General features: G+C 43.1%; 1 protein-coding gene across 2 annotated transcripts; it reads right to left on the reverse strand.

Annotated features, from left to right (window-relative positions):
- Positions 1 to 60,927: 60,927 nt before the first annotated feature.
- PDCD6IP (programmed cell death 6 interacting protein) lies at positions 60,928 to 121,319 on the reverse strand. Of its 2 annotated transcripts, none has more exons than XM_075921809.2 (18): positions 121,003 to 121,319; positions 110,504 to 110,558; positions 101,739 to 101,808; positions 96,325 to 96,452; positions 92,631 to 92,784; positions 89,490 to 89,590; positions 88,197 to 88,313; positions 84,301 to 84,523; positions 83,433 to 83,556; positions 80,466 to 80,643; positions 75,424 to 75,535; positions 74,338 to 74,507; positions 73,316 to 73,564; positions 69,704 to 69,838; positions 66,698 to 66,792; positions 64,872 to 65,007; positions 63,467 to 63,648; positions 60,928 to 61,654 (listed from the first exon to the last, which is right to left on the reverse strand). In XM_075921809.2, the coding sequence occupies exons 1-18, from the start codon at positions 121,206 to 121,208 to the stop codon at positions 61,489 to 61,491; spliced, it is 2,601 nt and encodes an 866-aa protein (XP_075777924.2). In that variant the 5' UTR covers positions 121,209 to 121,319; the 3' UTR covers positions 60,928 to 61,488. The 2 variants fall into 2 exon arrangements, with proteins under 2 accessions (XP_075777924.2, XP_075777923.2); XM_075921808.2 differs by having other exon boundaries at positions 88,197 to 88,328.
- Between the last annotated feature and the right edge of the window lie 577 nt (positions 121,320 to 121,896).

A 121,896-nucleotide genomic window follows, 5' to 3' on the forward strand; every position in this document is an offset into this window, starting at 1 on the left:
TCTAAGCTCAGGTCTATCTGCGGTTTTAAAGAAAAAATCGTTATGAGAAGGTGAATCTATTGTAAAAATAGAGGCACTTTCAAAATTACATTTAGCTGTTCTGGTGTTGTATGTAATGGCTTTACACTGCATTACCTTCAAGTCAATTTTCAGGCTAGTAGTGAGATACCTGTAATGTGCTGTAATCTCTTCCTACATAATCATATCTTTAGATGATGTCTTACCTGCCACTAACCTTTGACAGTGGATTTGGTCAAGGACAGTTAAAAGGCTGTCAAAATCAACAACCTCTTTAAATTGCAGACACTCCCATAGAAACATGGGGCCTGTTCCCTCCCCTGCCTTTCACTTTATAGAGTCACTTACACCATATAATACACTACCAGTCTGATAAAGTAGATGCATGGGTATAAGTGACTTCCAGATTGCTTCCAGATTGCTAGGAAAATCTGAATCTGAAGATGGGATTGAGAGGAAAGAAGAGTAGGGATTGTTTTCATTGAAGGAGAAAAGGAAGCGTCACAACCTTTTCAGAGCACCTTTGTTTCCCAATAAATGATTTCTAGGGCCAAATATACTTTCAGGACTCATTAGGAGGCGGTGCCCCCTGCTCGCTACACTCACCGACTCCTTTGTCTTTCGGGGTAAGCAAGCCCAGCTCTCCCCCCAGCGACCAGGGCCATGGCTGCCTCTTCCTCTTCTGGGGACTCTGTTGAGGCTGGGAGAAAAAACTTTCTTTAATATATAAAGAGCTTAAAGAGAACACTAGACTCATCTCACACTTTCTTTCACCAGCTACTCATTTAAAGTACATAAATGTAAGCATATACTGGGAGTACAGTTTTGACACTTATGAGCATAAGTTACACCTATGCAAACACAGTACAAGGCCTTGGTAAAGAAATACAGATATGGATGTAGCACAAGGCCTGGTCTGCACTACAAAGTTAGGTCAATGTTAGTCACTTTGTGTCAGTATAGCTGTGCACATGTCTACCTCACATTTTTCTGTGATAGATTAAGTGCCTCTTTAAGGCACCACAGTGAAAGCATCTTCCCAACCACTGCTGAGCCATGGTCCACCTACTGAGGTCAACACAGCACACGTGTAATCCTGGCATGACCTATGTCAATCTTAACAACAGTCCTCCAGCAGCTGTCCCACAATGCCCAACTGTGAACTCTGCCACACAGGGATCTCAGAAACTGGAAGCTGCCCCATCCCTCTTACCGCACCCCCCATATTTTTGATCATTCAGAGCATTTTAGTATTGCAATGATAATCTACCAATCAGGGGAAACTGCCACTGCTTATAACGTTCTGAACAGTCTTGTGTTCTTAAAGATGTAAACAACATCCCCGACCAGCGCACATCGATATCAGTAAAGTGCCCCCAGTGATCCACCAGCATAGCTATAGAAAAAGTATATCTAACTGTTCACCTGGCCAAGTGGACAGTGCCAAATAGGGAAGTACATGCTGTCTGTAGCCCCTCTCAGTTCAGGAACCCCCATTACTGCAAATTGCTGACAGTCTAAATCCTTTATAATAGGAGACTATCAATGAGCCTACACACGTGCATGACAATATCCCCCACTGTGGATTTCCCAACTCCAAAATGACTTTCCACTAATCAGTGGCAATCCAACATTGCAAGCCTCCAGTATGCTATTAACTCTTGCTTCTCCAGCCACTGCAGGGCTCCTTCTGGTGTCCCTGTGCTGGAAGGCTGGAGAAAGCTAAGCACAGAGATTCATGATCGTGGCCTTCCACATACAAAAGTTCTGCAGTACATTACCATGTGATTCCCACCAGTCGGTGCTTGTTTCTCAAGCCTAGAAGTAGCATTCCATTTGCTGCAGCTGTTCAGGGAACACCACCAACAACCTGGAATAGTATTTCATGATGTCCTTTAACAATCTCTGCTCAAAAAAACCCATCATATCCCCCACTGTCGTGATTCTTTCTCTAGGCTTGCAAATAGTGGAGGTTCCTGTCTCCTGTATTTTCAATGTTCTTGAAACAGTGCAAAAGTGTGTGGGTTCCAGGCACGTGTCAGAGATGGTGGACACCCAAAAGTGACTTACAGGTTTGTGAGATTTTTTAAAAAAAAGAACTGATGCAAAAATTATGGGATATGGATGGTGTTATGGGATGGGAACTTGACCCTCACCCTCCCAGAGATCCCTGTGTGACTCCTTTTTTCCCTACAACACATTGCCAACATGTCCCACAAGGCAATGTTCCAGGCAGCAACACGTGGCACACTGGGTTAGTTCCCCATGGTGCACTGCACTTTGTATGGATGCAAGAATGCCTGGGGAACACATGCAGTACCAGTGCTGGCAGCCAAGTATGCCTGTGCACAAGCAATATGCTCACTGGGGTAGCTAAGCGCTGACATAACTTATGTTAACCAAAGATCGTAATGGGACATGGCCCAACTCAAAGAGCACAGAGGTCAAAGGTGGTGTGGCTCACGTGTCCTCTGTGTTAATTCTGGATGGGTAGCTTGCGTGTGTTTGTCAAGACATGAAATGGGTATATAAGTCATGCATTATGACCACATAATGTCCAATGGAATATCTGTAATGCAGATGGGCCAAACAGAGGGATTCTTGTTCTCAGCAGGCTTAACTGACCCAGTGGTTGAAATGCCACAGACAGCGCCACCTGGCTTATGCAAAAATTCAGGATAAGTAAAATTATCTGGTGTCAAATTGCCTATGATGGTGAAAGAACCAATTAACCCATGACACCAGAAGAACCAAGAGGAAGTTAAGCAAATGAGAAGTAAAGGTAAACTTTGGCCTTGTCTGCATAAGAAAAGTTTGTGCATCTCCTTAAGGGAAGACTGTTTTTTTTTTTTCAATTTAAGAGTGCTTCAACGCACAGTTTTCTAATGCAGACAAGGGCATAGACTGTTTAAAACTCTTTGATTTCTAATTTTGGTTTGTTGTTTATGTTTGTTAACACTTATCAAATCATACTGCAGACGGCAGTTTGGATTCTGACACTGGGTGACTTAATTATTTTTTGTTGAAGCTTTTTGTAAAGTGTTTGCTCTGTGTGACTCTCAGCAGACTCAGGCTGTTGTTCATTGTACATTTCAAATCTGTGCCATGCGCTCTGGGAAAAGTCATGGCAGAGGTCATGCTCTCTGGTCACTAGTCCTATGCATAAAGAAGCATAGAAACCAGAGAAAACAAGCATGAACCTGAGCTTTGTTTGTTTGTTAGCAATGAGATTTGACCACAAAGAAACAATTTTCTAATCGCAGGGTGGCAAGCCCACACAAATTGCTTCTGACCAAAAATATCATGAAGCACTTTTTGAACTAAACGTGAAAGGACTTCTAAAGAGTCACTAGTTCCTGGTACTCTCCACATCACATAATGAAGTTAACCAATGCAAGTTTCACATCAACATCACCAAAATGGGTAATTTTGGATGATCATTTCCCTATGCGATACCTACCTGCTTTGTGGAATTAATCTCCCACTGATGCTGGGGTGTCTTTATCCTATCCCCCAACCCCTGGGCTTCAGTCTACATTTCAGCTCTTTTGTTTTCACCAACTTTTTAACTAATTTTCACAACTAATGCTGTGCATCTCACTAGTCAGGATTCCTCATCTGTTCCCAGTCCAGAAAGACTGTGAATCTGTTACATGTCCCTATTGGTTATGCTGCTTCTTTAGCTCTAGCTGTTGAGACTAATGCTTTTCATTCCAGAGGTGCCTGGTTCAATTTTGCCAATATGGCACTCATTACAACTGTATGATGCATTTGCTTTATATTTCTAAGTTTATTGTTAAATCCCTTCTGATTCACCACAGCAAGACAACACCAGAATTCTTTGTATTATTATACTGAGGCTATTTTATGAGCTGAGGCGCACACCAAATTAGTTAATTAGCCTTTCACGCTGGGATTCAGGGTGGATTAGCCACTTGGCCAAAGGTGCCTGTGCCTAGCGGTCAGAAAAATGGGAGCAACTATTTCCCCACCTGCTCCAGCCATTTGACTGGCCCCAGGCCTCACAAAACCATAATCCGCCTCCCCTGGGATTGCATGTTTGATTCTTCTCTTAGGTTACAAATACAAATCAGTTTGTATACTCAGCCTACTCCCTTGGTGGCCTTACAACAAGATGATAATCTCAGGAAAGGCTAGTAACAGAAATACTGGGGATATGAAAGATAAGAACTGAGGTACTTGGGCAGGGCTCCAAGTAGGATGGTTGCTTAGTATCAACACAAATTTAGGTGAAATTCATCCTACGCACAAGTCCTGCCCATGCCAGCCTCTGTCACACATTAGTCCCATTTAAGACTTATTTGGAAATCTATTCTGCAGAATAAGAGAAGAATACATGCCAGATGATGGATAGCAATCAGGTAAGCTGATTTCTAGCATATATTACGCATTAGTAAATCAAAGAGTGTTTAATGAAAGAGGTGTAGGAGGCATATTAAAAACTTGTATAGGAGTAGGAAAAAAACGTTAAACTTATTACATTTCAAAAGAACGAACAGGAAGATTAGCACTAAGATTTTTTTTAATGAATACTAATGCTTAACTCTTAGATTAAAATAAAAAAATGTGTCACCTTCCCGTGAAGTCTGGTTTACATGCCTGAAAACAAGGGAGCTGCCAGCCTTCACGGGCCACCGCTGAGCACCCTGGAGGAGGGGCCAGCTCCCTGTTCCCGGAAGGGTCAGGGTCTTGGGTGGAAGAGAAGGGGTTGGGGCAGCCATCTCTTCACACCACTTAGAGTGCTGTGCACCCCACCTCCAAACTTGAGCGTCGCATGGAGTGTGCAGCACTCCAATGGGGACTTAAAGGGCCCGTGGCTCTGGCCACCACTGCCGCTGCCTTAGTAGGAACCCCAGCTCCCAGAACAACGGCCCCCTTCCCTCCCACTGTTGGCAGGCCTACCTGAAAGTTTTGTACGGAAGGTGATGCTGTTTCTTCCCATACACAACCATCGTCCTACGCTGCTGCCATCCCTGCAACATTATTGCCCACCCAGCAGTAAGGCTCTTAGTTCTAATCAGAGATCTCCTAGCACACAATACCAAAATATCATTGGGTTTTAATGAAAGAACCAAGGAACTGCCCATGAGTTCTGGCAAACTAGAGAAATTGACCCTGCACATAAGATTTTCAAACTTGAATGCCTAAAGTTAGGCTTCTAAGAGTGGGATTTTCAACAGTCACTTAAGCAATTTAGTATTTGGAGGACCTGGGCTCTTAGATCATTTAGGTGCTGTTGAAAATCTCACTCCTAAATCCACATTTGGACGCCCCAAAATAAATCTGTTTTTCCAAGGTGACGTCAATGGGATTTGTGAGTGCTGTGTTTCCTTGAAAAAAAATCAAGCCACTTCTACTCAGGTACTTGAATATGGACTTAGGAACTCAACTTTAGGCTCCCATGTTTGAAAATGTTAAGTATGCCTTGATTTTGTTGTGACTTTCAAACAATGGAAAATGCAGAGTTTTCACAGCTCCAGCTAGTATTGAGACTTGCTGTTACTTAAGCATTGAAAGCCGTTGTTATATGTTATATCAAATGTATAAGAGGGCCAGAAGACAGCTGTGTGCAGAGGAAGCAACATTTCAGCAGATAAAAATAAGACTTCAGCGAAGGTTCTGAGCGCAGAATGCTGTTATATTTATGAACCCTTGCTTCCGTTTTCTCTTTTGTTCCACTTTCAATTCTAATGTAAACTCTTTGAGAAGGTAGATTGTGTTAGAGTGCTCACCTACTGGTAAGCTAAGCTATTTGGGCACAGTCTGGCTCTATTTCACACATTAAACCTCAGTGATTTCGGAGAGTTGGAACAAGAACATAATGCGGCCTGTGTATTAAATCAGAACAATACAGCTGCGTTTATAATCCATTGTTCACTCAACTAGCACAAAACATTAGATTAGTTACAACAATGAGCAGGCTACAATATGAAGGAAGACATTTTAATAGAAATTATTCTTGCAGCAAAGGAATAATGCAGATACAAAAAAGAGATTGAAATGACCCAATGTGTTTCAAGTAAACCCTATGCATTCTATAGCACTTTGGAAATATTTTTTCTAGAAAGCAAGAAAACAAGGATTTCATCTCAGATGAAGGGCACATTATTATGTGAACACACAAAAATAGCCATATTTTATAACAATAAATTTAGGAGGAATGTGGAAATAACTTGTAAGGCACATAAATAATTGAAGAAGGAATGTCCCAGGTATTAATGGGTAATAAAATCTAATTTTAGAAGGTTTTCAAATTATTTCAATTAAGCAGAACAAATGTCACAACTAAAACCATAAGCATCTTATTGAGATCATCTATAACACAGTGATTCATGCTGAGGCAGACAGCTAACGTGTTAATGCATAGACACTGATATTTAAGGAAATATATTTGGACAGGATCAGGAGCTTTTTCCACCTCAGAGTGGGGAAAGCTCCTTGAAAGATAATTGGTAAGAGTCTCTGATAAGCCCCTAACATTAGGGCTTGAAGATAAGCATGTAGCAAGAGAAGTAAGAAAACAATTTCTTCAAGTCTGGGTCCCAAACCAAGAAATTAATGTAGTTTGAGTAGTTGTCCTGGTCTCTGGGAAGAAGCAAGTCTGATCCTATCCTGACAGCACGCAGAGTAGTTTTGCAACAGTAATATTCTACCAACTTAAATGAAGTTATTCCTGATTTCCTGGAGTGGAAGGGAGAACAGAATTAGGCTTCCTTCATGCAAAGTAACCAATTAGTTTTTATAAAATGAGGATGGTATGTCAAACAAGGACTAGAACAGAAACCGTAAATCAGAAACTCAGACCGATTCTTTCCTAATACACAAGGAGCTATTGAACAAAATTGACAGGCAACAAATTTAAAATGGATAGAAGCAAATAATACTGCACACAATACATAATTTACCTGTTAAACTCATTGCCACAAAATCCTGGAGTCCAAGCACTAAGTAGGATTTAAAAAAATGTAGTGAGAGCAACCATGGTTAAATTGAATATTTTATTGTTTTCATTGGGTGTACAGGGCCTCCTCTCTATCCCTTACATGCTTAAAGCTTCAGAGGTCAAGAAACAATATCCTCTGGGAGGGTTATTTCATTACTGTCTCTTACAGGGTTTGTTGCACCTTCTTCTAAGGCATCTCATGCTGGTCACAGTCAGACAGTGAACTATATGGATCACTGGTCTGATCTAATATTGTAATTCCTAAGTTCCTGTGAAGACATAACCAATTATTTCAAGTAAGGCTGATCAAAAATTGACAGTTGTGGCTCCTAAGAAGGACACAGAACTTGTGCACAATCCTTACAAATATTGCTCAGGGTCTCATGGTAAAGCGGTTTTGTTCAAGAAAAAAAGCAAGCACGGAAGCTAAAGACCCATTATGTTTCATGAAATCCACTTCTCTTTTTCTCAAGAACAGACTTTTGCATTAAGAAACTGCTTTTATGGACTTGAAAGTGATCCAAATTCTGTTCTACTGTACTTTAAGACACCCTGGGAGAAATTATTGTGAATGACAGCTTTCTGTTAAGCTCTTTTGGAAGGTGCATGATCTACCAGGATACCATTCTTAGGAAGGTATAAGGGAAGAATTTCTGGGATGAAATTCATAGACTAACAAAACATGTAGATGGTATCAAGAGCTTTCGAAAGCTCATGATACCATCTACATGTTTTGTTAGTCTATAAAGTGCTGCCAGAGCATTTGTTGTTTTTTTCTCTACAGACTAACTTGGCTACCCCCTGAAGCTTCCTATGAAATTGTCAGATGAAAAAATAACCCATGTACCCAGCCATGTAAGTGGGCTTTCTGAGGATGTGTTCTGTCCTCTTCCAGATTCCTCATGAAATGGTTTGAATATCAAAAAGATTATAAAGCATGAGAAAATTGAATCCAGTGAACAGACAAAATCAGATTGTGGGGGAAGAGGGAAAGAAACACAAATTGAAAGAAAGACAAACACTGCCTGGTTATCTGATGAGTCATAACCAATTTGAAGCTCTGCAACTATTGCCCCTAAAGAAGATGAACTCCATAGACAAAAAGAATTACTGATGGACCTTACTAATTGAAAAGTCTTGATTTCTAGATTCAAGTGGTGAATGTATGGTCAAACCTTTGAGATCTGCACTAATGGTGAAGCAAACTAGGATATTTAAGTCTCAAAGGAGCAGACGTGTTAGTCTGTAACTTTAAAAACAATGAGTAGACTCCAGCTCATCATCTGATGAATTGAGTTTTGCCCACAAATGCTCATGATACTATGTATATTGTTGTTAGTCTCAAAGGGTATGTCTACACTACCACGCTAGTTCGAACTAGCGGGGTAATGTAGGCATACCGCAATTGCAAATGAAGCCCGGGATTTGAATTTCCCGGGCTTCATTTGCATAAGCGGGGCGCCGCCATTTTTAAATCCCCGCTCGTTCGAACCCCGTGCCGCCCGGCTACACGCGGCATGAACTAGGTAGTTCGAACTAGGTTACTTCTTGTGGAATGAGGAGTAACGGTAGCTCGAACTAGGAAGCCTAGCTCGAACTACCTAGTTCGTGCTGCGTGTAGCCGCGCGGCACGGGGTTCGAACGAGCGGGGATTTAAAAATGGCGGCGCCCCGCTTATGCAAATGAAGCCCAGGAAATTCAAATCCCGGGCTTCATTTGCAATTGCGGTATGCCTACATTACCCTCCTATTTCGAAATAGGAGGGTAGTGTAGACATACCCTAAGATGCCACAGAACTACTCATTGTTTTTAGAATATTTAAAAGCAAGTAGCCATGAGGAAGGCAGAAAACTGAGATCTGGAAAAAGATCTTTGAACAACAAAAGCCCATGGCAAAGAATGGAAAAAAAAACCTGAATTGAGGAAAATAAATTAGAGACCATTTATCACAGAAACACAGGAAGAAGATTATTATGTATCTGGTAATAGAATTTTATTCTCCAATATCTGGCACCTCGTGTAGTTATTTACTTATATGCAAAGAGGGTGTAAAATTCGACCAGTTCATAATAGCTATAATTTTACATGTATTTTGCATAGATATATATGACTACACAAGCTGCAAGACTACTCCAGTGTGTTGAGCATAGCATTTAGTCATCCACTAGTGAGACAACTGATTTTATTAGAAACAAGATTATTTCAGATGCACTTAACAGAAATGATGGGCACACTGAAGGGGGAGAATCCCTCTGGTTTCCTCTGGGATGCATTAACGAGAGTGTTCTGGGCTGCATTAACAGGAGTTTTGTGAGCAAGACATGAGAAGTCATTCTTCCTCTCCACTCTGTGCTGATTAGGACTCAGCTAGGGTATTGTGTCCAGTTCTGGGCAAACATTTCAGGAAAGATGTGGAGAAATTGGAGAGGGTCCAGAGAAGCGCAACAAAATGATTAAATGTCTAGAAAACATGAGCTATGAGGGAAGACTGAAAAAAATGAGTTTGTTTAGTTTGGAGACAAAAAAACTGAGGGGGGACTATGACAGCCACTTTCAAATACCTAAGAGAGTGTTACAAGGAGAAAGGGGGGAAATTATTCTCCTTAACCTCTGATGACAGGACAAGAAGCAATGGGCTTAAATTGCAGCAAGGAAGGTTTAGGTTGGTGTAGAAAAGTCTTTCGGGGTCCCCGAAGGGCACCCCACGCTCGCTCCCCCAGTACTGTGCTCCCCTCATCCTGTAGACCACCATTTGGCATTCTTAGCCAGTCACAGTCTTAACCCACGGGGTCTCTTCTCAGATAGAGGCCTCCTGAACTCTCGTAACAGGGAGAGGGTGTTCCAGGCCCACTCACTCCCACGGATCCCAGCCCAGGGCCCTAAGGACTCGGAACACTTGTGGCGTCCGGTCCGACTGGCGGGGCGTCTGCCGAAACGCACCAGCCCGCAGGCTCCCTTTGCCCGCCCTGGGCTACTTCCTCACCCTGCTCGTCCATCGTGTCTGTGCGGGGGCTTACCTCTGCGGCTTGGGTCCCATCCGCTGTGTTGCAGTGCGGGGGGGGGGCTCTCTCTGGGCCTCCCCCCTTCCCGCTGTTCCTCCACGTTTTAAACCCGCCCGCTGCTTATTCCTGGGGGGGCTCCGCCGCCGGTGCATGAGGCTACTTCCAGCTGGGCAGCGTACCCGCCTGGTAGCCCCGCCCCTGGGGTGACGTCATACAGGGTCCTCAGCCAGCCCGGGCGCCTTGCCGCGGCTGCCGCCCTGGAGCCGTCGGCACACCGCCAGTCACTGGTTCCTGGGGCGTCTCGGCTAGCCAATCACGGGGCGGCCGATCCCGGCGCGCCCGGCTCCTGCCCGCACACCGCCGCTCGCTCTGGAGTTTCCGGCTCCCGCTCACCAGCCGCCGCATATGCGGCTTCCAAGGGCACTGGAGTGCGGGGCGCCTCTGCCCCGTCACAGTTGGACAGTAGGAAAAACGTCCTAACTGTCAGGGTGGTTAAACACTGGAATACATTGCCTAGGGAGGTTGTGGAATCTCGATCACTGGAGATATTCAAAAGCAGGTTAGACTGACACCAGTCAAGGATGATCTAGCTGATGCTTGGTCCTGCTGTGAGGGTAGGAGACTGGACTTGAGGATCTCTTGAGTTCCCTTCCAGTTCTAGTGTCTATGATTCTTCCACAGGAATTATGGACAAGTTCTTGCTCCAGCTAGGATTCCTTTGTACCCTATGAGGTGGCATGATGGGCTGGGATATTTCCCCAGGAAGATGGAGCTTTTGGTTGGAATAGAACTCCAGTTGCTACCATCACCACCAATCCCAGAGTAGGAAGCTTTCTGAAGAGGAGAGGAATGGGGCCCAGACTGCTGTTGCTTTCCACTAGTTCCCAGCTGGAGCGGAGGAGGGTTCCCATGCAGTCTGGAGATGCACCACAGCTGAAGCTGTATAGGACAGAGGATCAGCAAGTCATAATCAGCTCTGGGTTCAAGAAATAGTCTGGACCGCTATAACCAGCACCAAAGCACAGGAGCAAGCATTATATCAGCTAAGGAAACTCTCAATTGTACCCTGAGGAGGTGACACTGCTGCCAAACTCTTTTCGAAGCTAAATAATAAACACTTTGTTCTCCATTCATCTCAAGTCATTTGATGAAGCTGAGCAAGCACTGTGCTTCCTGCTTGACAGACAGAGAGAGGCACAAAGAAAAGAAGTGACCTTCCCAAGGTCATTCAGCAGTTCCGTACAAGAGCTCTCACATCTTATGCAGCAGACTGTGCTACCTTCCTGCAAATTAACCCTTTGATAAGTAGCTCAGACAGCATGCCACAGATAACTAGCAAATCTGACATGAATGTAGTACACTTCACTGCTGGTTATAAAAACATCAAAAGCAAATATTGAAAAGAGTGTCCTAGCGGACATCATACTCTAGTTTTGTTGGTTTACACCTTTGGGACGACTGTGAAAAATCTATCAGTAGCATGCAAATGGCTTAGTTTGCATACCACCTAATGATCCGGAATTTCATTAGACAGAGAAAAAATACAGAAGGGTTTATTAGAGTGAGTGAAAATGGGTAGAGCTGTTGGTCAGAAGAAAGGCAGTGATTCCATAACAGGCCTGCAATAGGTTGTTTGTTTTTTTAAAAAAGGTCATACATTATACAGGTTAATAAGCAGATTTTATGATGAGGCTGGTAGAGTTACATGACAATTTAGCAGTGCTGATTTACAAGATATGAAGAACTGTTTACTCCTCTAAGTATTTGATCCACTGTTTATTACATATGACCCCTCCAATCCATCTAAAAATATGATTTCATAGATTTAGAGTGCTTGGATGTTCTTGTGAGGAAATTAAAAGGTCAAGGATCTTTATTAATGTGTTATAACTGGAAAAGGTAAAACTGGATACAATTCTTCATTTTAATCTCACAAACTATACAAAATATCCTGCTGCACTAAGCCAAACAAACAAAGAAGAGGAATTAAAAGAGGAAGAAAAGAGAAAGATGAAATATAATCTCCAAGCCGAAGAAAACTATAAATGCCATCTTGCTGTGGCCTTGGGTGGAGAGGGGCTCATGGACCAGGGCAGCACCCCCACCTCACCCCAAGTGCAAGACAACACCCTCCTGCCTCAGGCGCTGCTCCACCCCTGCTCCACCCTGCCCCATCTCCACTCCACCGCTTCCTCAAGACCCACCCCATCCTGCTAGTTCCTGCCCCTGCTCTGCCACCCCCCACTCCAATGCACTCCTTCCCCGAAGCCACTGCCCCCTGGTAAATGCAAGCTAGGGGATTACTAGAGGCCCTGGCATGGGGAAACAGCAGCACATCCACCCCAGGGGTGGGAGCCACAGGAAGTGGAGCAATCCAGCAGCCCATTCTGTTCTTCCAAGCCCTGCATTGCTCGGGGAAGTGGAGCAGACAGGCCAGGGCTGGAGCTAGAATGCTCCATTTCCCTCTGCCACAGTGAAGGGGACTGACCCAGCTGAAAGATGGTGGCAAAGTGGAGCAGACTGCTGAATTCCCACAGCTCTTGCCGTTGCAATGTTGAGTATAGGAGGTTGGGGGGGGGGGGAAATCAGTCCCCTAATGCCATCCCGCACCAGCCCCACCAGGTAATCCACCAGGCTGCCCTGGGCCCTCGGGCTAATGTTGATTTGGGGGACAATTGGGACAGCTGCCATGGAGTCCCTCCAAGTGTGAGACCTGGGGTGGTTGCCTAGAATCATCCTATGGATGGGACGGCTCTGGTAATGTTACCTAGGTTCACAATTATATTGAGAGATTTACGATTATGCGTGTTTTTTATAAAGTCCCAGCTCTCAGATGCAGATTATTACATGAGAACCTCAACTTTCATTTTAACAAAAATAAGTTTGTATTCTTTCTGGTTGCAGAGAGAAGCTGGAAAACAAGGAGGCTGCATGCACCAACAGCAGTAACTAATAAAAAGAATCCCAACTTTTTTTTAAATCTCATTGGTTTTAGGCTAATCTCGTGATTTTGAGGACTTGGCTCCTAATTTTTAATGCTTGCCATAAGAAATACTGGTAGCCAATAGTGTCGTACAGTTCCACCAACACAGCAATTCTCTTCTTCGGCACTTTAGCAGACAACAGCACTGCTAGGAGTTATGGTCTTGGGCAAGCCTCATACTTGTATCCAGCTATTTGTGCTCTCTCCCTCCCTTTCAAGAGTCACCCACTGTCTAACCCTGTATGCTTATAGCAGAATTTTGAGCAAGAAATGTTTCTGATACAGATCATAATGACTAAGATGGCCCCACAATGGGATGCCTTACAGCACTGAGGCTTTCCATGTTCCATTTTTCAAAGGAAATGAATATGCCTCGTAAACAAATTATGTCAAATTGCGGATAGTTTATTGTAAATTACAACACTGGGACAAATTCCTTGTTTTAATTTGAATACAGATGCCACCCCACAAAATAATTGTTCTTGAAGCATCTAGATGAGATGACAAAAGTAATGTATTATTGATCTGACAATTTCTGCCAGCTAAAGTAGCAGTGATCTGGCTGAATCCACTGATCTTATAGCTAATGTTTTCACCCTTAGGGCAACCATGTCTCAAAACTAGCTTGTGATGGTTCAAAGCAATAACCTCTGATTCAACCACAAATCCAGACTTTGACTCCCACCAAAAATCTACTCCAGAGAGCACTCCTCAGTCCATCTCTAATTTCTACACAGAATTGTTATTGGAAGAGCAGACTAATATTCAGGTACAGGTGAGCAAAGCCAAAGCATCAGGCTGACATCAAATATTTAACAGTCTATAAGGAATCTGTAAAACCGACTTAATAAATGAGGTCTCTGAAAGAGACTGGAGAAGAAGCATTCTAGAGGATTCCCTAAAGCACATTAATACTGGGAAATCAGTTCTTAAAATAAATTGGTTCCAGGTTCACATGAAAGGGACTGAGAATTTTCTAGTGGAAAGAGCCCTGCTTTATCTGAATCAGTTTTCATTTCTATCACTCCACCCTTCCTGACATGTTTGAGAAATGCTGTTTTGACACCATGCTTTTGACTTAATTCACAAGCTATAGAAGAAAAGAGATGGAATACTGGGCCTTTAGAGAGCTTCTGCTAATGTTGCGAAACTCAGTGAAAAATGGTATGGATTTACCTTTTTGATGGGTTTGAGGATTATCTTCCATCACTGGAAAAAAGTTATAAAATGATATTCTGAGAGTATACTTGGAATTGATATTTCAAAGGGCTTCTTTTGAAAGGATGATTTATAGATCACAAGACCAATGGGTCTTTTATCAAAGAAAAAGGATTCCTTTTCTAAACTATTGAGATAAGATTGATGGCATACTATAGCATAGTTCTATTTGTTTAAGTTGTTCAGTGTTGGTAGATTACTACAGTTATAGCAACTTAGTACCTATTACATACGCACAGTACAATAAACTTACTAAATTGCAGAGGAAGTAGGTTATTTCTGCTATATTTCAAGTTCCTGAATGCAAGATTTTTGTACAATGCTATCTATCATGATTCATCTTATTCTACTTGAGTCTATTGATCAGAGTCCAATTAATTGTAGGACTTGTGGCATAACTGACACAAATAGTATCACATATATAGTTTTATTTACTTTCCATGATTAAAAATAGTCTGTATGTGGGGATATATGTAAATGTGTGTACATAAATATATGTATGATACATTATAGTCTGATTCCATTCACATCCAAGCTCATGATTAAGTTCCCATTGACTTTAGTGTGAGTATATGAACCAAGGTATGGGGATACCTTGATAAACTATATCCAGACAAGGGTAAAAGTTGGTAGGTGGGTGGGTGGGCATTTTTTAGGACAAAAAACAAACAAACAATCTCATTAGCAACTTTTCAAAAAGACATTACTAAGATGTTAACATCCAGAAGAGTTTTAACCGTCTGACCAAAATTTACTCCCATCTCTATTAAACCACTTAATTTTATGTGGCATCTGTGATTTCATATCCCTATCAAACCCCCTATCATCTAGAGAGACTTCCAAGGTAGATGAACTGTTAAAAAATAAATAGATTTTTTTCTTATTTGTTTTATTTGTACATAAAAAAAAATCAAAAAGTGGTGCTTTTGTGTGTCTTGTGCAGATTACCTTTAAATGGTAAGTTGCAATTCTTGCCTGAGGTCATCCAAGATTGCACAAGAATCTGCCCACTCTTATGCAGAAATTGAGAAGAGGGGGAGGACAACCATCTGCTTTAGTGCAGTTCCCTTCCCCTGGATTGCTCCCCCCAACACACTCACATATTCTCTCTCTCTCTCGGGAAGCCATTCCATCAATCTGGGGTGCACAAGGAAGAAGATGGCAGGGACAGCGAAAGAGTGGGAGTGACAGGGGTGATGTAAATCACTTCCCACCACCACTCATCCTGTACAGCCTAAGCTAAAAAATGTCAGGATGTAATAATTCCACACAACCCCGTCTCCCTCAAGGCTGTTCTCCTTACAAACACAGAGGAGAGGGGCTGCCGGGGTCTAGAGTCAGCATAGAAACACAAGGTCTTGAAAGTAAATGGTGTCCCACCGCTATCCATTCCTTTTGCTGCCTTTTTTTGGACTCACCAGCTAGCTAAAATTTGGTTCCTTGCTGGATTTTTTCTGTTGGGTAGAGCAAATGATGAAAGCATCGGGTATATTCTTATGCAATCCTGTTTATTTACAAAGAATGAACAGGGCGCTTCAGGGTCATGAACCTCTCGGGAATGGAGGTTTTCCATAACTCTGAAATGTTTGTACCACTGAACAGGATGTTATGGTTCTTTCAAAAGTTTAGAACTGAAATTTAGCTTTCATGCAGCTTTACTATGGAGAAGAAAAAATGCTGTTTTACACACACACACACACACACACACACACACACACACACACCTTTTTAGTAGCGGCCGCTTTTGCGCAAAATCTTGCCAATGTAGACACAACCGAGGAGTTTTTCCAACATTGGTAATCCTCATTCTACGAGGAAGAAGTGTTTTTCCGAAAGAGCTCTTTCAGAAAAAGGCGTGTGTGGATGGGTAAGAGGGAGTTCTTTTGAAAGAAGAGGAAAGAGGAAAAAGCACAGGTGCCCTAGGCTAGTGGCCACTCCATCCATAGTAATCACAGCTGAAATGCGAGATAGCATCCATTCAGTGTGGAAGCTATCTTTTGAAAAAGCAAATCGCTTTTTCGATGCGCTTTGGCAGTGTGGACGCTCTCTTTCGGAAGAAGTTTTTCCGGAAGATCTCTTCCAGAAAAGCTTCTTCCGAAAGAAGCCTGCACTCTAGACATAGCTTCACTCAGGACTCTCTCTGGCGCCAATCATGACTGCTTCTCTTGCTAGCTGCAGGCTCTTTATTTTCTGTTGGCTTCCTCCCTCGTGCTTATGCCTAGGTTGACAGTAAATCCCCAATCCCTTGTGTTTGCACTCAGAGAATCCACTTGGACCATGTGGCTTAGCATCTGATCAGGCCTTGCCATGAAGTCCAGTGCATTGGGCAGTAGCCTCCTCTCTTCCAGCTCTCACTACAGACATTTAATTTCTCTTCCATTGATTCAGAAAGAACAAGTCTTTAAAAAACACATCTACTATATCTAACTCAGCCTGTGACTATTTACAAATCAAAAACCTACTTGATGGTTGTCATTAACACTTTCCACCTAACACTATTCTCTGGGGAACTGTGCCTCCTAATGGAGAGACAGGAGAGGAACTCCACAAGGGGAGGTCCGCTTTCCCTTGAGCCCTTTAACATGCTTCTTTCCATCTGATGGAATGGTTCTGGTTCATGTAACTGGGTGCCATGTAACTGTGTTGCAAGGAAGACTGTGGTGACTACATATGCAAGTATAGAAATCCTTATGAAAAATATAATGTCCTGTATTGTAATAGTGTTTTACAATATGGATTGGTATTTTATTAGTCTACTCAATTGGACATTGCAATAACGATGAGGATCAAGTCAAGACCAATTCTCCCACAAAATTTGATCTTTAATGTAATAGGCTCCCTCAAGGGCAGTTATAGCTTTTTGTTGTTTTATATTCATTTATAAATCCCTAGATATGCCATATTGTAAAAGGGACTAGTCCCACAGCTCCTAATACGAGTTTTGTTTCTCCAGTGTGTTTTCTGTTCTCTAGGTGCTTTGTTCTGTTGGGTTAATGTGGCATGTCTCCAGCACAGCCTTAGAAAATAATAATGGGAAGTTGGTTTAGTATCATTAAACCTGATTAGCAAAGTGTGCTCATGAAAATCCATAATTAGCTTGGAAGACAAGAAGATGGAGGGATTTTTGCCAAAAAACTGAGAGGATCTTGACTCAGTTAAGTAGATTTTTTTTTTTTTTTGTAAATAAGTGTCCACACCATATTACTTTACCCTTTTCATTTCCATGCCTTCTGATCCTCTAAACATGTTTTTACGAAATATGCCAAATCTGCTAAAACTCTACATTTTCCCTTAAAGCGAAGTAGAAGTTTTTTAAACAATCAAATTTTTTCCAGTTGATGAAAACACAAAAGTGTAGAGCATCTTAGAGGTGAAGAACAATTTCAGGGTCAGGCCATTAGTCTGGAACTTAAATCTAATTCCCTGTCCTACTTCTTTTGTCTTTGTGTACAATGATGGACCATTGTGTGGGGCAATGGTCAGCCAACTTGGCCCCCCTCAGGAGCCCTGGAACTGTCCGTGCCTACTGCTCCTCTGCTCTCCTCTTGGGAAGCCCACTCCCAGTCAAGCCAGAAGTCAGAGCTGGCCAGGGACTTTGAGTCACTGAGGGGGCCCCAGGGCCTCTACCTGCTCTGGGTAGGGAGCTGGTGTGCCTGAGAGCAGCCCCCACACCATTTCCCTGCTCCCCCTCCCTCCAGACAGCTGAAGGGTCTAAGGGCCCACGGACACTGGAACTGTGGGATGGCAGTCAGAGGGCAGGCATAGCCCTCTTAACAAAAGAAAGCTGCCTTAGGGGAGCGTCTTTTCACCACCAGCAGCCCCTGCTCAGCCAGAGCCAGGAGACTCTGTGTGTGGCTGCAGGTGCCCTGGCTCATAGGTGGCAGGTAAGGCCTGTTCCAGGCAGAGGGAACCTGATGTGGGGAGAGGGAGGCTGCAGTATCAGGCTCCAAGACGGATACAAGGGCTAAGTGTGGGGGTTTCTGCCAGCACTGAGCAGTTCTGCTCAGCCTAGAGCTGTCAACTTCCTAATTGCTGAAAACTGGATATCACCATCCCGCCCCTTCCCCAGAAGTTCCACCCAAACCTCCTCCTCCTGGCCCCACCTCTGGCTCACTTCTCTCCCCCACCTCTCTCCGTTATTCAGTCCCCCTCCACCCTGTCACTTGCTCTCCCTGGTCCCACCTGGATTTGCTTGCTGCCTGCAGAGCCAGGCTTGGAGAACCTGACATGGAGCCTGCCTGCCTGCCAGACTGTGGCATTATAAAAATCAAAGGAAACATTCTTTACCTTCCTCTTTTCACACTTACGTGAATTGCCACTTCACCGTCATTTAATAGTTTTAAAAACAAATGAAAAAAAAGTCAGCCACTAGATTAACAATGAACAGAGAGAAGTGATGATTTCCTATTTTAGCAGCCACAGAAAGGTTAGAACAACCTTCAAGTGTCACCAGGAAAGGCAATGCAGAAATTTTCCCTCTTTCATGACACAATTCTGTCAATTAATTGAATATAGCAATTAACAACCCTTTTCTTTATTATTTGTGAAGAACCAAAACTTTCTAAGGATGATAAATGGCTCCTGGAAAATGCAGTGCTGGGTTCTGCTAAATTTGCACTTTTCTTTTCTTCCCCCTCCCCCCCACCCACTGCCATTTCTTTCACACAATCAATGGGGGGGGGGGGAACATCCCAAGAAGAAAACACTAAGGAGTGATCTAAATGAAAATAAAGTGCCTTTCCATTCTGCAAATGACCAGTTTGAGGACACATTCCTACCCACAGTAATTAACAGAAAAGCTAACATTGTTAGCAAAATTAGGAACTGAATCTCATTTTAATTGTTTTGAAACTAAATTAAAAAATACCCAGTATATTTAGATTATGACCTTTGAGAATTCTGGCTTCATTAGCATTTCAAACAGCACAGCAAAAAATTAAGACAGGAACTAGACTTAGGATGTTCCTTCAGCTAAAGTGGTATATATCATTAACGTGCACATAATTAAGAGCTGCCAATGTTTGTCCGGTGTCTTCACTAATAATGCATCTTATGCAAATAGCATTTTTTCCCAACTAATATTTATGTGAGGGTTATTCTTTCTTTCTTAGTTTATTTCAAGTGCACTGATTAAGGCAAATTATTCTTCTCCCGCAACCTGGATCACATTGCCCCCATCAGACTAGAATAACAGAATCACAGAAGTTAGAGAAAGCATTCTATTCTATCACACTATTCTGTGATCCTTTCAAATCTCACAGGGCTAGGCTGAATGAGAGACCACGAGGGACCATAGAGGTCTAGGTGCTCCAGGAAGTGGTGCTGATGGTTCAGTATGTGGAAGATCTCTCTCTAAGGAATATCATATTGCTAGAAGGTACCTCCTGCTAAAGGGCACATCCTTGTTTGTTTGTTTGTTTGTTTGAAATGAGACATGGAAACGATGTTCTGACTGTTTACCATCATTACAGGTAGCTAAGTTATGTCAAGTTCCTGAGAATTATTAAACAGCTGCTGCAGTCCACACAGGAGAAAGCTTCATTTCAGTGGTGGATGAAGTTATTCCTATATACCTCTTACCTAATTCAGAGGGCTGCTTTGAGTCTAAGTCAGGGTGGGCAAAAGGGCCTCTGCAGACTGGTTCTGGCCCACCAAACAGGCTGATCCAGCCCACGGAGGCCCTGCCGCTCCCATGCCCGCAGGCCAAGTAGGTCTGGGGGGCAGGAGAAAGTGTGCTGCGTGCTCCTGACAGGGCAGGAGGAGACTTCGTGTGCTCCCCTGCCCCCAAACCCTGATTGGCCTGGGGGCAGAAGGGGGAACGTCCATGAAGTCTCCTCCTACCACCAGGGGCATGGGCTCATAGGGGGAACCTCTGGGGGATGGGGGACAAAAGTGTTCCCCCACCCCCAGACCAATTATGGTCTGGGGGTGGGAAAGCAGGGAAGTTTGGTGGTGACAAGCTATTTAAAGTGTTCCCCCCTCCTTGTAGTTAGAGTTCTCCCCTCCCCTTCCAGTGCAGCCTGAGGCCACTTCAAAATTTTCAGAAATTTTTGAAGTGGCCCCCAGCAAAAAATTATTGCCCACACCTGGTCTAACTTAATTAATAGTGAAAATCACTTCTGAATCTAGAGATGAAAAGTGCTATAGGAAAAATAAGCCTTTATTGATAGGCCTATCAATCATATCAATTGTAGCCCCCTCCTAGTGCAAGATTTTACATTAGGGTCAAAGGGTCTGTTTCACCACTGAATAATAACAGTTTTACACCATGCTGGCATAAAACCCGAGTAAACATTTTAGCGAATCAGGCCCAGTGTCAAGTGTAAGAGCAAAGACTAGAGCCTCAGAAAATCTGGTTTCTATTCCTTAATTCCTTCTAGATTTCTTTATAGCCTTCGGCAAGTTTCAGACTCTGTACAATATTTTTAGATCCTTCCATGGAAAGTGATAAATCATCTAAAATATCATTCATTGGCACGCTTCATCAGTACACTCCATCTGCTTTGTACTGCTCCAGTGACAGAGCCAGCAAAGCCAGGGTTACAGCAGTTTCGGCTTGCCAGAGCAGCACAAAGCAGATGGAATATACTGGTGAATCTGGTCATTTATTATTGTAAAGTCTTACAGTACTTTCTCTGGTTTGGATTTTACACTTCTCAAGCATTGGAGCCTCCACTGCACCCCCCTGGAGACTATTCTACCTTCTCATAGACCTCAATGTTAGGATTTTTCCCCCCTATATTCTGCCTAAATTATCCATTACTTAATTTCATCCCACATCTCCTAGATAAACACCCCCTTGGATGACCCTGAACTATGTCCCCTCCTTTTTGGTGTTCATACCTTTCAAGCACAATACCTATAGGCCAGTGGTCACCAACCCATTGATCACAATCGATTGGTCGATCGCGGGGGCACTGCCAGTTGATCGCAAGGTAGTGTTCCCAGCCCCCTACTTTGATCCCCCCACCTGCAATGAGGAGCTCATGCTGGTACTACAGCCTCCCACCCCTTGCAAAAATAGAGCTAGCTCCAGCTTCCTGTGGCATGGCGGAGGGGGAGAAGTCCTGAGGCTCTGCACCAGATCCGGCTTCTCAGGAAGCACGTGCACTGTTGTGGGAATGAGAGGAGCAGCGCACACACTTCCTGAGAAGCCAGATCTGGCTCAGAGCCTTCCTCCCCATCCTCCTGCTCCCCCCACCCCGCATGCCTCAGGAAGGAAGGCAACACGGGAAGACAAGAAAGCACATGCTCCTCCCCTCCCCACAACAGCGTGGGCTTTCTTGTCTTCCTTTCCTTTCCCATGCTCCGGGGAGGTGTGTGTGTGGGGGGGGCAGTAGTTAAGATGGTGGTGCAGGATCCAGAGGGGGCTGGATTTCTTAAAGGAGGCACAAATGCGCTTCTTCTAGCGCTGCCTGCAGATCCTACCCCAGAGATACCCAGGTACTGGCCAAGCTACTCCTGCCCCCTCTCCCCTGGCCAGACACCCACCAGCACCCTGCTCCTGCCCCCTCCTTCCTGGCCAGACACCTACCCCCAGCTTGGTCCTGTACCCTACTTTCTACCCAGATTCTGCACCCCCTATTCCTATCCCATTCACTGGAAGCTCTGTCCCACACACTGGATCCCTCATTTTTTGCCCTACCTCAGAGCCTGGGGCAGGAGTACAAAATCCACTAACCTTGGAAACCCAGAAGAGTTAATCTGGCCTGAGGCCCTGAACCTCAGTCCTACCTACCCTTCCCCTCATGGGGCTGGAATGCCAGGGGAGTGAGGTGTCTCAGTTGGGGTTACATCAGTGAGGCTGAGGGGTGGGGTTTAGAGGGAGGTTTTTTAATCTCACTTGTGTGGTCCCTAACTGATTTTCCCTTGGGTCAGTGGCCACTGACCCAAAACTGGTTCCCCACTCCTGCCATTAATAAAGACAATGTTGAAACATTTTGTGTTGGACATAATATTTTACTTAAAAATGAAACCTTACCAACAAGCCCCCAATTGCAGCCAAGCCCCCATCTGGCTGCAGCACAACACTCCTGCACCCCTACATCCTAACTCTGAGCCCATCATACACCTGAACCCCCTGAGCTTCTCACATCCCCAGTCACAACACTCCTGCACCACCACACACCACAAACCTGTGCCCTGAGCTCATCGACTGCCCCTCCTCTGAGCCTCTCATATACTCAAACCCAAACTCCTGCACCCACAGATCCACGAGAGTGTAGCTTGCTCAGCACCACAACCCTCCACCTGACCACAACACTCTCCAGCCTGGATCTCCTTCCCTGAGCCAGCATTTCCCTCTCCCTTTCCTCCTGCATCCACATTCCCTCCCAGATCTTGCACCTCTCACCCCTTCCCACACCCAAATCCCTCTTTCCCACCCCAGAGCCCGCACCTCCTGTCTCAACCCAGTGAGAATGAGTAAGGGGTGGGGACAGCAAATGTTGGAGAGGAGGGGAATGGAGAAAGCAGGACCTCTAGGAAGGGATGTGGTTTGGGGGAAGAGATGGGATAGATCTTGGCTTGCCCTGACATTTAAAAAGTGATCTTGGGTGTATGAAGGTTGGAGACCACTGCTGTAGGCAGCTATATTGCCTCTGTCATCGGCTGATTAAGACATGTTGGCTGTGTCTACACTGCACCCCTTTTCCGGAAAAGGGATGCAGATTAGACGAGTCGGAATTGCAAATGAAGCGGGGGATTTAAATATCTCCCGCTTCATTTGTATAAACATGGCTGCTGCTTTTTTCCGGCTCGGGGCTTTACCGGAGAAAAGCACCAGTCTAGACAGGATCTTTCGGAAAATAAAGCATTTTCTGAAAGATCCCTTATTCCTGATTTTAAGAGGAATAAGGGACCTTTCGGAAAAGGCTTTATTTTCTGAAAGATCCCCGTCTAGACTGGCTCTTTTCTCCGGCAAAGCCCCGAGCCGGAAAAAAGCAGCAGCCATGTTTATACAAATGAAGTGGGGGATATTTAAATCCCCCGCTTCATTTGCAATTCTGACTTGTCTAATCTGCATCCCTTTTCCGGAAAAGGGGTGCAGTGTAGACACAGCCCTCATGAGATCTTTTTATTCTTTTCTGTTTAGTCAGGCCTGACTGAGAACTCTGCAAGCAACACATCAGAGGTTAGCCACCATTGGTCTTGGAATTTCATGAACAAGCTGATTGGTTGGATGGCAGCTTTGGCACTGCCTCTGGATCTCTCTATGTTATTCTGAATTAAATGATATCTTTAAAAAATGCCCACTAATCCCCTAATATCACTTTTCCATGTACATTCTACAGGGGTGTTAAATGACCACAAATGGCAGGGAAAGAGATCTGCTCTATTACAAATGGGAGTGGAGTAGTTCACAAAGCCACCTTCATAATAAATGTTGAGCACATAATGAATAAGTTTAAAACCACTTAAACTATATGTTTGGCTAATTGGTTCATATAATGAAAATGGGTAAAAACCGGCATTGTTAGGCTGCTGAGCAATTTTCTCACAGTCACAGATTGAAGAATCAACCACCTAAGGGTTAAAGAAATAATTATTATGAGGCTAGGAGATGTATTAAACAGGAATAGCTCAAAGATTAACCAGATTTGCTGATCCCAGCAGAGAACTACAGTTAAGATGTAATATTTTCTTACTTTTTTCCTGTTTATCAGTGTTAAAAAGACAATTTCTACTTTGTGGTTTTCTAGTTTGGCCAGTGTACTTCACAGCAGGCAGGTAATATTAAACTGTCAATCACAACATGCTGCCCTTTCCTGGTTGTTATATTATCAAAGCCTATTGAGATTAGAGCCATGGGAACCTGAAGAAAATTCTTTCATTCACTTTGAGCTCAGTGGCTGATAAAGTTAGAATCCTACAGTCTTGTAGTCATCTTTAATGGGAGAAAGTGAAATCCTAAAGGGTCCCCCAATGGTACTCAAAGCACTCAAGATTGGGAAATGTTATAAAAGTGCAATGAATCACGTACACAGGTGTCACACAATATCTTCCTGGGATACCATAACAAAGTGGGCAAATTAGCCAGGCAGGAACCAAAAACATTGGGGTAATCTGTTCAAAGATTACAGCCATTTATCACTCATGGCATCAATGAAAAAAAGATGGCTGAAGTTAAATCCTAACTAAAAGGAGGAGGGAAAACACTTTAAATAGCTTGTCACCACCAAACTACCTCCATTACCCAGACTTATGTCAATGAATCAAGACGCCCTGCAGTTCAAAGGTGTTTCTACAGATGTTTTATTGTCTCTTGCCTCACACATACCATCATCCAAGAAAAATGCATCCTACCACTTCTGGCTACGAGACAAAAAAAACTGGTCATGACCTGGTCTTGATCATGCATGCCCTAGTTACTTCTGAACCAGATTATTGCAATGTTGTTTGAATCAACTTCAGAGCATCAGGCCAGAGAAAAATTGAAATGGTACACAGAATAGCAACATCTCTGCTCCACCTCTTTAGTTTAGAAGCACTCCCAAATGCCAGTCTACATTCTCTTCACTATCTCCCTTCAGAACCCTGAATCAAGTTAATATCTAAATCCATATTTTCAAGTTGACTGAGATTTGCCTCTGTGTTTTATAGTCACAGACAAAGCTACAAAATCTGGGATCAGGTACACCTGAAACTCCTCTCTCTGAGTAATGGTACTATCAAAGCAGTCTCCAGCTTTTGCTATTTGGGTTCTTTATTGACCTGTTCCTCTCACTCTCATATGAAGATTCTCCATTGAACTGGTATTGCAGTATCTGCCGTTGGTGGTTTACAACTAATATGGAACCAATATCATTTCAGCACAACAACCAAGTTCTGACTCCATTGGAGCAGTATCTTCCCTATCCTGCTATATGGCTGCAAAACATGGCTGCTACACTGCTCACACTGGGCAAAGTAGGAGGCTTTCCACACAAAATGCCGATATCATGCATTGGGCATAGAGTGGAATGACTTCATCTATAATGCAGATGTTTGTGGTTTCTCCAGTCTACATTCTACTGGGGCCATTTCTGCATATGACACCTTATGCTTTTTGGACATGTCTCACAGATGCTACAAGAAGTTCCAGTAAACGCCGTTCTTTGGGTAGCTTGTAACATCCAGGATAAAAGCCCACCAACCGAGAGATGAAGGTGGCCCAGAGACAGACTCCTTATTACATGGGTCCATCAAGTCTGTTCCAGGCTGTCAAATCCTTGAGGTTGCACGGGAACAGACCAAATGGCAAATGATCACTATGGCTAACTGTTCAGCTAAGCACTGAAGAAGAGATTTTCTCTAAATGCTCTGGGGCCAGGATATCAAAAAGACCACTTCTCTCTTGACATCCCCATTCCTCAGAAACAAATTGAACTGTCTATTGAAAGGATGAAATTTGTATGCCCAGGTGACAAATCTTTCTTAGGTGATGGCCCAAGGATAGAAATCACTCCCACCATAGCTAAGGATATGACTATACTAGAGTGTTTTAACTCAAGTCTGACATTTAACTCAAGTTCAATAACTCCACAAACTTTTGTTCCGACACAACCATTTGTGGTGTACACTATGGCTCAACTCAAAGAAAACCATAACTAGTACAGCATATTTAGGGTAAGCAGCAAAGAATTGTATCCTGGGGCAAGCCATCCAGCCAGCCCATACAAAAGTGTTAGTTCACATAAGTTAATTAATTGTCAAATAATTTAAGAATCCCTAATGTAGACAATCCAACGTGTGATGAGGAACCACACCATATTCTGGCTTCACTTCCCTATCCTTGTTTTTCTCATGAAGTAGGGTATGGCATAGTAGATAATGTGTATTTATTTATTTAAAAGGAAAAGAAAGCACATCCACCTAATCTTTTCCTTTGAGCAGAGGAACACAGAGAAAACCTCATAATGGAGGCTAGTCTCCTCATTTATTTTAACTCTGGAAATAAACAATTGCATTTAGATGCCATGATGACGGGCACAATCCAAGGAACGGAACAGAATAGAATAAATAATTTTGCAAAAAAACCAAACCCCACTATATTTCCCCATGGTTACACAACTATGTTATCTAAAGCTCTGGCATATCATAGCGATACTTAATATTATTCTATATGCAGTGTAAATGAGGCCTGACCAGAGATAGCTGCTGATTCTCTCTGTAGTTATGGTCAAAAACAGAAAAGCAGCCCTTCTGAATTCAGATGAGGACATAAGGGGAAAAAAAGAGTCTAAGGCAGCCACATATTTTATTCCAACTGTCTCCAAGGCCCAATTTCTTCCCAGGGATGCTTGTAGGTGACTCCCACTGCCACAGACCCCATTAGCACACAATTGAAGGCATTTAAATAGGAGAGGGGGGAACTTCCTAGCTGCTTTCACCAGACATGTCCTTTATCATGCCTTGTCAAGAACACCTTTCTTCCACTTGCTAAGGCCCCCTGCTACTTAAAAAGGAAAACTGCCTCCGGACAGGCATGTCCCTAAAAAGAAACCACAAAACACAAACTTCCTGTCCATCCTCTGGCTGCCGATTCACATCCTCAGGGATGACAGACAATGCAGAAAACTTCAAACACCTTCACAGTTCAGAGAATGGGGTGGGGAGAGAGGAATGAGAAAGGGCTAGAAAAAGCAAAGGGCTAGAAAAAACACACTTCCCATATGAATTGATCTTCAGATCCTCTGTTTTACCCTCTAAAAGTGTCAGTATGAAATTCTGCAATATCAAAGTATGCTTTTGATGACTGTTCATTGTTTATCCCCAAATCACTGGTAAATCCAGGGAGGATACTGTGCAGAGGAGCTAGGGACTGGTTCTTTTTCCAGCCGCACCACTGACACGCTGTTTGGCTTTGGGCAAGATGTTTAACTCCTGTGCCTTGGTTTCCCATTTGTTAAATGGTGATGCCATTATTTACACTTAAGATCTTGGAGAACTTCAGTTTAAAAGTTCTATAAGTGAGATCTTCTGTTTTGTTAACAAGTATTTGTTGTTGTTTTCCTGTAACAGACTGACTCAGCTACCCCCTGAAGCACCTCTAGTTCTGGATTTGCCCTATTTATGCCTCTAGTAGTGTGGATGACAGTATAAGGTCTATAGATGGATCCTCAGGGGCTAAGGGGTGTGTATTGTAAAAAATGTTACACGCAACAAATGCAAGTGTTTCAGTCTTTCACTCCACAGTGTCTACTGGCAATGATATGGGTTGCAGGCTTGGCACCCAATTAACATGCAGTCATACAACCCTTTTTACCATATAGTAAACTCCTTATTTTTGTTGTAGTACAGAAATGTATCCATGAAAAATAAATTCACGCAGCAGCCCTCCCCTGCAATCCCCAAATACAACAAATTCTCTATTTTGCTTGGCTACATATATCACCATCCAACCACCAGATGCTTTCTTCAGAAGTTTGGATTTTTTAAAGCTTCAGTGAGGAAGATTTCTCTGAGTGGTGGCAAGTCAACAGCAATGATAAAGAAGCACTGACCTGGAATTGGTTCCATTTTTTCTCAGCTGATATTGGTAACAGTATTATCCAGTCTATACTAGCTCAGGCTTAAACCAATTTTCGATACTGGCTCAGAAGGGCCCATTTTCCAAACCCATTTTCATCAAAGGATTCATTTCCTAGAGTAGATAGGTCTGAAATACATAGTAGCTACCTAGGTAATGGAAAGCACGAGCAAAGGGGAAAGTGATTTTTCTGACTTGGGCTAAATGCTCAGCTAGTGGACGTGCTCACAGAATAGATGTAATCTCTTATAAAAAGTACAAACAAAACAGTTGACTCAAGACCATGAAGTCCCAAGCAGACCATAACATAACCTAAGTAGGGGAATTGTTGGAATCTAAAAGAAAAACTCATTTACTAATACTCTCGTCCATACCTCACAAACAGAAACAGCTGTACAGTGCAAATTGCCACATCCATGTGCAGTATTCCAGAGGTTCTGATCACTGACTATGAATGTCTGTCCTCAAGGACAGAATTTTAGGATTTACTAAGATCTATCAGTTTGAGTACATTAATTCCGTCTGAGGTTTTTCCGTAGCACCTATCTCTATAGTAACTACGCTTGTCACCAAAATACCTGCAGTGTAACAGGATGGCCAAAAGAGCTACTCAGGGAGTGAAAAATATTGTTAAGAAAGCTAAACTTAGCGGTAAAGATCTGTATCTAGCCCTGTTTAATCTTCAATATACCAAGAGGAGAACTGTCTTCCCCAGCACAAATGTTAATAGACCGTCAAGCTAGGATTTTAATTCCCACTAGACTTCAGTTTCTCAAAGATAATCAAATACCACACTTACTCAAATAGCTTAAGAAATGGAAAAGGAAAATATTGCATTATTATAGACATTCAAAACCCTTGACCAGGCTCACAGCTGGATACCAGTCCACCTGAGGTCAGAAGATGACAGCTGGAAAACAGCAAGACTTATCTTACAGCAATGCCACAATCATCTATTATGGAAACAGACAGCCTGAGGTACCAGAGAAATCATCAAGATTTACTTGAAACACTTGAGATGTCCCAGATGCTGTTTGATACAGGAGACAAAGTTTGATTTCTCAAATGAAGAACAGCTGGGGATAAAAGAAGATCAGCATGAGCACCTGCAGACACCAGGATCTCCACAGTCACCAGGTCCAAGTAGCACTTGGATGAAGCCACAAATTAATCAACCTGGAATGAGTCATGTTAGTTAATTTATAGTGTACAGGCAGTCCCCGAGTTACGCGGATCCGACTTATGTCGGATCCGCAGTTACGAACGGGGCCCTCCCTCTTCCTGGTCTCCAGCAGACAAGGGAGAGGAAGCAAAGCAGCGGAATATGCGGGCAGCGGACAGCCCAGACGCGTGGGCTGTCAGCTGCCCGCGTGCTCCGCCACTTTGCTCTGCTTTGCTCCCCGTCCCCCTGGTCTGCAGACCAGGGGGACGGGGATCAAAGCAGAGCTAAGCCGCGGAGCCTGGGGTTCTTAAGTTGGATCTGTATGTAAGTCAGAACTGGCGTCCAGCTTCAGCCGTTGTTGAAACTGATCAGTTTCAGCAGCGGCTGAATCTGGACGCCAGTTCCGACTTACATACAGATTCAACTTAAGAACAAACCTACAGTCCCTATCTTGTACGAGGAGTAACGGTAGTTCGGAATAGGCACCCTAGTCCGAACTACCTAGTTCGAGCCCCGTGTAGCCGCGCTACACGGGGTTCGAAGCAGCGGGGATTTAAAAATGGCGGCTCCCCGCTTATGCTAATGAAGCCCGAGAAATTCAAATCCCAGGCTTCATTAGCAAGTGCGGTATGCCTACATTACCCTCCTAGTTCGAACTAGGAGGGTAGTGTAGACATACCCATAGAGACTTTGGACCAGATTCTACTCCCTGTACTCATGTTGAATAGTACCTTACTCCTCAAGAAATCTCATTGATTTAGCTGACAAATCAAACTTTTGTGTTTTCTCCTGCATCAGTGGGATTATTACACTTGGGGTATGTCTACACTGCACCCCACTGCCGGCAGAGAGATGCAGATTAGGCAGGTCGAAATTGCTAATGAAGAGGGGATTTAATTATCCTATGCTTCATTAGCATAAAAATGGCCGCCGCTTTTTTTCAGCACAGAGCTTTGTCGGAGAAAAGCGGCAGTCTAGAGGCTGATCTTTCGCTAAAGAAAGCCTTTTCCGATAGATCCCGTATACCTCGTTGGCTCTCCTAGCTTCCTGCCAATACTTCCTTCTTCCCTAACATTCCTGGAGACACACAAGGACCCAATGTTAACTAAATTTACAGAAAGTTGAGTTAACTGAATGGTTGGGATGTGCAGAAAAGGGTAGTGCCCTTCCCATTCATCACAGTTTCTTTGGGAAGAGAGGCAAAAAAGATCCTCAAAAGCTTTTAGACTCCTAACTTCCAGTGAAACCAATGTGAGTTAGGCTCCTAAATATCACTGGGGATCTGGGCCAAAGTACCTACAAGAAAAAGTCATACAAGAAGTCAAAGCTAAGCTAATATAGAGATCCTCAAACTGTGTTCCATAGAGAGCTTGCTGGTGATCTATGAAGAGCCGGGTCTTGGCCTATTGTTGGCTCCTTCTTTTCATCTGTTAAGCTGAATGAATAGAAACTTAAAAATACACTAAATATTTTCCTGCTATATCTCCATGCGAGTAATTACTGTCACTTGCACAGAAGAGCACATGGTCTACAAGATTTCAAACTAGTATGACAAACATCAAATTCTTCTCTCTGATTTTTCAGAGAGAGATATTGGAAAAAAACTACTTTGCCTGAAGTTTGTCCATTTAAACTACTACAGGAGAAGAAGTTAAAACTTGTTTGCAATAAAAACTTTCTTCAAATTCTCACCGTTACAGCTCCATCATTGGTAGCCTCAGTAGGATAGCTACTGTACACAGGCAGACTCTATTTTAACCATGATATCATCAACCCAGAATAAGATTAGCTGGCATAGCAGCTGAAATGCTAGTGGCTGATATACGTGATTACCCCCACTACTGTAACCATCTGATGCTAGTGCAACAGAAGGAAATCTAAAAAAAAATTAAAAGAAGATTATCAGAAGCTGGTAAAAACATAAAACTACACTACCTAAATTCAAGGAAGATGATCGAATATTTGTTAAGCACCCAATCAATTAAATAAATGAGCGTGTTGAATTCAAGGAGAAGTAAAGTCTTCCTATGGCTGAGACCATTTAACCACCCAAAACTCATCATTCATCAAATTAATTAGCTAGCTGAGTCTTGAGCTGAACTTTCCCCAATCACCTATGGCCACAAGCAGAAGTGTATCTGTATCAGCTCCTCTGACAGACTTGTTATGCTCGTACGTACCAGACACAAGCCTGAGAGAACATAAGAACATAAGAACAGCCGTACTGGGTCAGACCAAAGGTCCATCTAGCCCAGTTGCCTGTCTGCCGACAGTGGCCAACACCAGGTGCCCCAGAGAGGGTGGACCGAAGACAATGATCAAGTGATTTGTCTCCTGCCATCCCTCTCCAGCCTCTGATGAACAGAGGCCAGGGACACCATTTCTATCCCCTAGCTAATAGCCTTTTATGGACCTAACCTCCATGAAATTATCTAGCTTCTCTTTTAACTCTGTTATAGTCCTAGCCTTAACAGCCTCCTCTGGCAAGGAGTTCCACAGGTTGACTACACGCTGTGTAAAGAAGAACTTTCTTTTATTAGTTCTAAACCTGCTACCCATTAATTTCATTTGGTGTCCTCTAGTTCTTCTATTATGGGAACTAATAAATAACTTTTATTTATCTGCCCTCTCCACACCACTCATGATTTTATATACCTCTATCATATCCCCTCTCAGTCTCCTCTTTTCTAAACTGAAAAGTCCCAGTCGCTTTAGCCTCTCTTCATATGGGACCCATTCCAAACCCCTAATCATTTTAGCTGCCCTTTTCTGAACCCTTTCCAAGGCCAAAATATTTTTTTGAGGTGAGGAGACCACATCTGTACACAGTATTCAAGATGTGGGCGTACCATAGTTTTATACAGGGGCAGTAAGATATTCTGGGTCTTATTTTCTATCCCTTTCTTAATAATTCCTAGCATCCTATTTGCCTTTTTGACCACCGCTGCACACTGTGTGGAAGTTTTCAGAGAACTATCCACAATAACTCCAAGATCTCTTTCCTGATTTGTCGTAGCCAAATTAGCCCCCATCATACTGTACGTATAGTTGGGGTTATTTTTCCCGATGTGCATTACTTTACACTTATCCACATTAAATTTCATTTGCCATTTTGTTGCCCAGTCACTCAGTTTGGTGAGATCTTTTTGGAGTCCCTCACAGTCTGCTTCTGTCTTGACTATCCTAAACAGTTTGGTATCATCTGCAAACTTTACTACCTCACTGCTTACCCCTTTCTCCAGATCATTTATGAATAAGTTGAAAAGGATTGGTCCCAGGACTGACCCTTGGGGGACACCACTAGTTACCCCTCTCCATTTTGACAATTTACCATTTATTCCTACCCTTTGTTTCCTTTCTTTTAACCAGTTCTCAATCCAAGAAAGGACCTTCCCTCTTACCCATGGCAATGTAATTTACACAAGAGCCTTTCGTGAGGGACCTTGTCAAAGGCTTTTTGAAAATCTAAGTATACTATATCTACTGGATCCTCCTTGTCTGCATGTTTGTTAACCCCTTCAAAGAACTCTAATAGATTAGTAAGACATGATTTCCCTTTACAGAAACCATGTTGACTTTTGTCCAACAAATTATGTTCTTCTACGTGCCTGACAATTTTATTCTTTACTATTGTTTCGACTAATTTGCCCAGTTCTGAAGTTAGACTTACCGGTCGGTAATTGCCAGGATCGCCTCTAGAGCCCTTTCTAAATATTGGTGTCACGTTGGCTACCTCCCATTAGGTACGGAAGCCGATTTAAAGGATAGGTTACAAACCACAGATAATAGTTCAGCAATTTCCCATTTGAGTTCTTTTAGAATCCTTGGATGAATGCCATCTAGTCCCAGAGATTTGTTACCATTAAGTTTTTCTATTTGTTCCAAAGCCTCCTCTAATGACACTTCAATCCGGGACAGTTCCTCAGATTCATCACCCACAAAGGACGGTGCAGATTTGGAAACCTCCCTAACGTCCTCAGCCGTGAAGACTGAAGCAAAGAAATCATTTAGAGAATTGAACAATATCCCACAACTGTAGTCGCATGAGTAAAAATGTGTTCTCCTTCCATGTCCTTCTTTCTTCCAAGTTCACCTCAGACTTGAAAAGTAATAAAGCTGGATCAGCACATTATGTATTTTCCTAATTTATTAGAAAACATTAGAAGTTTCAATTACTAATTCTTTTTAAAGAAAAAGGTAGTGTTGTTTTATGGATTCATAGATTACACAGCCAGAAGGGACCATTGTGGTCATCTACTCTGACCTCTTGCATAACATAGGCCTTAGAACTTCCCCACCATAATTCCTAGAGCAGATAGTTCTGAAAACAAATCCAATCTTGATCTAAAAATTGTCAGTGATGATGAATCCACCGTCACACTTGGAAAATTGTTGCAATGGTTAATTACTCTCCTCGTTAACATTTACTGTTGTGTTTATAAAAGAGCTGATGTCATTCAAACAGCTCCTAGAAGGACTATACAATCAGCAAGGACTCCACTATGTAGAGTAAGTATGCCCACCAGATAGTTCCTGATGTGTCTGTGAATGCTTAATAAAACTGAAAACATATGCATAGATGTAGGAGGCCAAAACACCAGCTGTGGATTCAACAGTGAAAGTTCCCTATTTATTTTCCTTGCCTGCCTGGAACATCCCCAAAACACCCCGCCAGGCTTTGAGCAAAGCCTTCTAGGGTGCACTATCAAGGCCTCAGGCAGAGAATAGAAAATAAATGGCTTTGGATGCTCTAGGGAGATTAGTGGTGCTGCAGGCCATGGAAAATAAATACAGCTAAACAGTAGGAGGTAGATTACATTTTACTTCTTTAAGCTTTGCACTGGATGGCAAAGGCAAGTCTGGAAAGGGGGTCCCCACTGTTAATGATGCCCCTGCCTGAGGAAATGATCACAACTCCTTTTTAACTCTGTTGACCATGTTGTCCTGAAGAGGAGAAAACCATGTGATCAAAGAAGGCAATACCATTTCTACTGTCCCCAGCTCCCTTTGGATGTCCACAACTCAAACCAAATCCCTAAAACCAGCCTTCTGAGAAGCTTGTCGAGTTTTAATTTTCATTCCCATGAGTCTTTGCAGTCCCTGGTCTGAAGGGCAGAAAGACTGGAAGAGAAACCTGGCCCAGAGTGAGAAACTGAATGATGAGGCATAACTCACATAGCCAGTACTGTCCCACTGACAAGGTGAAAACGTAGCACATGAAGATTTCCGGTTGTGAAGTTGACTCTATGGAGACTGAACTGAGAATGAGATATGGATGCACAGGTCTTATCCTTCAAAATCACCCAGGCTATATATTCTTCTCTGGCTACTGCACTTCCATAAGGGAGCATGGCACACCAACAACCCCTAGAATTTTATTCCCCTCCATCCCCAGCTTTCCCTCTCATGTTTGGCCTCACACGACTGTATAGCTACAGTCTCCAAGCAGGGGTGGATTTACAATGAAACATACCGTGCTCTGGTTCAGCACCCACACCCCCCCAAGCAAGGGGTTGCCGCTCTGTGGGGGGGGGGGTCAGTCCCTCTGTAAAGAAGGCTGTGGGGAGGCAGGAGAGCAAGGAGGCTCCCCTGCAGGCTGCAGCCTCAAGAGAGCTGGCAGGAAGCTACAAGCAGCGTGAACATGGGCTGGAAGGCTTGGGAGAAGCGCGGGGAAGGAAAGGTTATTATATTTTATTTTATAAAGCACTCTTATCCAATGCACTGTACAATAGTTAGCTAATGGTACAAACAATATTTGGAAAGATCATTAAGTGGTCCACTGAGATCCTCAAGTAGTTTGTGGGGAGGCGGGAGTTAGACTACAAAAACAATCAAGGAACCACACTTTATTTTCATTTACTTTGTATTACTTATAATATAGGAAGAGGATGAAGAATAAAGAATGAAAAATGGGCGGGACAGGAAGAGTGAATGTTCTTTTTCTTGGCTGGGTCCCCAAGGGGCCCCAAAAATGAAGCTGAACACAGGGCCCCACTAATTCTAAATCTGCCACTGTCTCCAAGTTATTCATATATTCATATGTTCCAAGGGCAGGGGTCTTATTAGCTCTCTCACATTTCTATTGGAGTTCTTTCTCAGGGGCTTCAGCTGATGGCTGATTCAGATAGCTTCAGGTAACTTCTTGAAGAGCTCAACGCTTAGAAGAAATAAAATAGGGACTACATAAAGCACCAACAATGGAAATCTCTCCTCCATCTGGCAGGTCCTTCCATGTTATGTTAACTCTAAAAGGCTCACAGCCACTAGATTAGCGCTGAGGGAGATTTCAACAACGCAAATGGCAGCTAGGCGCCAAATCCTGTTAGCTGTTGGGGACATTAGTGAACACTGAACTCTCATTCTAGCTCTTCCTCCAGGGTGCTCATAACTTTCTCATATTGTGTGGTGTTAACATTACTAGGTCTCAAACCATAAGCGATTTGAGGGAAAAAAAGTTGCAACAAAATTACTTCACCCACTTTTTAGTCACACAAGTACAGGAAAAGACTCAGGCGCCCATCCAGCAATCACAATCTTTGCAGGTGCACAGACATGTGGATCGGATAGTAGGATCAGGACCTAAGTTCCCTACATGTTCTGATCCAAAAATTTTTACTCAGATGGATGAAGCTAAACACTTCAAACTTGCCTCCTTTGAGACTTAAAAATCAAACTGAAAACTGGGTCAGTATTTTTAAACTACTAATGCATAAAGATGGCACTTTCTGCATGTTCACTAGAGCTTTTCCATCTGTATTTCAATTTTTAAATGTATCCTAATGATGTTAAGAATGTTCCCATGGAGAGTGCACAGGCACAGCTGATATAGTCTGTACACTTTACAATATTTCCAGTTCAAAGAATGTATTTCACTTAAGTGTAGGCTGTAATTTCTGTAGGCTGAATAGCTTCATATTAAAAGACCTGCAGGAGCAGTTAAGGGTTGCTAAATTAAGAATAGGTTTTAAAAGCCACTAGAACTATGAAGTCTTCTGAAGTGAAAATGATGTTCACTGAAATCCTAACTATATAAAGTATCTGATCTTCTTGTGAATTACTACTATACACAAGCACTTTACCACATAAAGATATCCCTCACACACAAAAATATTTCTTATCAATATGCTGTAATGTGGGGCTTTTTTCTGTACAGTATGGGTGAAATTCACCTTTGTGCAAAGGACCAGCAACAGAATGAGTCACTGCTTATGCTCTATTACTTGTTTCGAGAGTATAAGTGATGCCCACATATTGGGCTTCTACACAGCAGTAAATTCTATGTTATTTGAATGCATCTGCACATGAGTGCATGAAAACACACATACATAGATACATAGCTATAATTTAAATTGGCTCACTAGTATTTTGCTCAGTAAAAGTGCATTCGTCTTTTTTATTTTAAGTGAAGTTGAATTATTTACATCTAATATACCGACTCATTTGCAGCTTTTATAACTGGCATTGCTTTTTTTAAAGTGTGGGGTTTTTTATTCAGCTATTCCATTTCATAGGCTGAAAACTCTCACTGTGTTACTGAGCATCTTGTGATATTTGCTGTTTTTCTCACAACTTCTGGAGTCTGGTGGCTCTGAGAATCTCATTAAAAAAGAAGAAAGATTCAAGTTCTCATAGCTGCAGATAAATGCTTGAAAATGTGACCCAAGTGCACTTTAAAGACTCAAAAATAGAAGGCAAATAAAAAACCCAAATTTATTCTTTTTTTAATTTCATGAATTTTTGCAGCTCAACTCACAATTTTTGAAAGTCCAGAGGTGACAATGTGAATACAAGTTGTTCACATTTAAGCAATTTGTTGAAATAAATGTCATTAAATGTATCATACGTAAGGTGAACACTTTCCTAACATTCAGCATAAAATGAACATTTAGTTGATTGTTTTACATTTAGGTAAATATGGATGAAATTCCAGTATCCCAAGGATGTCTTAAACTTTTAACTATGGTGTACAATATATGTATCCCCAGGTATACATGTAAGATGTTTAAAAAGATATTTAATTGCTGTATAGTAATAGAGGGATAAGTCTAGATATAAGAGGAGGGAATTAAAAATCAGGAGTGTTCAAATGCTTTATATTAATTACTAGATGATTTACCCAGCATTGCTCTGCAGTGTAACTCAAGAAATGGGTGGTTGGGTTTTGTTAGGAACTAAAAGGAGGAGCTGTGTGTGCGGGGGAGGGCATGGCCTGGCCCTGTGAGGAGACACCTGGGGAACAGAAGGGAATTCCCAGGCCCTGAGAGAAGTGATGTGGGGTGGGGGATGAAGGAGGGCATTCCTAGGCCCCATGTGGAGACGCACACGTGGGGGGAGGGAATCCCCAGAGCCTGTGTGGAGCAGCATGGGAGGGGGAGTGTCTAGGCCCTGAGAGGAATGGTGTGGGGGGAGGAGAGGGGTTCCCCTAAGGAGGCGGGGCCGTTCAAAGGAAATCCCCACACTCCAGGTGAAGTCGTTCATGTGCATGAGGAAGCAGGGGGGAGGGGGAGAATCCTGAGGCCCCATGGGGGAGGGGGTAATGCCCAGACCCTGTAGCTGCAAGGGGGAAGGGAACCTTACCCATAGAAGGTGACCTGGCCGTCAACATGCAGAGCCCCATCCCCAGCCGGTCAGTCTCATGTTGGTGTGGCTGTCCCCAGGGCTCACTCTGAAGTCTCCCATCCCCACTCGCTACTCCCAGTGGTAAGTGTGAGGATCGCATCCCTCCTCTCTCTGCCCCTCCCTTTTCACATTGGGGGGGGAACACCCATTTCCCCTGTTCCTGGCACAACCAAACCCTGATCTTGCTTTAGGGTAGGGTAAGAGGAAACTGCCTACCAAATTTGGTGGGTCTAGCTGTTACTGTTTAGGAGGCATTCTTGCACAAACAGACAGACAGACAGACAGACAGACATTTCATGTCTAATATATATATATATATATATATATATAGAGAGAGAGAGAGAGAGAGAGAGAGAGAGCTATCAACAGATCAGCATAGCTGATTATCACATATCGCATGCATTGAAAAGTTTTTCTGCATTAGCCTTGGTGAGATAACTGTTAAGGTTTTGCATTAGAGGGCAAGTTTAATGAAGCAGATGCAAGTGTTGCTTTTAGGATTTGTTGGAGATGGAAGTTAGCACTAGAGTGTGTTATTTACAGTGTTTTAGGCAATATGAAGGTGAGAAGAAAATCACAAATCTTTCCCCCTACCTTATTTCCCTGCTTTTAAGATTTTGGGGAGTTAAGGTTGTGCCCACTCATGTTACCATTGTGCCATAATGCAGTAGAACTTACCTATTAAAAATAAGCTGTATTGATAAGCTGTATTAATTTTTAATGGACAGTGTTTAATAGAATTTTAAAAATCCAAATGACACAAAATAATTTTTGCAGGGTTTTTTTTAGCCATGTTGATCCCAGGATATGAGAGAGACAAGGCAGGTGCGATAATATCTGTTATTGGACCATTCTCAAACCACTCACTACATAAAGGTTAAGCTTCTTCCAGGACACAACCAAACTTCCTCCAGAAATTTCACTTCAACAAACAGACTTCACATTAATAACCAAGGCTTTTTTACTGTTTCCATTCCCTGGTCATCACTTTGAACTGCACAGAGGAGCTAAGTCATTGGGAAACAATCCACCGTTAGCTGCTAACTGAGGTTTCTAAAATTTTGACTTAGTTCACAGAATGAAAACGCCTCTTTCCAGTGTTAACAAATATTAAAATAGAAGTAGAAACTTACCAGTCTCTGGGGCAGCTTCTTTCCCTTCTATGTCTCCTGCAGGCTCTGCTGCAGGCTCCTCCTCAGGGGAGCCATAAAAGAATACAATCCCAATATGAGCTGCTGCTGTTGTTGTTTCTCTTAGAATCCTAGAACTGGAAGGGACCTCGAGAGGTCATCTAGTCCAGTCCCCTGCCCTCATGGCAGGACCAAGAATCATGACAGATGTCTATTTAACCTGCTCTTAAATATCTCCAGTGATGGAGATTCCACAACCTCCCTAGGTAATTTATTCCAGTGTTTAAGCACCCTGACAATTAGGAAGTTTTTCCTAATGTCCAATTTAAGCCCACTGCTTCTTCTCCTATCATCAGAGGCCAAGGAGAACAATTTCCCCCCTCTGCCCTGTGACACCCTTTTAGATACCTGAAAACTATCATATCCCCTCTTGGTCTTCTCTTTTCTTGGTATCAGCTGAAAACTTAATAAGTGTACTCTCTATGTCAATATCTAAATTGTTGATGAAGATATTGAAAAGAACCATTCCCAGAACAGACCCCTGAGGAACCCCACTTGTTGTGCCCTTCCAGCATGACTGTAATCCATTAATAACTACTCTCTGATAATGGTTATCCAGCCAGTTATGCACCCACCTTATAGTAGCCCCATCTAGGTTGTATTTCCCTAGGTTATTCATAAGAAGATCATGCGAGATTGTATCAAATACTTATTAAAATCTAGGTATACCATGGCCACTGTTTCTCCCTTATCCACAAGACTTGTTATCCTATTAAAGAGAGCTATTGCAGTAAGTTGAGGGTCGGTAACATGAAGTCAGCAGGCCTGAATAAAGGCCTTTAACATAAAAACAGCAACAGGCCTGGAATCTAGCGAGCAAGACTTTGGTTCAGTAACACAGAAGCCAAGAAAGAGGCCCTATTGATAATTGTATGATTGTGTAAGTTAGGTCAAGCATGGAGGATACAGAGAGGAACTGGGTACAGATTGTAAGCCAGAGGGGAGTAGCAGAAATGTCTTGGTACCAACCAACTCCCCAAAAACTAATGTACATACCAACCTAGGTTCAGAACCGGGTCGAAGTTGACAGCATGAAGGATAGTAAGGAAGCCCCACTTGTGCAAGGTGAGGGGTGGTAACCAGGAGACAGAGAGTGGCAACCTGGTACATAAGAAGTGATGTTAAGTTGTTTGTATATGTCTATAAAAGGGCACCACAAACGGTGAGTGCCAGCCGACCTTAGGGAGGATGCATTAGGCACCTGTATAGGTGGGCGTCATTGCCAAGGCTTACAGAATGCACAGTGACTCAGTCTTGAGATTGTCTGCTAACAACTGTTAATGTATGTCATTTGGCAATAGGCCTGCTAAGTGTCGGTACATTGCCAACGCTTGCAGAATGCACAGTGGCTTAGCATTGAGACTTTCTGCTAACAACTGTTAATGCATAGCATTTGGCAATAAACCTGCTCGATTGGTTTCATCCTTGCCTGAATCTATTGTTTCCAGGGGCTCTCAGAGATCTACTGTGTTGACCCAAGTGCAAGGGGTTTAACACTTTACATAAAGGGAGCACATTCACGTATGCACGCCACTGAAAGTTTATCATCACAGACAGAGTAGAAGACCTATAAGGAACCCATCAGGACAGCCCTGAAACTCTGACTGACGACAGCTATAAAATTGGTTTGACATGATTTGTTCTTTACAAATCCATGCTGGCTGTTACCTATCACCTTATTATCTTCCCAATGTTTGCAGATCAATTCCTTAATTACCTGCTCCATTATCTTCCCTGGCCCAGAAGTTAAGATGACTAGTCTGAGGTTTCCTGGGTTGTTCTTATTTCCCTTTTTATAGATGGGCACTATATTTGCCCTTTTCCAGTCTTCTGGAATCTCTCCCAACTTCTATGACTTTTCAAAGATGATAGCTCCTCTATTAGCTCCTTGAATATTCTAGGATGCATTTAATCAGGCCCTGGTGAATACATCTAACTTTTCTAAGTAATTTTTAACTTGTTCTTTTTTTATTTTAACTTCTAAACCTAGCCCATTTCCACCAACATTCACTGTGTTAGGCATCTCTTCACCATCAATCTTCTTGGTGAAAACCAAAACAAATAAGTTGTTTAAGCACCTCTGCCATTTCCAAGTTCCCTGTTATTGTTTCTTCCCCTTCGTTGAGCAATGGGCCTACTTTGTCCTTGGTCTTCCTCTTGCTTCTAATATATTTGTAGAAAGTTTTCTTTTTACCCTTTATGTTTCTAGCTAGATTGAGCTCATTTTGTGCCTTTGCCTTTCTAATACTTGCATTATTTGCTTATATTCATCCTTTGTAATTTGACCTAATTTCCACTTTTTATATGACTCCTTTTTTATTTTTATATCATGTAAGATCTCCTGGTTAAGCCAAGGTGGTCTCTTGCCATACTTTCTATCTTTCCCATGCAGTGGAATAGTTTGCTTTTGGGCCCTTAATAATGTCCCTTTGAAAAACTGCCAACTCTCTTCAGTTGTTTAACCTCTTAGGCTTGCTTCCCATGGGACCTTGCTACCAGCTCTCTGAGTTTACTAAAATCTGCCTTTCTGAAATCCATTGCCTTCATTCTGCTGCTCTCCCTTCTACCACTCCTTAAAATCATGAACTCTGATTTCATGATCACTTTCACACAAGCTGCCTTCCACTTTCAAATTTTCAACCAGTTCCTCCCTATTTGTTAAAATCAAATCTAGAACTGTTCCCCCAGTAGCTTTTTCAACCTTCTGAAATAAAAAATTGTCTCCAATGCATTCCAAGCTGCTGGACTATGCCAAGGAGGGTGCGTCTGTTTCCTTGAAGTTGAATGATGATTCCTAGGATAGAGAGAAAAAAACTGGCCCATGGGTCTGCGAGGTATTTTTGACAGACTCTCAGGACCCAAGATGGAGAAGCCGTGTCTATACTTCAAAGCAATAGGGTTCAAACTCTGGGTCCCAGCTTGACTCAGGCTCAAAACTTCCACATATACCCCTCAGGGTCCTGGGACCGTAGAGTCAAGTCTGAGAGATTTGTGGGTGGATGGAAGGGGAGGTTGGGCTCAAGTCTGCATCTGAGCCCAGACTTCCACTGCAGTGTAGTCATGCCCTCACAGACTCAGTAGTTCTGGAATTAACTCACCACACCCATCTCAATGATTGTCTTCCAAATGTGAACATATGAATGGCCATACTGGATCAGACCAACAGTCTATCCAGCCCAGTATCCTCTCTGCAGACAGTAGCCAATACCAGATGCCCCAAAGGGAAGGAACACAACAGGTAATCCTCATGTGATGCCCTGTCACCCACCTCCAGAGAAACAGAGGCTAGGGACACCATTCCTACCCATCCTGGCTAATAGCCATTGATGCACCTAACCTCCATGAATCTATCCAGCTCTTTTTTTTAACCCTGTTAAAGTCCTAGCCTTCACCACATCCTCTGGCAAGGAGTTCCACAGGGAATAAGAAGGATCTGAGATAGCAGGATAACTGGATTAATTATCAGAGAACAAAGAAATGATTTCATCAATCAGAGTAACACAATTGTTTCTTTAACAAAAGCTGGCATCTCTTCCTCCACAAGGATGTGTTGATAAGAGTGGCACTGATCAAATACACATCTTGCGGCCCACACATCTCTCCCCACTTACGGAATCTCATTGAGCAACACCGCTCGAGCACAAAAGACTCTGGCTTCTCTAGGCACAGTACTGCTATGAGAGAGTCGAGTGATTCTACCTGCAAATTCCTCTCAACAATAGATAACCAGATTGCATCAGATACAAACTACGAGAACAGTTCCTGCTCATCAGGGCTCTGCCGGTGCTGTGAGGGAAGTGAAGAACCCTGTCTTTGCTCTTTGCACAGCCATGGCATAAGCTTTGAAATATGATGTTGCAGCTGGTCAGATGGAAATGAGGATTTAGACCACTTGGTGCTCTATTGTTCTGCTTCACCTGTCACAGATCATTGGTACATTACAGCAAACTAAAAAGTCACAGATGGAGAAGAGGGCCTTTTGGAGCCATTGTACTAATCAAAACCAAGACAGAACTTTTATAACACTTCTGTCATGAACACAGGGCCAAGTTCAAATAGTTTTAGGAGGTACCCTTAATAAATAAACAACCCCCTGCTCAAGGGCCTCCCGCCCCTTAGAGTTTCTGAGATCACTGCCTGCTCCGGTGATATGCAAGCCAACACGGAAATAAACTCGTTAAAATACTGTGAACCCTTTAAATTAAGTTTTAAGCTGTAAAAGCTCAACCCATCCAAGGCAGGGGAATATGCCACACAGTTTGAAAAACCTATGGTTTAATTAATATGTATCTGGACTTCAACCTAATTTGCCCCACACAGCTGAAATATATCATGCTAGTTAGTGCAGGTTTCTCATTACTGCAAGTTAGCACAGTAATAAGAGACCCATGCTAAAACCCTAATATCCAAATATCCCCAATTTGGGAAAGGTTAGAGGAATTAGAATCTGGATTTGGCACCTCAGACTCATTTCTAGCAATGATTCATGATCATAAAAGGCCTCATCGAGGATTTAGCAGTTCTTGGCAAACACCCAGCTAACTGAAAAATAATTGTATCAAATCACCTTGTACAGAGCAAGCAATATGCTACACTGGTGCATGGTTCTATAGCTTGCAGCACAATAAAGAAATGCCTAAGATACCTGTATTGAGAAGACAGATTTAATAAGTTTACTGTTTATTACCTTTATCTTTGGATTTTCATGAAACATCATCCTAAATTCTGATCATGGTGATATGCCCAAATTAAAAGAAAACTTGAGATTTCCCATTCAACCTCCACTTCTCCAAACTGGCATAAACTAAACCTCAGAGGCAATCCTGTCTTCAGAAAAGAATGCTCATTGTATGCTCACACAGCACCCCCTACTGGTCCGTTCCTGAATCACAAACTATGAAGCACTTCGTTGCAATTGTGTTCTCTTTGTTCACAGCTCTTACTCCACTCTGCAGGAAAGATTGTGCAGAGGAAATCAAACCTTCCCTTAAACAGCTTATTTAAAAATAAAGTACATGATTCTTTCAAGTGATTACAATATTACAGCAGTTGATACTAAAGTAATTTGAAGTTCTATTGCACCGTGCTGCAGAATGCAAAGTCTTGAAGATGCATGCTATATATTTCTCCAAAGATTTACGGTAACAAATCTCCATTACAGACAGCACTGTGTGTACAGGCAGCATCCCTCTCAAGAGCTTGAAAAATAAGTATATGGCCCAAGAGGATTATCGCTGTATTAACGACTCTGGTTGCATTCCTTACAGTTTAATAACAAGGGAACTCTGATCACAGTTGTATCAGCAGAGCTGTAAGCTCTTGGAGCAAGAAAAATTGGGGATTATTAACAGAATGTGAGGAAAGAAAAGGTCATTTGTTCAACTGTACATCACAGGATATAGTACACCTAAATTCTGTGGGGCAACAGTAACGTGCCTTCCTAACGCAGTTCTCATCAGAAGATTAATTACTCTAACAGTGACTCTGTTGGGGTGGTTCTGGATTTATTTTATCTTCTTATGACAGTGTTTTGGCTGAGATCTTAAAACCACAAGTCTGGTGTAGTATCTGTCTCTTAAATGTTATAGTAATTGCTAGAACATAGTTTGTTAAATTACGATTTATGTGCAGGTAGCTGTAACTGTACATGCCTCGCTCTTTAATGCTTTCAAAATGCCAATAACAAAGAAAAATGTATGTTTATGGAAATGAGAAGATGGGATCTGAGCAAAGTGGTGGCCATTAACCATACTGATGTTCCTTCTTTTTAATGTTTCCCCACAGGAAATGTTCTCATCTCTCCGTAGGAGTTTTTAGGTTTGTAGTATTTTATGGGAAAGAGAGAGAAGAAGTAATGGAACAAACTTACAGCTAAAATTACAAGCTACCAATGAGATTAAACATTTTTTCCCTAGGCACATTTATTGAAGATAATGCAGAAGTTTCCAATTCTGTTGTTCCAGCTCCCTGTGCTTGTTAAAGTGCAAAAGACAATCTGTAGTTGCTTATTTTGTATCTAAGCAACTGTCAGACTCCATATCTACTAATAAGAAAGGGTATAATTATATGCTGCTACTTTAATTAGTAGCAGATGCCTATGTTTATGAAATAAAATGTAAGATTTTCTGCGGTGCAGAATCTTGCTTATATGCAAGTTGCAAATGCACTCTTGTAAGTTTTAAAAGCTCTGCATGATCATGGCTACATGTACCTGTTTATGGTAGATTATGGGTTCAATACTCAATTGAACTGAGCAACTATGCAATGGAGCTGAGGGGCGGGAGAGGTAATACTCACTCAATCATAGGACTACGTAGGGGCTAAGGACTGCCCCAACAAACACCATTATGCCAGCAAGGATTATCAAAGAACACTGCATTCTGGTCTCACCGCCTTTGGTCTCCAAAACACTTCCTCTGAGAGCTGGTAGGAGCATAAGGTGCTGTTGTAAAGCTGGTTATACCAGCTTTACACCAATTGAAGATTCTCACATGTTGAAGGACTCCTTAGTTGCCCACTTAAGGCAGGTTTAAGGTCTCTGTGCTACTCTAGCAGCACAAAGCAATGTTAGCAAATCTGAGGATTTGGCAAGAGCTTTCATCACATTTTTCTTGAGGAGAAATAGCAAAGACGTGGGTAGATGCCAAGATTTGTTCTTCATTTATCACAGCACATCACATAAATGAAACCCGCAGTCTTCTTCACAAAACAGTAGAAATGTATATGCAAAACATACTGTAAGGGGACTGGTAGAGGCTGGAAAGGATAATCTAAAAAAGTATATTCCATCTCAAACTTCTATGATTCCATACTTTATTAGAAGACAACATCTGATGCCAAAAAGTGTGTGCCCATTTACTGGGATTTCTATTTAATAACTTGGTGCTTTCAAATTAGAGATACTAACAGAACGTTTGATTGCTCTGTCTTTATTGGCTGTCAGTCCTTTTTGGTATCCTAACTCAACATTTACAACTGGCATTCATACAACCCATCAGGAAGCTTGATAGAACTTAACCAGTAAGACTGGCCAGCAAATTTTGTCTCTTTGCTCTTCCATAATTGGCTACTTGTTACATACTCTCTGTCTTAGAATGTATGTGCAATGAACAAGTAATGCTTCAAATTAAGATCAGGGCTGTCTTACATGAATCCTCAACATGTGTCTATTGCTATACTTTGTACTTCCTAAAAACTACAGATCCACTGGCATTTCTTTGCACTCACGAATTACTCCTTCTAGCTCCATTACTCATTAATCGAATTACAAGCATGAAACTTTGTTACACTGCATCTCAGTAGCCTGCAATGCCTCATGATTGTATAATGTATGCCTACGTTTTCTTTATACTACTTTATAGAGGCCTTTATATCTGTAAGGCCTCTATTGTCTGCAAGGAGTAGCAACTATTTTTATGTTTGCTGTCCCTACAGACTATCAAAGAAGAGACAAACTGAGTGCTTTTCCCTGGAGACTTGATTTTTGTTCTTTCTTGTTTTTTGTTTTGTGTCGCTTGATTGAAAATCAACACCATTTTGACTGAAAATATCTGTTTGCATTCTGAATGTAGGAAAACATATCACAATATGCACAGTAACACCACCATAATGATTATTACTAAGAACATGTATGAAGGCAGAAAAGGTCTTCTTGACTGAGACACCTGATAAGAATTTGGACCATGAATAGTTAATCACAATCTTTAGTAACTAGTTTATGTGCTGAGAATATGGGTATTGGAGGGGCCTCTGGACTGAGGTATGGGGTTGTGGGTGCAGGGTCCTGGCAGCACTTACCATTGCTGCCAGGTCCTTGCAGCTCTTATTTTGAGTAACATACCTTCTAGCACAGTGTTTATCAGTATCTTAGGAAATTAAACAGTAACTTTATTGAAACCTATGATAATTTTAAGTGATAATCATTGGTGTTTAGCAATACTTCAAGACTCTCCTTTATAACTTCTGCTACTACATACTCAGCCATTTTTTACAGTCTGAGTACAAGCAACATTCAGTTTGAAGCTAAGAACTCCTGAGATTATACTAAATGTCAGCACATTTATGCTGCATTACAGCCACACACATGCACAGAGAGTAGATGCCTCAGGTAATCCAAAGATATGCAGAACTCAATGATGGTGATGGTGTGTAAAACAGACAATATTTCACTTGTATTTCTCTGATCCAATGGCTGCTCTGTACATGCCCTGCTCTATGTATTAGAAACATTCTACCAGCCTATACTGGCAATTAGAGACTAAAACTTAAACCAGGATCTTCACAGTGAAAATTCATCACAACCACGTCCCCTTTTCAGTAACTATGTCATATAAAAATGACAAGGAGTCCTATGGCACCTCATAGACTAACAGATGTATTGGAGCATAAGGTTTCGTGGGCAAAGACCCACTTTGTCAGATGCATCTGACTAACATGGCTACCCCTCTGATATGTAATATAAAAGTCCCAATACTAGCAGAATACCCCTGCAGCAATCAATCAAACAGCTTCCATTGGTGTGATCTTTGTGAGGCCACTTCCTTAGGTTTTGTGGACAAAGCTCATTAGTAGAGGGCACTACACCCAACACCTGCCAATAGGGTACGTAAGAGCAGTGGCATAGGGGATGCGGCAATTTATATATAAAGAGCTGTCTTTTCTAGAGAGATTAAGATAAATGTTCTACCTTCTAATATGGATACTTTATCAATGGATGCAACAAGAATACTACTACAGAATATCAGTATTTCAACTATCTATAATTCTTCTGTGAGCTGGGGAGCTACTGGGTTATCGGGTTTATTTTGTCCATGAGATTTCACTATGTATATACATTCCCACAGATGTGCCTGCACAAAACTGCTAACAATCCTGAGGTGAGGTACCACGTGTTTAAAATAGCCAGTGGCAAAAAAAAAAACCCACACACACACACACCACACACACACACACACACACACACACCCCAAAGCAGTTGTCAAAGCCCAAATATCTCATTCTGCTGAACAGCTTCTATAGATTTACAGATGGTGTCCAAGTTTTGCTACTATCTTCCCAACAATCTCCTTTTACAGCCTTTATTTTTCTTCTTTAAGCCTGTATCATTTCATCTTGACCCTTAGCAATGCTGTTCAAAATTTTTTACACAATAGATGATGCTACCAAGAGAGAGGTTTAACAGCAGTGCAGCATGTGCTGGACAACTCTGTATAATAATCAGGCCATTTCTTTCCATATAATGCCACCTAGTGTTAGAAAATTATCAATTGTTCAGAGGAATGAAAAGGCTCTTTCCTATGTATATAAAAAAGGGGGTCAGGCACTGAAAAAAAGTTGTTTATTTTAATATACTGAAAAAAAACTGGTGAAAGTTGGCAGTATGCACACACTGGAAACCAACATAGCAAATCAGTCTAGCAAATCAGTCACAGTGTTCTCATTTGCTAAAGAAAATATTGAGTAAATCTATTTCCCTTTGTGCTTAGGGCCTTAAATAATTGCAGACATCTACAAGTTGAACCTCTCTAGTCCAGTACCCTTGAGACCTGACCGGTGCCAAATCAGAGAATTTGTGGAACCATGGGAGGTCAATATTGTCTAGCAGCATTACCAACACTTCCATTGCTTACGGGGCTCTTAGATGACATTTAGGAGTAAATGAGAGCTTGTAGTAAGATGAGGGCCTGAAACAAAAGCCCATGTAACACAGGCCTGGTTTGTGGCCTGAGGCCTAACAAGCAACAGACAACATTTGGCTAAAATAAAGGAAAGCTAAGCTGTGAGCAAGAAGTAGGTCCCTGCTCAGAGAGCTTGGCACGAACAGGGCTGGGCGTGTAACACAGTAATTGGTAATAGGTGTAGAACAGTAATTGGTACTGGTCATAAGTTGAAGGCACATTCCAAAAGGATGGTACCACCAGCTCGTTAAAAAATACCTTGGTACCCACACTCCCCACAGATACCGACCCAGGTTCAGGAAAGGGTCTAAAATGACAGCATGATAGACAGAGATGATCTAATTGAACCATGAGGTACAGAGTGATGGGTGGTATCTAAGTAGCATCACAGGGTGGTAACCTGACACGTCAGGAGTGATGTGTAACTTGTTTATGCCTGTATATAAAGTGGCATCTTGGAGGGGCTGTCTTTGTCCAGCTGAAGAGGCTGTGGGACCTCCCACTGCTTGAGCAGAGTCCATTGTAATGGGGTAGATATGTGTAGAGGTTCAATAGAGTCTACTGACAACTATTACTGTACTTCGCTTCACAATAAACCTAGCTGGGAACCTTCGGTCCTTATCTGATTTATGGTCTTTGGGGGCTCTCTTGGGGTCTGCTAATTGCAGAACTCAACATAGCACACATGCAAGCAGCATTCTGGTTATTTAGTTACTACGTAGCTAAATAACAGCACAGAACACTGAGATCCAGGACTGGTGGCTCTACACAAACTTTATGCAACTGCAAGAAACTTGGCCACACCCATGGTAAGTGGACATACAGCTAACTAAAATCACGCTGGACCATGGATGTTGCTGTACCAGAGGATGCCAGACTAGAGAGATTCATCCGGTACCGACTAATGGAGAATGAGTTGACAGATGATGCCAAAGCATCATCCTGTGTTTTATCAAAAATATAATTAACAATAGCTGCGGTGCATAAAGAAAAAAAAACTCTTCATCATGTGGTCATCTACCATAAGAACATAAGAATGGCTATCTTGGGTCAGACGAAAGGTCCATCTAGCCCAATATCCTGTTGTCTGACAGTGACCTGTGCCAGATGCCCCAGAGGTAGTGAACAGATAATCATCAAGTGATCCCTCTCCTGTCACCCATTTCCAACCCCTGACAAACAGAGGATAGGGACATCATTCCTACCAATTCTGGCTAATAAGTTTTGATGGACCTATCCTCCATGAATTTATCTAGTTCTTTTCTTTACTGAATTTCATTTTGGTGATATCAGACCTTTTGTCTAATAGTAATACATAATAAGAAACTACGTTTGGAAAGATTCCAGTGGTATGAGGAAAGCAGAATTGAGATTCAAACAGTTTAAGGATGGACTGGAAGGAGAGAAATTTGAGACGATGGTTGTAAATGGTTTTTTTCAGTGAATTTAGAAGTACCAGGAAGCAGGGAGATAGAGCTGTAGCTGGAGAGATAAATGTTCACTGGTAGCATTTTGAAGATGAGGGAAAATGGGTACATGTGAAGAGCCAGAAGAGAGTGAGGCTACTGGGGTAAGTGTAAAAAGTGAGGGCCACACACAGTTAGCATCTGAAGGGGAAGGATCAAATGGGTAGGTAAGAAACCATGGCATTAGTGACAGGCAAAGGAGGAAAGGTCTCAGAGGGAGAGATGAACACACTAGATCACATCTCTACACTGACAACATGCTCTTTGCTTCTGACAATCCTACATCTCTGCTGAATAGTAATAGAGATGTAGCCGTGTTAGTCTGGTCTTACTGAAACAAAAGAGAGGACTATGCAGCACTGTAAAGACTAGCAAGATAGTTTATTAGGTGATGAGCTTTCATGGGCCACACCCACTTCCTCAGATCAAATTGTGGAAGAATATGGTCATGCCAATTTTCTTCCACAATTTGATCTGAGGAAGTGGGTCTGGCCCACGAAAGCTCATCACCTAATAAACCATCTTGTTAGTCTTTAAAGTGCTGCATAGTCCTCTCTTCTGTTACATCTCTGCTGGTCTGCCAGCTCCTCCTGGTTGGCTCACTAACAACCAAATGTGGCCAAAACTGACTTCCTTCTGAAACACTCTCCTTTCCCCTCCCTGCCACTGTCAACATCACCACTACTGCATTTCCCATTTTAGCAGTCTCCAGTTTTTTGAGCTCTTAATCCATCAAATGTTTTGCTAAAGCCTCTTGTTAGAGGGATTCAGAGCTTTTCCAGAGGCTAAGGACATGCATGAAGATTGATCATTCCTCTTGTCTACATAGAATGATGCTCCAGGTCAGGCTTCTAGTGCATGTTTACAGTGGAGCTGGGAAGCTTACATTATTTCCTCTGCTGTATCTGTTCTGAGGATAAACAGGCAATGCTCCAGGGCCATCAATCTGGCAGCTTCCATAAGCAAAACACGTTATTTTAGATAAAACTTGGTGGTGCTTAATTAAAGGCAATAGTCCTTTCCTTCTATCTCTTCAAGTCCTACAAAGTTGCCCTTATACATATCAAGCCAAAAAGACCAGTTGAAAATGTGCAGCAGTTTTCATAGTTAAATGATATCAGACTGCCCTCTACTGTAGATAACAGCACTTAACATCTTTCCAAATGGAAAAGTTCTTTCACATTTGAAAATTTCCAGTAACTATCAAGACCAGCTCTCATCTGACACACATAAATATGACCCTTCACCGATTTCCAGACAGAACCATCTGTAGTCACTAAAACCGGAAGATAAGATACAGAAATACTTTTCGTTTAGTGAGATGATTTGGTTGTAGACTAGGAAAGAGTCCAAAATAGGTTAATTTACACAAATAAAACATATCCTGCATGGCCTGACAAGACTGAGACTTAGAAATCCTTTGTGAACGCAGAACAGAACCACAAATGGGAGCTTTAATGACCCATGGCTACATCCATAGACTGATAACACAGTCATTAAGCTGCCAGGTTATAACACCATCTTCCATTTATATAGTACTTTCCATCCAGACTGCTTGTATTAGTTTTCACGGCCTTTTACAATCTATTCCCACTCAATCATCTCTCATTCATTACTGATGCTCACCGCCAATCAGTCCATCATGCCAGCCTCCACCGCTCACTTTTAAAATGTTCAAACAAGTACCATCAATCTTTCTCCTATACTGCCTCACATCAACTCCGTAAAGATCCACAAAGCTACCTCGTTACCTTCTTTCAAATCCTTCCTCAAAACTGTCCTTTGCCATGATGCCTACAAAACGCTTGCATTGTAGATTACTAATGTGTAGCCACCACTGTGTGTCACACTGAGGCATAGCATGATTGTATCATTGTTTTCTTGCTCTTTTCTCTTTGTTGCCTCTTGTTTTATAATTAGGTTGTAAATTCCTTGGGACAGGGACTGACTTTTTGTTCCGTATTGCTACGTCTACTCTGGCATGTGCTTTTACGCGAGAGCGTCTATGGCAGTGTGGACGCTCTCTTGCACAAGAAAGCTCTGATGGCCATTTTAGCCATTGGTGTTTCTTGCGCAAGAAATTCATGTTGCCTGTCTACACTGCCCTCTTGTACAAGAGCTCTTGCACAAGACAGGACAGCATTCCATTACAATTAGGTGTCTTGTGATCTTGGACAATACTGTCATCTATCATAATTGAGTTTCTCATAACATCACCGAAACTGTGACTTTACTGGTAAAGAGTTATTCCTAGATCTCCCACACAGGTCAAGTGTTTTTATGCCTAGGGCTAAGTTAAAATTTTACAAGCCTCAGGCAGTAGATTTTGCATTCCAGCCCTGCTTCACTTATATATTTAATACATACTCATCACGTCTAAATACTTCTCAGCCTTATACTTCACTAATTGTAGAACTTAAATCTATTGGGCTTACATTCATTATATATGAAATAGCATATGAATTGACCATAGCACTAAAGAACACAATGATAAAAGGATGATAAAATGAACTAATTGGCATCAAACAAAACAAACAACTAGGCAGTGCACAAAGCAAATCATTTTATCTACCACTGGAATGCAAAAAACTAGCATCTTATTAGAATAAAATAAAAATAGCCCTTTTTTTATTCGTTTTAACGTACCTTACAAAGATGCGTGTGCCTTATCCCCATTTTACAGGTGGGAAAAATGAGGCAAATTGAGTTTTATTGATCTTCCAAAGGTCACACAAAAACTCAAATTTACTTACATATTTTCCTGCCGTTAAGTTAACCAAGAAAGTGTAGCGATCACGCTAGTGTGTTGATTCATCACATTCATTACAAAAGGCTCTGTGGATAAGAATTGGGTGGGGTATATAAGATATCTGGTTTCTAGTACCAGCTCTACCAAGGATGATCTTGTGCAACCTCGGTTAAATTATTTTTTTTAACAGGTGAATGGTGCTTGCTTCCTAAGATAGCAGTGTGACAGCTTGCTGTGACAAGTATGCACTGCTGTTAGCTCGAAAGAAGCACCTGGACGCTGGAGAATACTCAGAATAGTGGGAATATTCAGATATTTTAGCAGCAAACCTCTAACCAACTATTGAGTATGTACAAATACTTTTCAGAGACTTATAAATCAACAAAATCTGCTCAATTTTTATTGGGACAGCCAAAGGTACTCTCCTGTTCATCTAGCCCTATCCTATCAATATCAAGTTTGCACTTCCAAGTATGATAGTGCTAGAGTACTCCAAAGAAATCACTAGGAACAAAATGTTCACACTGGGGGAAAAAACTATTTTTCTTTAACCTCATTCTTGGAATTGGCTAAATTGGAAATAGCTAAAGGACAAATGCAAAGTACTCCACTTAGAAAGGAACAATCAGTTTCACACATACAGAGTAGGAAGCGACTGTCTAGGAAGGAGTAATGCAGAAAGGCATCTAGGGGTCATAGTGGACCACAAACTAAATATGAGTCAACAGTGTGACACTGTTGCAAAAAAAGCAAACATGATCCTGGGATGCATTAACAGGAGTGTTGTAAGAAAGTCGTAAGTGATTCTTCTGCTCTACTATGTGCTCATTAGGCCTCAATTGGAGTATTGCGTCCAGTTCTGGGCACCACATTTGGAGAAAGATGTGGAGAAATGAGAGAAGTTCCAGAGAAGAGCAACAAACATGATTAAAGATCTAGAAAACATGAGACATGAGGCAAGGCTGAAAAAATTGGGCTTGTTTAGTTTGGAAAAGAGAAGACTGAGATGGAACATGATAGCAGTTTTCAGGTATCTAAAAGGGTGTCACAAGTGGGGGGGGAATTATTCTCCTTAGCCTCTGATGATAGGACAAGCATCAATGGGCTTAAACTGAAGCAAAGGAGGTTGAGGTTGGACATTAGGAAAAACTTCCTGTCAGGTTGGTTAAACACTGGAATAATTTGCCTAAGGATCCTATTTTACTTGTAAGATAAAAGCACTAACAGAACAAAATGTATAACAATAAAAACTTATAGTTTCAAGTTCATCACAGCTTCAGCTCAGAATAAGCACACCAGTCCTTCCAATAATTCTCTAAGGATTGGGGCCCTCTGTGGACTACAGGTCCTGTTCATTGCTGGATCAGGAAAAAAGCCCTAAACCTGTTTAAAACCAGGCTATTTATTCAAACATCCTTTATTTTGCTATTGGTACCTGAAGAATCCAGTCTGATCTAGAATATAAAGACCTCACGGGTGGGGGGAATGGCTTCAAAGGGACAGATATCCAGAGGAATTACATTAGTATCCCTTTTACCAGATGGGCCAACACTCACCGGGCCCCTATGCAAGGTGCGTGGTGGTGGATCCACACTCCTGGAAGAGGCTGCATCATAGGTAGAAGGGGCAGGGCCAGGGTAGCCCCCTCAGAACCACCTGGATCCCCCACCCTCCTCACCCGCACAAGCACCATCAGGAACGTGCCTTCCGAGGCTCTGCAGCATGTTGCACAGGACTCCAGCATCAATTTAAAAGAACCCAGGGTTTAGCAACTGCCACAGCCACAGCCACATTGGCAGCAGCCAGGAACCTCAGGCACCTTAGAATGAGGTGGCCATAATTCCCTCTACCAAATAGGGGACGCCTGGCAAAATTGCTCTAATTTCAGTGAGTTCAACACCAATCAATCCATCAGAATGATACAGCACACACATTCAAAATAGCATTAAGTTCACTGGGCCCCCATTAAAAGACACACTGCATTATCTGGCTCTATATTTTAGAAACGTGTATCTGTCTGTCTGTCTGTCTGTCCGCAAGTGTATTTGTTCACAAATTCCTCCTAAACCAGGGGTGGGTGGGCAATAAAAGAGTGGCAGTTCGCCAGAGTTAGTCCCTGGTGAACCCCTGCTGTTATATTTACTTGCACCTCTGCAGGTACAAGCAATCGCAGTCCCCATTGGCCGGGAATGGCAAACCTCAGCCAATGGGAGCTGCGATCCCCAGCACCGGTGGAGGTAAATAAGGTTGTGTGGGGGGCCCACCAGGGCAGGAATAGAAGTTCTCTCTCTGCAGGATGCCGCCAGTACTGGACCCAGTGTGTGGGGGGGACAGAAGGAAGCCGAGCCACCCTGTCCGCCCTTCCCACCCACAGGCTCCTGGCCTGGCCAGCACCTTCCCACGCCTGCTTGTCCCCGGGTCATGGATGTAGCAATGCTCCCCTGGAACGTCCGTGCCCCTGCAGGAAAGTGCCTGCTGTCTAGGCAACAGATGGCCTTGCTTGAAGCACATCACCATCATCTGAACCAACACCTTAGGTATTGGCTCAGAGATGAGGGCTAGGCTTCATGCACTGCCTCTCCTGGGATGACTGCTCCTGTAACTTTTCTTTGCAACTGGGCCAGCTGCAAGCTTGGTGCATCCACCACCTCCCACACCATCTACCCAACTCCGCGGGATCCACCAGAGGAAATGCAACTGGGAAGACCTGATGCATGAGCAGATGGCCTGCCTCTACTCCCTTGTACAGGGGCTTGACGAGCGCGGGGAGCAGGCCGCTGACTGAGAGGAGCACCAGGCTGACTGGGAGCAGAGGAAGGCTGGCCTGGGACCAGCTGGCGCACTAGCACAAGGCCATGTGCTCCTCCCTCACCTTAGGGGTGGAGCACATGGCCTTGTGCGTGGAGAAGGCCACTAGCCACCACTCCCTCCCCCCGCCCCTGTGGCTTCCCCTCCTGGCCCCCCCAGGGGCTGCTGGGGCCCCAGAAAACAGGGCAGTGGAACCTCTCGGGCAGATGAACCCTTCTGAGCTGATCAAGCCAGGTGCCAGCCCCAGCCCTGAGCACCCCTTCTCTTCCAGGTCCTTTCCCCAGTCCCTCCCCTGTTGTATAGCCACCAAATAAAACAGACTTGTTTTTTCAAACAAAAAAAAAGGCTTTATTTCCTTTTCAGGGAGGGGAGAAGATGAGAAGGGAGGGTAGGGAAAGGGAAAGGTGGGGGAGTAAAGGCACACAGGAGGAATGTAGGGCCCCTTGTGGAGAGGTACAGGGGAAGATCTCTCAGCTGGCATTGCCTGAAACTGTCCCTCAAGGCCTCCCTGATGAGCACAACCCCTTGATGTGCTCATTGAATGGCACTGCTGTCAAGCTGCACATGAGCCCTGCCCAGCCGTTCAGCCTCTGCCCCCCATCCCAGCAAGAAAGTCTCCCCCTTGCTCTCACAGAGGTTGTGGAGCACACAGCAGGCTGTCACCATAAAGGAGTTGTTGCGCTCACTGAGGTCCAGGCAGGTGAGGAGACTCTGGAACCTCCCCTTTAAGTGACTGAACGCACACTTCACCACCATGCGGCACCTGCTCAGCCTCACATTGAAGTGCTCTTTGGTGGGGTCCAGGCTGCCTGTGCAGGGTTTCCATAAACCAGGGGAGCAGGAGCAAGGGGTAGGCTGTGGCGCTCAGGATGCAGATGTGCATGTCCGCCTTCCCAACCCTGATGGTGTGATCGGGGGGAAAAGTGCTAGCATGCATCTTTTGGAAGGGGCAGGAGTTCCAGAAGATACAGGCATCATGCGCCTTCCCCAATCAGCCAGCACTGATGTCGGCAAAGCATCCCTTGTGGTTCACAAGGCCCTGCAGCATCATGGAGAAGTATCCCTTTCTGTTGATATAGTCTGAGGCGTGGTGGTCAGGGGCCAGGATGGGGTGTCAGGCCGTTTATGGCCCCTGCAGTTGGGAATGCCCAGGGCGGCAAAATCATCAATGATGGTATCCACATTGTCCAGAGTGACAAGCTTCCATAACAATATGTGGTTTATGGCCTTGGCTACTTGCAGGAGCACGGCCTTGACTGTGGATTTCCCCACGCCAAACTGGTTCCCAACACAGCAGTAGCTGTCCAGCATGGCGAGCTTTCACAGGACGATGGTCATGTGCTTCTGCAGGGACATCGCAGGATGCTGTCGGGTATCCTGTCACTTGAGGGCAGGGGCAAACCACTCGCAAGCTCCAGGATGGTGGCCTTCCACGTGCAGAAGTTCTGGAGCCACTGCTGGTCATTCCATCACTGCAGGATGATGAGGTCTCACCAGTCCAAACTGGTCTCCCTCCTCCAGAAGCAGTATTCCACAGTGTCCAGGGGATTGAGGGGCATTTGCAACAGCTAGAGTGCCAGGACCCTGGGTGAAGAAGTCTTCCGGTTCAGGCTGGTCATTGTTCTGCTGGAACAGCATGTGGGCAGTCTGGACAAACTGCACCATGAGGCTTCGCAGCACCTTGGCATCTGCAAGGGTAACTAGAACACACTGCATCCATTTGATGATGCAGGGGGGAGGCAGTGGAGTGGTGGCATGTGAGATGCAGTTGTAAAGAAGAACCCTAAAAGCATATCATGCAGCTTGCCAGAGTACTTCCAGGGGACACTAAATTTGAGGCAGACTCCAATCAGTGTGGCCGTGCTATTTCAAAATAATGTGGACTCATTTCCATGCTTCCCCATAGCAGGGACACGCTATTTTGATTTTACTTATTTTGAAATTATTTACTAGTGTAGACATGCCCTAATGAAAATACTTCACCTTATTTCCTTATTGTAATCCTGGCATTGTATTAGCCTTTTTCACAGCCACATCACACTGGCACGCTCATAGTCATGTCATGATCAAGGAGGACTTTCTCCTCTGGCACTTCCAAATTATATGTCCCCATTTTATAGCATACATTCTTGCTGCAAGTCCCTACATTCCATTCCTTTTCTATTAGTCTAATTTTCAAGGTCATCCACATTTTCTTATATGCCTATCCTCCTCTGTGTTAGAAACACCTCCCAAATTTGCTTCTGCAAATTTTGTTAGCATTTTTTTTTTTTGTACTGAGGGGTTTGGAACAGGTCCCATATGAGGAGAGGTTAAAGCGACTGGGACTTTTCAGTTTAGAAAAGAGGAGACTGAGGGGGGATATGATAGAGGTATATAAAATCATGAGTGGTGTGGAGAGGGCCAATAAAGTTATTTATTAGTTCCCATAATAGAAGAACTAGAGGACAACAAATGAAATTAATGGGGAGCAGGTTTAAAACTAATAAAAGAAAGTTCTTCTTCACACAGCGTGTAGTCAACCTGTGGAACTCCTTGCCAGAGGAGGCTGTGAAGGCTAGGACTATAACAGAGTTAAAAGAGAAGCTAGATAATTTCATGGAGGTTAGGTCCATAAAAGGCTATTAGCCAGGGGATAAAATGGTGTCCTTGGCCTCTGTTTGTCAGAGGCTGGAGCGGGATGGCAGGAGACAAATCGCTTGATCATTGTCTTCGGTCCACCCTCTCTGGGGCACCTGGTGCTGGCCACTGTCAGCAGACAGGATACTGGGCTAGATGGACCTTTGGTCTGACCCAGTACGGCCGTTCTTATGAGGTCCCTAATGAAAATGCTAGATACTGGTCCCAAGACTGCTCCCTGAGTAATTCCAGACAGAGTTAACTTTTCAGCATGATTATTTAACCAGTTCCTTATATCCACCTTTCAGTTGTCACTTTTATTCCCTTCCTGTCCACTTTAACAAATAACATCCCATGTGGAACAATATCCGATGCCTTACTCAAAGTTCCAGACAAATAAGAGCTATTGCATTTAGTTGGTCTAGAAAATCAGGGTGATCTGGCAAGATTTACTTTTTAACCCATGGTTTTTTATCCCAATTACTGTTTACCTCTATGTCCTTAACTACTTTTTCTTTCAAAATTTATTGTAAGATCTTGCATACAACTGAGGTGAAACAAATGGGACTGCAGCTTCTCAGATCACTTCCTCCACCTTTCTTAAATGTAAATATGGATACTCCATTTACAAATTTCTGGTAACAAGGTAAGACCCCTGAGTTTAGGAAGTTATTAAATATACTCACTATTGGGTTTGTCATTTCATGTACTAGTTCCTTTAACATTCCAAGACGCAGATTATCCAACCTCCTTCTCCCCCACCCTCCAAATTTGGCAATTTCTGCTTTCATGGGAATGAGGATATTAGGTGCTCTGCCAGGCCTTCAAGCTCATTACTTTTACTCAATGAATACGTTGCCTCATTAATATTTAATATTCATTTATTTATCTCTACACCATCAATATTTAGCCTTTCTACTACTTTTCAGTTTGTGACTAAAGAACCTTTTACTATTGGTTTAAGTTTCATTTGCAAGCTCTAACACTGCTTGGCTTTAGGCAGTTCTCACTGTCTCCTGACAATCTGTGACCTCCAAGTAGTAGCTTTCCTTGCTGATCCATCCCTTCTAGTTTCTCTTACTTGAGATGTTTGTTGATTTAGTTTGACCTGTAACTCTTCCCTAAGAATTTTTTACCCTTGCTTACAATACAGGCTTCAGTTCTGCAAATATGATAGATGGATTTCCTATCCTGCATATTCAAATCCTTGATTTATAAAATCCAGGCCCCTCCCCTAACTGCCTTTGATTTTTTTAAGTTTGCCCTTTTAAAAATCAACCATCCTAGTTGCAGATTTATATTTGTTTATCCTTCCACGTTAGTGAAAATTAACTCTTACTCACTCAAACCAAGGTTGTCTTTTCTAATCAGTTTCTGTGAGGCCCTCAGTACACCAGTATAAAAATCTAAAGTGGTACCCCATTTTGCTGATTCAGTAACTATTCAGTGAGGAAATCAGTCAGTGATTACAACCAGGAATATGCTACAGGTTGGACTGCACTGGTACAGCACCATCAGAACCTGAGCAGTCCCCAACGAGGGGGTTTACCAGACATGGGGAGGTCAATACCCCCTGCTGACCACTGGCCTTGCTCCCAGGCTCCTCTCCTTGCTGTGGGGCTCCTAAGTGTGGGGACCCCAAGGCCAGTCAGACTCTGGACTGGCTCTCACTCCTAGCTGCTGGGCTCTTTGATCTAGCACTATGATGCCAAACCAGAGAATCCTGGATTTGAGAGGTTCAATTCGAATTAATAGCACTTGTTCTCGAACCTGTACGTAGAAAGTTAAAATCTTCCATAATCACACAATTCCTCCCCATAGTATTTATTTTATTAAAGTGGTCTTTCTAAATCATATCGTATGGTGCTGTAGACAACTAAGTATTTTCTCAGTGAAGCCTGTGTTACATTTCTTCCCCTCAGCAAAACAGATTTTATCCATTCCATCACTTCTAATTTCTTTACACACTACGTAGTCATCATTATACAATGCTGTTTCACAGTCTTTACCTTTCTTTTGTGAACAGCAATACCATCCAATACCTGTACTCCAGTTATGGCTACTAATCCACCATGTTTCTATTATCCCTGTAATATCTGACTTCCTGCACCACCAATTTTAGTTCACACTGTTACCCAGGCTCTTTGGATTGGTATGTGGGCATCTTCATTATCACTAATTGGCTTTGACCAGATTCCTTGATGCAGCATACTGCGAATGACTGCATACAGTATACAAAACTGGGTGAGAGAAAGAAGCACATATGCATGTAATAGGGGCAATCTTCAGAAGTTCAAGATCCAGAGCAAAAGCCCTAAGACCCCATGTGCTGACTTATTTTACCCAGTGGGTTCTTACCATCAACTGGTTTAACTGTGTTAAATTAAACACAATATAGGAGCTCCTGCCACCTACTAGTGGTTTGTGGGTGCTGAGTACTTTCTATTTTTTTCAATGGTTCTTGAGTGCCAGAGCAGAGTGTCAACAACTATGACCAAGACAGCTCCCACCCCCATTCCCTGCTGGGCAGTAGCCAAAGGCAATGCATGGGGGCAGGGGAGAGACACGCATGTGCACATAACACTTTTTTTTTTTTGAGTAGTTCAATAGGTGAATCCAGTGAGTGGCTAGCTCTCCCCACTTCCTAGGGCATTTTTTGGTTGGGCAGTGGCAGGTGGGCAGTGGGGAGGGCATGAAGTCTCAGTTTTAGATTTTTCGAACTATGTTTAGAATATCCTAACTCAAATTCCTTGCCAAATTGTGTTTAAAGTTTGGGACAACAGATTCTACCTCACAGACTTAGTCTACTAATGCTGAGGTGGTTGTTCCTTGGTTTGAGGACCTGCAGGCGGAATAAATGCAAACTACTGTAATCTTAACTACAGAGTGGCTGCTTTCTGTTTTGTAGACCTGCAGAAGTCAAAGGATAAATCCACACTCACTCACACAAAAGATTCTTTATGGTAATGAGAAGAGCAATGTTTAAAATTTTTAAACTATTCTTACATCATTTATTTACTTATGATTTACAAGGCCTTGATTAGACAAAATAGCATGTTGGTAACTAAACTCAAAAACAAAAAAAGATACAAACCAACAGAATATAGAAGGAAACCCTATGTAGTTCTGTAAAATATATCACACCCAGTGCACGCACTGTTCAGCATTTTATATCAAATATCCCCATTACTATTGAAATGAAGATTTTTTTTTTGTAAAGAAACATTTTGGTCTATTTTAAGTGCAGTTAAGTTTTCATACAGTTGAATTTAGCTGTAATTTAATTCTGACCACATCATGCCTAGTGTTTGCACTGCAGTAGCAGCAACTCTCTCAGTAAGTTTAGTGCAATCAGAAATAGGAATACAGCTTTTAGAGTGTTTAAAAGACAGGAGCTATATAGACTGCATTCAGTACAGCATGATATATTAATTGGAGCTAAAGTTTAATATGCTTATTGCAAGTTTCTCATTTTAAACAAGCAGAGCTTCTTTGCAAAAACGTTATTGCTGTGGGTAATAAGGCTGTTGAGGGTAAGGATATCCAGGTTGTTGAGGTCCGGGATACGGTGCCTGTCCAGGGTTTTGATACATTTGTGGTGCATATGGCAGATTATACTGGCCATATGAGTAAGGATTGTAGCCTAGCGGCATTGGCATCTGGCAATACCTGTGGAAAACAACATCCATTAATTGCAAAAAATTACAAGTTAAATACCAAGGCAACAATAGTATGTGATATTAGGAAGCTTAAAAGGCAAGGAACCATGGGAGACATTTTCAACTTAATTTCCTCTTTACAGTATTCACTACTGCACATAATATTTAGGAAGCTGGTATTAAACCCAACATAATATCTTGAAGTAAAATTCATCTAAAAAGAGCAGCTTTCATACGTAGGAAGACCCTCATTCTGCTCTAAATCAATGCTTTCTCTTAAAACAAAGTTGAATATAGTTTTATTTATTTAGTATTTTCAGACCTTGCCCACTTACTAGTTAAGACAAGCTCTACCTAAACAGCACTCTGTTCAATCAGGGGCAGTACTCACTGCAACAACAAAGGTGACTAGTAGGAAGAGTGTCTGCTTCAAAGGGGGAAGAGATCTCATTCCCTCTACTGACTCCACCAAGGTGGGAGAGACACAGAAGTGGGAGAAGTCCACAAGGAGTTAAGCAGGCATTAGCAGGAACTGCAGAGGACTTCCAATTCTGGCACGTAGGGGAAAGAAGTTTCATTGTACAAGGTCATCCAGATGTTTGTATATGATCTCCTTACTAGCCTCTTCTCCCCAATGTTGGTTCTAGTTGTTACTTAATTCTCTATTCTTCCTTCACATTTATACCTGGGGCAGTTGGAGGACATATAGGTCATACATGGCAACAGGCACCAGAGGAAAGGGACACAGGTCATATAATATTGCTGGTGGTGACTGCAGGAAAAGCAATGGGCTCTCAGATGAAGATTGTGTGTTCTGGCAGCTTTGCAGAGTGCCAGAGCAAGCTATTGAAGGTTTCCTCCTGCCCTTGTTAGTCTTCACAGCTCTCCCCAACAAAACTCAGTCCTACCATGAGAAAGGCCACATGCCCTCTTCAGTAAGCAAGCTCACTCTTCCTGTCAGTTGACTCAGAACTGCTGCTAGTGCTGCACTTTATTTGCAGACTGTGTCAACCAAAAAAGCCAAGATAGGATCTGAAAAAACTTAAATTTTTTGCAATTGTTTCAAGACCATATTTGGATTTTTAGACTGCAAGGTGTTGCCAATTACATAAGTGCCCTATCACCAAAAGAGTGGCAACAACAATTCTTCAATACATTTTTAATAACTATTTGTAAGAGCTAAATGAAGAGCAGATGTCTATTTCGTGAGTCTTCCCTCAACATGTACATATAAAAACTTACTACTGTGGTGGACACGGACACGGACACACAGAATTGAAGGCTATAAGCGCTACATTTGTCCATCCTGCTCTAAATCAAGTAAAGGGGTATTTCAGGAGGTTCCCACATTCTACTAGTTAAAGCAGGAAGGACAGGATATAAATTGAATGCCTAAATATTAGTTACAGAACAAGAAGCCAATATTGGCAACAGAAAATACAACCCTCCCCCCACAAAAAAGTATACTGCTCATGTCCAAAGCAGTATCATGGACCATCATGAGTCTTCCCATTTGCAACCACATTACACCGCTATGGCAATCACATGTTTTAGCTGTCTAACACAAGCTAGAAACAAGGAGAGACAGCACTTTGTGACGTGTCAATTAAGCAAGGGCCACCACAGCAGTCCCAGTTTATGATGCATCTGACATGCAGACATGACAAACTGAAGAAATGTCAGATCTTTACACAAAAAAGGAAACCCCAGTGTTCACTGTAACAGCATCTTATTTAAATTCAATTCACATTTAACAAAATAAGCAATTTTGGTGCTGTAAATTAGATTATCTATGAATTGGTTAAGCATTCTCACAGCTTACCCTGGGTAGCCTGGATAGGTTGGGTAAGGTGGTCCCTGTGCCTGTGATGGTGCAGTGCCAACTGCAGTTGAACCAGCTGGAGAAGCAGTAACTCCAGTAGCTGCCGATACAGGAGTGGGGATAGTACTTGCTGGAGAAATCACTGGTGGTGGAGGACGGGCTGGTGGTTGTGGTTTACTAGACTAAATAAATAAAGGCAGATAGCTCATGTTTATCAAAGTAAATACCAGGTTCAAGGGGTGGGTTTTTTTGCTTTGTTTTTTCACACACCCCTGAGCCAAAAAGCTACAGCACAGTGAGCCACCAGTGCAGACTTAGCCTTCATTTGTTTTACACAATGTTCTACATTTATGTTGCTGTATACTTTAATTCAAACTTCTTAAAAAGTTTGAGAAAGGAAAAGATAAAATGGAAATTGAAGTAAAGTTAACTATAACCTTATTACTTGCAAGCATGTGACATCTCCTAAATGCATTTCCTCCCCCCCCCCCCCCCCCCACTCCTTGATTTGACAATAGGCATTAAAATATAGTACAAGTTGAATCTCCTAAATCCAGTATACTCTGGTCCAGCAGTATCTATAGTCCTGCAGCAGGGCAGCCCCGGAGCCCAGACCTGGCATAGTCACTGCAGGGCAGCCATGGAGCCCCATCGGCAGGACAGAAGCGGAACCGTAATGGCCGGCGAGTTCCGTCCCTGGAGAGCGCCAGCCAGCTAGCACAAGTGGGCCAAAGCCAAGCAAAAGCCCGGTAGCAGCAGGGCTGGAGCGATGCCAGCCTATGGAAGGGGCAGTGTCCTGGGAGGCCAGTTGCAATTTCCCTCAGTCGGGATGAGTCAGGTCCCGTGAGTGCAAGACCAAGGCAGTCCAATCTGTACAGTAGAACCTCAGAGCTATGGACACCTCAGGAATGGAAGCTGTCAACTTAGAATTGTGCTTTGTTCAGTTACGAACATTTCAATCAGCTGACATTCCAGGGCAGGTTTCAATAGCAGCTGAGCTCCCTACTCAACTTCAGCATTCATTTGCAAGCTTGTCCCCCTTCCAGCGGGGGGTTGGGGGGGGGGGGGGCGCATAATGTGTGTGCACGTGTAAAAACAGCTTGTCCCCCTCCCACCCAAAAGAAGATGGGGTAAAAATAGCTGCTAAAGGGTGGCAACAGGCAGCCTAGATGTGCCTACGTTTAGATGAAATACAGATATAGTACAATATTTTCCCTTTTTTGAAAGGTTGCTTCCAATTTCACTATGTCTGGTTGATCAGTCAGTCTATCTCTGTGTATCTTTGAGGTTCTACTATACCTAGTACATTAAAAAAATTGATACGCTACAGTTATTATAATAAAAATACTGTTATACAGTATGGCCCATCTGTTATCAACTCGTACACAACACAGCTTTTACTTACCACCATTGTTCTGGGTGCGGGAGTTGGAATAGGTGATGCAGCAGGTTTACTTCCTCCGCCTGCGGCAGTTTGGTATGCAGGCTGTGATGGAATAGATGGTGCACTCGGCTCTCTAGCAATGCTCTGTTGTAAGTCTCTATTAAAAAGAGTAAAAGTGTAATTTGGATTTCCGATGGATTTTATATTTCTGTTCACTAACAACCTGAGATGAGGCAAGTCAAGCTTTGGCTGTGTCAATCTTATTTTAAAGTGTAATATAGTTAAGTGGACCCATTTTTGACTAGAGAATGATCTCCTCTTGTTCAGTCTTTCTTCCAGTCAACCCTTTTATTAATTTCCCCTTATCTCCTACGTGGGCCTTTTCTCAAGCTCCAAATCCACCCAGTATAAAGATTATGGAGTGAGCCAAGCTTTGGGAAATACATTTCTAGAAAAAATTCCTAGAATATATTCCTAGAAATCTTTGGTAATATTTTCTGTTTAGAGCAGTGGTTCCCAAACTTTTTGGCATCACGCCCCACTTTTGAGTTTTGAGAAACCCTCACTCTCCCCCCCCAAAAATAGCAGCAAAACTTGGGGTGGGATTGACGGGGAGGGGGGGTGGCTGGGTCACCTCGCACCTCCCTGGAATTTCCCCCCGGTTTGGGAACCCATGGAGTCACTATGTATTTTTTTGAAAAAGTCACTGCTTTTGTCACTGACAATGCTGCATATATGAAGACAACCTGGGAAGAAAGTCTCAGCGCTTTTTCTGAATGTAGTGCATGTAACATGCACCACATCTTCTCAACATAATGGGCAATAACTGGAGAAGATTTGGAAAAGTAAATAAAATTGTCATTGCTGTATAAAGTGCATTCACTGCCTGCCCTGCCCACAAAACAGGGTTCCAATCAATCACTGCAGCAAAGAGAAAGTATTTGCAATTCCACCTTCACCAGCGATCATATGGTAGAACAGCTGGTATGAAGCTATTTTCATACCAGCCACCTGCAGCATTACGTGGATTTTTTTTTGAGTGGGAACTTTTGTTGACGATATGGCCACTAAGTAAATCAATGGAAATAAAAGCAGATATTGCAGCATTAGAACTGTTTGCACCAAGAATAACGGCTAAATGTTGGATCCTCATTAAGGCCAAGCTTCTTGACCTTGCATCATTAAGTGTATTTTGAATCTATTCTCATAGAGCTGAAAAAAAGCAGAGTTTTTGTAGCACTGACAGTTTGGGTGCCATACCCACAGTGGGAGGTCAACAGGAGAAATGCTCCCATTGACTTCCCTTACCCCTCATGACAGCAAGGAGTACCACGGCTGATGGGGGCACCCATAGCATTTGATGGCGACCACACTATCGATCTCCGCAGCAGTGAGGACATGCCCTTAGTAAAGACCCATTTTATATTGCATACTTTTGATTACAGGCGAGACTGTTAAACTTTAACAATTTAAAAAATTTTGTATTGGTGTAGTGAAAATTGTATTAGTGTGTACATTTATTGCCCATGTCCTATTCATTATTTTTAATTAAAATACCTATGACAAAAACTTTGTTTTATGCAAGATCACCACAAGGCATTAGACTGAATGGGGAGCATTAGATTTACATTACTGGGCACAGGTAGAAGGATTTCCTGAAGCCTTGCCTTCTCTGACAAATACATAGCAACTGCAGGAAACTTGGCCACCCCTATGATAAAGTGAAAAACTGGCTAACAACATCAGTGGTCCAGCATGATTTTAGTCAGATCAGAGTGCCAGACTAGAGAGGTTTAGCCTGTATGTGTTATTTTCAGTAATGCTTAAACAAAAAACTAGATTCTTACTTTAGAAGTTCATCTCTTTCGGTCTTGCGGGCAAAAACGATGTCACTGCATTTGTTTTGGAATTTCAACAGGATTTCTGTCAGTTCATTGTAAAACTATCAAAGAGAACATGAATACATTGCAATGAATACAGCCTTAAAATCTGAACAGGCATAATTCACACCTTATTTAAAACACAAGAGCCAGACATTAATACATGTTTTTATAAATTGACTGAGGCATTCCATGAGCCAAAACTTCCGATTCCAATACAAAAACTTGCAAGCAACAATAAATACATTTGCTCTTTGTTTGCAAAGCACTAGATCAACCAACTAGTCCTGGCAACTGCATTCCTCAAAAATCAGTGTGCCACAGATAACTGTACACAAATATTTACTATATATTCCAAAGAGTTGTCTGTGAGCTAGTGAGTCTGCCAGTCTTTCCATTTGTTTGTTCAAGAATTCCTCCTAAATGGTAGGAGCTAGGAACATCAAATTTAGTATGCAGATTCGTCTTCTTATAACTTAAAGCAAGGTAAGAGTTTGGTTGTGCCAGGAGGCTTCCCCTCCTCACCTTCTTCAGATTCATATGGAGATGCATAAAACCATACAGAAGTGACAATCACAAGGCAGGTGAAATGGGCAGGCTGCATGAGGTGCCCATCTCCCCTCTCCCTCATTTGGGACTGCCGAGGCTCCAACTCTCCCACCCCCTGTAGGCACTCTAATGCTCCCCCTGCCCTCACCCCCCCCAAATTCATACAGGAACATTGTTGGCTGTTCCCCCTCACCATGAAGCATGGGCAAAGAACAGTTTGTTCAGTCTGGTTGGGGAGTGCAAGGGGCAAATGAACCTGGACCTGCCCCAGTCAGGGGACATGCACCCCTCCCCCAGCTATGGCTGCTGGAGCCACATTAGCAGTGGAGAGGTGTGTGTCTCACCTGGCTCCAAACTGCTACAGTGAGAGAGGGCTAGGGAAGTCCTCTTTCCCCAGGGAAGCTTGCATACTGAACCCCTCATCCTCAGTCCCACACCAGAGCAATGATTTAAATGAAGAAAAACAAAAATTAATTAGGACCCAAGCAACATTGGGTAAATCTTCTAGTATTATAAATGACAAACAACTTTGTTACAGCTCAAAATATTTAAAAGAGGAGATACTACATAAATGAAATTTAAAATCAGACTATTACATTACACTTGCAGTCACTGCCATAGTGTTAAATTTCTTAACAGCAAAACAAATTGTCAGATGATTGTCCGGCATCAAGTCAATTGAAAAAGAAAAGGACAATTGAGTATGGCCTTCCTAATCTCTCTCCGGATCACACACAGCAATGCATACAAATACAAGTTTCATAAAAGGATCCGCGAGATGAGCAATAATTTTTCATAGGGGGAGCATGCCAAGGTTTTGGTCAAGATCTGCACTTTTCTATGGAGATGGTATGGCATCTGGGTTAAAGGCTGGGTGCAGAACAGAAATCAGGGTAGGGAAATGGGGTGCAGGAGAGGAGAGAGGAAAATTGAATGAAAGAGGGGTTGTGATTAGAGATGTAAAATCCTATTTACCGTATATACTCAAATACAAGTCCATTCATTTATAAGCCCCCCGCCCCCCAAAAAAAACGTACATAGAAAGTGGTAAAGTCACCGACCCATTATAAGCCGACTTCAGCAGTCTGGGACCTTATAAATGGGCCAGTGACTTTTTAACCATTCTTTTTCTTTAAGTTTGGGGGTGGGAAGGATTAGGGTTATCAGGCTCTTGCTACATTTAAAAAGCAGAGCTGCAACTTCTGGATCCTGGCATGAGCCGAGACTGCTGTGTCACTGCACATGCCGGTTGCTTGGTTTTGCTCTGCTTTTAGAAGCAATTCATAAGCCAACCCCCACTCTTCACAGCTGGATTTTTCCCAAAAAAAGTCAGCTTATGAACAAGTATATACGGTAATTAGTTAACCAGTTAAATGTTAAGTTTAACCAATTAACTGATAAAGAGAGCTAGGCAGGGGGGAGTGGCAGCGAGGAGGGGTAGAGCTGGGTTGGGAAGCAGCAGCCCTACCCCTCCCACCCCCACTGCTGCTTCCAACCCTGCACAGGTCGGGTAGTTTAAATCATTACACCCATTAAGGGTGATACTTACTGGGTAACCAGTTAACCGTTCACATCCCTAGTTATGATTTGAGGCAGGGCTTAGGGTGCAGGGTCCAGGATGGGAACGAGTGCAGGAGAGGGATACTGGGTCTCGGAAGGAGTTGTCACCTGGGGCAGGAAGGGGACAGTTGGAGGGTTTTGGGGCAGGAGGAAGTGGTGGCCTGGGGCAAGGAGTTGGAGTTCAGGAGGGGGAGAGATGCCAGAAGCAGGGTCTGGCTAGGATGCACTTATCTAGGCACTTCCTGGCCAGCAGCCCTGCAGGACCCTGACGCATGCTCCCTGCCTTTCACAGCCCCAAGCTGCTCAAAATGGCTGGCTTCTCTCTGTGGCTTTTTGCTCCGGGGGGAAGCTGAGAGATTTTGCTGGAGGTGCGGGGGCAGCACAGGAAGCTGCCTTCTTCCACCAGCAACCATAGCAAAGAGCCACAGGGAGCAGCCAGCTGATTAAAGCAGCATCAGATTGCTCTGTGCCCAAGGGTCCCAGCGGGGTGGCTTGCAGGCCAGATTCAGCTTGCAGGCCACATAATGCCCACCTCTGCTACAAGATGGAAAAAATGCCTCAAGTAATAGGGATGGTGTACACAGTTTTGCACTGAATTAACTAAATCTAAACTAAAAAGATGCAAGTCACACTTTTGTCAGTTTGACATGAACCAGTGTGTAAAGATGAGCATTAAGTCTTTAAAGATGACAAAAAAGTTTTACACATGCAGTAGTCAGAGTTATACTAATACCCATTTCAGAGTAAATACTAGGCCAAAGAAAGGCATGCATCTGGCTAACTACAAAGTTTGCTGTCCTTTATTTGCTTCCATACAGTTTTGCATGTGCACAGCAATATACCCTTTCTGGTAGGTTGCCATACCTTTGTGCCTTCTTTTAAATTTGCTACAAGTTCCACAAAGTTGTCATTTGCTACAGCTAAATTCTTCAGAACTTCTTCTCTTAAATTAGATTCATTGTTTGATTGTTTCATCTTTGAAAATTCCTGATGCGCATTCTGAAAAAGACAAACACACCCAACAGGTTCAGTCCCACAGGATATCTAAAATTCCTGAAATTTAAAACCCAAGGTTTTCAAATATGAAGACAGAAATATTTCTGAAGGTTAAAAGCAATTGTGTATTAAGAGATTTTTGTATTTAAAAATATTGAACATACATATGAATGATGTATTGTCATTTTGAAATAATTTCCTCCTCCTCTGTCTGAGTATATGCCGATTCACCTCATGCTTCTGTACAATACAATAAAGTGTGGGGAAGAGTGACTGTCTCCAGTTCCTTCTTCACCATGAATTTCACAGATCCAAAAAAGGATGGGATGTGGAATACAGGTAGGGATATCAGCCCAAAAAGCCCCATTACAATATGTAACTTCCTCTGAGTGATGGGCCCTACTGAATTCGACAGTGATTGACAAGCTGTATGCAAGTTGGAGAGGGTGAGGAAGACGACAGAAGGGTCGTAAAAAGAAGTGCTGTGCCAAAGGAGGCATTCACCACCAAGTACGACACTGTAGTGAAGATGTGCACAGAACTCCACATGATAGCTATACATGTAAGAGGCACATGGAATGGATGCTTCAGTTGTAGCTTGGGCTCTAGTGAAGTGTTTCCCAATGGTGCTCCGTGGAACCTCGGGGTTCCACAAAGTAAAAGTTAGGGTTCCCGCAATAACTGCACTCCTCCGCCCCCTCTTAAAGAGACAGAGCCTTTTTTTGCAGCAGGTTCCTTGAAATTCTTTCAAGCTGAAAAGGGTTCCGTGGCCAAATAAAATTGGGAAATACTGCTCTAGTGGAATGAGCCCGTACACCTGTGGGGGCAAGAAGGCACAAAAACTGAGTTTAATGGAGCCAGAAATCCATTTGGAAGTTCTGGGTAGAGCTGGCCTCTCCCCTAAATCTCTCTGCAACAATCCAGAGGTTTCCGGATTGGTTTCATTCGCTACAAGCAAAAGGCCAAAGCTCATCAGACATCAATGAAATACAATCAATGCTCTTCTTCAGATGTGTAGTTTCAGGGGAAAAAACAAGCAAGCACATGGATTGGTTAATGTGAAACTATCTCTGGTAAAAATTTTAGCTGTAGATGGAGGCATTATCCTTGTGGAATACTGAGAATGGCAGGTCCCATCATAATCGAGGTGACAGTAACAAGGAAGGCAACATCTGATCTAGTAACTATCACTCTGTTGTGGTGATGAGAAAAATATATGAGTGGAACTTCTAGTTACGGTGCCTCAAATCTCCAAAATAAGGACCCTTTTAAGACATGCTTTAGATGAGCCCTAACTGAAGTAGGAAGGGGAAGTTTATTCAACACAAATATTAATGCAATCTACATTAAGTATCTCTGCACGCCAGCCACAAGGCTGCAGCCGCAACACTACATTCCCCCTGCATGGAGGAGGGAGGGTGAGCGCCTGCCACAGGCCACCTTGAAGGCAGCTGCGGACCGCTATTGGTCCGTGGAGTGCTCTTTGAGAATCACTGCCCTAGTGATAGGGGTTTCCTTCTCTGTGCCAGTCTCATGGCCATGGATCAAAAGTTCCTGAACTGCTGTTGAACAGCTTCTCACGAATCAGCTTATCCATAAGAATATAACCACCACCATACTGGGTCAGACCAAAAGTTCATCTAGCCCAGTATCCTGTCTGCCAACAGTGACCAATAGCAGATGCCCCAGAGGGAGAGATCACACCAGGTAATCCTCACATGATCCCTCCTGTCACCCACCTCCAGAGAAACAGAGGCTAGGGATACCCATTGGCTAATAGATTCATGGAGGTTAGGTCCATCAATGGCTATCTAGCTCTTTTTTGAACCCTGTTAAAGTTCTAGCCTTCACCACATCCTCTGGCAAGGAGTTCCACAGGTTGACTGTGCGCTAAGTGAAGAAGAACTTCCTTTTGTTTGTTTTAAACCTGTTGCCTATTAATTTCATTTGGTGACTTAGTTTTTAATATTGTGGGAATAAGTAAATAACTTTTCCTTATTCACTTTTTCCATACCAGTCATGATTTTATAGACCTCTCATATCCCCCCTCTTTTCTAAGCTGAAAAGTCCTTTTAATGTCTCTTATTTTAATCACAGCCGGATAGTCTCCTTGCTGTGAGATTAACAGATTTTCAGCTCTAAATGTAGCATTATGTCCAGAAAGGAGCATTTTGTCTGATATAAGGGCAAAGTTGGACTCTGTAGATGGAGGAGAGAATGGACTTCTAGATAGTGAGACCTAGATGAACAGACAGCAGTGAACAATACTGTGAATCTGACAGCTGAGAAGAATGACTTCATTGCCCAAAAATTCAGTTGTCAAGATAGGGGTGTATATACATTAAAGTCTTCTCTCTCAGATGGTAGTTGCAGTTCTCCCAAGACAACCCTTAAAATGGTTGAGTTCAAAAGGTTAAACCCTGAATCAATGTCCATTGGCCAAAAGGTGATCTGAAAGAGGTACATATTTTAAAGCCCAAAAACTAAGACTCAGTCAAGACACACACCTTGGTACCAAGTGGTGAGTCAGAAAGCAGGAAGGGCTTTTTTAAACCAATGAGCACAAATATAATAAACACACTAATTAGAAAAAATATCCAAATGTTATTTAAGGTATTTCAGGGAAGCAGATGCACACTATGTAGCTCTGTGTCACTGACATGGGCAGTAAGAAAGATCTGAGTGGCAGCTGGGGCTGCTCTGTCCTTAACTGTTTGGGAATTAAGATGCAGAGACAGACAGGGTATATGTGCTGACTCAGTAGACACTACTGGCTAAAATATTCTAGACACACATACTGTGTAGATTTACCTGCCAGTAGAATCAACATGGACAAGTGCTTGAAAAAAATGTAATTTCTATATGGGGGACAGTCAAGAAAACACTGTCCCAGGCTTGTGAGACACGTTTCCTTCTGCCCAAATTTATGTGCAAAGCTGCTTCTTTTCCCAGTTTTACTCTGGCACTACCTGCTTCTCGATGTATAAAGCTAGGATACATATGGCCAGTACAACTTTGTGCAGAGTGGCCTCCAAGAGTCATGGTGAAGCATCTAACCAGTTGCTGGTGAGGAGTGAGCTATATGTACCTCAGAGGTCAAATGTAATAGGATGTCACAGTGTAGAAGTCATGAGAGGCAGAATAGTACTGTTACAACACACTTGCAAGGAGCTATTACAATGCTGCTGAGTTGCAGCAAGGAAAGGCCTTGGAGAGTTTGTACAGAAGAACTCTGGCACAGGCTGCTGAGAAACAAACACTTGTATCTTTCCCCATTCTCACTGGAAATCGTGTGTCACACGGATCACTTGGATCAACTATTATTCCAGCAAAGTGTGAGTCCTGAGTAGGAAAGAGCAAAGACTAAAATGTTAAGGCATCTGAAGTTCTGCTGTCTGAGAAGGCCATGTGGGTCTGGGAAAACAGTTGAGGCAGTACTGCCGAGTTTATTAAAAAAAGAATACTGTTAATGTTTTGTACCTGAATATTTTTGAGAAGGTCATCCTGCTTCTTCAGGGTCTCTTGAACTTTGTGTGTTAAACTTCCATATATTCGGTCCAATTCAGTAACTGAGATGGCTTCCTCATTTATAGCACCATCCTGTGCAAGTGCAGTCAGAAATTTGCTTGTCATGTCAAAATTTACAGATTTTAGGTCATTCTCAAGTTGTTCTCTCTCCTTCTTCACTTCATCCAGGCTGACTAGTAAAGCTCTTAAGACACGAACAACCTATGAAACAAGATTAAATTCATTTGTACTTTGTTTTTAAGCATTTTTGCCAAACTGCATTCCACCTACTCATCTTGCCTTGCTCCCAAATTATTCAATATTTATGACCTCTGACACTCAGATTACAGTCCAACACAACTTTCACTGCTATATCAAGATTATGAAGAGACCACCTCACTTCCGTAATATTTCATTTTCCTTTAGAAGTTCTCTCTGATTGACAAGAGTGAGAATTTCAACATGTATCAAAGTGTATGACTAACAACTTTGATTCAAATTTTATGTGAGGTATCTTCTTCAAAAAATTATTTTACAACATTATAGCAAGGGTGGGAAATAATTTTTTATTAGGGTGCCACATCTGGGAAGGGATATGGATTCAGGAGGTGGCAGAAAGTTGGGTATATGGAGTGGGGAGTAGAGGGTTGGGGAAAAAAGGGGTTGGGGTGCCAGAGTCAGGTTCTGGCCAGGAGACTACCTGGGTGACACTGAGCCAGCAGCCCAGCATGTATGAGGCAGCCTCCCTGCTTGCCCTGTCCCTGCACAAGCTGCAGGGCCATTAGCATGTGTGCTTAACTATGAGCCAGTGGGGAGGAAGTCGTGTGTGCATATATAAGCTAGAGGAGAGAGGGGTGTGATGCTTCGTGGCTGCCTGTTATTCAGACAGTCGCATTGGCTGGATTCTGTCTATATTATAGACAGGCTCTAAATAACTTATCACTGTGCACAGACGCCCAGGATAGCCAACAGAACTTTTAATTTTTTTGCCTTACCTCACTTCCCTGCATAGTTTTTGCTGGATTGGCAGAAGGAATAGCTGCATTCAATTCTGTCTCTGGTTTACACAGAAGTGAAATTGTATCTCGGTGAGTCTGATAGCGTTCTTTAACTTGTCCATCTGCCTGTACAGCTTTATCCAGAATATTACAGAAATTGGCTCCCTCTGGCAATAGAAAAAAGGTAATATTTAGAGTATGACAGTGATTTAATCCAAATTTTATAAAATACAACAATATTTGTGCCTTTCATCAATTTTTCACAAGTTTTCAAACACAAACACATTAAAACTGAAGTCCCGGTCATGTAACCATTACATTAAAATGTCTAACTTAGAATTCCCAACAAATGGATATTTTAAGAATTACTAAGAAAATACATTTAAAAATTCCGTGATGTGAATAGCACAAATTTGAAAGCTTGCAACTCAGTTACTCAAAAGTCTCAAAATTACACTAACAGGATTCAGTACACAGTGATGGGTCATAAGTATAGTGGAAGAAATTGGACAGACTCATTTAGAAGATTTTTTTTAATGGAAGAAGTTCCTTCAGAAAAGGGCAAGTGACTCTCTAATCCATCCTAAACTTAATATAAAGTAGCATACAGTTCTTCAAACCTAGAACATGAAGTCTATTATATCCAAGAGTACTGAATAAGCCAGATATTCTGACACAGGGCATCCTCTCTGCACAGCATCAGGAGGGGAGTCTGGCTATACAGCCAGACCAATTAACAAAGCCTCGTGTGTGCTGCATCTGATCCATAAAAGTGGTCCGCAGATATGAAAGGGGTATTTCACAGACTTTCAGGGCTTTGTGAATTAACCTTGTCCACAGGGAAAATCATTTCTTTGGTGATGCACAACCTGCCAAGAGGCTCCCTATGGAAATTCCTTTATCTTCCTTTATCTAGTAGATTAACAAAAGTACAGACATATACATATCTTTCTTAAACTTCACGGACTTTATTGGAACTAATATTAGATGACTAAGATACTTGAATTTTCACTAAATTTTAATTTAAAAATGCCTTTCATGCAGCAGTCCCAGGATTACAGAAGCAAAAGAGGTGAGATTTACCTGCCCTCAAAGGTCTGTAGAGTTCACCAGATGGTGTTCTTTGCCAACGCTCTTTGAATTTTGTTCTTAAATCATTGTCCGTGGCTTCTTCTTCATCCAATAATCTTAATGACTTATAGAATTAAAAAAAGGGTATTATGTGCAATGTATTTTTTCCCTAACTATGAAATGACTACACAGCTATGAACTGTAAAGATAAATCTTGAACATAGTAACTAAAGTGAAAATACTCATAGAGGTAACACCATGTTAGTCTGTACCTGAAAAAACTTAAACAACGAATGGTCCTGCAGCACCTTAGAGACTAACAAAAACTGTAGAACATGAGCTTTTGTGGGCGCAACCCACTTAAGGTAAAAATAGACTTACTATACCTAACTGCCCAATAATTATTTCAGCGAATAAAACCCAAAAGAGGTTACTCATCCTGTGTGGTTACTATGGTTCTTTAAGATACATCTCCCTACGTGTGCTCCTCTCAAGTGCACTTCAGCCCCATTTACTGCAGTTCAGAGATTTTAGGTAATAGTGTCCATTCAGCCTGCACATGTCCACCACAGCTTCATGCTCTGCATGAAGGCTATACGGAGCTGTGCCACAAAATATACAATTTCCATCAACAGGTGTAGAAGGGAGCAGGTGATCAAATGTTCACAGAAAGGCCTCTTAAGACAGTGTACCAAAATGAGTTCACATGCTGGTATAGGGCATCTGATTTGTGGGAAGAGTGTCCAGTATCTTGAGAAATCTTGTAGGATAAGCAAAAACTGAAAAAAAAAAAAAACCCTTTACCCTCTGTTGGAACAGGGGTGGGCAATAATTTTTGCCAGGGAGCCACTCCAAGGATTTGAAAAGTGGTTGAGGGCTGCACTGTTCCAGGATATTAATGGAAAAGATGCAGGAGCTGGGACAGAGGCTGGGTGCAGATGGGAGCATGAGGTAAGGGACTGGGTGCAGGACGGAGACTGGAGTCTGGGAGAGAGTCTGGGTGAAGCAGGCGGTTGTGACCTAGGGCAGAGGACTAGAATGCAGGGGTTTGGGATGTGACGTAGAGTAGAAGGGGACTGGAGCAGGAGATTAGGGTGCTAGATCTGGGAGGGGATATGGTCGTAAGAGGGGGACAGAGGGTTTAGGTATGTTGAGTGGGGAGGGCAGAGGGTTGGGGCAGGGAGGGGCTGGGGTGCCAAAGCAGGCTATGACCAGAAGACTTACCAGCCAGCAGCCAAACCAACCTGTCTATCTGCAGAGTTAAGGCTTGCAGAGCTTAAAATGTTTCCCAGCCAGCCTGTTTGCCGGCCATGTGCTTCAGTGAATAACTGAGCTGATGAGAGAGGGCATAGTTCTTCTCGGCTGCCTGTTATTCAAACAAGCAGCTCCAACTGGCTGGTTTACGGCCAGAAATCGGCCAATGGGGATTGAAACAGAAAGGAAACCCAGCAGCCGTGTTTCTGCATGGTGCACAGGGCTACAGGGGAGCCTGCCTGGGGTCCCTAATGCCTCCGCAGGCCGTATTTTGCCCAGGCCTGTGTTGGAAGGTCATACCTGATGCCAAATGTTCTTTTAAGGAGCTCAGACAATCTTATTGATTTTAACTCTAAAACATAAAATATCACAACAACAATAGAGAGAATGTAGTTGAAAGATGTTTCAGGTCACACTAGTGTTTGAATATAATCCACTTTTGCATATGAATGGCACATGTAGACCTCTCCTACTATGTAACAGGATTCTTTTATGTGGAATAGGCTGCAAACCATCTGTAAACCATACCTTGATCTAAACAATCAAAGGTTGGGGTGACCAATTTGACTGGCATCCTGAAAAAGATGGTGAACAGCCCACTGACTGATCAGCTGACAACTGAGTGAGGTAAGGAAATTTCTCTTGACCATGCTGGAAATACAATAACGGTAGCTTTGTCTTTCTTTATTCTGAGCAGCACTGTCAATATCAGGGGAAATGCAAACAGAAGACATGAACTCCAAATGAAGGAAAAAGGCATCTTCTAGGAAGCTGAGATACAGATCCTTGATAAGCAAAGCTAGGAACAATTCTTGTTCCTGGCTGAGGTAAACAGGTCTATATCTGGGACTCACCAACATTTAATTATGCAGTGGAGTATAGTGGGACCTTTGTAATCTTGCAAGAAACATGTACCAAAAGCATTTGCCTCTGGTGTTCTGTACACCCAGAACATAAGTTGCTAAGATGTTGATCTGACTACGTATGCACCAATTCCAAAGTCTTATTGCTTCAACACAAGAGAAGGCAATCTTATTACCCCTTGGCAGTTTACGTAAAGCATCCATGACGCATTGTCCATCGTTATTTATGTATTTGCCCAGATAAATCTGAAAGAATGAATACAGCCCGCTCTAAGATCGAGCAAGTTGATGTGTAAAGTGGATTCAAGAGAAGATCACCTGCCTTGACCAGTGAGAGCATCTAGGTGAGTCCACAATCTCCGTATGGACAGATCTGATTATGATTGAGATGGCTGAGTGAAGGGCACCCTTGTGCAAATATTGAGAGTCCTCTAGAAGAGTGATTTTTGACTGTCAATACCATAGACAGTAGTTTAAACTTTATTTGCTTGGTGATGAGTAAACTGTTCTGAGCCCCCGCTCCCCCCCCCCCCCCACCAGACACAGAGCATATGAAATTTTGTGTGTTTCATTACTAAAGATGTAAGATGTAATTTCTCCCCCAATAGCTGAAAAGACAACTTGCAGCTGATGTTTGAGAGCTGACTTGGACTATGGTGACTAGATTCAGCAGCGTTTTGAACACGTGTGTAGGAAGCAATTCTTTGGCCATTACTGTATCGAGGCAAACGCCTATAAACTCCACATATTTTGTAGTGCAATTAAGGTGGACTTGGGGATATTTAATTGTAGTCTCAGTCCGAGAAACAGATATACTGCCTTCTGAATAGCCACTGAAGCTTTGTAGAAGGACCATCCTTTGAGCAAGCAATTGTTAAGTATAGGAAAATTAGAGTTTCTTGTTTACAAAGATAAGCTGCACCACAGAAAGAATTTGAGATTATTCTAGGCATAGAATCATAGAATACTAGGCCTGGAAGGGACCTCGAGAGGTCATCAAGTCCAGTCTCCTGCCCTCATTGCAGGACCAAATTCTATTTAGACCATCCCTCAGACATTTATCTAACCTAGTCTTAAATATCTCCAGAGATGGAGATTCCACAACCTCCCTGGGCAATTTATTCCAGTGTTTGACTAGTCTGACAGTTAGGAACTTTTTCCTAATGTCCAACTTAAACTTCCCTTGCTCCAGTTTAAGAAGAAGAGAGACTGAATGGGAGCATCACACATTGAAAATCCTTTTGATCCAGAGTACAGTATTGGAATCTTCCATGGGAAGTGAGCTTCTTAAAGGGCAAGGGCTGAGGACTAGTCCCCTTGGTTCAATGATGACACTGCTTTAAGAGTTTCCATTTTGAACCCCTGAATATAAATTTATCTCAGATCTAGAATAGATCTCCAATCATCATTTTTTATTTTGGAACTAGGAAGTAGCTGGATTATAATCCCTCACCTCTGTGTAGGATGGGAATTCATTGGTTATCACCCAGATTCAGAGGACTTAATTTCCTGTTCCCAAAGGTGCTTGTAAGAGGAGACCCTGAAGAGTGATTGGGAAGGAGGTAGGCATGGTGGATGGAGAATCCCGCTGAAATGATTTTAAGAAGCCACCTGTCCAAATGCAATATAATCCCAGTTCTGACAGAAATGAGAAAGTAGTCTCCAAAGTAAGGAAGACATGCAGATGGTTGAAGCAGATAAAAATGCAGATGGCAGCTGAAGTCAGGTCTCTACTAGATATGGAAGGTCAGCTTGAGGTACTCAACTCCAACTACATAAATAACATAGTTGGTGTTTTCACAATGGGAGGTCGATGGAAGCAAATACTCACAATGGCTTCCCTTACTCCTTGCAAATCAAGGGAGTACCAGTGCTAACTAGCGACACCCTCGGCATCTAAGAAGATGGGGTTGAACAAACACTGGTACCTAAAATCTCCCACCTGAGGTACACAGAGTAGGAACACCTAGAATGGAGCAATCATGGAGACACTATTTGAAGAAGCAGAAGTGGCTGTAATAGGAATCATGTTGTTTTACCAATTTCCCTCTCAACCATAATCTCAAATGGAAAAAGCTCTGCTGAGTCAATACTACCTGTGACACTGGACACTTGTAGATAAAATGCTTACCCATCTCCATGCATATCTTTGGATTTCACACTTAAAAACCTTCAAAAAACAAGTGACTTCATTTCACTGAAGTGACAACTTTACACAAATGCAAGTTAACTTGAAATATTATAACATGCATCCTTTACTATTTAAAGAGCTTGAGTTAGAGTCATAAAAGTGCACATCATATATATAGTAGCCCAGTGTCTGAGTCTGTAACGCCGAAATGCTGGCTGTTCCCTCTGGGTGGCACTGTTGCTGAAATGCTGTCTGTTCCCTCTGGTCGGTCCATGCTGCATGGGGAGTGTGGGGCCCAAACGGCTGCTTGCTCCCCTGTGGCAGCCTGGCTGAGCGGCGCAGAAGTCAGTTGAGCGCCACACGAGAGGGGAAGAGGGGCGGGGCAGTGATGTGCGATGTGACAGCTGCTCCAGGTCCCGCCCCCAGCCATGAACGTCACCGCCGTGCCCGCCTTTGCCTCTCACTGTGGCGCTCAGCTGACTTCTGCGCCGCTCAGCCGGGCCGCTGCATGGGAGCAAGTGGCGCAAGCGGCCGTTTGGGCTCTGCACTCCCCACACAGCGACGGGGAGTGTTGAGCCCAAAAGGCAATTTGGACTCTGCAGTCCCCCTAGTGAGAGGCAGGAGGAAGAGGAGAGCTGGGGGGGGGGGAGGGGGGAAGAGAGGCAGGAGCAGGAGGAGAGAGAGACATGGAGCAAAAGACCAGAGGCTCAGGAGAGAAGACTGATGTGGAGGAGAGACCTGAAAATCCTATCTTATGATAGGCTAATTGGCTAGTTTTAAAGAATGTCAGTTTTTTCTAAGCTTACTTCATCCAAGATCTCTCTGTTCCTCTGTAGCAGTTCTGGTAGATCTTTGATCAGCTGATCAATGGTTTGGATGCCTCCCTGTTCAACAACAGACTTGGACTTCTGTAGAATAGACTGAGGAACACTATCACCAGACACATCTTCAATGGCAGCAGGCAAATTGAGAGAAGCCAATATTCTGAGAAGGTCAATGTATTGCATACAATTAGTACACCACAAAAACAGCACCAAAAAGCATCATTTTTTATATCCAAATTAAAAACACATAAAAACAAGAAAGGTAACAGAAGGTAATATAATCCTGGATAATTTTAAAAACTGGAAACATTTACAGATTACTCATAGGATATAATTATCCAAAAAAGCAAGAGTACTAATTTTTTTTAAAGATAATTAATATATCTTTCATTTTTCCTTTGTATTTTAGTGCTTATAAAGCATAACAGACTAAGGGCTTATCTTCACTATGCAACAGATGTATGCTGAAGTGACTAATTCACTGGTGGTCGATTTATTGCATCTGCTTACAGGTAATAAATCGATTCCAGAAAGCTCTCCTGTCAACTCCGATAATCCACTAGGATGAAAAGAGTAACTGGAGTCACAGGGGAAACAACCCACACTGACATTACTGCACAAAAACACCGTGGTAAGTAGGGGGGGGGGGGGGAGAATTAGGGAGAATAAGAATTAGATCAATTTCACTTGAACTTTCCTCTGGAGAACAGAAAAGGAGAGGCACACTGGAACTATTTAGTAGATTTTGGTAAGTCTGTCAAGTTAAGGTACACTATTTGCACAGCTGAAGTTGCTTACATTAGATTGACAGTTTGGGAAATGCTGATCGTGTATGTGCAATCCGGCTGACTACGGCTTTTTGAAAATCTCTGACCTGCGGTGCTGGGACAAGCCCAACCTACAGTGGAGCACTCACAGGGACCATTCGAAGAAGAATATAGTTCTCCAGCTGATGTGGGCGGAGGGAGGAGAAGTGTCTCCATTGCTATATCCCTCTTCAGCTAAGCCATATACCACAAGGCATCCACCAGGTATCTTTGAGGTGACCAAAATGAGAAGAGAGATAGAGTTCCTTCCACCAGCCACAGTGATGGGTAGGGACTTCAGTTTATAAGACACCTACCAAGGCCTTATCTACACCGGCATATTTTGGGTGTATATAGACTACGCCAAACGGTCGAAAGAGTATATGCGAATTCCGTGGGAATTTGCATATCTTCTTCCGATCACCCTTTCAAAAGCTCAGTTTTTGAAAGTGAAAGTAATTAAAATGCAGCTTTTTCAGCAAACCCTCACCCCCTTCTCAAAAAGCTGTATATGCCTCCTTTAAGGAAGAGCAGCTTTTCGACGAAAGAAAAAGCCAGACACCAAAAAAGCCATGTCTTAATTACTTTCACTTTCAAAACCTCTGCTTTCGAAAGATATGCAAATTCCCACAGAATTTGCATATCCTCTTTTGACCATTCAGTATAGTCTAGATACACCCCCAGTCACCAAAAACTGTCTTTTGGCAACAAAACAGTGAGAGCGTTTACACTGCGACTTTTGTCTGGAAAAGTACCTAGTTTTAGCAACAAAAAACTTCCAACCCTCCAAGACTTTTGTCTTTTCCCCTCCATTTATTGTCAGCAAAAAACCAGTGTTAGACTTTGCTGTTTGTTTTGTCGAGAACTGGCTTCTGTCAGTATCCCACAATGCCTTCCCTAATGGCTGTGCTCAGTGTTTTGTGATCTGCTCTGCCCTGCATGTGAAAGGCATGCACCACTCCCTTTCAAAGCTCTCGGAAGTATTGGACAGCTGAGTGAGCTGGGAAGTATCTGAGTTAGCTGCTCTGTTTGGGTAACAAACACAGAGCAAATCATTGGAATTCTTCTGTTCTTCTCTGCTAAGAACATAGCAGCAGGCAGACTGCTGCTGCAGGAGGGCTAGAGAGACTGGTGTACAGTACTGCTTTGACATGTGTTATCATGGAGAGCTCAAAGCAACAAGGGAATACCAAGAAGCACAGGGATCATCTCTGCCTTCCCATGACTATACACTGTGGGATTTTTTTCTCTCCCTCTGTGGTGACTTTTGACGACAGAAGTGCTGTCAACATACAAACATAGCCAAACGGAAGAAAAATACAAAATCAATGGCACACACAAGCAGAGTGTAAGGCCAGCTCTTATAGTGTAAGGCAGACAGCTCAGTACCCTTCCATTTCCCAGAAGCTTAGGAAGGAAAGCCAGTGGCTTCACCCTGGATGTTGTCCCTAAACAGCGTATCCGTAAGTGACTAATGGGATTTTAGTCACTTGACTATCAGGTGCCTGATAGTTTCCCAACAGTAGAGAGCTGCAGTATTTTTACTGTAGTATTTACTGACCCAGTTCTCTAAAACTTTTAGTACCAAGTGCTGAGACAATAAAAAAAAAAATCACAAGCCATTACAGGGTGAATCTCTCCAGTCCAGCACACTCATTTGGCAACATCCATAGTCTGGCATGGTTTTAGTTAGCTGGATGTCCATTTATGAGTGTGGCAAGTTTCCCATTATCCCATAAAGTTTGTTTTGAGCCACAATCTTGGTTCAGTGATCTGTGCAGTTATTTAGCTCTAATATACCACCAAATCTTTTCTAAGAGCCTAGTAGGCAGTGGAAGTTTTGGTAATGCTGTCGGACAATATTGACCTCCCATGGTTCCACAAATTCTCTGGTTCAGCACCAGTGAAGTACTAATAGTACCACACTAGAGATGTTCAACCTGTAGAAACTTGGGATGACTGTTCCATTATTTTACATCATCAGTATTCACATATTCCCCTTCGTCCTTCAATTTTTGTCTAAACCAAATATTTAGAAATATCTGAACAAATCACTTCATAAATCTTCACTGAAATGGATAAAAGGTTTCAATAATTTCAGACAAATGATTAAAAATGTTTTGAAAAGGTAATCAAGACTCACCCATTTGCCAGATTGGTGGCTTCTCTCATCTGGGCTATTGATCTATTTACCAAGTCTGCCTTCCTCTGGTTATAGAGGCCCAGAGACTGCTGCACTGCCAGAGGAACCATCTTCTCAAACAGATCTGCAATTGAGACAGATTTTAATGCAGTTATAAAAGCGACACAAAAAAAACCCTGCAGTTTCTTTATACCCTTTGCTATATCTTTAGAGATTACTCTAGAAAACTACTGATAATTGGATTGGTCAAGTTTCTTTAAAAGTTGTTACTTCAGATTTATCACAAAAGACTCTTAGTAAAGGATATGTATACAACTTCAACATACTGCATTTAGGCAAGATGTGAGAACAACAGATGGGGCTATCTTAAAATTAACTTGGCAGGAAATTTCATTAATAGGCAGAAAGATCTTTTCAACAAACCTCCATGATCAGAGCTCAGATTACATGCTTCAGCCAAACATTCTGAGATATAGTTACTCAAACTTGCACTAGTTCTAACTTGAAACTGCAGATTTACCTTTTGCAGGGTCCTATCAGTAATCTTTGTATAACCGTATAAACTAATGGCTTTATGCATACTACAATAGTTCAGAAACAATTGTTCAGAAAACGCTTAACTTCACGTATTGTAAATGTTCTTTTCCACATCCAACATGCTTATTTAATATTTTCATCAATGAATAGCAAAGAGAATTTAAAAAAAGACACAAAATTTGCCAAATACAAAGGCAGTTTGCTGAAACACACTCTTGGAAATTGAACATTAACCTTAATATTACACATTTAACTATTACAGGTGAATTTGGAGCCCACATTAATCTCAAATATACTTCACCTCTCAATCTTCTATGAATATTTTGCTTACCAGTGAACTTCTGGCTGATAGGGACAACAATTGAGGTAGTTTTCACAAGACTGGCTTTGCCAATGGGTTCTAGATCTTTCAAGTCAGGAACCCGGTCATGATAAATGAAGTCATTGTCTTTCTTGGCAGCTGTAAGGGCGCGGTTGATTTTGTCAGACAAATCTTTTACATTTATGTATTCATCATAACGAGATGCCACTGTTTTTACCAGGTCTGACGCATGCTAAAAATCAACACAGAGAATTACAATTCAAATAGTTTCTCTATCCAGTACTCTTTCCAACAGCCAGCACTCTTTCCAACAGCATTCCATCTCTAAAAAACAATATATAGGAAAACAGCTGATCATTTCAGTTAGCCAACTAAGACTATTGCAAAGGCATAGGATTTAACATTAGGAGCCCTCTGCCTAGTAAAGTTATATCCCTAAAGATTTTGAGAAGGATCAGCAAAATTACTCTTTGCAATACACTCATTGATTTTTGTTTACACAGACAGACATTAATGGGATCAAGAGTCCTCCTGCAGGTCATCCTAAGTAACCTCCCCAGCAGTCTCCAAATTATTTAGTTGTAATTTAGAAAGTACAAAACAGGGAGATAAATTATTTCACAAGCCCACTCAAAAAAAAGTGAACACTGCGTCAGCTTCAAGGACCAGAACTAAACTGGTTGTCCCTAGTTAGAGGAGCCTTGTAGTAAATGCTACAATATGTAGTTTCCTTTGTGTGTCTTCCCCATGTGCTGCTAAAGATTCAAGGGGGAGACAATGTATTTCTACCCCATTCTCAAGTTCTTGCCTGTTTCTTGAATAACGTGCAAGAAACAAATGTTAATATACAGCTGCACAGCTAGAGTTCTAACATGACAGCCATCTCCCTGCTACCACCATCAGGCTGTTTAAGGCACTGTTTTAGCTGCCTTCTTGATCACACAGGCTTACAACAGTGCTGCAAAAATATACAATCTTGGCAAACTATGCCAAACTCTTATTACTGTAATTGTAAAGGGGAAGGGAGTTGGGGGAGAGAAAGGAAAGAAATAATGTAAAGAAGGAAATGCACACAAAGGGAAGCAGAAGGGACAAATTCTCACATCCCAGATGGTATTTGGGATTTAGTCAAGGCTGGTGATGGTGGCAATGACATATGGCCTGGTCAGGAAAATTTTCAGAAGTAGGACAATGAATGTCAGGGATCCCAGGAAATGGCAGCGGTGGGACTCATGATAGCAAAGCTCACTTAATAGCCAGCATTTCTCCCAAAGTCTTTCTTTGAGGACGACGAAAGACAATGATGTGTACAATAGCTCATCCACTTATTTTGTCCATCAATTAGACTTAATTTTCAACACACCAAGTTTGGCTCATTGATTTTTAGTCACAAATTTGAGGGAAGCCTTCTCTAAAACTCAGTCAGCACTAAATTACTTAAATCCTAAATTATCAAAAGATTAGTGAAAACTTGTGAGGTTTATTACAAAAAATGACTATAAAATGCATGATGGGAAAATTTAAAAGCTATGCTAAGGACATACATTGCACAATTTTCTAGCTCCCTCTGCTACTTTTGGTATTTTATTTATTTTATAGTCTATTACATAAGCATTGAAAGATACTACAGTAAACTTCCGATAATCCAGCACCTTTGGAATTATTGGATATGCTGGAGTACCGGAAGGGGGGCTATGAGAGGTCGGGGGGGGGGGGGTCGGCAAGGAACGGTGCAGCGTGGGCAGCACTCCAGCTGCTCTGCCCCCGGCTTCCCCAAGTCCTCCGCTGCTGAAACTGACCAGTGGCGGACTTGAAGAAGCCCGGGGCAGAGCAGCTCCAATTGTCTGGCTGGCCAGAGTACTTCCACGTTCCAGCTGGTGCCAGACTATTGGATGCCGAACAACTGGAGTTTTACTGTACTAGGGAAGGCATTAGCAAAAAAAATTCGACACCCACTCTTGACGATTTTTCTTCGGCATAAGCATACAGAAAGCAAACCTAGTTCAGCCAGGAGTCACCCTTATAAGTTTGGTTTAGAAAAGCACTCAATGAAAAACTCAAGTGGAACCCTGAAACAGCATGAGAGTTGTCCCTACTGGTCAAGAATTCTTTCTGCTTTCAATTTTACTGAATCTTACAAACACAGAGCCACAAACTAACAATCATCATCACCACCTCCACAGCCACCAAAAAAATTGTTGCATTTGACAAACCAGGTGTTTTCTTCATTATTGCCACTTAAGTTATGTGCTATGTAATTTATTCCTGTGTGTGTATATACACACTAATTACATCATACTTTCTTCTACTTTACATGAATGTGTAAAGGAACCCTTTGAACTGTATCATTTACCAGATACAATATGCACAGCCATAACATCTACTACATATTTGAGAAAGTTGGTGTCTGTCTGTATGTCCAAAAATTCCTCCTAAAGAGTAAGATCTAGGACCACCAAATTTGGTATGCAGTTTCCTCTTACTGGAAGGGTAAAGATTTTGCTGAGCCAGGACAATGGAATTTGCCTGAATAGGATTGTTTCTCATAAAACACAGAGGGAAGGATCTATTAACAGGCATCATTATACTGCAGAATAACCACAATGGGACAGGTGCATTGGTAAGAGTGGTCAGCTGGGGGCGGGGCTCTGGATGTTGCTGGCCACAGTACGCTGTTATGGTTCCGGTGAGCCACTATCTAGGCAGCATGGCACTGACCAGTCCCCATAAAACCTACTGCACCCCAGTTTCTCCTCAATCCCCAACCCTGAGTCCTGCATTCCCCCCCCACACACACACTCCCAGTCCTCTGCCCCAAGGCCCTGTTCACATACACCCCCAAACTGTTGAGTTCTGCACCTCTCCTCATGCCCAGCCCCCTGCCCATAGCAACTCTCAGTAAGTGTGCTAGTTCCCAATAGCATCATGTGACATAATTAAATAGATATCCCACCAATGTCCATCACACAATGGTGTCCCCCTGCTTTCCTTCAAACACAACAGAAGCTCGTGGATAATGCAGAAATTTTTAAAAAAGAGATTAACATTCCACTTCTTTGGCAGGCACATTAAGGAATTCAGTAACAGAGCCAAATTCTTCTCCACTGCACTTCAAATGGACCTTATTTTTTGAAAAAACCAGGCCGTGACACTGTCTATGTGTCATAGGAGATAAGTCCCAGCAATGGAAGTAGATACAATGACTAGAATTGTATTTTAAATCTATTTCTATATTAAAAATAAGATTGTGGGTTTATATAAGTAGAGGCAATATTTCAGCAATGGTCACAGTTTGCATCACCTGATCAAATTTGGTCCATTATTGTCAAATGTATTAATATAAGCTATTCTAGCACAGGCAAGGTCTTCAATTGTGGAGACATGGGTATCTAAGCATTTGAAATTCTATGTACCAATTGGTTCAAAAAACAGACTAGGTAAGTTCACAGAAGATATTAACTATTAGCCAGGATGGGCAGAGATGCAAGTTCATGCTCTAATGTCCCTAACCTCAGTCAGCCAGAACCTAGGAATGTGTGACAGAGTATGGATCATTGACTACATAGTCTGTTCATTCCCTCTGAAGGGCCTGACATTAGCCACTGTCGGAAGATAGAATACTAGGCTAAGCAGCCTTTGTTTTATTTACTCTTAGGATGTCATGCTTCCAAAGATCTGACTAAAGCACATACTTTGGAACAGAGAGATTTCTCACCATTACAGTATGGAAGTTCAGCAGTACGCAGTCTGTGGGCTTTGGGTTTTGTTTTTGGTATGTTTTAAAAAACTTCTCATTCTTAATTATCTGAGTTTTACAATTCAGTAGACTAAGTTTTTCATAAGTAGAAATTAAAATTTAAAAAGTCTTCCTACTTTAAGAGCTCTGCCCAAACTCCCAAACCCACCTGCAATCTCCCGATTTCTTCACCAAATTTCTTCTGCTGCTTTGCCAGGATAGACTGATGATACTCTGCATTGGCTTGCATAATGCAGTGCTTCGCAGCCAGCACAGGAAACACCTCCTGGAAATAAAAATACTGACCAGGGGAAAGTCCAACCACATAAAGCACCAGAGACAACATGGGATGCAGGAAGGAAAAGGAAGAAGAAAAGGAAATTAGAATCACCCAATTAATGGTTTAGATAGGTTAAAACATTAAAAGTAAATGTTAGAGACATATGACTCCATGGATTTAATTCAGCCAAAATAAAAATATTGCTCTGGTAAAATTACTTCAACTGTTCTACATTGATTTGAGGATTGTACTTAGTTTAATTAAAGCCATGAAGTCACAGCATTTACTTTACAAAGATTAGAATTCAAATATGCATTAGAAAGAATAGTAGAGAGGCTATCACAAAGACCCCAAGACAAAGTAGTTTCAAAAAGTATGAAAGAATATTTAGCCCTCTTAGTTAACCAAGTCACCACACCTTAGATGCTGACATGAAAGTTCTATATACTTTTCTTCAAATGATCATTACTACAAATAAACAATTATCCAGCAGAAACTACCGCAATGAGTTTTCATTTCCAATGAACCAAGAGCACTTTAATTATCAGCAGACCTAAAAAAATAGTTCTAAGGACACACACAACAAAATTTATTTATTTATATAAATAAAAATAAAGTCTGCCAGCTCTGTATAATCACCTCAGGATCTAAAATATCAAGACCAGAATAGGGATGTAAAATGCCATTTAAAATGTTAACCTGCTAAACTACTTGTTTAACCACTTAACCAGTCCACCACACCACAGGCAGGAGGTTCCCAGCACCAGTTACCACTTTACATCCCTAGACCAGGACCCATATAGAACCTCATTACAAAGTGTTAGTATGAAAAACAGATTTAGTAAGGTATTAAATAAGCCATCCCTAAATACGCTAGGACAAGTTAACTCAAAATATCAGTTTTAATAAAATTATATTGAAAATAGTATTGCAATACTTTCAAAGCTAATCACTTTTTAATAAAAACTTAAAGTGTTATTCCAACAGCTGACAACTTGAAATGCAGGGTTTTTCTGAATTCCTTCAGTTCCTCAAAAATCCCCAGGATTCTTCTCCCAAACCCCATTAAATTGTGATCAGAAAAATGCTTGAGAAACCATCTTAGAGATAATTTATAGAATGTAATACTCTGAACTAGAGTTATTGGTATATTTTATGTTTTTTCCTATTAGAATTACTAACCTTGGGCAAAGTGTCCTTATACTGACACTGTTTGAAAGCATCACCATAATAATCTGCAGCTTGATTAGCCAGCTTAGCTATAATAGCATCTTTCATTTTATCTGGAATTAAAAAAAAAAACAAAAAACCACCATTAATACCAATGTTTTCATGAAAAGGAAGGTTACTCACTCGTAAGTGGAGCTCATGATGGACTCTGCACATTCACACTCACAGAATGTGGCAGTTGTGCTGCTCTGACATGGAAGTGCTTGATAGCAGTGTCCACTAGGGAGAAGAGGGGCACTGCAATGAAGATGATTAAGTAGACATGCTCTGGACTAAGTTTTCAAGTTCAGAATAGTCTAAGTTTCAAAACTCAATTTAAACTTGCCGTATTTAAAGTTTAAACTTTACTTAGTGGTGTGTTGCAACAGAAAGCCACACAGAGCTCTTGTGATGAGATTATTTCACTAGAATGTCTATTTCAGGGTTTTCCAACCTATGGGTCAGGACCCAAATATGTGTCGCCATTACATTTCAAAAGGGTCACCAGGTGTCTCCCCAGGTGGCTCTTAAGGAGCCATTCACACATTTTTTGAATTGTCCTGGGTCACCAAGTGTTCCTGAACTGTCAAAACGGGTCCCCATCTGGAAAAGGTTGGAAACCACTGGTCTATTTGAACCAGCATTATATGTACTGCAATTATAGCTCTTGGCAGGCCCAGGATATGCGACACAACGAGGGGGTGAGGTAATATCTTTTGCTGGACCCAGTTTTCTTTTCACCAACAGAAGAGAGAATTAAAAAGCAGATACCTCACTCATTTGATCACTAAGATTAAGCAGTCACTCTCACTGTTATATACTTTAATTACAACTATGCATCCATGATACTTTTCAGATAGCTATTTGTCAAAAATCTCCTTTATGTAGGAAGTTGCCAACAAATGCTCTAACTACCATAAAAGACAACACCTTCTCTCTACAGAAGTGGGAAAGGAATCCATGCCTGTAAGCCAGATTTCTCAGGAAGAAAGGAAGTCTCATCAAGAGTTACAAATACTAGTGTGACTTGTCACTGCCTGTGATCAAGAGAAAGATTTTAAGTGAACATTTAGGTTCAAAAGTGAATCAGAAATATACTTAAGCAACATTTTTCCTTGGGAAATATTAATGTTCACAAAAATACACATTTTCATGCATCAAAATTATGGACAATTCAGGCTACAGTTAGTAAAGTGACCATTTTGCAACAGCATTTCATTTCAACCTTTACTTTTGAAACAGCATTTTGTTTTTAAGTTTTGATAAGAAAAAAAATTTAAACACGTGATCTCTCAAAAAGATTTTGTTGTTTCAAAAGATTTTGGAGGTCTCAAAACTGTTTTTCCCCCCCATCAAGTAGAAAAAAAAATAAATTTGGTTCAAACCAATTATGCCTGCCCTCTCCACTCCCCTTCCCCCCTCTCCTCCCCACCAGACCTAATCTGAAAAAATAAACTTGTTCAGCTGTAGTGAAAAATGTACTGATAAGTTCTGGGGTACATTTTTCTGGGGTCCCTCGAGGTCAGACCTGGGCAAAATATGGTCCGGGGGCTGGACCTGGCCTGCCAAGCCACCGGATCAGGCCCACAGACCCCCCCTGCTGGGACCTTCAGGCATGCAGCTGCCCCAGTTTAAAACCCAGACCCTGCATGTCTCTGCTGTGCAGGGATGGCAAGGCTTCATGTGATCTCCCCGCCTCCAGCCCAACCCTCAGCTCCTATTGGCCAGAAACAACCAGCCAGTAACAACTGACCTCAGCCAATCTCTCAGCTCCTATTGGCTGGAAACAACCATTCAATTGGAGCTGTGAGATCGGCCTGAGTGACGGGCAATGCAACCCTCCTCCCCCAAGCTGAGTTGAGAGGCAGGTGGAGGGAGAAGGCTGCATTTTCCAGCAGGCTGGGGCTGCAGCAGACAGGGAGCCCAGCCTGGCTCGGGGGTACTGCAGCTTACTCTAGGAAGCACCTAGGTAAACTCCTCCCAGCCAGCCCCTGCCTCTGGCACCCCAGCCCCTCCTGTACCCCTACTCCCTCCCCCAGGTCACCAGGTCACCATCCAAACCTGCTGTGCTCCCCTGTCCCAGATCACAATTCTCTTCCAGACCTGTACCCCCTCCAAAACCCTTCCCTCAAGCCAGAATCCTCTCCTGCCCCCACACTCTCTCCCTGATCCTACATCCCAATCCCCTGATCCAGGTCACAACCCCCTCTTCTACCCAAACAACCCGCTCAGACCCCACACCCTCTCCTGCACCCCGGTCCCTTACCCCATGCGCCTTCCTGCACCCAACCTTGACCCCGCACCCCCTCCACAGAAAAGTGGTCAAGGGTCGCACTTACCAAAATCTTCAAGTGGCCCCCCACCAAAAAATATTGCCCACCCCTGCCCTAGGTTATGCTGTCAGTGGTCATAAGAGTAGCAATACTGTTATTAGTTGTTTTCCTTTAATTAAGCTTCTCTGCAATATTCAATTAAAAAAAACAAAAGCTAGTTCAATGCTGCAGTGTCATTCCCGTAAAACGGGGGATGAGAACCTGAGGCTCAGGGCCCCTCCCGCCTAGCATTGGGGAGCCCATGCTGGCACTTCAGCCTCCCCACTTCTCACTTGTGCAACCCAAGACTGATTTTTCTGTGAGTCAGCAGCTCCCCAACCCAAAAAAGTTTCCCCACTCCTGCTGTAAAGGGAAGGTATTTTATCAAGGAAAATTAAAGTCAAAATGAGAGTTCAAATCATCCAATAGTCTAATAAATAGTGCTCCGTGCCACATGCAAGACCTGGGTTAGATTTCTCAAATGAACAAGGTCACACTTTTCACACAGAATGTTCAGTCCTGATAGGGATGATGAAGTGGTACATCTCACTCCTCAACATCAAGTCACAACCTGACAGCTGATATTCACTATGACATGGGAAAAGAGTTAACAGTAATAAAATTCTCTATTCACACACAACCAGTATTTCTTTTATGGTGATAAGAACAGTTGATAGATGAGTGAGGCAGTCCTGAAAGGCTCGCATGATACTAGACTTCGTTTCTATAAGTCAAAATCAAAACGTTTGTGGAAGTTGTGAAGAGCACTTAAAGGTACATTCATAAAATGTAAAAGTTATACCTCTTGTCGCTTTTAAGAAGAACACCTCTTGAGCTTGAGCCAACATAATAAGACTAAGGGTTCCAACTGTATCTGGAGAGATGTCCACAGTAGGCTCTCTACTCAATGCAGACAAGACTGTGTCTTTAATGTGTTGGAAGGCACCACTAGCAAACTGAACCAAAACAAAAATACATTATTTTTCATGTATTTAAAACAAACTTTTGCTCATCGAAAAGGTACAACACAAACAGATGTCTGAGAAACAAGTGTACTTTTATAGTCAACAGCAACACGGAGACCAGAAAGAACCAATTCTAGAATATCAGCTTCATAAGACTTGAGATCCCACTTTTAGTAAAACAGCTGACCAAGGCTTCCTGAGAGACTATAAACCAAACTATGAAGGTTATATAAATATGGAAGATATGTACTCAGAAGGCATGTCTACATTATAAATATAAACTGACCTATGTTAGGTTGACTTACAGTTCATGTCCACAATGTCTTGCCAATGGCACACAGCCCTCCTAGGAGCACTTCCTCCAGCTTACAAGGGGCAGAGAGGTAGGCCTTAGCTTCTCAGGCAGCTCCCCACCAGCTGCTAAGCTTACCACCAGCAATGGAGCAGAGGCAACGGGCTTCTTGGTTACCAACTGGGAATGGGGAAGCCAACTGGACATTGTGCACCGATTTCCCCACCAAGAAACCAGGGACCACCCTGGGCTCTCAACTCCCTACTCCTCACTGGGAGTAAAGGTGTACCCAACAGGGACCAGGAAGCCAAGAGCCTGGGTGGCAGCCATGAAAGTGACTAGAATGAGACAGCCAATAGATGTAAGTAATGCAATATCTTTTAAAAAAAAAAAAAAAACCACACTGCATCATCCTACCTACACAGACATAAGCCTCTCATGAAGATGGAGTTATGATGTCAGTGTAGTAATGTCAGTGTAGTAGGACACTTCTATCAGCAGGATCAAGGCTGCAGTGTGTACACTGCCATAATTAGGACAACGTAAACTACCTTATGTCAACCTAATGCTGTAGTGAAGATCAGGCCTAAGTCAAATGAAGAGGAAAATTAGGATTAATATGAATTACATTAAGAGCATTGCATACTAGCTAATATAAGGGTAATTAAACCTCCAGGAGTAGGTCAGAAGCAGTAGAAACACATGTTTCTGGCTGTGGGACGTCTGCCAATCAGCTGGGTAGCATTTCAATCTCTCCAGAGTGACTGCCTAAGTGATCAACTTACAGGGAACACTAGCCATAAAATAAAAGTGTGTTGTCATGGTACTGTATTCCATAGTTATAGGCAGTCTGTGGACAATAAATTCCTCTGACACATCTGGTCATGTTCCAACATGATACTGGTGTAACTGGATCACTGGTCTGTTCTGACACTACAATGTCAACATTTCTAAATGAAATTAACAACACTGAATTAAAGAGGCCTTACATCAATGCTAGAGATATCTGAAATAAACACTAAAAGCCAAGGGTCCCCTGCAGTTGTACACAATTGAATGTACATTTCCGTAGCATGGTATAATAAACCATGACTGAAAAATATCTGGAGGGCTACCACCAGAAAGGAAATGAGGTGGTACATTAAGATAGATGCATGTAAATATTGAAGAGGCAGGGAAGGAAGCATGGAAATTGATATTTGTAAAAGACCTAATCCATTAACAGTCCTCTGGGAAGCAGAGTTTCAAAATACAAATAAAGTTAAACTAGGTAAACAGATTTTTCTCAGTTTTTCAAACTCTTATTCAGAGAATCATTTAAGACCAAGAAGGATGTGTTATCCATAATCATGATAATAGACAAACTGAAGTGGCTGCATATTTTTGTTGCCAAGAGGATTCAATTATCTGTTAACTATTTACAACATTCATTAGAGACAGACAGACCAATTTCAGTACAAGGGGTATTTTTAAGAAAAGATTGGCAAAACAGTGTATACCTTTTCAAGTGTGTACATAAACCACACTATGTGCACATCTAGAGAAACTGGTGTACCCTTTACATGATTTAGAAGTTACCTATGCTTTCCACATTATAAATATCTTAAGTACAAAATTTAGAAATGCAGTTTAAATGATATTTTTCTTGTATTGATGATACAGCTATGAAAAACTGGAGTGTTAAATAACTAACCTGCTTTCCAACATTAAAATCCTTTAGAATTTATAGACAAACTTCCAAATCAACTACCACCTCTCTCATGATACTTAATTATTCCTCATGAAAATTAGCGAAGGCACTTCTCAATCAGTGAATTACAAATATTGGAGTTCTATCCCCAAATTGGCCAGCCACCTGCTGAATGACTGTGGACAAATCATGTCATCATCTCTCTGCATCTCTTCCTTCTTCCTCCCTTAGAGCTGTGCTATCGTCTTAGAGGACATACTCTTTGTAACAGGAAGTGTCTGTTTACACTAATGGGGCCCTGATAGCTGGCTCAGGCTTTAGCTATGGTACTAAAAAATAAACTTTGAACTCAACTCCTTTGAAATACTGATTACTGTATTCTTATTAGGGATGTTAAAATGCAATTAAGTTATTGTGTAACAACTGAAAATGTCAACAGTTACACATGGGGGCAAGTGGCTGCCCAGAGCCAGTGCAAACAGGGAGCTGCCCAGGGGATGGGGCTGATCGCAGGAGCTGGCACAGAGCCTGCAGGTGAGGGAGAGTGTCAGCTACATTATGGATTAAATAGACTTTTGTGGGCTAGCCTACAAACCACCTATCATTTATAACATTGTTTCTTTGGGAAAATGTGTTCTGAGTTCCAAACAGCTGAGTTACAAACTAACTTTTGGAATACAGCCCACTTGTAAATGGGGACTTTGTGTATGACTTATTGAACAAAGTTGTATTTGCAGGTTCTGCGAGAATCCTAAATAGATGGCAAACTATCTGGGTTTGCCAAAGTCGCTGAACTGTAATAACTATGTCCTTAGTAATAAGTTCTTCACAATCTTCAACTTGAATCAGTCACATCCTCCCTCTCCAGAATTAGGAGCCCCAAAAAATCTGGGCATTGTAACAGGGTTTAATTCAATACTACATCCAGAACTTTGAATCTACTATTGTGGTTTTGAGAATTTGTTTTTTACTTTTATGGAAATATTCTTTAAAAGTGCTGCATCTCCTCAGCCACCAGCTGCATTTTGGCACTTTCTGCTCCTTTAGTCCATGAAAATATCTTTTACTATCCCACTGTTCCTTATCACAGCCAGCGAAGCCAGTATTCTCTCTAATGGCTGGTTGCGGTGCTTCTCTCAAATGGCTGGTTGTGCAACTGCCCCTCACTCCCCAGGAGCCTCTAGCCAACACTTGCGCTGCTCACTACCACCAGCGCCTCTTGCCTGCTCTTCTGAGGTTGCAGGTGAGCTTTTGTTTATATGTGCAGATGTTTATAGGTGGGATGTTTGTAACTAGGGGAGTACCTGTACTTAACATTTCCACTTAAATGAAAAACAGGAACCATGGGTGGAGAGGTCATGTTTACAGGTTAAAAGAGAAGAAGAGGTTTATTTGGAGTGTTCTGAGTTTGGCCAAGCTGCAGTGTTCAATCAGAAGACAGTTTAAAGCGTTTCAGTAATGAGAGGTTGTCTCCCCCCCCCCCCACTGGAAATTTTTAGTTTTATCAATAGTTTAAATGTTTTCTTATTCAATACAGAGACTATCGTACCTGATAATGTTTAGCAGCAGTTTTCAAGCCTTCATCATTATCCAGATTCTGCTCCGATGCAATCTGACTAGCTAATGCTCCACAGTTGAACAAAACGCAGGTCTTCTCATATCCCAAACTTGCCAGAGCTGAAACCAAAAAAGCCAGAGTGAACATTTTGTAAAGAAAATAAGCTTTAGCATTCTGCACTCCTAGGAAGCAGCTGTAGCAAGCTTACAGCACCCAGCTTACACTGGTCTTGCATATTAAAGAACACAAACAAGGACTCTTCTTTTTTTGCAATCTGGAGAGGACAAAATCTTGCATCTAGCACAGCACTTCCCAAACTTTTGAAAGATAAGCCCCACATTAGGAAAAGGAAGCTGCAAATCTTCAGTTCCAGCATACATTATTGTTAAAAGCTTACTCAAAGTGGGCAACTCCTTAAGAACAGATTTAAGTAGAACACACAGATAAACAATCAATGAAATAGCCATTTAACATGATCATCATCGACATTTAAGTTAGCATCTACTGAATTGAATGGAGCATTTCCAACCTGAGAGCCATTATTTTACAATCTCTAAATTCTGGCAGAACTCTGCATTTGTTAAATTGGTTCCATGTTGCCAAGATTCCTTCTGCAACCATAAGAGCTAGAGGTTTAGGGTAAGTCTACATTGCAGCGAGGATGCCACTCAGCACAGTGTGACTTATTTGTGCTAGCCTTGCTTGAGCTAAAGTAATAAAAATCATAGAATCATAGAATCATAGGACTGGAAGGGACCTCGAGAGGTCATCGAGTCCAGCCCCCTGCCCTCAAGGCAGGATCAAGCTCCGTCTACACCATCCCTGACAGATGTCTATCTAACCTGTTCTTAAATATCTCCAGAGAGGGAGATTCCACCACCTCCCTTGGCAATTTATTCCAATATTTGACCACCCTGACAGTTAGGAATTTTTTCCTAATGTCCAATCTAAACCTCCCCTGCTGCACTTTAAGCCCATTACTCCTTGTCCTGTCCTCAGAAACCAAGAGGAACAAATTTTCTCCTTCCTCCTTGTGACACCCTTTTAGATATTTGAAAACCGCTATCATGTCCCCCCTTAATCTTCTTTTTTCCAAACTAAACAAGCCCAGTTCATGAAGCCTGGCTTCATAGGTCATGTTCTCTAAACCTTTAATCATTCTTGTCGCTCTTCTCTGTACCCTTTCCAATTTCTCCACATCTTTCTTGAAATGTGGTGCCCAGAACTGGACACAGTACTCCAGCTGAGGCCTAACTAGTGCAGAGTAGAGCGGCAGAATGACTTCACGAGTTTTGCTTACAACACACCTGTTAATACAACCTAGAATCATATTTGCTTTTTTTGCAACAGCATCACACTGTTGACTCATATTCAACTTGTGGTCCACTATGACCCCTAGATCCCTTTCTGCCATGCTCCTTCCTAGACAGTCGCTTCCCATCTTGTATGTATGGAACTGATTGTTCCTTCCTAAGTGGAGCACTTTGCATTTCTCTCTATTAAACCTCATCCTGTTTACCTCCGACCATTTCTCTAACTTGCTAAGGTCATTCTGAATTATGTCCCTATCCTCCAAAGAAGTCGCAACCCCACCCAGTTTGGTATCATCTGCAAACTTAATAAGCGTACTCTCTATCCCAATATCTACATCATTGATGAAGATATTGAACAGTATGGGTCCCAAAACAGACCCTTGAGGAACTCCACTTGTTATCCCTTTCCAGCAGGATTTAGAACCGTTAACAACCACTCTCTGACTACGGTTATCCAGCCAATTATGCACCCACCTTATCGTGGCCCTATCTAAGTTATATTTGCCTAGTTTATCAATAAGAATATCATGCGAGACCGTATCAAATGCCTTACTAAAGTCTAGGTATATGACATCCACCGCTTCTCCCTTATCCACAAGGCTCGTTATCTTATCAAAGAAAGCTATCAGATTAGTTTGGCATAACTTGTTCTTCACAAACCCATGCTGGCTATTCCCTATCACTTTATTACCTTCCAAGTGTTTGCATATGATTTCCTTAATTACCTGCTCCATTATCTTCCCTGGGACAGACGTTAAACTGACCGGTCTATAGTTTCCTGGGTTGTTCTTATTCCCCTTTTTATAGATGGGCACAATATTTGCCCTTTTCCAGTCTTCTGGAATCTCCCCTGTCTGCCATGATTTTTCAAAGATCATAGCTAAAGGCTCAGATACCTCCTCTATCAGCTCCTTGAGTATCCTGGGATGCATTTCATCAGGACCTGGTGACTTGCTGACATCTAACTTTCCTAAGTGATTTTTAACTTGTTCTTTGTGTATCCTATCTTCTAAACTTACCCTCTCTCTGCTTGTATTCACTACGTTAGGCACACCTCCAGACTTCTCGGTGAAGACCGAAACAAAGAAGTCATTGAGCATCTCCGCCATTTCCAAGTTTCCTGTTACTGCTTCTCCCTCCTCACTAAGCAGTGGGCCTACCCTGTCCTTGGTCTTCCTCTTGCTTTTAATGTATTTATAAAAGGTCTTCTTGTTTCCCTTTATGCCTGTAGCTAATTTGATCTCATTTTGTGCCTTTGCCTTTCTAATCTTGCCCCTGCATTCCCGTGTTGCTTGCCTATATTCACCCTTTGTTATTTGTCCTAATTTCCATTTTTTATGAGACTCCTTTTTTATTTTGAGATCATGCAAGATCTCCTTGTTAAGCCAAGCTGGTCTTTTGCCATATTTTCTATCTTTCCTACACAGCGGAATTGTTTGCTTTTGGGCCCTTAACAACGTCCCTTTGAAATACTTCCAACTCTCCTCAGTTGTTTTTCCCTTCAGTCTTGCTTCCCATGGGACCTTACCTACAAGTTCTCTGAGCTTATCAAAATCTGCCTTCCTGAAATCCATTACCTCAATTGTGCTGGTCTCCCTTCTACCTTTCCTTAAGATCATGAACTCTATTATTTCGTGATCACTGTCCCCTATACTGTCTTCCACTTTCAAGTTCTCAACTAGTTCCTCCCTATTTGTTAAAACCAAATCCAGAACAGCTTCTCCTCTGGTAGCTTTTTCGACCTTCTGAAACAGAAAGTTGTCTCCAATGCAGTCCAGAAACTTATTGGATAGCCTGTGCCTCGCTGTGTTAGTTTCCCAACATATGTCTGGATAGTTGAAGTCCCCCATCACCACCAAATCTTGGGCTTTGGATAGTTTTGTTAATTGTTTAAAAAAGGCCTCATCCACCTCTTCCACCTGGCTAGGTGGCCTGTAGTAGACTCCTAGCATGATATCACCCTCGTTTTTTACCCCTTTTAGCTTAACCCAGAATGGCAGTGTGGACAGTGCAGCACAGGCAGCAGCTTGGACTGGCCACCTGATCTCACACTCAGAAGGTTATTGGTCTTGTACTTGGACAGCTAGCTTGAGATGCTGTCTGTGCCAGAACATCTATGCTGCCTTTTGCTAGCATGAAGGGACACCATGTCCCAGATAATCCTAACCTCCAACTATCAGTGGCTGGGACTGGATAACAGGACAGACCACTAAAAATTGCCTTGTTACATTCATTTCCTCAGAAGTATCTGGCACTGGTCACTGTCAGAGACAAGATACTATACTAGATGGATCATTGGTCTAGCTCAGCATGGCTGTTCTTTGAGTCTATCCATCGAAGATGGGTATTGCACCTCCTAGCTGCAGGGTAGACACTTGGGGTATGTCTAGACTACATGCCTCTGGCGACAGAGGCATGTAGATTAGGCTACCCGGCATAGGAAAATGAGGCGGCCATTTAAATAATCGCCGCTTCATTTAAATTAAAATGCCTGCCGCGCTGAGCCCATCAGCTGTTTGTCGACTCAGCGCGCTAGTCTGGACGCTCCGCGGTCAATGTCAAAGGCATTTGTCGACCGCCCTGTTATGCCTCGTGGGATGAGGGTTACCGGGGCGGTCGACAAATGCCTTTGACGTTGACCGCGGAGCATCCAGACTAGCGCGCTGAGTCGACAAACAGCTGATGGGCTCAGCGCGGCAGGCATTTTAATTTAAATGAAGCGGCGATTATTTAAATGGCCGCTTCATTTTCCTATGCCGGGTAGCCTAATCTACATGCCTCTGTCGCCAGAGGCATGTAGTCTAGACATACCCTTTCTTATTTAAACTGAACCTTTCATATGGAGAACTGTGAGGCCTGTTCAATCCCCAGCAGCCCTTCCTTCACAGCCCAATAAGATGTACCTAACCCACATATTGGGAAAACCTGGCTCTGAATATCAAGCAGCCGAGCCCATTAATAGCCTTGACAAAGTTATCAGTCATATGCAGTTGCCATGAAGTGACACACAGTGACTTCACTGCTGCTGGAAGTGCTTTTCCCCACCCTTTGCACTGCACTATGCTATGCTCTGCTCTAAAAATGACTTTCCTTTTCCCACACAGAGCATTGTATAGGAAACAGAAGGAAAGAGAGAAAGTGCAAAGAAAGGTCCAAGGTGACACGTTTAAAAGAGGCAATACAGTTGAAGGATAGAGTAAACTGGTCCTTTCTTCCCTTCTCTTCTAGTAGTTACACAGAAATTTTAATGTTTCCTTTCCTTTAACTGGTATGGGATGGCCCACCAGGATACCCAACAGTGAGCAAAACTGCAATAAAGGCATCTGTTGAACGTCAATAAGAAATTAAAAGTAACAGTGGAGGAGAGAGGGAAGTAAGTCTTATTCATCCAGCTGAACACAGTGACTGCATGTACTGCCAACTGTAGGAAATGTCGGTCTCTTATACAAAGAAATGTTGGCCTTTGTTTGCCCACTCACTTTTGTATTATGGCCTATTAAAACTGAAGAATTTAAATTCTTCTCTAGGACAGGGGAGTAAGAGATGGGCAATGATCGTGTATATATCTGCACTGGTAAGAATAGGCCTCCAAGAAGTGCCAACATATTGAATTACCTTGAAGAAAATGCAAAAGACCAATCACCAGACAACTTTCAATGACTTCCTTAGCTAGCAGAACATATGAAAACACCAAGGGAAGTGCTTGAAACAAAGAACCGATGTGTCAGGAGCTATAATCAGTATTCTGCTACCCAGTACAGGGACAATTCTGGATAGCGTGAACCAAAGAGGGAGGCAGTTCTGCCAACATGGTAACATGTGCAAGCCTTGCTTTTTCATTAAAAAAAAACAACCAAAAAAAACCCACTATATTCCAATTGACTAATAAAAGCTGCCTAGTTTTGAAAAGGTTCTCCTGCATTGCTGCAACACCCACTGGTTGCATAGCTCCAAAAGGATAAATCTTCAAGGGAAATTCTTGTGCCTGGATTCACTGAAACAGCCACCATGAAAAACCAGGCCATCAACAATATTTTAAAAATTCAGCATTAGAAAAATTACTTGCATTTTATTTTGTTAAGAATTACATACCAAGTTTGACAGATCCTCCAAAAAGCGACCCTTTATCAAAGGCATCTTTCCATGTGAAGGTCACACAGATCTGAAAGAAAAGAAGGATAAGGCTCTGCATATAATTTTAGAAAGACTACTTATTAAAAGGTATCCAGCACAGTTTTACCTGTTATATTCTAATTAAACACTGTTCAACATTATAATGCTTTAATGTTACATAAACCCTATGAGCCTTAAGACTACAGTCTTAAGTTTCACTTATAAATTTTCCTACTCAACTTTCCTACTGAGATTACACAAAATTCTTTAATGCTCGTATTTTGGAATAATTATACCTGTGGATGACAGGGAAGAACCTCCTTCTCTGAATAATGTGCCAAAGTGAGAAACTTCCAAAGTTACAGAGAAATTTAACCGTTCTCCAAAGTCAAGTACGCTGACATTTTTAGAAGAGAGGAAGAAGAACTATGATAAGTTATTGCAGAGCACCTTCAAATCTATGAAAATCATTTCTTGCATAGACTGTTGTGCTTCTTACAGCTTTCATATGCTGAGCTAATTCAACAGGAGGATTGTTAGGAAATCCACATTACTTCCTGGGTACATGTGTGGATCTTGATACACACCTTTTAGCAAACATTTCAAAGACAATACAAAGCCATTCACTTTGAACTTCCACTTCTAAAACTCTGCTGTAGTTAAACTGGTTTTGCCAAGCAGATACAAAACTACTTCCCCTCCCCGTCTCAACAACAGGGCAAGAGGAAGTTAGCAGACAAATACAGACACCCAAAGGATAGAGGTCTGGGGCAAACTAAGCCTGCCTAGGACTTTGAGTTACCTGTCTCTACCTTCTGTTATCATGAATAAATCAAATTATAAACAGGAGATTACCAGGCAACTCTCCATCACCATATTCTACAGCCTACTTCCTCTGATTCCACTGAGGAATAGGAAAAGAAACTACACCATCAGCTCAAGAAACTCTCTGGAATAGTGCGTTTGTGTAGATTTGATAACCATATTATCTGCTACCCAAGATCCATAAACCTGGAAATTCTGGGCTCCCCATCATCTCAGGCATTGGGCCCCTTATAAAAGAGTTATCCAGTTATGTGGAATCTCTCCTCATACCCTATGCAACCAGCACTCCTAGCTAGCTTTGAGACAGCACTGACTTCCCAAGGAAACTTCAGTGAATCAGTAATCTTCCTGAAAACACCATCCTGGCCATCATGGATCTAGAAACTCTCTACACCAATATCCCTGATTATTCCACAGCACACCTGGTGGCAACTCTATGTGACTTTGTCCTCACCCACAACCATTTTTGATTAGGGGACAATTTATCTCAAGTCAGAGGCACGGCTATGGGAACTCAAACAGCCCACAGTATGCCAATGTTTTCAAGTCTGACCTAGAACAATGTTTCTTCAGCTCCTGGCGCCTATCATCCCTCCTCTAATTATGCTACATTGATGATATCATAACATGGACCCACGGGAAGGAAACCCTCGAAGAATTCCACCGGGATTTCAACAATCTCCACTCCACTATCAACCTCGGCTTGGAACAATCCACACAAGAGATCCACTTCTGGACACTACAGTACAAATAAATAACTGTCACAACCACCACCTGATACTGGAAACCTACTGACTGCTATTCTTACCTACATGCCTTTAGCTTCCATTCAGGACACATTACACAATCCATTGTCTACAGCCAAACCCTAAGATACAACTGCATTTGCTCCAATACCACAGACCAAGACAAACACTTACAGGATCTTTATCAGGCATTCTTAAACCTTTAATACCCATCCAGGGAAATGAAGAAACAGACTGACAGAGCCAGACAAGTACACAGAAGTCACCCACTTCAGGACAGGGTCAACATGGTAAACAACAGAACACGATTGGTTACCACCTATAGTACAACTAAAAACCCCTCCAACGCATCATTCATAATCTACAACCAATCCTGGAAAACGATCCCTCATTCTCACACCTTGCAACACAAGCAAATCCTCTCCTATAGAGAGCCCCCCAATCTGAAGCCAATACTCACCAGCAGCAAGACAATACACCCTTCAACAACTTATCCATGAACTGACCCCTGCAACAAACCCCGTTGCCAACTCTGTCCACATATCTAGACAAGCAACATCATCACAGGACCTACCCACATAAGCCACACCATTATGGGCTCGCACACCTGCACATTCACTAACATGATATATGCCATGCAATATAAATGCCAGCAATGTCCCTCTCCCGTGTATATTGGCCAAACTAGACAATCTCTATTCCAAAGGATAAATGGGCACAAATCCGACATCCAGAATGGCAACACAAACCTGTAGGGGAACACTTTATCCTCCCTGAACATTCAGCAATGGATTTTAAAGTAGCCAGTCTTCTGCAAAAGAATTTCAAAATACTATAAAACGGAGACAGCTGAACTGGAATTCATTTGCAAAAAACAACACTATCAACTTGGGACTGAATCATAAAAATCATAGAATACTAGGTCTGGAAGGGACCTCGAGAGGTCATCGAGTCGAGTCCCCTGCCCTTGTGGCAGGTCCCAGTCCTGTCTAGATCATCCCTGATAGACATTTATCTAACCTACTCTTAAATATCTCCACAGATGGAGTTTCCACAACCTCCCTGGGCAATTTATTGCAGTGTTGACTACCCTGACAGTTAGGAACTTTTTCCCTAATGTCCAACCTAAACCTCCCTTGCTGCAGTTTAAGCCCATTGCTTCTTGTTCTATCCTCAGAGGCCAAAATGAACAAGTTTTCTCCCTCCTCTTTATGACACCCTTTTAGATACCTGAAAACTGCTATTATGTCCCCCCCTCAATCTTCTCTTTTCTCAACTAAACAAACCCAATTCTTTCAGCCTTCCTTCACAGGTCATGTTCTCTGGACCTTTAATCATTCTTGTTGTTCTTCTCTGGACCCTCTCCAAGTTCTCCACATCTTTCTTGAAATGCGGCGCCCAGAACTGAACACAATACTCCAACTGAGGCCTAACCAACACAGAGTAGAGTGGAAGAATGACTTCTTGTGTCTTGCTCACAACACACCTGTTAATGCATCCCAGAATCATGTTTGCTTTTTTTTTGCAACAGCATCACACTGCTGACTCATGTTCAGCTTGTGATCCACTATAACCCCTAGATCCCTTTCTGCCGTACTCCTTCCTAGACAGTCGCTTCCCATTCTGTATGTATGAAACTGATTGTTCCTTCCTAAGTGGAGCACTTTGCATTTGTCTTTATTAAACTTCATCCTGTTTACCTCAGACCATTTCTCCAATTTGTCCAGATCATTTTGAATTATGACCCTATCCTCCAGAACAGTTGCAACCCCTCCCAGCTTGGTATCGTCTGCAAACTTAAGCGTACTTTCTATACCAATATCTAAATTGTTGATGAAGATATTGAACAGAGCTGGTCCCAAAACAGACCCCTGCAGAACCCCTTTTGTTATACCTTTCCAGCAGGATAGTGAACCATTAATACAGGCAGTCCCCGGGTTACATACAAGATAGGGACTGTAGGTTTGTTCTTAAGTAGAATCTGTATGTAAATCGGAACTGGCGTCCAGATTCAGCCGCTGCTGAAACTGATCAGCAGCTGATTCCAGGAAGCCCGGGGCAGGGGCTTCTTGCAGTCAGCCACTGGTCAGTTTCAGCAGCAGCTGACTTGGGGACACCTGGGGCAGAGCAGCTGGGGTGCTGCTGGGTTGGTCCAGTGGCGCCCAGAGAGGGCTACGGGACCAACCGGCAGCACCCCAGCTGCTGTACCACAGGCGTCCGGAGCAAAGCCGCGGAGCACGGGGGCAGTGGGACAGCCCAGACGCGCCGTGGCTATCCTGCTACCCTCGGGCTCCGTGGCTTTGCTCTGCTTTGCTCCCCGTCCCCCTGGTCTGCAGACCCAGGGGGACGGGGAGCAAAGCGGCGGAACACGCGGGCAGCGGACAGCCCAGACGCGTCTGGGCTGTCCGCTGGCCGCGTGCTCCGTGGCTTTGCTCTGCTCCCCGTCCCCCTGGTCTGCTCTGCAAACCAGGGGGATGGGGAGCAGAGCAGACCAAAGCGGCGGAACACGCGGCCAGCTGACAGCCCAGATGCATCTGAGCTGGCCGCGTGCTCCGCCGCTTTGTTCTGCTCTGCTCCCCATCCCCCTGGTCTGCAGACCAGGGGGACGGGGAGCAGAGCAGAGCAAAGCGGCGGAGCACGCGGCCAGCTGACAGCCCAGACGTGTCTGGGCTGTCCGCTGCCCACGTGTTCCGCCGCTTTGCTTCCTCTCCCTGGTCTGCTGAAGACCAGGGAGAGGGAGGGCCCCGTTCGTAACTGCGGATCCGACATAAGTCGGATCCACGTAACTCGGGGACTGCCTGTAACTACTCTGAGTACAGTTATCCAGCCAGTTTTGCACCCACCTTATAGTAGCCCCATCTAAGTTATATTTGCCTAGTTTATTGATAAGAATATCATGCGAGACCATATCAAACGCCATACTAAAGTCTAAGTATATTACATCCACCACTTCTCCCTTATCCACAAGACTCCTTATCCTATCAAAGAAAGCTATCAGATTGGTTTGACATGATTTGTTCTTTACAAATCCATGCTGGCTGTTCCCTATCACCTTGCCAATAAGAATCTTAACTGGTTAATACATTAGAAAGAAAATTTCCCTTCTCTAGATAGTCACATCTCCACATCAAATACTGTGAATGACCCAATTCCACCCTGATTTACTTTGCTTCATTAACACAAGGAAATTATTCCTTATATATACACAACCCTGCTTCTGTAACTTCCACTTTAATTCATCTGATGAAGTGGGTTGCACCCATGAAAGATCATGCCCTAATAAATCTGTTATTTCATAAGATGCCACAGGACTCCTTGTTCTTTTTTCTTATGTTATTTTATTCCTTCTGTTACGAATAAAAAATGCTTCATCATAGGAAGATTTTTTGGATCCCTATTGCCGGCTGGTCACAGACTCCTGTTCGGAAGAACCACTGGAACCTGAATCCAGTTTGACCTGTCAGCAAAAGCATAGTCGGTACACTTTTAAACCAGGTTCTACAACCTAGGATATAGAACCCAGTCAGTGGCTTGTCCTCCTCAATGCCATGCTGGAGCCTCCACTTTTATTTCACAAATACAATTTGCAGATTTTTAAGCTATTATGTACAAAATTTTTAATTTTTTGACACAGAATGGCATCAGGAGTAAGGACCTCAAAGACTGATACTAGAACAACGTTTCCTCAACTCCCGTCCCCTTTCACCCCTTCTCTACCTACGGTACATCGATGACATCTTTATGATCTGGACGCATGGCCAAGAAACACTGGAGATATTCCACAGAGATTTCAACAACCTACACCCCACCATCAACCTCAGCCTGGACCATTCTACACGAGAGATCCACTTCCTGGACACCACAGTACAAATCAACAATGGAAAATTAGACACCACTCTCTACAGAAAACCCACCGACTCATACAGTTACCTACATGCTTCCAGCTCCCATCCAGAACACACCACATGATCCATCGTCTATAGCCAAGCCCTTCGATACAACCGCATCTGCTCTAATCCCACCAGAAGCTTCAGGATCTCTACCAAGCATTTATAAACCTCAACTACCCACCCGGAGAAATAAAAAAGCAAATTGAAAGAGCCAGACGAATACCTAGAAACCATCTACTTCAAGACAGACCCAAGAAAACCAACAATAGAACACCACTTGTCATCATCACCTACAATCCCCAACTTAAACCTGTCCAACACATTATCAATAAACTACAGCATATACTGGAACAAGATACCAAACTCCAAGAGGCTCTGGGAGACAGACCCATAGTCTCCTATAGACAACCACCTAACCTCAAGATGATTCTTACCAACAACCACAGGACATACCACACTAATACCAACCCTGGTACCTTCCCTTGCAACAAACCCCGTTGCCAGCTTTGGCCACATATTCATTCTGCTGATACCATTATTGGACCTAACCAAGTGAGTTATAAGATCAAGAACACATATTCCTGCGCATCCAGAAATATAATTTATGCTCACATGTGCCAAAAGTGTCTGTCTGCTATGTACATTGGACAAACATCTCACACACTTCGCCAAAGGATTAATGCCCACAAAACAGATATCAGACAAGATCACAAAGAAAAAACAGTTTCTTGCCATTTTAACCAGAAAGGACACTCTCTCAATGACTTAACCACCTGCATTCTGCTACAAAGACCTTTTACATCTGCACTTGAAAGGGAATCCTCTGAACTGTCATTCATGTTGAAATTCGACACTCACCGGGAAGGAATGAACAAACACTCAAACTATCTTACCCATTACCAAGATAGCTTCCCCAATTATCACCTCTAATACCATTAACTCACAAACATCCCACTCTCCCCACCTCTAATATCATCAATTCACAGACACTTACCTTCCTCCCCCCCCGCATCCCCCTTCTGTTCTGAAATGTGATTTGTCCTTTTCATATGTGTTCATTTTTTTTAATTGTATCCTTTGGTATATATGGTTGTGACTATTTTCTTCCACTATTTGATCTGAGGAAGTGGTTCTGGCCCAGGAAAGCTCATCATCTAATAAACCATCTTGTTAGTCTTTAAAGTGCTACATTGTCCTGCATTTTGCTTCTGATACTGAAAGGTATGTCTACACTACAAAGTTAATTCGAACTAGTGGGAGGCTAGCCCTCCCCAGCTTTCCCTGGTGGCCACTATTGCCCCCCTCCCGGCCCCGGACCCCTTAAAGGGGCACTGGCTGGCTACCGTGCCCATGCCAGGTGCAAGCCTGCCAGCACCCAGCCAGCAGACCCTGCACCTGGCACGGCTCAAGCCAGCCACCCGATGCCCCCCAGCCCTCCCCCTCTTCCCGGGACCAGGCTGGCGGCTCCCGGGAGCTTGCCCGGGACCGCAAGAGGCGGGCCCCCGCCTGGTCTAGTGCAGACATCATGGACCTCGTCCACGACCTCCGCACTAGGCACAGGAAAGTGGCCGTCTAGGGCAGGTGTGCATGAAAATCAAGATGGTCCACTGAGACCCCCGACCCTGAACCTTGAGCTTACAATGGCCGTACTGGGTCAGACCAAAGGTCTAGCCCAGTAGCCTGTCTGCCGACAGCGACCAACCCTAGGGACCCTAGAAGGGATGGACCGAAGACAGCGACCAAGCCATTTGTCTCATGCCATCCCTCTCCAGCCTTCCACAAACTTTGGGCAGGGACACCACTCCTACCCCCTGGCTGATACCACTCCATGGACCCAACCTCCATCACTTTATCTTACTTCTCTTTAAACTCTGTTTTAGTTCTAGCCTTCACAGCCTCCTGCAGCAAGGAGTTCCACAGGTTGACTCTTTGCTTTGTGAAGAACAACTTTCTGTTACTAGTTTGAAGCCTGCTACCCATTCCTTTCCTTGGGTGTCCTCTAGTCCTTCTATTATGGGAACTAATGAAGAACTTTTCTGTATGCACCCTCTCCACCCCCCTCATGCTTTTATAGACCTCTATGCTATCCCCCCTCCGTCTCCTCTTTTCTAAACTGAAAGTCCCAGTCTCTTTAGCCTCTCTTCATATGGGACCTGTTCCAAACCTCTGATCATTTTAGTTGCCCTCCCCTCTCCCACCTCCTTTTCCCAGTCTCACCAAGTTTTGTTCAATAAAGAGAGATTCTATTTTTGACCACACGTTTTCTTTACTTTGTACATCAGGAAGGGGGGCTAGGGAAGGGTAAATGGAAGGAGGTGAGGGAGGAATGGGGTACGAGCCCCCGATGGGGAGGACTGGGCTGGCTCTGCGGGCTTCTGGGGGGTGGAAACTCTCCTGCAGCCCCCCAATTGCCCCCGCTCCCCAGATGGCAGCCTGCGGCAAGTGCAGCTGGTCTGATGGCCGAGTGCTGTGATGTGACCAGTGTGGGCACTCAGGGCACTCCAAGACAGGACTGCTTTGCAAGCAAGGTTCCCCTGAGAACTGTCTGTCCCAGGGTGGGGGTCGGGGTCCCTTTAAGCACAGCCCTCGGCTAGCCTGAGGCAGCAGCTCCATGCTCTAAGTCCTCATCTGATGCCCTGCCGGCACTGCTTCCGGCCATCTTTAACCCCAGTTCACGGTCCACTCTGTGTGGACATGCTAGTTCGAATTAGCAAAATGCTAATTCGAACTAGTTTTTTAGTCTGGATGCGTTAATTCGAAGTAAGCTAAGTCGAACTAACTAATTCGAATTAGCGCTGTAGTATAAACATACCCGAACAGAACTAAAAGATCTATATTACCACTTTGGTCAAAGAAGTAATTTACAACTCTTATTAAAAATAAATAAGGTTTATTTAAATGCAGAGGAGGGTATACTAGTAAACACAGTGATTTCTTAAGAACGCTCTGAGTGCAGCTGTTCCTGATGGATCAGATCACAGTGCTGGGGGGGAAGGGGACAACATTTTTTTGAGACTGCATTTTGGCATCTGTAAAATGAGAGCAATGATAGTTACCAGAGGTGAAGTCTCAATATATCAAGATTAAACATGTCCACAGCCACATGTAAAGAAAGAGAAATTAGGAAATGAAGCTAAAAGATTAATGTCTTTCCTGGGAGATGTACTGGATTAGACACAGGCCTAAAGGAAGGAGTAGTAGAAGAAATAGTAATTTAAAAAGAAAAAAAGACATCCTGGATTCCACGAAAAACTGTCCCATATACTAGTCTCTTATACCTTACCTGATTTTCAGAAAACGGAAATTTTGGCTCTATGGAACACAGCTGATCGTAGTATCTAGAGCAACAGATAAAAAGAGGTAAGGTAAACAACACCACATTGAGTTATATTGGTTTTGTTTACATTGAGGAAAAAAGGAAGGTTGTGCGCCACACCTAAATCATGCAACTCCACCATTACTCCCAAGACATCCTAGGAGAGGTACCTAGAACATGCTATGTATGTGCCACCACTGTGGACTAGGGATGTTACATTTTGTTTAATCAAATTATCAACTAGTTGATGGATTTTCCATCAACTAGTTGATAAGCCGGGAAGATGCAGTGAGGGTTAGCTCCGGCATTGGGGGCTAACCCCACTGTGGCTCTCCCTTTTAAATGTATTAAAAGCCAGCTTTTAAGCTGGCTCCCCACAGCACCAGCTTCTGTACCACCAACATCCCCTCCCCCACAAAAGCAGCAGAAGGGTGGGGTAAGCAGCTTGCTTTTGCTTACCGGATAATCGGCTAGTGACTTACATCCCTGCTGTAAAGGAGGCCTAGGAAGGGAAGTGGATGGAAAGTAAAAGGATCCAGACAACTGGTCTTTTCCTTTCCACTTCCCACAGGTAAATGGAAGAAAGTCATAATTATGCAAAGGGTACATTGTATAACCATGTAACAGACAGCGAAACATATCTGCTCTGGACATTCATGGTCATGTTACAGAGAAATCAATTAAAATTTTAAAAAATGAAGGAAAAGTAATGGTTAGCAAATGTTAACTCAACTTGTATGCTCTACCACCAACCATTGGTCTATTCTGATTTCAAGCACTTTGAACACTGTCTACCTAACACGCTGGGGCCCAATTCTCTAATGGCCCCACAGAACTACCGTGGGGCTGGCAATAATGAAAATAAACTAGAGCATTACACATTTCCATTCACAGAGCTCACTGCACATACTGATGGTTCCTTGTTTCCCTCTCATCATTCCCACAAGCTCCTTGCATGCCACACTTCCATTTTCTTCCACTTTAGGCACTTTGAAAAACTCTCCACCTCCTTCCTTCATAGCAAGGAGCCTCTCTCACCTTCCCCTCTAGCATACCCATCTTTCCTTGAACGAAAAGGGAGAAGCCCAGTCCTTCTTTCCCTTTCCCAACTAAGCAGGGTTTGGTGAGGCAGGACATTAGAAAATAAGAAATAAAACTTCCTTTATTCTCCAGTCCCTCTGGCAGCTAATCACACACGCCACAGCTGTGCAAACCGCTTTTCTGGTTTACCTAATTTGTATCAATCTATAGGGTTCTGCCTACTGATGCTGACATTTTCCAAAGGAACTGATTTAATACCATGTTTGAAGGTTATATTACATCCAAAATACAAAAATGTTATCACCTTGAGCAGAGCTTCACTTAGCCAATAAATGAATCAAAGTAGAGGATTTGGTATATTCAAATCCCACAGAAAAGACCCACAGAAAAGTCAGTTGGGGCCACACAAGTGAGATGCAAAAAGTAACTCCTCCAAACACACACCCCGCACCCACCCACCCAAGCCTTAATAATGTGGCCCCAACTGTGCTGGTGGGAGCAGGGGACATGGTACTGGGGAAGGGTGCTAGGGCAGGGGACATGGTGCCAGTGGGGGCAGGGGATCCCTGGCATGCACCTCCTCTTGGTATTTCTACCCCCTCCCACAAAGGAGGGAGGCCCCAGTGCATGCCTCCTCCCAGAACTCCTTCCCTCTCCCTCCCCGCTCAGGAAGTCCCCAGAACGCCACAGACCTGGGTTGTGGTACCACGCCGGCTGTTTAGAGGAGGGGGAGCAGCCAGCTCACTTCCTGAAACCCCAGAAGTGGCGCACAGCTGCCAGACTTCCTTCTACTCCGCAGGAAGGCGGCACTACCTCCATAGTCGCTGGAGATAGGCAGTGGGGCTTCTGGGAGAGAGGGGGCACCCCAAATGCCTTGCGATTGACTGGTCAAGCCCTCCCAATCGACTAGTCAATCGCAATTGACGGGTTGGTAACCATGGCCTTACACTAATGGAAAGTGGAGAAATAAGAGCATTTTTTTTCCTGTTTCTCACTCTTGGCAGGTGACAAAACTTAAATCAAGCAATTCAGAATAATGGCTTCTGCTTTTTCTTCAGTAGCATCTTCAAATCAAAATAGTTCACAAGTGCATGGCTGGGAGAAAGAGAACATAACTGGTGTTGACAGAAGTGATTCCAAAAAAAAAAAAAATTTACAAAACCTACTTAAGTATTGGTTTTTAGTTCCTGTAGGTGCAATTCAGCAGATTCGCAATCAACTCAGGGCTGTAAAAAGTTTGTAACTTCTGTCAAGTAATTAGGTCAACTTAACCCACGCTGCAGACTCAACTTGGTTGTTAAGAAAATTCTTCCTTTCCTCTAGCTATCACTTCTCAGAGAGGTAGACTAGTTGCATTGATGGAAGGGACTTTTCAAGTCTATGTAGGAAGCATCTACAGTACAGTGGCACAGCTGCAGCACCATAGCTGTGTCACTTTAGTGTAGATTAATATCTTAATAGTCCCTAAATAGCCTTAAAAGTGGCAACTAATATTAGGCAGCCAACTCTCATCTTAAGAGTCAATACACTCTGGGAATGGCTGAGAATGTCAGTTTATGACCCTTGCACTTCCTTTGGAATTCCACACATATACTCATTTGTATGGGCTCTTAGAGCCTAAGCTTAGACAACTTTAAGAGGGTGATGTGAATTTATTTAGTTTGGCTTCTCTGATTGTATGGAAATAAAGCAGGCAAAGTGACAAATGGTAACAGAGATAGCCGTGTTAGTCTGATCTTGGTAAAACAAAAGAGCAGTCATGTAGCACTTTAAAGACTAACAAGATAGTTTACTAGGTGATGAGCTTTTGTGGGGCAGACTTACTTCTTCAGTTCATGTTCTGAAAGCAAATTGGCATGACCATCATATAACAGAGGGAAACAATGAAAAAAGTAAAAAAAATTACAAACTGACAAATCGGCTACATATAACAGAAGATCGGGGCGGGGGGTGAGGGGAAGATGACAAGTAAGGAGGAAATTGCTTACTGTAAAAGTCAACTAAGTGGCTAAACACGGGTCACTACAAATATCAAAGGGTGGGGAGACTGTCTTTGTAACGTATAAGAATTATCTCGATTAAAGCCCATTGGCAACATGTCAAATTTTAGCATAAATAAAAATTCTGAGGTCTCCCTCTCCAATCTGATGTTAATGTCTCTTTAAGACACATGTTGTCAGGTCTTTAAGGGAATGGCCAATTTGATTAAAATGTTGGCTGACAAGTTTGTATGTGTGGAGATTTCTGATGTTTGATCTGTGAGCAATGATTCTTTGGCAAAGTGACTGACCAGTTTGTCCAATATACACCGCAGAGGGGCTCTGCTGGCACATATCACATTGCTGGACATACAAGAATACAAGCCCTTGATCATATAACTAACATGGTCAGGTCCAGCGATGGTGTCTCCAGAGTAAATATGTGGACAAAGCTGGCAACTGGGTTTGTTGCAAGGGAAAGTTCCAGGGTTAGCTTTAATGTGGTATGCCCTAAGGTTGTTAGTGAGAATCTTCCTGAGGTTAGGTGGTTGTCTATAGAAGAGTACAGGTCTGTCACCCAAAGCCTCTAGGAGTGTAGCATTATGTTCCAGTATAGGTTGTAGGTTACTGATAATGCATTGGGGAGGTTTGAGTTGGGAGCTGTAGGTGATGACAAGTGGTGTTAAATTGATTTTCTTGGGCCTATCTAGAAGTAACTGGTTTCTGGGTATTTGTCTGGCCCTTGCAATCTGTTTTGAGTTTTACGAATGCTTGGTAGAGATCTTGAAGTTTTTGGTTTCTGTCAGTGGGATTGGAGCAGATGCGGTTGTATCTAAGGGCTTGACTATAGACGATGGATCATATAGTGTGTCCTAGATGGAAGCTGGAGGTATGCAAGTAAGTGTAGCAGTCAGTGGGGCTTCCTGTAGAACAGTGTTTCCCAAATGGTGCTCTGTTGAACCCTGGGGTTCTGCAAAGTGGAACTCAGGGTTCCATGAAAAGAATTCTATTCCCCCGTCCCCTGCAGAACCCTTAGACAGCTCCCATTGGGGCTTTGCCAGTGGGGACCGGCTTCTGGGGGCACGCTCCATCACCCACTGAGGCTGGCCCACCTGCATCCACAGCGTGGCCCCATCCACACTCGGCAGGACTTCCCTGTCCCAGTGCCTTGCAGCCTCCTTCCCCTCGTTTGCAGGCGGCAGCCTTTACAGTGGCTGCTGCTGCCGGGAGGGGTGGCCAGAGCCGAGGAACCGCTCCCTGACCTCGGCATTTTTAAACTGCTGCCTGCATGGAACCTGGCTCTGCCACGCCCGCGCCTTGCCCCAGGGCACGCACCGGCTCTGCCGCCCATGTGCTGCTGCTCTCTCCCCCCTGCGCCCCTCCCCAGCCTGCTGGGGAAGTGGCAGAGTTTGATCTGGTGGGGAAGGTCGGGGTTGCTACACCCTCCCTCCCTCCCACTCCCCGCCCTGCCAGCAGGAAGCATGACCTAGTGCTGCAGGTGTGCTGGGTTTCCTGCTCCATGGGCGGGGGGGGGGGGGGGGGGGGGGAGAGGAGGGAGAGGTGAACTGAGCTCCCTCCCTTCCCCCCACTCCCCTGAGGAACAAGAGCATGCTGCCTGGAGGCTTTCCCTGCTGCAGCAGAGTGCCAAGCTAGGTAAGAGTCCCCCTCCTCATGCCCAGACCCTGCACGCATATCCCCCTCACTCCCCGCCCCCCACCAAAAGCCCACATTCCCAGCTTGCTCTGACACACTGCCCCAAGTCCCCCCACTCCTGGCCAGACACCCTGCTCCAACACCCCCTCCTCTACCCTCCCTTCAGGCTTGACACCCTGCCCGAAGACCCCCTCCTGGCCAGACACTCTGCCCCAAGCTTTCTCCTGTACTTTTCCTCCTGGCCAGGACATTACAGATCATCTTTGTGATTTATACACAAACATCATGAAGTATTTTCAAACCATAAATGACAACAATAATTGGATTTGAAATCTATTAAGTATAACAGAAAAACTGACTGGCTTTCCTATGCAATATTATGAAAACTTAATCGAAATCACTTCATATGACCAATTAATACAAAAATTTAAAGAAGTTTCTCTGATTATGTTTTGGGGCAGCTTATGTCAAGAATATTCAGCTTTATCAAGATGTGCAATTCGTCAGTTGTTGCCCTTCACCAGCACACAACCACACTTGTATGAAACCGGGTTCTCGAATTATACAGCAACGAAAACAAAATACAGAAATTTGACTGCATGCAGCCCCAGATATGCAAATCCAATTTTTTAGTATTAAATCGAACAGAAAAACAATTTGCCAAGAAAAGAAAAACCACTCTTCACATTGAAAACTGCCAATATAATTCATATTAGTTTGAGTTTTATTTTTTGTACACATTAAATATGATTTAATTTTAGTTTAATTGCACATATTTAAAGTGTTGATCTCATGACCTTATTTAGCATTTGTTCATTATCATTATCCTTACTTATTTGTGGTCTACTTTTTCAGTTCCGTATACGAGACTGTCTTCCTGGGGGGGTCTATGGTGCCGAGGTCCGGTGGCTTTTTTTTTTTGTGTGCTCGACAAATTTTCTCCTGGGTATTCTAGGCCCAGCTGCAGGGGTCCCTCGAAATTCTTCCGAGTTTAATAGGGTTCCGTGGCCAAATAAAATTGGGAAACACTGCTGTAGAGAGTAGTATTGATTTTGCCATCAGTAATTTGTACTGTGGTGTTGTGGGGAAAATCAAATAACTCCAATTGTGTCTAAGGGGGGACTGTGCAGAAATCATAACTTTCTAAAAGAAAACTGCTGTAAGGGTTAAAAAGTTTTCCAGGCCTCTCTCCCTGTAACAGAGAGAAATCAAATTAGCTCTAATCAAGACCCTTACAATGCCTCCTATCTCAAGTTCATGGATACTCCTAGTCTGTCACAATTTGTCATGTAAACCCTTATCTTTGTCACAGTTTGCCTTGTAGACTTCTCCACTCCACATTCTCATATGGCTTTGTTCTGTAAAACTTACTTCTAGCACTCCTGGGGTGAACAGAAGTCTCAGAGTGCTTCTGCTGAGACTTTGATATGTTAAAGAAAAACAATCCACAACTGAGCTGTCTGAACATACTGTATAAAGAATCACTGAATCTGTCTGTCAGGGCTGCTTCACTCTTGGTGTAACAGCCTGCATGCATGCATGCATCATAAAGTTTTCTCTTCTAGGTTTCTCTCCTGCCTCACTGATTTGATTTGACCTCCAGCCTCGAACCCTTCTGGGGGCTCTGTACCCCAGGGGAGCGAGATTTCCCCTTCAGTGTCCAGGAAATGGATCTCTCGTGTTGAATGGTCTAGGCTGAGATTAATAGTGGGGTGTAGGTTGTTAAAAACTCTGTGGAATTAATCCAGTGTTTCATGACCATCGATAACTTCATCATTTGGACCCATGTAGCATAAGTAAAGGAGGAGTAATAGGGGACGGAAGCTGAGGAAACATTGTTCTAAGTCAGCCATAAAGATGTAAGCGTACTGTGGGGCCATGCGGGTACCCATGGCTGTACCGCTGATCTGGAGGCATAAGCTGTCCCCAAATCGGAAATAATTGTGGGTAAGAACAAAGTTACATAGATCTGCCACCAGATTGCGGCAGTAACCTCTGGCATAGTGTTTCTAATCGCTTGTAGTCCAACTTCATGTGGAATATTGGTGAAGAGAGTTTCTACATTCATGGTGGCAAGAATGGTGTTATCAGGAAGGTTATCGGTGTTTTGTAATTTCCTCAGGAAGACAGTGGTATCTCAGAGATAGCTAGGAGTGTTAGTAATATAGGGTTGAGGAGGTAGCCCACACAGCTGGATAATCTGGTAGTGAGTATGCCAATACCTGAAATGATGAGGCATCCAGGTTTATGGATTTTGGTTAGAAAACTATAAAATGGGATAAAATGAATTTGAACTTAATTACTTAACTTAAAAAAAATCCAGTTTGATTGAAATAGGTGTGCCCTTTTAAAAAAAAGTCCCTATTGAAAGAATTATTAATCTTTCTGTTTCCATGTTGATGTTTATAAACATTTGATCCAAGTCAATGCAGTACAATTAAAACACTGACTACAGACATGCACAAAGTCGTATGAAAAAAATCTCACTCCCTTCCTAGATATTTCAGTTGTAATAATGGTACATGTTACCAACATAGTCACAAAATTCTCAGACAAATGAGAATCTCAAATTATGTGTGTCCATTAGAGTTGCTGGCTGCTTTAAGGGGAGTGCAGGCGGAAGGCTCACACCCTTTAAATTAGCTTATGTAAGCAGTTAAGTTAACAACACACACCTGGGCCTATTAAAAACCATCAGGGCTAAGCTGCAGGATTGTGCTTGTGACATATTGAAATGTCATGCAGTATCTCTGGAAGCCATATTGTACCAAGAATGTACATCACTGTAAACCAGGGATTGTGCACATCACCCAGAGTGGTTATCACCGATCTCCCTAGGAACCAAAATAGTAAGAGGGTGATTACAAAGTGATTTACTTTAAGCACCTCCAGAGAGTTACCAACCCTTAGGGACTGGTTGGAACCAGAGACCCTAGCTATCATGCAATTGAACAGTCATGTAACCACAAGAAATCTTAGCAGTTACACAACTATTCAATAGTCCATGGGGGCGGGGAACAGCAGCCAGTGCACTCCCAGCCCAACTCCCAAGGAGGCCCCTGCCACCCTGAGCTGCAGGTAGAGCCAGTAAGCAAGGGCAGCCAGTTTAAAAGCCAGCTCTCCATGCAGACCAGTTGCCTGCTACCCTACATTGTTGCCTCTGATATAGAAGCAGTAGCGCAGGATGACAGCAGCCCCTGTCAGCGGCAAGCCCGGATTGCCACAGACAAAGGCAACTCTGTGGAGTACAGGTCCAGGGAGCCAGCATGCACGGGGAATCCACTTGATAGCCGGCTTCCCATGAGTATTGGCTCCAGCCTTTCGCCCCTCAGCCTCCATGCTACTGCCTCTCTATCAGAGGCAGCAGCACAGGGTTGAGGGGGCCCACTGGCAATGATACAAAGGCAGCAGGGGGAGGGAAATGTGTGTCATCTATAAGATGAACCAATAATCCTAGGTTTACTGGTTAATTGTGTAGTCATCTACACAATGACAACTCTAGTTCAAACTGGGTTTTCCAGAGACCAACACCACACAAAGAAAGGACTTTTAGGATAAAAAGCCTGCATTGTGGAAGGTATGCAGAAACTTAGGCCTAAGAGGGCCCTATTACACATTAGTGTTCTCTCTGGAAAGCTTTTAGCAAGCAAATAAGAATTTCTATTATGTTTTCTCTGTAATGCTTTTATCAAAAGAATAATTGTGCTTTCTTGAAGAGAAATTGCGGTAAGCAATAACGGCTGGAAATACACTGTACATAGGCCTTGCAGGGAAAGCTTCCGTTGGGTGTGATCTTTGGGATCACTTCAATTTTGTAGACAAAGCTCATTAGTGGAGTGACACTACACACAGATCTGACCCACAGGATATGTAAGAGAGGGGGCAAAGGGGATGAAGCATGTTAATTGCAGTTATCAAACTAATCATCAAGTCAATACAATTTGTATCGACTATATGATTAGTCGATAGGACCGCTATGCAGAGCCGCAGCAGGGGTAGCTCTCGGAGGTAGCAGCGTGGGGGTGGAGGGCTGGAAGCTCTGCCGGATCCAGTGCTCACGGGGAGCCGGATTAAAAGCCAGTTTCCACTTCTCCAAACCCCTTTTCTGCCTCTGATACCAAGGCAGCAAGGAGGAAGTGTAATCAGCCCACGCTTATTGGTTAATCATTTACACAACTATATGCTAGCATCCACAGTATCAACACAAGAGCTGTTAGTAGGGATGCACTCCATGGACACAAGCAGCACAGTGTACAACAGTGGTTTAAATAAAGTGACATAACTTTTGAAGAGAAAATATTGTTGTGAAGACCAGGCCTAAAAAATTTGTATCTTCATTCAAATTCTGTCATTTGTATAATATACTTTTAGTGAGTACACCTAAGTTACTTTCATCATTTATTAAGTCAGCATGAAGAAGGCACTGACTTTCAAAGAATGTCTAACTTATCTTCTTGTGAAGGCAGTAATAGAAAAGACCCTGTTTTTTTCATTGTGTAGGTTCAGAACACAAAGTACACAAAACACTTTAGAATGCTGATCAATTTTGTAATATAAGCCCAAAATTGGTCAAATTTGCATTTCAGAAGTCTGTTCTTCAGGACTCCTTTTAAAATAACTTTCCCTTGTGTAACTGAATAATATACCTTGCTCTCCTAGCGGTCAAAGCAGCAACCTATTTGGGATACTTGTGAGATACTGAACTGAGATACTGATACAGACTTTGTTCTATTAATGCAGCACTGACAATTTTTTAAAGTGCTTCATACCACTCACATAAAACAACCAATTCTAGGCATTTCTTCAATTTAGCAGTTCACATGAGACAAATTACAAGTCTCAGCATACATTGTATTTGGAAATTAGTAGAACTTACTAGACAGGTTAAAACCTGTAATCAACCCCCAGATCTGTATTTTCCAAGCACAGGTAAAGGAACAGGTGGTGTCCACAGCATCCCCAACTGTTAGGACACAGGAGCTGCCCCATGCACAGTGCAGGAGGTTTGGAGCAGCAGTACAACCATGCGAAGTTCCTTTTTGTCCTGGGCCACTGGCCTATAGCGCAAGAGTCCTAGCACAGCAGAGGATCCCCTGCCTATTCCAAGATATAAGCTGCTTGGGAAGGGGAGAAAACGTGCAAACACCAGGCAGCAACAAACAGTTAAACAAAAAATGTGGCAGAAGCGAGGAGAGAGGCTGCGGCAGGAAAACGGCTCCACTCATGGCACCAGAGAACGTATGGGGGCGAGGGTCTGCAAGCCCTCGGAAAAGGACAGTGGGAATAAGCTCAGGAGCTACCACCGACAGCAGCCGGTTGGAGAGAGGCGCAGGCAACGCCCCTGGGCGCCACCTCACTGCCCCGGCCCGAGGCGTCGCTCAGACCACGGGGATCATGGGACGCCTGCAGCGTCAAGTGACAAGGGCTGGGGCCGCACAGCACGACACGGCCCCAGTGTCACGCAGGAGACGCCCAGCCTGCGCCAGTTCACCTCCTCGCAGGTAGAAGCCCGCGCTCCGTGCCGACAGCCGGGAGACGCCGTCTGGGAAAGGGGGCGAAGGGCGGGAACCGGGAACCCCCCCCCCCAAGAGAGTGCGACGCGCCCTACCGGGTAGCACCGACGCCGGGTCCGCCCAGCCAGACTTTCCCACCAGTAGCCCGGCCGCCTGCCCTGCCGCCCCCGCCTGCCTCGTCGCTCGCGGCGGCTGCCGAGGCTGTTGGCCCCGCACCGGCCGCCGGGCCCCCCCCCCTCGCGGAGCCGCGCGCGCGCTCTCAGCCCCCGTCCCGCCTCACCTCATCAGCGTCTCGAGCGAGCTCTCGTGCTTGTCGAGCGGGCGGCCGACCGCGCTCTTGCGCAGCTTGTGGAGCTCCTCGGCCGCGCGGCAGTGCTCGGCCTGCGCCTCCCCGGCCGGGTAGGTCTGCTGGATGAACTTGCAGAGCGGCTTGGCCAGGTCCACCTCCGAGGCCTTCTTCGACTGCACGGAGATAAAGGTCGCCATGTTCTCGCTGCTGCTGCTGCTGCCTGCGCGCGGTGGGCCCGTCCGCCCGCAGCCCTGAGAGAACTGCTCGCGTCCCCCCGCCGTACTTCCGGGATCTGCGCAAACTCTGACCTCACCGCGTCACGTCCATCACGCGCATCCCCTCCCAGCTCCTTTAGCCCCGCCCACTCACCCCGTCTTCGCTCCCTCCCCCCCCGTCATCTTCCTGCTCCCTCTGTCCTTAGCCCCGCCCCGACTCGTTTGTCCCTTGCCTGTGCCGGGCCCCGCCTCCCCCGCTGGCTTCTCTTCCGCTCCCCTGCTCTCGCTGCCCCAGCGCAGCAGCGCGGCCCGGCCGCCGTGGTTCTGTTGTGAGCTGAACCAAAGCTCGTCCCTTGCGTTGTCCTTACCCCTGTGGTTCTCGTTTCCTCCCTCGCCTCCGTGTTGTTTGTTTATTCTACTTTTATATTTCTTATTTAATATTGCAGGCTTCGTGTTTCTTCCCAGATGGGCCTTTGATCTGCTGAGCCTAGCAAGGCTTTTCATTAGCAATATTTCTTTTGCAGACTTTGTTGATACTCTGTAACACTTTCATTGTTTGCAGAAGATCTTCAGAATTCAGCAGAGAGAAAGGACCAGGTAGAAAAGTGCTTTCTGCCCTTCCTTCTTTGAAATTTCATTTATGTTTGTCTTAGTGATAACTTTTGAAAAT

Source organism: Pelodiscus sinensis, chromosome 2 (assembly GCF_052426305.1).
Source record: "Pelodiscus sinensis isolate ZL-2025 chromosome 2, ASM5242630v1, whole genome shotgun sequence".
Classification (NCBI taxonomy): Eukaryota; Metazoa; Chordata; order Testudines; family Trionychidae; genus Pelodiscus; species Pelodiscus sinensis.

Bases quoted from the DNA above. Each gene is read 5' to 3' on its own strand.
- PDCD6IP (XM_075921808.2), bottom strand. From the start codon at position 121,208: ATGGCGACCTTTATCTCCGTGCAGTCGAAGAAGGCCTCGGAGGTGGAC. The intron at 88,329-89,489 runs GTTAGTAATTCT...TCCCCTGGTCAG, and splicing joins ATAAGGACACTTTGCCCAAG to TATTTTTATTTCCAGGAGGT. The intron at 65,008-66,697 runs GTAAGAATCTAG...TCTTTTTAATAG, and splicing joins GAAAGAGATGAACTTCTAAA to AGACTTACAACAGAGCATTG.